Here is a 144,179-nt window from a genome sequence, read left to right as displayed (position 1 = left end):
TCCCTCTCAAATGCTCTTGTTTTATTTCTAGTTGCATAAAAAGAAATCCTGCAGATCATGAATAGAACCATCTCAAAGCCAAGAGAAACCCAGAGAGAAAACAGTCCTGTAACCGGTAATACATGTATAATATTAAAGTGCAGTGCTAAATGGAAGCCAATTAAAGTCTAGTGAAGTAGAATACTTCACAAAGATCTGTTACCGGGTCGGAGGGAGAAGGGGGTATATAACCTGCAGTTGTTCTCTGCCGTCCCTCTGATCCATTGGTTCTGGGTACTGTTTTTGGTTGTCTAAGGTGGCTGATATAACCTGCTATACCTGCTCTCTGATTGGCCAGCACTGATCACATGAGCAACACTGGTCAATCAGAGAGCAGTGCACAGTATACATTAGATAGTTAGAAAACTGCAACAGCCATCTTGGGCGCCTGAAAAATGTGACCTGGAATTCGTGAATCGGATAGATGGCAGAGAAGAACAACTGCAAGTAATATACCCTCCTTCAGTCCAGGGTAGAAGTTTGGTCCTGAAACCAGAGGGTTGCTATAAAGCACTAATCTCAGGATTGTCTTGGCACCTATCCACAAAATAGGTGCCGAAAGTCTGATTGGTGAGGGTCTCGCCACCGAAACCAGCACTGATGCCAAGAACAGGGTCGCCGTATCCGCCTCTCCTGGTGCATGAATGAAGGTGCGGATGACTGTTTGCTTCTGCTCAATTCCTTTCAATCGGGCTGCCGGAGAAAGCTCAGGACAAGCACTTAAGCAGGACCACAGAATGTAATGGACTGGCATTGTACATGCTCAGCCGCCACACTAGTCAAGCTGCTCCTCACTGCGGGGTTTGAAGTGAGCAGCAGAGAGGGACACGGGATTGGCGTTTTTGGGATCGGTGGGTGTCCCAGTGGTGAGATTCGCGCTGCTGATCAGACTTTATCAACTGCTCTGTGGATAGGTGGTCGGTCCGTTCTGGAAATACCCATTTACAACTAAAAAAACAAGTCCTCCTAGCCAATGTTATATTCCAGTACCGGCCTGTGGAAGTGGTTTTATCCTTCCACTTAGTAGACATTGCTGAGTAGTTTGTAAACCCGATCACTAAACTGAATCATAAACTAATGCTTAATTTTCTAGAATTTTTTTTCAGCTCTATGCTGAATTAGGGGAAAAAAGCTATTCATACTTTGATCTGTTGCTCTTAAGAAGCTAGTGGTACACTTGATGGCTGAACTGTACTTTTCCCGCAATATCATGGTAGAAATTGTTACCATTTCTGCTTCGTTTTCTAGACACTGTCCAAGCGCCGTTGTCCAAGAGAACCAGATTTGTTGGACCTGGAGGATATCATTTTAAAAAAACCTTCAAGCTGAAACAGGTGAGTGACACAGCTTCACCCCTTTGTGTATTATGGCTTGGTGGGTCTGAGGTACTTAGAGGAGGGACCGTTGTCTGAGATTGTCCATCCATTAGGCTGCCATATGATTACCATGTATTACGTGTGTTCTGTATGCCCGTATGAAAGGTGGTAACTCGCAGGCAATTAATCGCATTGCCTTACGCAGTTCCTCTCAAATTAGCGTATCGGAATTGTGTAATACATGAGCGCAAAACAGAACGCAGCATGTTGTATTTTTGCCACATATATGCACATGATAGAGCCAATACGTGTATATATATATATATATGGGCTTGTATATACACATACCCATATGCAATTACATTGGGGTGAGCGCCCCCTAAGGTAGATTGGTCAGTTTTAAATGTGTTAGTGGTAACCCTTACTAGGCTGTAAAGAAAGGGTGAGTCAGGGTGATGATGGGGAATGTATGTCTGCTTAACAATTGTGTTTTATTAATGGTGTCATGTCTGAGCTGAGGTAGCTGAGCTCTGAGGTGACTGGGCGCTGCTCTGAGGTGACTGAGCTCTGAGGTGACTGAGCGCTGCGCTGAGGTAACTGAGCTCTGAGGTGACTGAGCGCTGCGCTGAGGTAACTGAGCGCTGCAGGAGACTGTTCTGAGGTAACTGTCCACTGTCAGCTCTGAGGTAACTACTGCTTGGTATCTGTCAGCTGCGAGATAACTGACCGCTGTATGCAGACTGTCGGCTGTGGGGTAACCGGAGGATGAGGCTGTGATGACCGGAGGAACAGAGATGGTTAATAATGGTTACTGGGAGGTTGGTGTTTCCTCAGTGTAACTAGTTAGGTGGTTGTTAGACATCCTTGGGGTGCCTCACCACCTGGATGTAACTAGTTAGGTGGTTGTTAGACATCCTTGGGGTGCCTCACTACCTTGGTGTAACTAGTTAGGTGGTTGTTAGACATCCTTGGGGTGCCTCACTACCTGGATGTAACTAGTTAGGTGGTTGTTAGACATCCTTGGGGTGCCTCACCACCTGGATGTAACTAGTTAGGTGGTTGTTAGACATCCTTGGGGCGCCTCACTACCTCGGTGTAACTAGTTAGGTGGTTGTTAGACATCCTTGGGGCACCTCATTACCTCGGTGTAACTAGATAGGTGGTTGTTAGACATCCTTAGGGCGCCTCACTACCTCGCTTTAACTAGTTAGCTGGTTGTTAGACATCCTTGGGGCGCCTCACTACCTCGGTGTAACTAGTTAGGTGGTGGTTAGACATCCTTGGGGCCCCTCACTACCTCGGTGTAACTAGTTAGGTGGTGGTTAGACATCCTTGGGGCACCTCACTACCTTGGTGTAACTGGTCAGGTGGTTGTTAGACATCCTTGGGGCGCCTCACTACCTCGGTGTAACTAGTTAGGTGGTTGTTAGACATCCTTGGGGCACCTCACTAACTCGGTGTAACTAGTTAGGTGGTGGTTAGACATCCTTGGGGCACCTCATTACCTCGCTGTAACTAGTTGATGAGGTCACTGTCATGTGATCAGGGGCGGAGCATGTAACTCACCGACAGACGGGTGGTCGTTAGTATTTTGATTGTTTTTTCAATCAACATATGTAATGCCTAATAAATTAACCCATACAAGGGAAAGCATTGGTTTTACTAGTCGCGCTATGGTCTTGAAGGGGTCCAGCTCGAAAAAGGCCTTATTGATCAGAACTTACCGTGCATTCACAAGGTTAAAGGGAAAAATCTATTTCTACATCTTACAAAATCAAATGTGGATTCTGGAGTAAAAGCCTGAACGTGTTACACATAATTTACGTTGTTTACTACCTGCCTTCTCCTGATTAATGGTATTTGTCTTCCATTCACTCTAGGCAATCCTGTGTCAGCAGTAGTTACCTGTAATCTTTTTGTCGTACCAGCACTAAGAAAGATGCAGGGAATCCTGGATCCAAGACCTACAATCATCAAAGCCAGGGTATTTATACCGCCCATGTTATATGGAGAGCGGAATTCGTATCTGCCGTTCCATCGCTATTTATTGCAGTCACCCCTATTAGGAAATGTTATACACCTCTAAAACAGTGTGTGTTTCATGTCCAAGTGTCTAGTGAGGCGGCTCTATACACGTACAAAGGGTCTTTATTTTGAGAATTTACCATATAAAGCAGTTATATGACTTTACATCAACATGAATGTCTCTGTATATGAAGACACAAAATAGCTGCTCAATTTCCATTACTTTGCCACTGTTTGAAAACTTATATTGTTTTTGTTTTATAAGTAAATGTTAAAGTGACCCTCCAGTTTTCTGGACAAAATTCTGCAATGGAGCCGGAGGAGGAACGTGGGTGTGTATATTATCTGCAGTTGTTCTTCTCTGCCGTCTTTCCAATTTGCAGTTCCAGGTCCTCTTTTCGGGCATTCAAGATGGCCGATTCAGTCTTCAATCTAGCTAATCTCTACAGTGTATTGGTAGTCTTAGACTAACGATGCATTATACCTGTTCGCTGACTTGCCAATGGACAATCAGAGAGCAGTGCATTAGGTAGTTAGAAAATAGCTGTAGCCATCTTGGACAGGTGGAGCCACGGCCTGAAACTGGCAGATTGGGAGGCGTGGCATAGAAGAACAAGTGCAGGTAATTTACCCTCCACTTCGTTAGGTACAAGGACAGAATTTTGAAGGTTTACTTTAAGAGGGATTTTCAACGATGGGATGTTTCAACGGTGGGGGTATGACTGCTGGGACCCCCAGTGTTCAGTGTTCCTGAGACTGGGGGACCTGCGTCCCGCTTATTTCACAGTTCAGCATACATCGTCTCGCTTCTGCAGGGAAGCAGGGAATAGAGCTGCTGGTCACACAGAACAGGCTGATTCCTCTCAACGGTGCAGGCAGATAGCCGAGTGCTGTGCTGTGTTTGCCTATATGTCTGACCTATTGAAATGAATGGAGTAGTGCCACTCCATTCATTTCAACGGGGCAGACAGAAATAGCCGAGTGCTGTGCTCGACTATTATTGTCTGCTTCATTCATTTCAAAGGGGCAAACAGCCAAGCACAGCAATCGGACGATCCCACTGATCTATCAGTTTTCACTGGATGGGTGAAAACTGGAAAAAATGTCCCATCGCCCGGAATACCGCTTTAAGGAAAAACTCCAGGTAAATGTGTATGTGATTAAGGCCGATTTCACATCGGAGTCGGAGGTTCAGTCGCAGATTCGGCTCAAAGTACTGGAAGAAAAAGTGCTGCATGCAGAGCTTTTTCTTTCATCTAAAGTTAGGCAGCCGAGTGGAAAACAGACGGACCTCATTATAATCAATGGGGTCTGTCTGGTGCTTGTGGTGCTGTCCAGAGAATGAGCCATTTGGTTGCGGAGATTCCCCTTTCCTGCTCCCCGAACAGAGCACAAAAGTGGAACCATGGCTGCAGATATAAAACCACCCTAACTTTACACTATACGGTCTTTGTGTTCCCCAATTTCACTACTACAATATGTTGCTAACAATTGGAGGATGTTATGTTAAAGGGGTTGTACTGTTTTAAAAAAAAAAACATTTTCGTGTACCCTATTAGGGAATTATGAGTTAACCCTTTCCAATCAACTGTCTGACAGCTTCCGACATTCTGATTAAAGCCTGAAGACGTCCGACAGGGTATTTTTACTGTATATTGTCGGCTGCTCCGTCATCAGAGCCTCTTAGGTACACCACATACTGCAGTGCTGGTTTTAGCCAGCAGGTGGCGCTCTTGTATAATGACAGAAAGAAAAAGCCTCATAGGAATCCAAAATTAGATTAGAAGAGGGCATTGAGGGTCCCTGTCTCCTGAGGAGTGGAGAGCAGTTAGAAAGAATGTCTCCTGATCTGGAGGACTTGACCTGCCCTGCATTACACAGACCTCTTACTCATTTTAATGGGCTGTGTGTAATGCTCAATTTCACCATGGCTTATTTTTGTGCTTGAAGAAACTAGTAATTTAATTGGTATGCAAGCAGAACACCAGCTCCACTTGTACGGAGTTACATCCTGTATTATTCTCCAGAGCTGCATTCCCAATTCTTCAGGTTTCATTGCCAAAATACCCTATGATTTATTACTGGATGTATGTCTGGATATATATTGGCATATTTGGGAAATGTGATTTTCACATCAGGCACTGAATAGTTTCACTGCATCATAGGAGTGCAATGGGGACCAGCAGAATTATGGGCACAGCTCTTGATTATAATGCAGACTGTAAGTCATGATCAGTACAAGATAAGTAATGCTATATATTTACAAAGTCCTCTTTAGACCATTCCTTTTTGTTAGAAGGGACCCTCATTACAAATAAGCTAATCCCAGTTTGTCCAACTGCTGGACCCCAAGCAAACCACTGGAATCTATGAGGGAAAAGACAGCAAGGGGAACTTCTACACTTGTCCATTGCTATCAGTGGCATGTCTGTGTAATACATAGATGTGTCTGTTTTTTCAGATGCTCCTAGCTGCCGCTCTTCACTCTCGTAGATGGTATTTAAAGTTGGACAGATGATTGAAATACAACAAGAAAAATAGGTGAATATGACTGAATATAGGAGAACATTTTCTTTTCTGTCTTGCAGTTATCTTGTGATGTAAAGTTGGATCCTCGCCCAGAGTACCATCGCTGCATACTTACGTGGCATCACCAAGAGCCACTGCCTTGGGCACAAAGTACAGGTCTCTATTGACTACATATAACTGGACACTTCTATCAGTTAGGTTGTACTGGATATTTTAATAACATTGCCATCAACTTGATAATATAACTAGCAGATATCACACAGTCAGAAAGTGCCATGGCGGGGTGCCCACCCCTACAGCTTCTAACAAAAAATAACTGCATAACCGGTAATGGAAGCCACCATTTTCTTTTCTTAGGGTAGCTTTTCACAGGATGACTTTCGGGTATGTAAGCGTTCGAAAGCCATTCCAACAACTAAGACTTCTGTACTTTCACACAGGAGCGATAGTCGTTCAGTTAATGGAGGCGAAGCGCGCTGGAGATCTTCCGGCTGTCAACCTCCGTTTACTGTGAACAAACAGTTGTTCAATGAGAACTCACTAGTTGCTTTGTTACACTTAGCCAAAACAAAATGATCAATGAGCAATTTCTCGCTCAATCGAATCCTGCGTTATTGCACAGAAAAACTATCAGTCAAAATTGCTAGTTCGAACGATTTTTCAGCCAATAGTTGGCACAGGTGAAGCCACCCTTAGGCTCCTTTTAGACTTGTAAAGGTTGATTTCTATTAGCCCTGCAAGGAAGAAGAGGGATTTGAATGGAAATATGCTGGTGGATGACTCGCTATAAAGCAAAAAGAATTTATCATATCAGTCATGGAAGAAGTAAAAAAAAAAACTGACCAAATGGTGGCAAGAACCATTTTTAGGAAAGGTTCCTATAGCTTGCTTGTATGGTAAAGCGTTAACAGTCGATGTGGCAAAACATTGCAAAAAGAACAGGCGTGGTGCATAATATGGTGTAAAAATACATTGGGATGAAATGGAAATCCGCTGGCTCTATTCTATATTGTATCATCAGGAGATCTGAAAATCCTTTAGCTGGAAACCTGACCTTGATTGCCAAACAGACATTACTCAACCCGTCACCACAATAGATGACCACTAAGGGTCCCACTACCTACATCAAGAAAGTCAGAGGAGTCAACTTGAATTATACACAGTATATTGTACCTTACATTGTTTTAGTTTTTACTTTATGTTCCTAAGGACCAAAAAAATGGATGCCAGGTTTGGAAAATCTTTTTATAGTTCCCATAAATATCATAGAATCGTGGATTTGGAAGGGACCTCCATGGTCATCCGGTCCAACTCCTTGCTCAATGCAGGATCACTAAATCATACCAGACAGATGTCTGTCCAGCCTCTGTTTGAAGACTTCCATTGAAGTAGAACTCACCACCTCCCGTGGTAACCTGTTCCACCCATTGATCACCCTGACTGTCGAATATCTAATTTGTGTCTCCTCCCTTTCACTTTCATCCCATTGCTTCTAGTCTTTCCTTGTGCAGATGAGAATAGGGCTGATCTCTCTGCACTGTGACAACCCATCAGATATTTGTAGACCGCTATTAAGTCTCCTCTCAGCCTTCACTTTTGCAAGCTAAACATTCCCAGATGCTTTAACCGTACCTAACAGGACATGGTTTGCAGACCGCTCACTATCCTGGTAGCTCTTCTCTGAACTTAATCCAGTTTGTCTATTTCTTTTTAAATTGGGGTGCCCAGAACTGGACACAGTATTCCAGCTGAGGTCTGACTAAGGAAGAGTAGAGGGAGATAATTACCTCATATGATCTAGACTCTATGCTTCTCTTAATACATCACAGAATTGTGTTTTTCATTTTTGCTGCTACGTCACAGTGTTGACTCATGTTCAGTCTGTGATCTATTAGTATAGTCAACTACTTCCTCCAGACCCTAAAGACGAATAACCCATCACACTAGAAGGTTAATCATTAGCCACTAGGTAGAGTAAGCTGATTAATGAACCAGTCTTTACATTACGTCGACTGATCCAGACACCAAGAACTCCCATATAGGAAATGTCCATTGTCATCTTGTCTTACGAGGAGTGTGCTAACGTCTATGTCTTCTCCACGCAGGTAATCAGATGAGCAGTCGCCTGATGAGTATGCGCAGTGCCAATGGACTGTTGATGCTACCTCCAAAGACAGAGCAGTATGTGGAACTTCACAAGGGAGAGGTGGTGGATGTCATGGTCATCGGAAGGCTATGATGACAAAGCAAGAGAGAAGCATTGATGCATGTCCACATATCATTGACTGTATCCTGTAATATGCAACGGCACAGCTAGTTTTTATGATTTGGATAAAGTTGATCAGTGTAGTCAACATCTTGAACTAAATTTCAAAAACTGACTTTGAGGAGAAAAACTGAAAAAAAAATCCCCCCCCCCCCCCAAAAAAAAACCTTATAAAAAAAAAACTCTTATAAAACCTTATTCTGATTATATCAAGGCAACTTTTCCTTCATTGCAATTGCTTTGTGTGTTAAAATGCTAGGTCTAATAGCAGTAGCTTTTAGTAGACAGCAGTAGATGCCTGCAAAAGTTGTGTTTCTCTCATCCTTAAAGTACAAATACTTAAGCTCTTAACCAAGGCTGTCTGCTTACTTTATACTAGCTTAGATGACACTGCTGTTTCCCTTATCAGTATGCTTCATAACCGCTTCACAAGAGAGCTCTGCTTGTTCTTTATCTTGTATAACGTGTTGATGTGCCAAGTGGTTGCATCTGGATCCAGACTCCCATCTTCTTAACAAGGAGGAGAGACGTCCTGGCAATCACTCCGCTCAGTACTATTGGGCAGTAACTGAATACCTTTTCTTTGAAAAAAAAATTGCTTCCTTAAGTGCTGACAGCCTTTTTAACCAATACATTTAAGAAATGTACAGAAAAAAAAATCAAAAACTGATCTTGTACAGATTACAGTGTACCAGCATTCATGTGGAGAAAAAGAAGCAAAGAAAATACTGAAGAACTCTGTACCATAACATTTTCTGTAATGATATTGAAACAAGATGAATTAAATCCTTGACCATTATTTAAAAAATAAATAAATAAAATCTGTTCTTCTTTTGTCCTATGTTTCCTGACTTCAAAAAAGTGTAGTAGAGAATGTACAGCGCTGCTCCATCTCCGCAGTGATGAGTTTCTTTTTACTTTTATTGCTTTACTTTTTCTGTTGTTTTCGCCGAGTACTTTTTGACGAACTTTTATAAAGTTTCCTCGTAACGATGGAAGTAAAGTTATTCAGTTTGTTGTTGCCAAATCCTATGACCAACGATATAATTAGAAAAAACACATGGATGCCATTGTATGCTGGTTTTGAAGATACAAAAATACAGTCAGGATCTAGATGATACATTGTTTTGTTTTCTATGGAGGATGCGCCTTTTATTATTAGGAGGATGTGGGTTGGTCCAATCATATTCTGTGGTAGTGTATATGCATAATTCTTGGATTCTGCTCTTGACTTATAATTTTATTGTTTTTAGTACTGTACCAAAAAAAATGTATCCAGATGTATCCCATAAAGACATATATACTTTTGGTGTATGTTGGTAGGTAAAAGTAAAGTCCCCTGGTGCAAGCACAGAGTCATGACTGACTCCTAGGGCCACGTCACGTCATGACATTTTCTTGGCAGACCGTTTTTGCCGTGTGGTTTGCCATTGCCTTCCCCAATGTTCGTACCCATACACATTAAACTTAAGTTGATGAAAATGGACAATATCAAGCAAAATCCTCATTCATAAGGTTAAATTTAACAATCAACAATTGTTTCATCTGACAAATCGCATACACTCATCTAGTCAGATAGTTGACTGCACTGTGGTGTAAGCTGGGTGCTAGAATAGGAGTTCCATCTGATATATGTAAGTAAGAACTCTGCATTATATGGTGCCATACACGTGACCGATGTCTTCTCCTTCGTGCAATTCAGCTAATCCTTTGTGATGATATTTGATTACCAGTAACAATTGTTTGAAAAGGGTCCAAATATGTGAGTGGAATGAAATGTTACTGACTTAGGATTGCCTGTCTAATGAAACCCTCACATCTACAATTGTATGTTGGAGTACAGAGCTCTTTCTTAGACATACAGACCTTGTCTGGAAATCTTTGTCCAAGGGTGAGGCAAAAGATTCGAAGAATCATGCACAAAAGCTCATTAGTCTGTCGCCAAGTGTCATTGAACTAGTATGGCCAGTTTGAACAACTGTGGCAGCCAACACGGACTTACAAACGTATGGCTACATCTGTGAAACAATCATTCACTAGATGAAAATTTAACGACTGATCAACCACCTTCTATACGTCTTTGTACATGAGCTGACAATCTGGCATGAACGATCACATGAACACCCTTTTGCCTGACTTTTGACCTATGTAAAGCTGTACCTGATCCACCATTTAATAAGCAAACATTTGTTCAGCAGCTGGTCGCAACTTTCATGCAGCTGAACAAAATCATCGCCAGCTGCAAACCTTATGATGTCAACAAGGGATGTGGTGCCGACAGCAATGATTCTCTATGTGGGACAAACGATTAGTCCTGCAGAAGGTTTGAATCAGCTTATGCAAAGGCTTGGTATACAAGTGCCAATGATTTGGCGCTTGGCTACCGGAGCAAATTGCTCCATGCAAAATGCACTTAAAGAGCCTCTGTCTTCAACTGTTGGCCCCATGAACTGTATAATGGGCCTCAAAGATAAAGGGACGGGGGATCAGGTAAGATGCTTTTTATAGCCACAGGGTCCCTGTTCCAGGACTGTGTTTCTGAGAAATTAGTGTTCGCATATATATGGTGACACTCTTCCCAAGGCTGTGTGCGCCCACTCTCCTAAAGAGATAGATGGGAGAGCGTATGCGCACAGCCTTCTGATATGGTCACTGTGTGTGTGTGTGCTGATTTCTCAGGGGCCCAGCACTGAAACAGGGGACACTGAGTATAATAAGCAGACCACCGGCCCTCACCTTTGAGCCCCATAACTTAGTTTACAGTTAGTGATGACAGAAGCCCTTCAACTAATGTGAATGGCCACCTTTACTTTAGAAATGCTGTATTATATGCTGTATGATTAGATATTTTTAAACATATTTTGCCATCTATAATTGCAATGAAAATTGTTCAATCCCATTGCAAGTTTATTTGCCAAATTTACAAACTTTCAGCTGTTTGCAAAAAAGCAGGGGATGAACAATTTAAATAGCTCAACACAACTAACATAAGTGGTTTCTCCAAATACAACACAAAATATAATTTTTCATGACTACTGCACTTTTAGAATTATTCACCTTCCTCCCTCAATAAAATCCCTCATGGGAGCACACATTTGCAAATTAGGTGTTGTCTTAAGCACACCTGATGCAACTAATCAAGGGCTTTATTATCTATCTGGACTAGATAGAGGTTTGTGGACGACATTTGACTGCATGTTAGAAATATGGTTAAAGGCCCATTTAGACACAACAATTATCGCTCAAAATTCGCCTTTTGAGCGATAATCGTTATGTTTAACTGCACTGACTTCATGCAGTTTTCGTTAAGCTGTCGCTCAACGTTGTCTTTCAGCATGCTGAAAGACAACAATGAGCCTTATCGGGGATTCACAGCGGGATACAGCTGATACTATTGTTTCAGCTGTATCCCGCTCCCTGCTGACAGGCTGGGTATGAAGAACACAGCTGTCTAGCTGCGTTCTCCATACCCTTCCTGGGGCGTTCGGCTGGATAACAGCCGGGCGCTACATGCAGAAAACAGCTGGATGCAGAAGACAAGCAGGGCCACCCCGCTTGTCTTCTGCATCCTCCGCTCCGAGCGCTCGGCTGTATGACAGACGGGGGCTCCCAGCGGGGAACAGCTGGATGCAGAGAACAAGTGGCTCCCCGCTTGTCATCTGCATCCTCTGCTGGGATCGCAAGGTGATCGCTCAACGTTTGAGCAATCACCTTGTGCTTAAATGACACAACGATTATTGCTGAAAAGTCGCTCAAAAGACATCTTTCGAGCGATTATTGTTGTGTCTAAATGGGCCTTAACATAGTATGTTAGGCTGAAAGAAGACAATGTCCATCTAGTACAACCTGTTTCCAACCCCCTCTCCCCGGAAAGTGAAGACATCATTGCATAAACAAGGAAAATTATATAAAAAGTTAGCAAAGGCACTGACTGTTCCTATAGATACAGTTGGAAGCATAGTTTGCAAGTTTAAAGTTAAAGACACACTGGCTACACTACCTAAATGTGACAGAAAGAGGAAGCTATCACCGGCTGACACCAGATTCCTAAACAGGTAGGTGGTCAAATACCCTTGTATAACTGCAAAACACCTGCAGCAAGATTTGGTGGCAGCAGATACTGCGGTTTCAATTTGCACAGGAGTACAGCTCTACTGACCCAAAGCACAAGAAAAGTCAGCTCATGCCTAAAGCCATATAAATAAGCAACAGAAGTTTTGGGATTCTGTTCTGTGGAACATGAAACAAAAGTGAAACTTTTCAGGCCTGTGGATCAGCGGTATGTTGGGAAGAATAAAGCATATGCTAAAAAGAACCCCCTGCTACAGTGAAGTATGGCCGTGGCTGGGTGATACTCTGGGGCTGCTTTGTGTTGTTCTGGCTCTGGAAACCTCCAGTATGTAGAGGGCAAGATGGATTCAATCAAGTATCCAGGGCATCTTAGAAGAAATCATGCCTCTGTGAGGAAGCTGAAGCTTGGATGTCATTGGACCTTTATAATAGGACAATGATCCCAAACATACCTCAAACTCCACCAAGCCGTGGTTTCAGAAGAAGTCCTGGAAGCTTCTGGAGGGGTCTTCACAGTTGCCTGACTTGAACCCCGTAGAAAAAAATCTTTTGCGGGATGTGAAGAAGGCAATTGCAGCATTCAAACCCAAGAATATTGGTGAGCTGGAGGCCATTATCCATGAGAAATTGGGTAAGAGTCCTCAGGAACGCTGTCAGAAGCTGCTGTCGGGCTATGCATCACGGTTACAGCAGGTCATAACAGCAAAGAGCTCTAATTAGTACTAAAGACAATTCTCATGAGGGGGTTGAACAATTCTGAGACTGCAGGATTCTTTAAAAGTGTCATTTTGTGTTGAATTTGGAGAAGCCCCCTGTTATATTAGTTGCATTGAGATACTTAAATAGTTTTTGTTAGTTTTAGTTTTTTTTTTGCAAAGAGCCGGGAGTTCGTAAATTTAGCAATGAAATGTAATTTGGGGGTGAATAATTTTGATTGCAACTGTATATGATCAAACATGGTATGAATAGAACCCAAGGCAGGAAATACAATATTTGGGATCACAGTAAGAGTCAATAGAATTATTCTAGGTTAACGTATATTCAAAGCCTAATTTATTTTCCTTTCCATGAATATTTTGTATGTGGGTGTGTTTGTCGGGGGGGGGGGGGGGGGGGGGGGGACATAATATATAAGGAACTTCTGCTGCAGCATTGAGGCTCATGAAGGAAAAAAAGGAGGTGATTGGTTGGTTAAACTCTTTCCTATTGATGCTATGAAGGTGTTCAAAGCTCTAGTGCATATAACATTTGCAAAAGGGAAGCAGAATAGCCAGAGCAGGCACAAATATATTCAGTATTTTTATGCACTTGCACGAATGGGAAGGGGGGAGTAGTGGCACCTGGTGAGGAGCTCCTTTGTCTTTTGCTCTATGTACACCCATTTGTGTATTCCTATGGTTGAGAAATAAAATCTTGTTCTTTGCCTGGTTAGTGATTCCGATGATGGAATCAAGCATATTGTGTTGGAGTTACTTTTAAAAAATACTATTAATGTCTCAAGAGGACTGCCCTTAAAGGGGTTGTTCAGTTGTCAATTGTTGATGGCCTATTCTTAAGATGAGTGATCAATAGTAGAGAGGCGGGAGGCAGACCCACCGATCAGCTGTTCTCTGGGCTGGTGCACTCAGCTGATTTCCGCAGAAGTGTACAGCTCTGTTCCCACTGCAGTAACCCATCTTGGTATTGCATGCCAAGTGCCCATTCATTTAATTGAGAACTTAGCTAGCAATACCAAGCCAGGCCAGTGCAGTTGGAACAGAAATCAGCTTGGTACTTGAGCTCACTGACCCACAAAACAATCAACCGGTGGGGGTCCCTGGCACTAAACCCATCCCGAGAAAACGCCATCAATAATTTACCTCTTTAAGCTTGAAGATGGCCATACACCTCCCTGTAGAGATGCGTTGTTCAATATCATTCAATAGGTGAGAGCGACAAGCTGCTGTCAAACCAATCTGATCAGCTTCTATGAGGAGGTAAGTTCTAAGCTGGATCATGGTAAGACACTAGATATTGTACTGTATGTCCTGATTTTTCCAAACCATTTGATATTGTGACACATAAATGGTTGGGACATAACATGAGAATGCTTGGTCTGGTGGAAAATGTGTCTTTGGGCTCAGTGATGGAAAACAGTTGTTACTAAAGGCAAGGATTTAAGCCTGAAGAAGAACCCTGCGTTGGTTCTGAAATACTTTGTCCAGTTTTGAGCACCCCACTCTAAAAAAAAGACATAGGCAAACTGAAGCAAGTTCAGAGAAGAGTTACCAAGATTGTGAGCCGTCTGCAAATCATGTCCTATGAGGAGCAGTTAGGAGATATGGGAATGTTTAGCTTGCAAAAAAGAGGGCTGAGAGGAGACTTAATAGCTGTCTACAAATATCTGAAGTGCTGTCACAGTGCAGAGGGATCAGCCATATTCTCATCTGCACAAGGAAAGACTAGAAGCAATGGGATGAAAGTGAAAGGGAGGAGACACAAATTAGATATTCGACAGTCAGGGTGATCAATGAGTGGAACAGGTTACCACGGGAGGTGGTGAGTTCTACTTCAATGGAAGTCTTCAAACAGAGGCTGGACAGACATCTGTCTGGTATGATTTAGTGATCCTGCATTGAGCAAGGAGTTGGACCAGATGAGGAACTTCTGGTCTTGGAACGGAATAAAATTGCTGATTCAACTGCCAAGCTGTCTGTCAATGTATCAATTATTAAAGCAGGCTGCAAACTCTTAATGTGATGGTATCTGAAGCCTCAAAGACTGTCCTGTATGTTTCCTAGGGTATCAGGTCTCCGGTTTCAGGCCTATGAGGGTGAGGGTACCTTCTTACATATATGGTGGAATTGCCCCAGACTTCACTACTTATACTAGCATGCTAAATCTTTCTAGTCTATAATCCAATAAAAGAGCTATTAATTGATACATTGATCTACAATTTCCTTAACATATACCTGGGTCCAGAAATGGTGAAGGGGATAAACGAAACCTTTCTATATTCGTGCATGGTACTGGTGGGACAGACAGCAGATAAGACAGTCTCCCAGAACCCCCCCCCCCCCCCCCCACCTTCATTCCTTTTCACTGAACTCATAACGGTCTCATTGTATGTTATAGTAACACCTTAAAAGGTGTAACTTATGTTAAACATTTTAGTTTCAGCCTATCATGTATTATTATTAACCTTGGAGGTATATACTTTTCCTGTGATGTCATTTATGGTATATAAACCAAATACACCTTTGAATAAATTAGAAATCATCTGATACCGCACAGGCTGGTGTGATATGTATTTCTCCTGGGTCCAGACTTCTGCACGAGATCTGGGATCATCTTCTCTTTGATAAACACATAAATTCTCCTTACATTTTTGGTCCTTCGAGACGGAAAGACTCACTGCAGAGGGAAGGGACAGCCTGGCTGTGAAAAGGTGGGTCTGAAGTACTCTCCAATCATTAAAAGACCTCCGTCTTGCTTAGACGTCATTAGAGGCCAGTCGGGCATCCTGTCTGAAACAGTGATGTTTTTCCGAACTAGCCTAAGAATTTAGAAGCCTCCCAGATAACGTGTAGTAAGTATAACAATGGTTAAACTTTTCTTCTCTCTTCTTCTGTATGCTTTGGTGTTAGTAAAATTTACAATGGGTATTGTAAAAGAGAAGCAAGTATAGAGGAATGGGTTGTCAAGGGACAATAGCAGTAGTCTATGTGCGATGTGTATTGTAAATTAGAAGCAAGTATAGACAAATTTGTTGTCAAGGGACAATAGCAGTAGTCTATGTGAGACCATAGGCATTGTGAGAAGGCTACAGGAAAGAATTACTCCACGCAGCACGTAAAAGAATCGGTTAGATGACGTCATGGGGCACAGGGGTGTCCAGGAACTTTACTTCTTATCTTACTACTACTACTTTTTCTTTGATATTGTGTTATAGAGTAACTAAGAATATAAAGAGGGCGGCCGCCTACTAACATATTGTAATATTTGTATTGTTGACTTATACTGCATGAAGCGAATGTGTGAGTGATTTGAGATAAGCGGATCTGATACGTGGGCACTGACCTCTAGGACACATTAAGGACCAGCCTTGCTGTGCAGGTTGTTTTCGGACAAGCCCCATATTGTGTTTTATGTTCACAGGCCCTACTCGGAAAGGCAAGAAGGAGTCTTCGTGTATATAGCGAAGCACTGATTCTGGTCAGGAACCCCTGCGTTTTCACTATACATTTTAGTGGCCAGAGGCTTGTTTTATGTTGTTTGTCTTGTAAATCGATGTCAAGAACATAATTACTAACAATGGGAAATACAAATTGTAAGGCATTCTCCTGTGCATGTCTCTGTTGTTGCCAATGACAGGAAGTCCTTGAAGGGGATAAGAAGTACATGGACAAGTTAGATCCTGACTGTCAAATATTGTGACATAAGGGGGGATAGAAATATGGATTTAAAAAATAAATTAAAAGTTCCAAGTTGTAAAGAATTATGTGATAAAATACGGACAAAATCAGCTAAAGATCAGCAGAAATACGAATTATCCGCTGCTGAAGCCTGGTTAAAAGAAGCCCCAAACTGTCACGCCCATATAAATAGAGCCCCGACAGTTTTGATAAACAATTCAAAGGGTTAATGAGGAGTTACAATTAAATGGAAAGAGCAGATAGAAAAATTCTAGGGCCAGATTGGAGTTCTGTAGAAGGAAATTAGAATGGGAAGGGCGGAGATGGTAGAACTCTTCCATAGGATAACTAGGGGGAGAGAGATGATACTAACACTGCATATAATCAGCCATTATAAAGAATGCGTTTGTAAGTGCAGTAAAGAAGGAAATAGGAGGTTATATAATGATGTCGTAGAATTCCTTTGCGGAATCACGGCTTACTCAAGTTGGAATGTTTACACCCCTCCATATTAATTCTGAATTGATAATGCGCATAAGAAGTTTTCACACTGACACGAGGTTCAGCATGCATAGCTTCCTCAATTCTAACTTTAATGATCGGCGTGTAGCCTATTTTAAGAGTTTAACATATCCGCCCATCTGGGCAGGTCAAAGATTACATAGATACAACGTATTGTTTAATTATTGGATAAGCATCTTGCAATTCTTCCATCCTCCGGTCATCTGTGATTGGCCATCAGGTGGTGGATGAAATGAGTGGGTTGTCCTGGAGCCACGTGTGGTTCCTTCGATATGATTGGATGTTACATCATGAACTATAAATTGCACAAACCTCCCATATTATTTGCATACGTTTCCAGTAAAATTGCTTGGGTAATTTCTGCGGTGGCTGTTTCAGACTGTGGTTGTCCGTCTGAGTTATACTGTCCTCCAAAATTGCAAAACAGATGGAAAATGTAACGTGTTTATACTATATATTATCTTGTCAGCGTTTTGAGTACAGAAGTTTCATGTTGGCTTCCCCATGTCAGCAGAGTTATAAAACAGATATTTTCATATGAGCGGAAGTACCTATTGCATAACTGTAAGAACATTATATTTGTAGCAAGACAGAAAGCAAATATGTATACAGAATGTTAAATTGACAACTGTCTACTGCCAAGGCCCACGGATCCATATAGATATATACTGGGCTTCCACCACAGACCCCCCTTGAAACTATCTGTTTCACTAAACTCGCCCTGCTCCGTCCCACCCCAATCCCCCACCGCTGACCCTAGACTCGCATTGTGTTGTAGACGACTGGGCCTATTACTGCCATGGGGGTATAGGATGGTTCGACATCATCACATTCTGGATCCATGATGACGACGGTTGCGCTGACAGTGGGCTTTTTGTTGGACGTCGTAGTGGGACAGGTGGACCAGGCAGTCATCAGGGTCGGAATACACTGTATGCAACGACAAACAGAAATTAGGATGACTATAAAGGTGACAAATATAATTAATAACTTCCTTATCAGAATAACCTCTTGTGCAGAATGTTCTGAAAACTCAGTAGAGTGGCGGTCTTTCACAACTGTCGCTTAGGCTGTAAATGCCCCTCTGATACCTAGGTGTGGGTTCATGGCAATCGGGTCTTTTGGTACATGTGGAGGTCTAGGCTACCACCTGGGATCTCGAGGCATTAGGTGCGACCTTTACTATTTCAGGTAAACACTGCATAACTGGTATAGAACCCGCCTTCTTGACGTTACCTCGATTCATCGACAAGAGTGCAAAATCAGGACTATCTAATAACTGATCAACATGACTGAACCCCTGTCTTATTAGTACGTGCATTATCATATATATTAGTCTGGAAGGAAAGAGCTACAAGGTGATTATTCCCACTTCCCTTTTCCAGAGGCGGCAAGGTAACAGGACCAGGGGCGTTGTAGCACCGGTATGTTGCGTGGACATAAGCAGAGTGCACTGCAGATAAAATAAAGCAAAATCTTAGCGAAAACCTATCAGTGTTCTAAATACACAATGTCTTAAAACTTATTTTTCTATATTTTTCCCTTCTCCTGTCAGGTACCTAACTGAGGAAAACAGACTAAGGTTAGCTCTTTTTAGTTAGTGCTTCTTAATGGCAACTGCGTCTTTACCTGCGGGTCACGTTTTGTCTGGAATGTAGGTACAAGTCTCCCTTATCATCTTACAGACACTCCCTTTTTTGGCTAAATCGTACCTAGTGCCATTCTATTTTGGAAAGTCATAGTCGAGGTAGGTCCTATTGGTAGACTAGTCCCTATAAGGCGTCTCTAGTATAATTTATAAACCGCTGTTAATTATAATAAACATAATTAATCCAGTCAACATTTATTTACCCTAATAAATCAGGAAAATTCTTTAAAAACTCGTCAGGTACCCCCCTTGGCTGTCTTATGACGTCAACGTACATGTGTGGGTCAAAACTATCACCAGGAGCCTCTCTTCTCACTCTAATGTGCTGTACTAGAAGTACATACTAGTAGTGTGCACAGGTACGCACGGCGTGGGACTACCTAATCTTCACCCACACCAATGTCCCTCCTGGAGATAGTCCTAATGGTGAACACGTCCAGGTCGCCTCACCCTTGCGTCAGGGTTTTCCCACTGCCCGTAAGTCCCTACTCCTAGGAGGGGGGGGGATCCCTACCTCACCTTAGAGGGAGGCCATGGATTCCCTGGGCTCATTTCCGGGCATCCATACCCTCTATCTGTACAAGTTAACACCCCACAGGGTGTGCCCTCGCCGGAACCTAAGGTCTTCTGCACTATCCCTTGGCAAATGGGAATTCCACTGACAATCCATCTTAGGAGATCGGGGCAGGCACAGTACTAGTACATTTCTCCTTTTCTTTGGTAGCGTATGTGGTTGGCATTATCGGAACTGGCTCTTCATCTTTTTTAAATAAGGGAAATATTGGTGAGTTCCCCAAAAATCTCCGTCTACCCTGCCTAATTGCCTGGCAGGTGTAGTTTCCAGGGTAGTCAGTAATACTCTCTCCGGTGCAAGACACTTAAGTAGTTATAGAGTATTCCTTCTTCCATTTCTCATGGACAGTGTAATTAGCGGAAATGTTCGTGAAGAGACTAATAAACCACTCTTCAGCATCTACAGGGAGATTTAGGGGGACCATCCCCGAGTGTAGTCGGGCACTACCGCACACGCAACAGTTAGACTTGTTGCTCCTGTTAGCATTGTACCTCATCAACATTGAACGAGTTATACTGGAAGGTAACCATACCCCCATATTCTTCCGACTAAGGATTCCAGTTGCCACCCTCCTCTCTCACTAGCCCTAACCAGAGTAATGTCCTTGGCACAACTAAGACTGGTCTCCCGGATCTGAAGCTTTCTTACAGTATGAAGCATGGATGGATCCATGTAAGTCTTTCGGCTAGTTTCACAGCTGTGGCAGTAGTCAGAAGCACCTGGTAGGGGCCATCAAATCGGGGCTCAGGAGGGTGCTTCCTGGGGAACTTCTTGATGCGCACCCAATCCCCAGGCTGCAAGATATGTGTCCCAGTGTCTGCCTCTGAGTCTGGAAGAGAACACCTGTGTACCTTCGTTTACCTCATTCACTTCCGGTACCCTGTATCTGCAGATTACCTCATTCATGAGCTTCTGTGTGGTTATCTGCTCATTTACCTTAGTATCAGGGTGGGCCTCCAACCTGAAAAAGACTCAAGCAACAACAAGCACATGTTCATACTCCCCAACAGGTGTGAGCTGAATGTGGTCAAATTGGCAATCCCTGAAATGGGTAGAGTGGTCAAGGCAAGTGTTATATGGCCACCTTACTTCTGTCCGGACTTGCATATGGCAAAGATCATGCTAACTGGACAAATGATGCAGCAGCTACAGAGAACCTAGGTGTCACCCATTCTTGTTCAGTGTCGACGTCATCGCTGCTTTTGATTCTGTGTACCAGTTGGGCCATCATGGGGGACAGGGACCTCTGTAGGCAAGTTCTGTTGATTGTTCGCCATACGCCGTCCTGTTCTGTCGCTCCCGTCTTTTAGCCCATCTGCTTTCTTTCCTCGTTGACTTGTAACTGTAAAGTCCTTGACATATCAAAGTCCAAAGTATTTATCAGAGTCCAAAGTATTTATCAAAGTCCAAAGTTTTTATCAAAGTCCAAAGTTTTTATCACTGACTCATGCTGTCAGTATTTATTCTTCTTTCTTCCACGGCTTGAGGGCCGCTGCCTTTGCTGTGTTGTTGGCGAGGGTGTCATCTCTCGCTTCTCCGTTGTAGAAATCGGTGTGGATTCTCCATTGCCAGGTAGTAGTAGTAGGGTTTCCATGAGACTCTGCACCGCTGCACCATTCTTAATTGGCTGTCCTACTGAGATAACAAGCTGTCTGGCCTTCCATATTGGGCCATAATCATGAGCTATGCCAAATGCATTCCAGGAGTCAGTGTAAAAAGTTGCCGACTTACCTTCCACCACTCCACACGCCTCAGTGAGGGCCTCCGGTTCCGCTTCTTGCCCTGAGACATGCGGAGGCAGAGCTTCTGCGTTTAGGACATCTTGTTGTGTTACCTCTGCATATCTGGTTCGGAATCATCAATCCTCACCCTGATACCATCTACAAAGAAACCTCAAAATATGCATCATTAACAGTGTGTACATCACTACAATAATGTCAGAATCTTGTTGCACAGAATTTTAACCAATTTTAAAAAATAGCTGATCTGCCATACTCAAATCACCTATGCCTCCCCTCCCCCCAGGAATACCTGATTAAAAGAAGAGTAGCCGGGTTCAAGGTATTACAACATTGGGAAGAGATATTGGGGAAGGCATGGAAAGAGCACATTGTAGCCGGATCTAATAGGCCAGAGATAAGTGCTTGGGTTGCACTTGCATGAGTATGTTCTGGGTGTCATTTGGGGTGCGGACCACTAGGGGGTAGTCCAATAACAACTTAGAAGATTTGTCAGCCATTGCCTGTACTGCTGCCACCGCACAAGCAGATGAGGGAGCTCCTCGAGTCACTGGATCTAACCTCATGGCTGTGGTTGTCCTCCGTGCTTTTGTGTCAATACTGTCGTATGGGTGGCAGTATGAAGCAAGGCCCTGAAAGGTGCGGAATTTGGCAACAGTGTATGTACAGGTATGGCCTGCAGAACTTGGTTAGTCTTTGGAGGCCTCCAGGCCTTACAGCCTTCTGCAAGAGAAATTAACAGTGAAATTGTGGCCGGTTGGCAGTTTTTCCGAAGCATCAGCACACAGCACCTGATCTGCGTGGCTGACCCTTCACCCCCTTTTTTTTTTTTTTTTTAACTAGGGGAATACTGTTTGACCCAGGGGTGTGTATCCGGGTCTCGTATATATTATCATGGTGGGTATATTCAATTTTCCTATGTCTGTCTTGTAGTTGTCCCATAATTTGTCAGGAACCGTGGAAAGCTGAGTTTGGGACAAGAGAAAAAACAAAACTTTTTCTTCTGGCTATCTATGATTCTTACCCCCTCCTTGGATAAGAGACGTGTTCTTGCATCATCTAGCTCCACCCCTCTGAGTGTGGCTAATCACTTACTTCCTTATTCTCTCATTCAATGTTTGGCAGTCCTTGGGCACACATCGCAACTCAATAAAGATAAAGTCTTATGCATCACACAATTTACATTTTACAAATTACGAGTCAATCTGCCCCGTTCCTCCTGTGGATACCTGGCCTTATCGTTACCTGCTTGTTTCCTATTCCTTGGCTTCTCTGCAGTTTCTCCACAGTTTCTCTTACTCCCTGTAGTTTATTTATTTATTTTATATTGTCTGTGAATATACGTTACTTGTGCTGGGACTACAGGGCAAGTAACTTCCTCTTTTCAGAATCTCTCCCTCCCGTGACAGCCCAGCGACAGGATTACAAGGGATTACAATTTTTACTTTTACAACAGTTTTTGTCCCAGACTTCCGGCGACCGGGCAGATGCAGTCTTAGATGCCGGGCATCTCCATCTGATTGGTAATGTACTGCAATTCTCTCTATTCACTAAACTGTTATATTGAACGCTGGTGCCTTTGGCGTGTATTAATACAGACGCCATTTCAACCCACCTTCTCTTCCCCTTTTCAGGTCTCTTAGGGAAATTCTAACGTCTAATGCATAAATCACATATATTATGTTGTAACTTTACGGTCACAGCGGTGACCACCTAACATTGTATGTGGTTACAATTGAATTGGGGACTGCTAACATGTATGCTGTTGGGGACTTGGCAAACATAGACGTATTTTCTTGTGGGCATGGTGGGCTACGCAGTCTGTATTCTTAAGAGCCCCCTCAGGATGTGAGTGGCATATAACTTTTTACATTTATGTGACGGGTGTATAACAAAGTTTAGAGATTACATAATAAAACATACGAGTAGTTTTAACATCCAACATTAGTTAAATAACTAACAAATGTTGGAGCACAAGAATCGCTTTGCTTCTATTAGGAGTTCCACTTCTTCTTTTTAAATGAACTTAGCAGCCTTTTTTTTCTTCTTTTCCTCCAAACACACTTACGGGCACAATTCAAAGGCAACACAGTTTAGTAGTCTGTCTTTTACTAGAAGGGATCCAATAATGCAACCTAACCTATAAAGTCCAAACCCACAGCGCGCCACTGTGTACGGTGCATTATCTTGGCTATAACCCAGCCAATGCAATGCTCATTGCTAACAATCCCTTCTTACAGCTGAGCAGGACTGATACTAATTCTATATAATAACTCAGCAGGATTAGCTCTACACAACAGACAAGCACACTAACTTTATATAAAGGACAGGCAGGACGTTTTAAACACACAGAAAGATTGCTTGATTAATCAATGATAACTTGACTCTCCACCCCTTCCACACTTTCCTGGAGGGTGTAAGAATTAACCTCGGTACAATGTTCGCTGCCTTTCAATTTCAATCATGGCTGCCAGATTTATGATTATAGAAGTCTCCTCAGACGCCAGACACAATATGCCCCGCCCTAGAGTCTCTAGCATTTCTGTCGCTACACAGTTTATCAATCTACCCTCAGACGGAGGGATCTACTCGTGGACATTCAAACGATAAACAAATATTTGTGGACACACACAAATAGACAGAGCACCAGTACGGCTGGTTTTAGTCTTACTGCCCCTCGGGATCCGGTCTGTCAGTTCCCTTTCTTCGGAAGCCTTTTACCAGACTTTACCGAAGTAGCGATACCTGCCCAGACGTTTGACGGCTTTCTGACCCTTAGGCTTTGTAACCAAACCAGACCAGAGCAGGAAAGCCTTCCCGTCAAACTACCCTCACAGGTCCCTTACTCTTAGGTTTTGTAACCAAACCTGGACCGAGTAATCGGGACACCTGCGCAGGGTCAACCCCCCCCTTAAGGCAGCTACTGACCTCGCCACTCGACCAGTACTCTCAAAACAACAGGCATGTAAACATTCCTTTATATCTTATGACAGGTTCTTATCATGTGATCGAGACTTAAAGAAGTACCTGTCGTCGTGCGTCTCCAAATCTATCGGCCTGGCACGGCACATAGGCAAGCCCGGAGTTAGCCACACAGGTATAGATAATTAATTTATCCTACCGTGTATTTGGTGGGCCCGCTAAGTCCAAGGTTGTCTATGTCCGTGCCTTGTGTCCGATTTCTTCGGAGCCTATCGATCACAGTCCCATCTGGGGTGCCACTGTCGTAGAATTCCTTTGCGGAATCACGGCTTACTCAAGTTGGAATGTTTACACCCCTCCATATTAATTCTGAATTGATAATGCGCATAAGAAGTTTTCACACTGACACGAGGTTCAGCATGCATAGCTTCCTCAATTCTAACTTTAATGATCGGCGTGTAGCCTATTTTAAGAGTTTAACATATCCGCCCATCTGGGCAGGTCAAAGATTACATAGATACAACGTATTGTTTAATTATTGGATAAGCATCTTGCAATTCTTCCATCCTCCGGTCATCTGTGATTGGCCATCAGGTGGTGGATGAAATGAGTGGGTTGTCCTGGAGCCACGTGTGGTTCCTTCGATATGATTGGATGTTACATCATGAACTATAAATTGCACAAACCTCCCATATTATTTGCATACGTTTCCAGTAAAATTGCTTGGGTAATTTCTGCGGTGGCTGTTTCAGACTGTGGTTGTCCGTCTGAGTTATACTGTCCTCCAAAATTGCAAAACAGATGGAAAATGTAACGTGTTTATACTATATATTATCTTGTCAGCGTTTTGAGTACAGAAGTTTCATGTTGGCTTCCCCATGTCAGCAGAGTTATAAAACAGATATTTTCATATGAGCGGAAGTACCTATTGCATAATTGTAAGAACATTATATTTGTAGCAAGACAGAAAGCAAATATGTATACAGAATGTTAAATTGACAACTGTCTACTGCCAAGGCCCACCGATCCATATAGATATATACTGGGCTTCCACCACAATGAGATACATGATTACCCTTAGGATGGGATCATTGCAGGATGTTTTGGAATATGCAAAACATGCAGAAAAGTTTTACAAAGAAAAGGTTGGGAAAGTGAGAGTTTTTATACAGGGAGAAGAATGTGACACGACGGTTCAAGAAAGTCAGAGAGGTCATTGGACAGCGAGAGGATGTGAAAGTAGAGGCAAAGGAAGAAGCAGAGGTGGGATACAGCTCGGGGATTTAAATGTGTGTTTGAATGATTGGAAATCTGGTGATTTTGCCTGAGGATGCCCAGAGAAACAATGCTCACAGGCACCTTGGGGAAAAATGACTAAGAGGGATGGATGTACAACACTTGGAGGATCTCTTGGCAATTTCTACTGCCTGAGATAGATCTCCAGGTGAATGGGCTGATGATTACTTTCCTGGTGGGCTCAGGAGCCACCAGGGCATTAATACATCCCAATATATACCCAATGTAAAATGTAGTAATAGTCATATCATGGTAAAAGGGGTTAATGGACGGACCCACAGGGAATCCCTCTCTGAACCAGTTATAACAGACCTAGAGACAAATAAGCCTGTGAAATGTCAGATTATATAGTCTTAAATATGTCCAGTAAAATGGTTGAGATAAGATATTATGATAAAATTAGGTACACCTTCACCAGAGTACCTCAGGGCTGCTGTGAATCTCCAACAATTTTCTCCCAGGCTATGTCAGCAAACTTAGCTGACTACCTCTAGGATGCTGGAACTGGGCTACTACTGTATGTTGGTAGCTAGCAGCAGACAGTGGAGCGAATTGTGGGGGGACACAGTCGAACCCTTGAGGTTTCTTTATAAGCAAGGCCATAAAGTAAACAGGTAGAAACTCCAATACTGTCAGCAAACAGTTAAATATCTGGGGTATAACCTGTCAGATGAAGGTAGGCAAGCAATTCTGGAAGTCCCAAAACCACGAGCAAATTCTGTCCTTTTTGGGAATGACAAACGTCTGCAGAGCCTGGATCCTAAATTATGCATCCCTGACAGCACCTCTTACCAGACTCATCTATGATGAACCTCTTTCTGCAGCTGACAGGATCCAGTGGGATGCACCCTCTGAGGAAGCCTTTGTCAGGTTAAAACAGACTCTGGTGGGCACATCAGTCTTGGGGGCTGCTGAACTACAGCAAGCTCTTTGTGCTGTTGACTCAAGGGAAGGATATATGACCTCTGTGTTAACTCAGGCACACAGTGGGAAACAGATCGCTGGCATACTACTCCTGCAGACTAGATCCAGTGGCCGAGCGCTCCCACCCTGTGTACAAGCGGTAGCAGCGGCAGCTGAAGCAGTCAGACCTGCCACTATAGTGCTGTTCCGCCACTCACACTGTGTACCGCACGCAGTTGGTTATACTCATATCTTTGTCCTTCCAGACATCCCTCCTACATGACACTACTGCTCTCACAGCCACACCTGACAACTGAGGGATGTACTACGCTCCATCCATCTACCTTACTGCCTATTTCTTCAGACGGTCCTCCATACAACTGTCTAGGAGAGATGGCACATAAGGTGTTACCCAGACCAGATCTGCAGGATGTATCTCTTGTAGATGCTGAATACACTCTTTGTAGATGGGTTGGACATCTCCGCAGAAGGAAAAAAAACTATCTTACCTAAATCGTTCTTCAGATATGCAGCAAATTTGAGCCATGGCCTGTGTCATTTCTCAACAGGGGGGATGGTAGCACTCATATCGAAAGTATTCACAGCCTATGCGTTTACAAACTACTCTAAAAATTTTTGTTTATCTTATATTCCCTTGTGCCTTGTGTTTAGCACAAATAATACAAGACCATGGAGGGGATGCTGTCCTACACCTCAGTATCCCCTCCAACACATTTGTATGGACTACATAGAATTAAACAAATGTGAAGGTAAGAAATACTGCCTAGTTATTATAGATGCTTTAGCCAAGTGGATAGAAGTGTTTCTCACAGGTCAGTCGCATGAAGCCTCAGTGGCTAAAGCATTACTAAGGGAAATAATACCAGGTGATTGGGTCCTCATCAAGGGGATAAAGAAAAAGAACTGGAAGACCCCAAAGTGAGAAAGACCTTATCAGGTACTCCTGACCACTCCTGCTGCAATAAAGATTGCTGAATGGCAGACCTGGATTCACCATTCTCACTGTAAAAAGGTAACACAGGCAGAGCAGGGACAGTGTGCTGAGGGGGTCTAGTTTAGCCCATTACAGGGGGGTGGGGGGGGGCACATTAGGTGGTCTCCATCTCAACTCGGTGAAGAAATCCACACCCTTTCCCCATGGGCCTCCTCGGTAAGGACAAAAATAACAGGAATAACATTTCTTTTCGGTGTATTGGTGAGTCTGGGGAACGCTATTGATGACAGCCCTGAAATTGTCAGAGGTCATCACCATATTACCCGATCCTACACGATGGGGGAATGGTGGAAGAGCTCTGACCATTGTCTGTATATAGTATCCCTCACTCTCCACCCCGCTATACTGTGCACATCTCCAGCCCCTTTACCTTCTGTATCACCCCATTACTTGTGTAAGCTCGATGGAGCAGAACCCTCACCCCTATTGTTTCCATCAGCTGATTACTATGTATCCGTGGTTCTGTATTTTTTGTACTTTTGTCTTTCTGTATTCCCCCTGTCTATGTAAACACTGTGGAAATGTTGGCGCTATACACATAAAGATTATTATAGATATGTGTCAGATGAGGGACTTGTTGGCATTGTACACAAAGGAATAAGGCGTGGCTAGATGCTTGCCTGGCTTGATAGTACTCTTAGTCAGGCCACATCCCTGGTGGCCATTTTAGTGCTAGTCATGGCCTGCGGCCATTTTAGTACCTGCTGCAATACCCTCGGCTGTCGCCCAGGCGCCACCTTGGCTTCACACCTCCCATAGATGTACCTTTTACCTAGCATCCCAATGCTTGCACTGATTGTAGTACACAACACTAGTGATTAGTGCCTTCTTTGACTTGTGCAGGAATAGTAAGAACCCTCCATCACTGTCCTCTGTGTGTTGATGATATGTAGTCTACCTTATTAAGTGTGGGTTATAAGATAGGGTCAGTATGATACTGTGGGATATTTAGTCGTAGCAGAGGAATATGTATGGTCTCCTTCAGATAAGTGTCAGGTAGTGAGGGGACAGGTTGCTATGGATGACGGTAGTGCTGACAAGGATCAGAGATAGTAGGCAGCAGGACAGCAGAGATGATTACATGATGCAGATAGTCCTGGGGTAAGACAGTGAAGGAATGAAAGTTTACAGTAGTATTAAATGAAGTTGACAGACAATGGCTTGAGTGCTGGCTCTGTGTGGTGGGGTTAGCTCACAAATGGTTAAATCATCTGTTACATTGGAATGCTTGTTTCACTTTCACCCTCACCTTTCAGCTTTAGAGTTTAGTGAGAAGAAGGGAGGGGGGAGTGTGTGACTGACTCTCTAACGTAGTAGTCTGAGAGCGATGCTCTGCTTGCTTGAAATGAATAGACTTGTAATGAAGATGATCAGGAATTAAGTTTAATATAAACTTGTGTGAATAGGGAACATACATTCTTGCTGTTATTTGTGTACATGTTAGTTCTGTAATTGGTTTGCAGTGCGTTTGATTGTTAAATGGTGTTTTCAATGTGATAATGTCATGTAAGAAAAAATAATAATAATTAAGTTGTTAATAATGTGAGACCTGAGTGTTCCTATTAAGGGAAAAATATTCCAAGGATACTGCAGTTAGCTGTAGGAGTCTAAAACAGTTAAAGCTTTGTTTATCTTACTCCATCACCTCTCCTTGATAAGAGAAATTCCTGAGGGGGGGTTGTTAAGGTTGGAGGATTAAGCGGTTAAGTGTATAGAGAATTATATGTTATTAATAATTATATGAGATAGAAAGACATGACTGTACGATAGATAAAAGTTAATGACAAGTGGCATGGGGGGCGTGGCTTGGCATAGGAGAGGGAGGCCGCACATCTCGGAGCTCCGCTGCCACTGACTCTCAGAAAACCAGAAAACAAAGAAAATAGCCCATACCCGATGATGACTAGAGTGGGGAAGAGGAAGGCAGACCAGCCACAGATCCAGGGATCCCCTATAAGTCGGTTCCTGCACGGAACACACGCCGCCGGAGCGGGAAGACGGCTCTCCAACATGGCACTGGGTCAGCGCGACAAGCCCGCGCTGAAGCAGAGTGGAGATCCAGCAACCCTATCCACAGGCCAGGTGAAGGCAGGAGAGCCCCATGCTGGCACACCGCCAGGGCAGAGAGAGAAGCCCATACAACAGCGGAGCAGAGCCATACCCTGAGGGAAGGAGAAAATCCCCTGCCGACTAGACCCAGGGGCTACAGACAGAAAAGAGCGGGCAGCCAGTACAGGGTGCAGAAGCACCACCTTCAAATGCCGGAGGAGCAGCGCAGCTCCACACCAACACGGAGCAGGGGCAGCAAGAAGGACTAAGGGAGCAGTGGACCAAGAACCCAGGTACCTCACCACCAAACAGAGCCCAACACCCTGAACAGGATGGGAGGGGGAATAGGGCAGAGACCCCGAGGTCACCAGCGAGACATTCCACTGTACCCACACTCTACACAATTGGTAATGAATCCCATGAAACCCCCAGCCAGGGACACAGCCCTAACGCAAAGGGTGGCAGAAAGGGACCTGATGCAGACCATACCCCTCCCCGGAAGGACAACCCAAGCAAGAGCGGGGTAATGCAGGGAGATAATCCTATCCCTATCGCCCGACCTCCTTCTCAACAGAGAGACAACAGCAGAGATATAAATACCTTCCATGACTACAGCTCCCAGTAATTTCCCGAAACAGAAGCTCCTGGCAATCATACAGCGCCACCTGCAGACGATTCCCAAACACTACAAGCACTCTGGGTCATGATACGTGCCCTACCGACCAAAACAGACTTAGAGATGCAGATACGATGTATAGAAGAGAAACACGAGAGGGCCATCGCGGCAGTTAACCACTCAGTACAGGCCTTTACAGAACGGGTGATGGCGCTAGAAGAGAACCCCGAGGTCTCCTATATGGACTTTCAACAGCTAACAAGCTTCATAGAAAAACAGCAGAAACAGCTCAGTGAGTTAACTTTCCACCTCGACGACGTCGAAAACAGAGGCCGCCGCAACAACCTAAAGCTGAGAGGCGCCAGAAGCGCTCTATGAGTGTGTAACAACCGTCTTCAACAAGCTACTACACCGTCCGGAAGACAGGACAATAGAGCTGGACAGGGTCCACAGAATGATGGGCGGGAGAACAAGGAACCCCAATCTGCCAAGGGATGTCATCTGCCGAGTGCACTTTTACAGACAAAAGGAGGAAATCCAACGCATGGCATGGGAAAGAAGTCCAGTTAACTTTAACGGAGTGGAAATTACTATCTTACCAGATGTCTCCAGACTGACCCTCAATAGTCGGTGACTGATAAGACCACTTGTGGACGCAGCACGCCAGGCGGACGCGACCTACAAATGGGGCCACCCCTTTCATTTAATATTACACAAGCGAGGCCGCCTGTACACCGTCAGATCACCCACAGACCTGGACAGAGCTTTCAGGTTCCTAGAAGTCCTGGCGGTGCCCATTCCAGACTGGACTATGCCCATGGACACGGCACAGAGCAACCCGTGACCCGCGAAGGACCCAGGGAACCTTTCCAACCGGCAAGGCAGCAGGGACCGAGACTAACAACCAATCAAAGAAATCGAGACTTATTGTGCCCCGCCAGCAGATACCCTACGAATGACGGCGGCGCGTTCCCCAGTCTCTTACCCGCCGGACGGGCTGAAAGCTGTCTAATTTTGTCTCTTTGCTTCCTCTTGTTTTTTTCCCACAGTACTACTTCTAATGATAGTGGCATCCCGCAAGTTCCGAGTAAGAAGGTTATAGAGGAACAGATACGGAATCGGTGGTCGTTTTCCTTGTTATCTGATCTCCGAGTTAGACAGCGGCCTTAACAGTAAGTGCACTTCCACGTTACCTCCAGTAGGGCATCAGGGGGCCTGGCTTAACCCCTTTTTTGAGGGGGGGAAACAGGCTCCCTGACTAAAATATAGTTGCTAGCCACCGGGCTAGCCTTAGTTGTGTTTGTCCCGGATTAGTTTTCCTTGTGTGTCGTGTAAGTGTCCATCCCCCCACCTCTTTTTTTTTCTCTTCTTCTTCCACTCTCCCCTCTCCTTCCCCCTCTCTCTCTATATCTTTCCTGATTCTCAACTTGGTGCTTTCACTACCCCTTCTTTTTGCAACCTGATCTTCTCTCTTTCGCAATGTCAGGCTCCGCTAACCTCTCCATAATCTCCATTAATGCGCAGGAACTGAACGTGCCAGAGAAGAGGTCCTCCATCCTCCACCTCCTCTGGAAAAGAAGAGTACATGTGGCCTTTATCCAGGAGACCCACTTCCGCACGAACAAAAGCCCCAGATTTGCAAACGACAGATTTCCAAACACCTACCACAGCACAAATGCGGAATCCAAGTCCAAAGGGGTCTCCATCCTTATCGCCAACTCCGTCCCATGGGAGCAGGAAGAGGTCCGCTGTGATCCGGGAGGTAGATATATTTTCCTCAAGGGGAAACTCACTGGCACACAAATCACACTAGCGGCCATCTATTCACCCAACTCCAACCAGGTGTCCTTCTTAGAGGAGATCCTGGAGGAGCTGGAGGAATTTCAGGAGGGCACCCTGGTCCTGGGAGGAGATTTTAACATGCCGTTGGACCCAAGAATAGACACATCTAAAGGCAGCGGTAACCTTCCCAGGTCAGCGTACCGCAGGATCAAAAATACATTACACAAGTATCAGTTGGAAGACGCCTGGAGAACCTTACACCCCACCACAAAGGACTACACGTTCTTTTCCCAACCACACAACTCATACTCCAGAATCGATTTTTTCCTCCTCCAACTCTCATCCCTAGCGAATCTAGTCTCGGCTACAATAGACACCATCACATTTTCAGACCACGCAATGATCACCCACAGACCGCTGAAATTACCTACCCTGCACAATAGAATATGGCATTGGATATTCAATACACGGCGAACTCAGACGAAATCCGCACAACATTAAGGAAATACTTTGAACACAAAGTCACTCCAGAGGTTGACCCACTAACGGTATGGAAAGCACACAAGTGCGTGATACGGGGTTTCTGTGTAGGCCTTGGCTCACGCATTAAAAAGGAACGTAGCGCACATCTCAGGGGACTCCTGGATCAGATCCAGGCACTAGAGTCCTCCCACAAATCGACACTAGACAGAGAGAAGGGAACAGAATTACTACGGTTGAAGGAGCAGGTCCGTTCCCACTGTCTGGGAAAGGCAAAAGTGAGCCTGACGAAATGTAGACGTCATTTCTTTGAATTTGGAGACAAACCGAGCTGCATATTGGCCCGGGCCCTCCGCGCAGCAAGAGCTAGGGCCTACGTTCTACACATTAAGAACTCCGAAGGCCACACACTACATCTTCCCGAACAAATCACAGAAGCGTTTTGGCAATATTACTACTCTTTATATAACCAATCTCCACCACAGTCCGAGCAAGCCAGAGAACACAAGAAAGCTAGGATCCACGAATGCCTACAATGATCAAACATTCGCAGATTCCCAAAGGAGGCCATAGAACTGATGGAGGCCCCAATATCCCCGACTGAGCTAGCAGAAGCGCTGACAGACTCTCAGACAGGGAAAGCGCCAGGTCCAGATGGGCTAACCCTATCATATTATAAGAAATTCGCAGAAACACTTACACCCCACTTCATCCAAGCCTTCAATTCCATAACATCCGGAAACAAAATACCTAGAGATACCCTAACAGCACACATAGCGGTCATCCCTAAAGAAGGGAAGGACCCAGCGCAATGCCAGAGCTACCGCCCCATCTCTTTACTTAACGCAGACCTGAAATTATTTTCTAAAATTCTGGCAAATAGGATCTCCCCCTACTTATGTAACAATACACAAAGACCAAGTCGGCTTCGTCCCATTAAGAGAGGCAAGGGACAACACAACCAAAGCCATTAACCTAATACACCAGGCGCACAGACTCTCCAAATCGATATGCCTTTTATCCACAGATGCAGAAAAGGCATTTGACAGGGTGGAGTGGGACTTCCTATTTGCGACAATTACCCACGTGGGTATGGGCCCTAACATGTTACACTGGATTACAGGCCTATATTCCAGCCCATCCGCGTCCGTTAGAGTAAACAGCCAGCTTTCAAAGCCATTTTCCATTTCAAATGGTACAAGGCAGGGCTGCCCTCTATCGCCACTGATCTTTATAATATGCCTGGAGCCACTGTTGTCACAAATACTTAATAACCCAAACGTTAAAGGGATCACGGTGGGGGAGGAAGAATATAAGATCGCCGCATATGCGGACGACCTCCTGTTCTTTATCTCCAACCCACGAATCTCCTTACCAAACCTATTGGCAGAAATTAACCACTATTCCAAAATATCAAACTTTAAAATAAACTATCATAAGTCAGCAGCTCTTAACATCTCTCTCCCACAACATTTTGTGGAGGAATTAAAGGACTCGTTCTCATTTCAGTGGGAAAAGAATCACATTCAATACTTGGGGACCAAGCTAACGCCAAACATTGAGGACCTATACCCTGCCTACTTTCCAGCACTCTTAAGCGAAATTCGACAAGACCTCAACTCTTGGACCAAAGGGACTTTCTCTTGGTTCGGCAGGGGAGCAATAATCAAAATTAATATACTCCCCAGTATACTATACCTACTTCAGGCCCTTCCCATACAAGTGCCAAGGCTCTTCGTCCAGCATTTACAATCACTCACGTCCACATTCATATGGGCAGGAAAGGCCCCACGGATAGCAAGAGACACTTTATCTCGGCCGAAAAGCGAGGGGGGCATGGGACTACTAGATTACGTAAAATACCACCAGGCAGTACACTTAGTACGCATGGTGGACTGGCACCGGCATGCAGCCCTTAAACAGTGGATAGCAACAGAACAAACAGCAGCCCTGGCGCCGTTAGTAGCTCTCCCATGGTCTGAGGGACAAGCCCCCACAGAACTAGCACTCCATCCTACAATCGGCCCCACGCTAGGGATCGCCATCAAAGTACTAGCCAGGAAAGACATTTCTCCCAGGCCCTCACCCATGTTCCCGGTTCTGGGTAACCCGAGATTTCCCCCAGGCAATGAGAACAAAGTATTCCGTGCAAGGATTACCGAAGGCAGATTCCGGGCAGAACATTTTATGCAAGAAGGCCAGTGGCTCCCACTGGAAATGCTCAGAGGGAATACGGACTCACCCCAACTCCCATTATGGCAGGCATTACAAGTAAGACACTTTCTATCTACGCTACCCCGCCCCACTACTTTTGCCTGCCCAAAAACACAATTTGAAGTCATCTGTAGGGAGAAGGGACCCTCAGGCATACGCTATCCAAAATGTACAACATACTAAACACACAACCTGAGGCCTCACCACCTAAGTACATGAATAAATGGGAAGAAGAGTTGGGAGTCACACTTACACCGGAGGAAAGAGATAGAATTTTCATCATCACACACTCGGTTTCAATATTGAGCAAAATACAAGAATCTGGATACAAGGTTCTCACCAGGTGGTATAGGGTGCCCTCCCACTTGCATAGAATATTCCCGACAGTCCCCCCCACATGTTGGAGATGCGGGGCGGAGCAAGGGACAATGTTACATGTCTTTTGGGACTGCTCGGTCCTGGCGAGCTTTTTGATCAGAGGTGTGGCAGATAGCATCTAGATTCACCCACTACCCCCTGCCAAAATCCCCGGCCTTCTTCCTCCTGCATCACAGCGATATACCACTGGCGACCTACAAAGAATCTATAGTACGTTTTCTAGTGAGTGCGGCAAGATCATGCATTCCTAAACTTTGGAGACAGACAACCTCACCAACAATGGCTCTATGGCTCAATACAGTAAGGAGGATCATGGAGATGGAGGACTTCACTGCGGCACTAAGGGGCACACAGGAAAGCTTCAGGAACATATGGTATCACTGGATGGTGTTCCAGGAATCTGAGGAATATCGCTCGTTAATGGATCACTAAACGACAAAAGCGAAACCTGACCACATAGCTATACTCCACGCAACTTAATGGTTGAGTTTTATTTTATTTTTCCCCTAAATGTGTCCCCCTGGTTAATCCCCCTTGTGTCACGTCTGTCTAATTGGTCATGTTAGTTTATATAATATAGAAAGAAAAGAAACACAGATGACGAACAGAAGGACAACGAGTCTTGAATGTTGCAATAAGTTAAGTCTTCCTTTTATTCACAACAAAGAAAAACTGTTCTAATTCTTTGGTATGGTAATGTTCATAAAGTTGGTGTGACGGTGTGCAATGAACACTATGTAAACTGTAATCAAGTTATAATCTGAAAAATAAAGAATAAAAAAAAAAGTTAATGACAAGTCTTCAAGCCGTGATGACCGTAAAATGTGGGATTAAGCTTCTTAACTGTACCTACACCCCACAGATAAGCGATCCATGTTATACATTGAGTTTGCTGTTTCCACCTGTGGGCAAGGACCTGCTGTTGTCTCTGATCCTGGGGTTATACTTGCTTTGCGCTACCTGGTAATGGGACCAAGGCAGACTACGGGAGACTGCCTGAGGGACACTATATGGAGAGGAGAACCATGGAGGCACACTGTTTTCTGGGATATGGCCTGAGCTACAAAGAGCACATGCAGACGTGTGATGGTTGTGTGGTCACAGGTACCTAGAACAGGTGCCAGGTACAGGCCCTAACGGGATTGTGCTTTGGTACAACTGATAATGCCTGTGCACCTCATGACCTCCGAGGGCAACAGCAAGGGCCGTGTCCGGAAAACTAGGAATTCCTCTCCCAAAGGTTCCTTTGACGCCATCAGGGGTCCTAAGGGGGGTACTGAACGAGTATAGGGCAAGAAATCAGATGGCTGCAGCGGGTTTGAGTCTCTTCTTGCATGGTGGGCAACAGTGGATAAAAATGTAGACTGGATTAATTACACATACTATAACCAACAGAGATTTGTTAATTATACAAGAGATGCAATTAGGGGCCTAGAGGAACAACTAGGACATACCTTACTTATTACATGGCAAAATAGAATGGCTCTTGATATGTTACTAGCAGAAAAAGGAGAAGTTTGTAAAATGATTGGAGGATATTGTTGTACTTTCATTCCTAATAACACGGCACCAGATGATACCTGAGCACTGGAAGGGGTAAATGCATAATAAAATGAACTAGCTGATAACTCTGGCATAGACGATCCATTCAGGGACTGGTTGAAAGCTTGTTCGGACACTGGTCACAAGTCATATACTCCACACTAGTCTCTGTGTCAGTATTTGCCTCCATTCTAGTACTCTGTGGTTGCTGCTGTATTCCATGTATCCGAGGAGCACTGCATCAGCCAGTGCCCGATTAACCAATCACAGCCATTCAATGATGTCATTCAGTGATGTCATTCAGTGGTGCAAGCCTCTGGTTTGCACCACTGCCTCTCCCCCTGTGCCCCAACCTGCCACTGAGATCCAACCCCCCTCTCAGGACACAGGCACGACCGTCTCCTGGCCTGCACCCACATGCTCACCTCCGCTGTCCTCGGCCCCATCCAGCAATGTCTCTCAGCGCAGCGTCCAGCCGTCGCTAGCGCAACTGTTTGAACGCAAGTACGCCGTCGTGCACATAGCCAAATTGATCAGCCTGGAGATGCTGCCGTATAGGCTTGTGGAAACGGAGGCTTTCAAAAACATGATGGCGGCGGCGGCCCCGCGCTACTCGGTTCCCAGTCGCCACTACTTTTCCCGATGTGCCGTCCCAGCCCTGCACGACCACGTCTCCCGCAACATTGTACGCACCCTCACCAACGCGGTTACTGCCAAGGTCCACGTAACAACGGACACGTGGACAAGCACAGGCGGAGAGGGCAACTATATCTCCCTGACGGCACATTGGGTGAATTTAGTGGAGGCTGGGACCGAGTCAGAGCCTGGGACCGCTCACGTCCTACCCACCCCCAGAATTGCGGGCCCCAGCTCAGTGGTGGTATCTGCGGTGGTGTATGCTTCCTCCACTAAACCACCCTCCTCCTCCTCCTCCTCCTCCTCCTACGCAACCTCTGTCTCACAATCAAGATGTGTCAGCAGCAGCATGTCGCCAGCAGTCGGTGTCGCGCGGCGTGGCAGCACAGCGGTGGGCAAGCGTCAGCAGGCCGTGCTGAAACTACTCAGCTTAGGAGAGAAGAGGCACATGGCCCACGAACTGCTGCAGGGTCTGAGAGCAGACCGACCGCTGGCTTTCGCCACTGAGCCTCCAACCGGGCATGGTCGTGTGTGACAACGGCCGTAACCTGGTGGCGGCTCTGCAGCCTCACGCACGTGCCATGCCTGGCCCACGTCTTTAATTTGGTGGTTCAGCGGTTTCTGAAAAGCTACCCACGCTTGTCAGACCTGCTCGGAAAGGTGCGCCGGCTCAGCGCACATTTCCGCAAGTCCAACACGGACGCTGCCACCCTGCGGACCCTGCAACATCGGTTTAATCTGCCAGTGCACTGACTGCTGTGCGACGTGCCCACACGGTGGAACTCTATGCTTCACATGTTGGCCAGGCTCTATGAGCAGCGTAGAGCTATAGTGGAATACCAACTCCAACATGGGCGGCGTAGTGGGAGTCAGCCTCCTCAATTCTTTACAGAAGAGTGGGCCTGGTTGGCAGACATCTGCCAGGTCCTTGGAAACTTTGAGGAGTCTACCCAGATGGTGAGCGGTGATGCTGCAATCATTAGCGCAATCAAGAAGGAAAATACTGTGGCAGCAGACAGCGATGCAGTAAAACTTCTTCCTTTATTCCTCCACACACATACGACGTTTCGATCAACACAGTGATCTTTGTCAAGTACAAATACACCCTTAGTTACAGACTATATATAGTGAAACAACAATTAAAATCCCACATGTAACAGCTGAACAGTACCTAATTCGCATGTGCTCACGTCCTCCATGGCTCCCGATGCTTCCGGTTTGTCATCTGAACGAGTGCGCCTGTGCATGATTTAGCCACTATCGCGAGATTTAGAAGAGCAAGAGGAATCTTGAGGGACTGATCGCGCATGCGCCTGGAGTCCTGCGATGCCGCTGATATAACTATTGGACTCTATTTAGTAAAAGAGACTTCAGAAGTTAAGTGCGCATGCGCTAGCAGTTCCACTGCTCTAATAGCAATAGAAGTATCGCTGGTCCACGGAGAAGACTATATGTAGTGGCAAACAGTATTAATTATAAATAAGATGCTGTTTATAGGTAGTCTTATAGGGAAAACTAGCTCCAACACAACAAATCCATATTATATATATATATATATATATATATATATATATATATATATACATACATACATACATACATACACACACATATACATATACACATATATATATATACATATATACACATATATATATATATTCCACAGCAACATTAAACAATAATGGTAATATTGATCAGCCTCATATATCTGTATGTTGATTTAGCAACAAACTTTTTATTGGAGAGTGAGATATGGAGAAAATGATGTCCATTATTGAAATAAATGTCAAAATATAAATAATCTTGGGTAATAACCCTAATATATTAATAATCAATAATCTACCATATCTCACAGCAATATGTCTTTAATCATAGTTCATATCTCATACATATGACTCATGGGTCCAACAATTAGAGTACAGCTCCCTCTATTATCATAACCTATAGTGATACCTCATAAAGCAGCCAATACATAGAATGATATCATATTTATTTATTATGCACATTAGCACACATTAATGCACAAAATATTTTTTTTTGGGGGGGGGGGGGGAGTTTATACTGGAAGCCAAACAACAAGTAATGGAACAACAAGGAGTCTGGAGCACATGCATCAAACAGGTATCTGTAACATAAAATAAAAGGTAATTAAAATCAAATACCGTAGATGAGATTATGTATACATAATTTGCAGATAGAGAAAGTGCACATTAGTCTGACACATGACTATCAACTGGACCTATTTATATACAGGACATAATGGGATACTCTATATTAAGACCCTTGGGGGAAAGGGTATCAAGTTCGTGTATCCAACGGATCTCTTTACATTTAAGGATTCCCTCCCGGTCCCCACCTTGAGGCAGTGGGGCAACAGAGTCAATGACCCTAAATTTGAGCTGACTGATTGTATGGTGAAATTCAGCAAAATGTTTTGAGATTGGTAGATCTGTCTTTCTTGTACGGATAGTGCTTTTATGCTACTACGCTAGCATTGGAGTCCGCTGTAGGCACGCGATTGCTGATGGTTTGTGCAGAGGCCTATGTCCTGGGTGCAGTGAAAGTCCGCTTCCAGCCTAGGATTGCTGAATGTGTGGGCCGAGGCCTATGCCATGTTTGGCCGCTCAGATCAATTTTTTGTTCATGTCTTGGGTTTCCTAGGACCCACCTATGCTGTTGGTGCAAACTTAGTTCCCATTGTGGTGTTTGACCTGTCTGGCACAAAGGCACTGACTGACTTGGGTAGGGGGCAGAGCGCTGACTGCTTTCCCCTTGCAGTGTGGATTGAGCTATGCGACACCTTGACAGAATGAATACTGTGTGGCACATGGATTCCCCATTGCTATGCCCACGTTTGCAGCTCCTGACGGAGGTGGCACAGGATTGGAGTTCTCATTGCTTCTGTACAGCATTGTGGGCTATCGCCCCGCCCCTTTTAAAGAGGGTCGCTGCCTGGCCCTGCTAACCCTCTGCAGTGTGTGCCTCCGGTTCCTCCTCATGGCAGACGCACTTATAAATAGACATGAGGGTGGTGTGGCTATGAGGCCAGTGTGTGGCATGAGGGCAGCTGAAGGCTGCGCAAGGACACTTTGGTGTGCGCTGTGGACACTGGGTCGTGCGGGGGGGGGGGGGTTGGGCAGCATGTAACCCAGGAGAAGTGGCAGCGGAGTGTCATGCAGGCAGTGATTGTGCCTTGTTGGAGGTAGTGTGGTGCTTAGCTGAGGTATGCCTTGCTAATGAGGGTTTTTCAGAAGTAAAAATTGTTGGGGGGGGGGCCCACTCTTGCCGCTATTGTGGCTTAATAGTGGGACCTGGGAACTTGAGATGCAGCCCAACATGTAGCCCTTCGCCTGCCCTATCCGTTTCAGTGTCAATTTCTTGAATTTCCCAGATTTTCAGAAATGAGAACCTTAGCGAGCATCGGCGATATACAAAAATGCTCGGGTCGCCCATTGACTTCAATGGGGTTCGTTACTCGAAACGAACCCTCGAGCATCGCGGAAAGTTCGACTTGAGTAACGAGCACCTGAGCATTTTGGTGCTCCCTCATCTCTAATTATGACATCATAATGGAGTTCTATATTACATTATAATGAAGTTTTACGTTGTATCTTTTGTTATTACTAGATTGTGACATCATAATGGAGTTGTAAATTCTACCCCCTACTATAATTACATTATGACATCATAATGCAGTTTTACATTATGACATCATAATGGAGTTCTATATTACATAATAATATTGTTCTACATTGTATCTTTTGTTATTACTAGATTATGACATCATAATGGAGTTGTAAATTATATTACCTGCTATAAATAAATTATGACATCATAAAGCAGTTTTACATTATGACATCATAATGGAGTTCTATACTACATTATAATGAAGTTCTGCATTGTATCTTTTGTTATTACTAGATTGTGACATCATAATGGAGTTGTAAATTCAATCCCCTGCCATAAATACATTATGACATCATAATGCAGTTTTACATTATGACATCATAATGGCGTTCTATCTATATATATAAAATTGAATGTATGTCTGTCTGCGTGCGTGCGTGCGTGTTTGTCCTTTATGCGCTACTACACCATTCATCCGATCGCCATGAAACTTTGGGAAGTTGTTGAGTACACTCCTGGGAAGATTATAGGCATAGTACAAATATCCTACGATAATTGGCGCGCGAGCGTCGTCGAAAGTTACGCCCCCCCCCCACGTAGATCGAATAAGTAAGCCACCTGCTATTGTGATGTCATCACTGATGTCATCAACATCGGACGCCCTTGAACATGCCCCAACATGTTCTATAAAGCTGCATTGTGATGTCATTAAGGCTCTATTATGACACGTACAGCTTGGAACCACTAGAGCACGCCAGCCAATTACCATTGGAGTTGGAAGTGGGTAAACAAGTACTAGGATATCTTCCTAAGAAGCCACAGCAGCCGGATAAATTGTATGTTCCACCCAACGGCTATTTTATTCAGCCCGCAAGGGGGAAGCAGCGGCCTACAAAATCTAATTCTCTCATTTCCTGATGTCATAGATAGATAGATAGATAGATAGATAGATAGATAGATAGATAGACTGTATGCAATAACCCTGATAGATAGATAGATAGATAGATAGATAGATAGATAGATAGATAGACTGTATGCAATGACACGTACAGCTTGAAACCATAAATACTAGAGCACGCCAGCCATTTACAGTCAGTCTCCATTGAAGTTGGAAGTGGGCAAACATGTACTAGGCCAGTGATGGCGAACCTTTTAGGGACCGAGTGCCCAAACTACAACCCAAAACCCACTTATGTATCGCAAAGTGCCAACACGTCAGGGGGCGGGGCTTATCACGACGTATGATTTTACCCCCGTCGTTCTAAAAAGGACAAGGCTGTTTCAGAATAGACCGGGTGCAGATTCTGACTGCTTTTTGGACGCGGAAATACTGCAGAATGTGCTCAGCGGAGATTTCTGTGGAAAATTCTGCAGCATTTCCGCATCTAAAAAGCAGTCAAAATCTGCACCCGGTCTATTCTGAAAGAGCCCTGCCCATTTCTGCCACATGTACACATACCCCAGCGGTAATAGTGACACCTTCACCCCAGCGATAATAGTGACATCCCACAGCAGTAATAATAGTGACACTCCCACCATTAGTAATAAGAGTGACATACCCCAGCGGTAAACCTCAGTGGTCGCTGCTGCCGTCATCTAGATATATAAAAACGTAGTATGTATGTATGTCTGTCTTCGCAGCAACGCGCGAACATGCCCCAACATGTTCTCATAAGCTGCATTGTGATGTCATTAAGGCTCTATTATGACACGTACAGCTTGGAACCACTAGAGCACGCCAGCCAATTACCATTGGAGTTGGAAGTGGGTAAACAAGTACTAGGATATCTTCCTAAGAAGCCACAGCAGCCGGATAAATTGTATGTTCCACCCAACGGCTATTTTATTCAGCCCGCAAGGGGGAAGCAGCGGCCTACAAAATCTCATTCAGGTAGGTAGGTTCAGTTCTTGGAGGTTGGGGAATGCTTATGGGCAAGGCCTTATGTCTCATCCCAACTCGATTATTCAATTCTAAGCGCAAAAGAATTAGCGTCCAAATTTTATGTACGGAATTTAATTCTCTCATTTCCCAATGTCATAGAAACTTGAAATTTGGCACGAGCATTGATTATGTCATAAATAGGAAAAGTTAATGGGTCCCAACTCGATTATTCAATTCAAAGCGCCAAAGAATTAGCGTTCAAATTTTACGTACGGAATCTAATTCTCTCATTTCCTGATGTCATAGATAGATAGATAGATAGATAGATAGATAGATAGATAGATAGACAGACTGTATGCAATGACACGTACAGCTTGGAACCATAAATACTAGAGCACGCCAGCCATTTACAGTCAGTCTCCATTGGAGTTGGAAGTGGGCAAACATGTACTAGGCTATCTTCCCAAGAAGCCACAGCAGCCGGATAAATTGGATGTTCCACACAACGGCTATTTTATTCAGCCTGCAAGGGGGAAGCAGCGGCCTACAAAACCTCAGTGGTCGCTGCTGCCGTCATCTAGATATATAAAAACGAATGTATGTATGTCTGTCTGTCTTCGCAGCAACGCGCGACGGGTACGCTAGTATTACATAATAATGTTTTTCTACATTGTATCTTTTGCTATTACTAGATTCTGACATCATAATGGAGTTGTAAATCCTATCCCCTACTATGAATACATTATTACATCATAATGCAGTTTCACATTATGACATCATAATGGTGTTCTATATTACATAATAATGTTGTTCTACGTTGTATCTTTTGTTACTACTAGATTGCGACATCATAATGAAGTTGTAAATTCTATCCCCTACTATAAAAACATTATGACATCATAATGCAGTTTTACATTATGACATCATAATAGAGTTCTATATTACATTATAATTATGTTGTATCTTTTGTTATTACTAGATTGTGACATCATAATGGAGTTGTAAATTCTATCCCCTACCATGAACAGATTATGACATCATAATGCAGTTTTACATTATGACATCATAATGGAGTTCTATATTACATTATAATTAAGTTGTATGTTGTATCTTTTGTTATTACTAATTTGTGACATCATAATGGAGTTTTAAATACTATCCCCTACCATGAATAGATTATGACATCTTAATGCAGTTTTACATTACATTATGACATCCTAATATAGTTCTATACTAAATTATAATGAAGTTCTACATTGTATCTTTTGTTATTACTAGATTGTGACATCATAATGCAGTTGTAAATTCTACCACCTACTATAAATACATTATGACATCATAATGCAGTTTTACATTATGACATCATAATGGAGTTCTATATTATATTATAATGAAGTTCTACAAAGTATCTTCTGTTATTACTAGATTGTGACATCATAATGGAGTTGTAAATCCTATCCCCTACAATAAATACATTATGACATTATAATGAAGTTTCACATTATGACATCATAATGGAGTTCTATATTACATAAAAATGCTGTTCTACGTTGTATTTTTTGTTATTACTAGATTGTGACATCATAATGATATTGTAAATTCTATCCCCTACCATGAATAGATTATGACATCATAATGCAGTTTTACATTATGACATCATAATGGAGTTCTATATTACAAAGTAGTGTTGTTCTACGTTGCATCTTTTGTTATTACTAGATTGTGATATCATAATGGAGTTGTAAATTCTATTACTTGCTATGAATAGATTATGACATCATAATGCAGTTTTACATTATGACATCATAATAGAGTTCTATACTACATTATAATGAAGTTCTACATTACATCTTTTGTTATTACTAAATTCTGACATCATAATGGAGTTGTAAATTCTATCCCCTACTATGAATACATTATGACGTCATAATGCAGTTTAATATTATGACATCATAATGAAGTTCTATATTACATAATAATGTTGTTCTATGTTGTATCTTTTGTTATTACTAGATTGTGACATCATAATGCAGTTGTAAATTCTATCCCCTACTATAAATACATGATGACATCATAATGCAGTTTTACATTATGACATCATAATGGAGTTCTATATTACATAATAATGTTGTTCTACGTTGTATCCTTTAATAGTACTAGATTGTGACATCATAATGGAGTTGTAAATTCTATCCCCTACCATGAATAGATTATGACATCATAATGCAGTTTTACATTACATGATGACATCATAATGGAGCTCTATATTATAATATAATGAAGTTCTACGTTGCATCTTTTGTTATTACTAATTTGTGACATCATAATGCAGTTTTAAATACTATCCCCTACCATGAATAGATTATGACATCATAATGCAGTTTTACATTACATTATGACATCCTAATATAGTTCTATACTAAATTATAATTTCACTGTGAAAGTACCCCAGAAATATTAGATTACCATTCTTCATTTGGGGCATTTGAGTACAAAAGACAGAGGCTATTTGTCTTGATCCTGATGAATCGGCTCACTTATTACATCAGGGCCGTAGAAACACGTTGATTAAATATTATTTGTCTATCATCCTTAGCCTTCTGAAATAAAATTTATACCGTTATTACCACTGTATAAATAGCAATATAACCGTACCTGTAAATCTATTAAGGGAACGGTAATTAACATCGGTATAGCGGATCACCACGATAAGGTGATATACCTATCCCCTGTCCTGTATGTTCTTTGGGTGTTTGTATGTTTATGTTCGTCTAGTTTTCTGATGTGTGCTGGGCCATTTGGTGGTGTGATTTAGTGTATTTTAAATAAAGTCCTATAATAAAAGTTATATTTTAATAATAGAACAGATTATCTAATCTAATATTTCTGGGGTAGTTTCACAGTGAAATTGTATTTCATTTAAAGGACCCCACCTGTCCCAGTGACGACTGTATACTAAATTATAATGAAGTTCTACATTGTATCTTTTGTTATTACTAGATTGTGACATCATAATGGAGTTGTAAATTCTACCCCCTACTATAAATACATTATGACATCATAATGCAGTTTTACATTATGACATCATAATAGAGTTCTATATTACATAATAATGTTGTTCTACGTTGTATCTTTTGTTATTACTAGATTGTGACATCATAATGGAGTTGTAAATTCTATTATCTGCTATGAATAGATTATGACATCATAATGCAGTTTTACATTATGACATCATAATGGAGTTCTATACTACATTATAATGAAGTTCTACAAAGTATCTTCTGTTATTACTAGATTGTGACATCATAATGGAGTTGTAAATCCTATCCCCTACAATAAATACATTATGACATCATAATGCAGTTTCACATTATGACATCATAATGGCGTTCTATATTACATAATAATGTTTTTCTACATTGTATCTTTTGTTATTACTAGATTCTGACATCATAATGGAGTTGTAAATCCTATCCCATACTATGAATACATTATTACGTCATAATGCAGTTTCACATTATGACATCATAATGGAGTTCTATATTACATAATAATGTTGTTCTACGTTGTATCTTTTGTTATTACTAGATTCTGACATCATAATGGAGTTGTAAATTCTATTACCTGCTATGAATAGATTATGACATCATAATGCAGTTTTACATTACGACATCAAAATAGAGTTCTATACTACATTATAATGAAGTTCTACATTGTATCTTTTGCTATTACAAGATTGTGACATCATAATGGAGTTGTAAATTCTATCCCCTACCATGAATAGATTATGACATCATAATGCAGTTTTACATTACGTTATGACATCATAACAGAGTTCTATACTAAATTATAATGAAGTTCTACATTGTATCTTTTGTTATTACTAAATTGTGACATCATAATGGAGTTGTAAATCCTATCCACTACAATGAATACATTATGACATCATAATGCAGTTTCACGTTATGACATCATAATGGAGTTCTATATTACATAAAAATGCTGTTCTACATTGTATCTTTTGTTATTACTAGATTGTGACATCATAATGGAGTTGTAAATTCTACCCCCTACTATAAATACATTATGACATCATAATGAAGTTTCACATTATGACATCATAATGAGTTGTATATTACATAAAAAGGCTGTTCTACATTGTATCTTTTGTTATTACTAGATTGTGACATCATAATGCTATTGTAAATTTGATCCCCTACCATGAATAGATTATGACATCCTAATGCAGTTTTACATTACGACATCATAATAGAGTTCTATACTAAAATATAATGGATTTCTACATTGTATCTTTTGTTATTACTAGATTGTGAAATCTTAATGGAGTTGTAAATGCTATCCCCTACTATGAATAGATTATGATGTCATAATGCAGTTTCACATTATGACATCATAATGAAGTTCTATATTACATAATGTTTTTCTACTTTGTATCTTTTATTATTATTAGATTGTGACATAATGGAGTTGTAAATTATATTACCTGCTATAAATAAATTATGACATCATAATGCAGTTTTACATTATGACATCATAATAGAGTTCTATATTACATTATAATTATGTTGTATCTTTTGTTATTACTAGATTGTGACATCATAATGGAGTTGTAAATTCTATCCCCTACCATGAACAGATTATGACATCATAATGCAGTTTTACATTATGACATCATAATGGAGTTCTATATTACATTATAATTAAGTTGTATGTTGTATCTTTTGTTATTACTAATTTGTGACATCATAATGGAGTTTTAAATACTATCCCCTACCATGAATAGATTATGACATCTTAATGCAGTTTTACATTACATTATGACATCCTAATATAGTTCTATACTAAATTATAATGAAGTTCTACATTGTATCTTTTGTTATTACTAGATTGTGACATCATAATGCAGTTGTAAATTCTACCACCTACTATAAATACATTATGACATCATAATGCAGTTTTACATTATGACATCATAATGGAGTTCTATATTATATTATAATGAAGTTCTACAAAGTATCTTCTGTTATTACTAGATTGTGACATCATAATGGAGTTGTAAATCCTATCCCCTACAATAAATACATTTTGACATTATAATGAAGTTTCACATTATGACATCATAATGGAGTTCTATATTACATAAAAATGCTGTTCTGCGTTGTATTTTTTGTTATTACTAGATTGTGACATCATAATGATATTGTAAATTCTATCCCCTACCATGAATAGATTATGACATCATAATGCAGTTTTACATTATGACATCATAATGGAGTTCTATATTACAAAGTAGTGTTGTTCTACGTTGCATCTTTTGTTATTACTAGATTGTGATATCATAATGGAGTTGTAAATTCTATTACTTGCTATGAATAGATTATGACATCATAATGCAGTTTTACATTATGACATCATAATAGAGTTCTATACTACATTATAATGAAGTTCTACATTACATCTTTTGTTATTACTAAATTCTGACATCATAATGGAGTTGTAAATTCTATCCCCTACTATGAATACATTATGACGTCATAATGCAGTTTAATATTATGACATCATAATGAAGTTCTATATTACATAATAATGTTGTTCTATGTTGTATCTTTTGTTATTACTAGATTGTGACATCATAATGCAGTTGTAAATTCTATCCCCTACTATAAATACATGATGACATCATAATGCAGTTTTACATTATGACATCATAATGGAGTTCTATATTACATAATAATGTTGTTCTACGTTGTATCCTTTAATAGTACTAGATTGTGACATCATAATGGAGTTGTAAATTCTATCCCCTACCATGAATAGATTATGACATCATAATGCAGTTTTACATTACATGATGACATCATAATGGAGCTCTATATTATAATATAATGAAGTTCTACGTTGCATCTTTTGTTATTACTAATTTGTGACATCATAATGCAGTTTTAAATACTATCCCCTACCATGAATAGATTATGACATCATAATGCAGTTTTACATTACATTATGACATCCTAATATAGTTCTATACTAAATTATAATTTCACTGTGAAAGTACCCCAGAAATATTAGATTACCATTCTTCATTTGGGGCATTTGAGTACAAAAGACAGAGGCTATTTGTCTTGATCCTGATGAATCGGCTCACTTATTACATCAGGGCCGTAGAAACACGTTGATTAAATATTATTTGTCTATCATCCTTAGCCTTCTGAAATAAAATTTATACCGTTATTACCACTGTATAAATAGCAATATAACCGTACCTGTAAATCTATTAAGGGAACGGTAATTAACATCGGTATAGCGGATCACCACGATAAGGTGATATACCTATCCCCTGTCCTGTATGTTCTTTGGGTGTTTGTATGTTTATGTTCGTCTAGTTTTCTGATGTGTGCTGGGCCATTTGGTGGTGTGATTTAGTGTATTTTAAATAAAGTCCTATAATAAAAGTTATATTTTAATAATAGAACAGATTATCTAATCTAATATTTCTGGGGTAGTTTCACAGTGAAATTGTATTTCATTTAAAGGACCCCACCTGTCCCAGTGACGACTGTATACTAAATTATAATGAAGTTCTACATTGTATCTTTTGTTATTACTAGATTGTGACATCATAATGGAGTTGTAAATTCTACCCCCTACTATAAATACATTATGACATCATAATGCAGTTTTACATTATGACATCATAATAGAGTTCTATATTACATAATAATGTTGTTCTACGTTGTATCTTTTGTTATTACTAGATTGTGACATCATAATGGAGTTGTAAATTCTATTATCTGCTATGAATAGATTATGACATCATAATGCAGTTTTACATTATGACATCATAATGGAGTTCTATACTACATTATAATGAAGTTCTACAAAGTATCTTCTGTTATTACTAGATTGTGACATCATAATGGAGTTGTAAATCCTATCCCCTACAATAAATACATTATGACATCATAATGCAGTTTCACATTATGACATCATAATGGCGTTCTATATTACATAATAATGTTTTTCTACATTGTATCTTTTGTTATTACTAGATTCTGACATCATAATGGAGTTGTAAATCCTATCCCATACTATGAATACATTATTACGTCATAATGCAGTTTCACATTATGACATCATAATGGAGTTCTATATTACATAATAATGTTGTTCTACGTTGTATCTTTTGTTATTACTAGATTCTGACATCATAATGGAGTTGTAAATTCTATTACCTGCTATGAATAGATTATGACATCATAATGCAGTTTTACATTACGACATCAAAATAGAGTTCTATACTACATTATAATGAAGTTCTACATTGTATCTTTTGCTATTACAAGATTGTGACATCATAATGGAGTTGTAAATTCTATCCCCTACCATGAATAGATTATGACATCATAATGCAGTTTTACATTACGTTATGACATCATAACAGAGTTCTATACTAAATTATAATGAAGTTCTACATTGTATCTTTTGTTATTACTAAATTGTGACATCATAATGGAGTTGTAAATCCTATCCACTACAATGAATACATTATGACATCATAATGCAGTTTCACGTTATGACATCATAATGGAGTTCTATATTACATAAAAATGCTGTTCTACATTGTATCTTTTGTTATTACTAGATTGTGACATCATAATGGAGTTGTAAATTCTACCCCCTACTATAAATACATTATGACATCATAATGAAGTTTCACATTATGACATCATAATGAGTTGTATATTACATAAAAAGGCTGTTCTACATTGTATCTTTTGTTATTACTAGATTGTGACATCATAATGCTATTGTAAATTTGATCCCCTACCATGAATAGATTATGACATCCTAATGCAGTTTTACATTACGACATCATAATAGAGTTCTATACTAAAATATAATGGATTTCTACATTGTATCTTTTGTTATTACTAGATTGTGACATCTTAATGGAGTTGTAAATGCTATCCCCTACTATGAATAGATTATGATGTCATAATGCAGTTTCACATTATGACATCATAATGAAGTTCTATATTACATAATGTTTTTCTACTTTGTATCTTTTATTATTATTAGATTGTGACATAATGGAGTTGTAAATTATATTACCTGCTATAAATAAATTATGACATCATAAAGCAGTTTTACATTATGACATCATAATGGAGTTCTATACTACATTATAATGAAGTTCTACATTGTATCTTTTGTTATTACTAGATTGTGACATCATAATGGAGTTGTAAATTCAATCCCCTGCCATAAATACATTATGACATCATAATGCAGTTTTACATTATGACATCATAATGGCGTTCTATATTACATAATAATGTTTTTCTACATTGTATCTTTTGTTATTACTAGATTCTGACATCATAATGGAGTTGTAAATCCTATCCCCTACTATGAATACATTATTACGTCATAATGCAGTTTCACATTATGACATCATAATGGCGTTCTATATTACATAATAATGTTGTTCTACGTTGTATCTTTTGTTACTACTAGATTGCGACATCATAATGAAGTTGTAAATTCTATCCCCTACTATAAAAACATTATGACATCATAATGCAGTTTTACATTATGACATCATAATAGAGTTCTATATTACATTATAATTATGTTGTATCTTTTGTTATTACTAGATTGTGACATCATAATGGAGTTGTAAATTCTATCCCCTACCATGAACAGATTATGACATCATAATGCAGTTTTACATTATGACATCATAATGGAGTTCTATATTACATTATCATTAAGTTGTATGTTGTATCTTTTGTTATTACTAATTTGTGACATCATAATGGAGTTTTAAATACTATCCCCTACCATGAATAGATTATGACATCTTAATGCAGTTTTACATTACATTATGACATCCTAATATAGTTCTATCCTAAATTATAATGAAGTTCTACATTGTATCTTTTGTTATTACTAGATTGTGACATCATAATGCAGTTGTAAATTCTACCCCCTACTATAAATACATTATGACATCATAATGCAGTTTTACATTATGACATCATAATGGAGTTCTATATTATATTATAATGAAGTTCTACAAAGTATCTTCTGTTATTACTAGATTGTGACATCATAATGGAGTTGTAAATCCTATCCCCTACAATAAATACATTATGACATCATAATGAAGTTTCACATTATGACATCATAATGGAGTTCTATATTACATAAAAATGCTGTTCTACGTTGTATTTTTTGTTATTACTAGATTGTGACATCATAATGATATTGTAAATTCTATCCCCTACCATGAATAGATTATGACATCATAAGCAGTTTTACATTATGACATCATAATGGAGTTCTATATTACAAAGTAGTGTTGTTCTACGTTGCATCTTTTGTTATTACTAGATTGTTGATATCATAATGGAGTTGTAAATTCTATTACTTGCTATGAATAGATTATGACATCATAATGCAGTTTTACATTATGACATCATAATAGAGTTCTATACTACATTATAATGAAGTTCTACATTACATCTTTTGTTATTACTATATTCTGACATCATAATGGTGTTGTAAATTCTATCCCCTACTATGAATACATTATGACGTCATAATGCAGTTTAATATTATGACATCATAATGGAGTTCTATATTACATAATAATGTTGTTCTACGTTGTATCCTTTAATAATACTAGATTGTGACATCATAATGGAGTTGTAAATTCTATCCCCTACCATGAATAGATTATGACATCATAATGCAGTTTTACATTACATGATGACATCATAATGGAGCTCTATATTACAATATAATGAAGTTCTAGGTTGCATCTTTTGTTATTACTAATTTGTGACATCATAATGCAGTTTTAAATACTATCCCCTACCATGAATAGATTATGACATCATAATGCAGTTTTACATTACATTATGACATCCTAATATAGTTCTATACTAAATTATAATTTCACTGTGAAAGTACCCCAGAAATATTAGATTACCATTCTTCATTTGGGGCATTTGAGTACAAAAGACAGAGGCTATTTGTCTTGATCCTGATGAATCGGCTCACTTATTACATCAGGGCCGTAGAAACACGTCGATTAAATATTATTTGTCTATCATCCTTAGCCTTCTGAAATAAAATTTATACCGTTCTTACCACTGTATAAATAGCAATATAACCGTACCTGTAAATCTATTAAGGGAACGGTAATTAACATCGGTATAGCGGATCACCACGATAAGGTGATATACCTATCCCCTGTCCTGTATGTTCTTTGGGTGTTTGTATGTTTATGTTCGTCTAGTTTTCTGATGTGTGCTGGGCCATTTGGTGGTGTGATTTAGTGTATTTTAAATAAAGTCCTATAATAAAAGTTATATTTTAATAATAGAACAGATTATCTAATCTAATATTTCTGGGGTAGTTTCACAGTGAAATTGTATTTCATTTAAAGGACCCCACCTGTCCCAGTGACGACTGTATACTAAATTATAATGAAGTTCTACATTGTATCTTTTGTTATTACTAGATTGTGACATCATAATGGAGTTGTAAATTCTACCCCCTACTATAAATACATTATGACATCATAATGCAGTTTTACATTATGACATCATAATAGAGTTCTATATTACATAATAATGTTGTTCTACGTTGTATCTTTTGTTATTACTAGATTGTGACATCATAATGGAGTTGTAAATTCTATTATCTGCTATGAATAGATTATGACATCATAATGCAGTTTTACATTATGACATCATAATGGAGTTCTATACTACATTATAATGAAGTTCTACAAAGTATCTTCTGTTATTACTAGATTGTGACATCATAATGGAGTTGTAAATCCTATCCCCTACAATAAATACATTATGACATCATAATGCAGTTTCACATTATGACATCATAATGGCGTTCTATATTACATAATAATGTTTTTCTACATTGTATCTTTTGTTATTACTAGATTCTGACATCATAATGGAGTTGTAAACCTATCCCATACTATAAATACATTATTACGTCATAATGCAGTTTCACATTATGACATCATAATGGAGTTCTATATTACATAATAATGTTGTTCTACGTTGTATCTTTTGTTATTACTAGATAGTGACATCATAATGGAGTTGTAAATTCTATTACCTGCTATGAATAGATTATGACATCATAATGCAGTTTTACATTACGACATCAAAATAGAGTTCTATACTACATTATAAGGGCTTAGTCAGACGGGCGTTTTTTGCCGCGATTTGCGCATGCGCATGCGTCCGGCGATTTTTTAAAACCATTGCTTCGCAATGGTATCGGACACATGAGCGCTTTTTATGCGCTCGTCCGAAAAATTATAGAACAAAAAATCGCAGATCGCACCTATCTGCGATCTGCGATTCCTGTTCGCTTCTGTATATGCGCTCAATGGGGCCGGCGGCAGCAGCGCCGACCCCATTGAGAACATATAGAAGACAAATCATTCTTCTCTGCCACAGCTGGAACAGCTGTGGCAGAGAAGAACGATGTTTGCCCATTGAATTCAATGGAGCGGCAATACAGCCGCTCCATTGAAAGCAATGGGCTGCCGGCGTGCGCGGGGTTAATTGTCGGGAAGGGGTTAAATATATAAACCCTTCCCTGCAATTCATGCTAAAATGTGTTAAAATAAAAAAAAATTGTATACTCACCTTTCCTCTGCAGCCGGAGTCCAGCCGCGGCCGCTGTCAGTTCTCCTGAACTGCTTCTCGGCACTATTCAGCCGGCGGGGCTTTAAAATCCCCGCCTGCTGAATGATCTGCTCTGATTGGTCACAGCCTGACCAATCAGAGGCCGGTTTCACTCACACACCCATTCATGAATTCATGAATGGGTGAGTGACTGCTGCCTCTCAGCGCTGAGCCAATCAGGGGCAGGTCTGACTCACATCCATTCATGAATTCATGAATGGGTGTGAGTGAGGCATGCCTCTGATTGGCTCAGCGCTGAGCCAATCAGGGGGCAGGTCTGACTCACACCCCCTTCACACCCACTGCAGGACGGCTGCCCGGAGCTGCAGGCAGAAGGTGAGAATGCAATTTTTTTTTATTTTAACACATTTTAGGATGGATTGCAGGTAAGGGCTTATATATTTAAGCCCTTACCGACAATTCATCCCGGGCTCGCCCGCAGCGCATTGCTTTCAATGGAGACGGCTGTATTGCCGTCTCCATTGAATGCAATGCGCTGGACAGCTCCGGCCCGTTTCTAATGAAACGCGGCTAGGAGCAGATTTTCGGGCGATTTGCGGGCGACTTGCGCGCACCGGTCACGCGATTTGCGGATGCGCATCCGTCATGCGATCCGCAAATCGCGGCAAAAAACGCTCGTCTGACTAAGGCCTAATGAAGTTCTACATTGTATCTTTTGCTATTACAAGATTGTGACATCATAATGGAGTTGTAAATTCTATCCCCTACCATGAATAGATTATGACATCATAATGCAGTTTTACATTACGTTATGACATCATAACAGAGTTCTATACTAAATTATAATGAAGTTCTACATTGTATCTTTTGTTATTACTAAATTGTGACATCATAATGGAGTTGTAAATCCTATCCACTACAATGAATACGTTATGACATCATAATGCAGTTTCACGTTATGACATCATAATGGAGTTCTATATTACATAAAAATGCTGTTCTACATTGTATCTTTTGTTATTACTAGATTGTGACATCATAATGGAGTTGTAAATTCTACCCCCTACTATAAATACATTATGACATCATAATGCAGTTTCACGTTATGACATCATAATGAGTTCTATATTACATAAAAAGGCCGTTCTACATTGTATCTTTTGTTATTACTAGATTGTGACATCATAATGATATTGTAAATTTGATCCCCTACCATGAATAGATTATGACATCCTAATGCAGTTTTACATTACGACATCATAATAGAGTTCTATACTAAAATATAATGGATTTCTACATTGTATCTTTTGTTATTACTAGATTGTGACATCATAATGGAGTTGTAAATGCTATCCCCTACTATGAATAGATTATGATGTCATAATGCAGTTTCACATTATGACATCATAATGAAGTTCTATATTACATAATGTTTTACTACTTTGTATCTTTTATTATTATTAGATTGTGACATTATGGAGTTGTAAATTATATTACCTGCTATAAATAAATTATGACATCATAAAGCAGTTTTACATTATGACATCATAATGGAGTTCTATACTACATTATAATGAAGTTCTACATTGTATCTTTTGTTATTACTAGATTGTGACATCATAATGGAGTTGTAAATTCAATCCCCTGCCATAAATACATTATGACATCATAATGCAGTTTTACATTATGACATCATAATGGCGTTCTATATTACATAATAATGTTTATCTACATTGTATCTTTTGTTATTACTAGATTCTGACATCATAATGGAGTTGTAAATCCTATCCCCTACTATGAATACATTATTACGTCATAATGCAGTTTCACATTATGACATCATAATGGCGTTCTATATTACATAATAATGTTGTTCTACGTTGTATCTTAGATTGCGACATCATAATGAAGTTGTAAATTCTATCCCCTACTATAAAAACATTATGACATCATAATGCAGTTTTACATTATGACATCATAATAGTTCTATATTACATTATAATTATGTTGTATCTTTTGTTATTACTAGATTGTGACATCATAATGGAGTTGTAAATTCTATCCCCTACCATGAACAGATTATGACATCATAATGCAGTTTTACATTATGACATAATGGAGTTCTATATTACATTATCATTAAAGGGGTTGTCCCGCGCCGAAACGGGTTTTTTTTTTTTCAACCCCCCCCCCCCCCCCCCCGTTCGGCGCGAGACAACCCCGATGCAGGGAAGTAAAGAAAGTTTACCGGAGCGCTTACCTTAATCCCCGCGCTCCGGTGACTTCAATACTTACCGCTGAAGATGGCCGCCGGGATCCTCTGTCTTCGTGGACCGCAGCTCTTCTGTGCGGTCCACTGCCGATTCCAGCCTCCTGATTGGCTGGAATCGGCACGTGACGGGGCGGAGCTACACGGAGCCGCTCTCTGGCACGAGCGGCTCCATAGAAGACTGCTGAAGACCCGGACTGCGCAAGCGCGGCTAATTTGGCCATCGGAGGCCAAAAAAATTAGTCGGCACCATGGAGACGAGGACGCTAGCAACGGAGCAGGTAAGTAAAAAACTTTTTATAACTTCTGTATGGCTCATAATTAATGCACAATGGATATTACAAAGTGCATTAATATGGCCATACAGAAGTGTATAGACCCACTTGCTGCCTCGGGACAACCCCTTTAAGTTGTATGTTGTATCTTTTGTTATTACTAATTTGTGACATCATAATGGAGTTTTAAATACTATCCCCTACCATGAATAGATTATGACATCTTAATGCAGTTTTACATTACATTATGACATCCTAATATAGTTCTATACTAAATTATAATGAAGTTCTACATTGTATCTTTTGTTATTACTAGATTGTGACATCATAATGCAGTTGTAAATTCTACCCCCTACTATAAATACATTATGACATCATAATGCAGTTTTACATTATGACATCATAATGGAGTTCTATATTATATTATAATGAAGTTCTACAAAGTATCTTCTGTTATTACTAGATTGTGACATCATAATGGAGTTGTAAATCCTATCCCCTACAATAAATACATTATGACATATAATGAAGTTTCACATTATGACATCATAATGGAGTTCTATATTACATAAAAATGCTGTTCTACGTTGTATTTTTTGTTATTACTAGATTGTGACATCATAATGATATTGTAAATTCTATCCCCTACCATGAATAGATTATGACATCATAATGCAGTTTTACATTATGACATCATAATGGAGTTCTATATTACAAAGTAGTGTTGTTCTACGTTGCATCTTTTGTTATTACTAGATTGTGATATCATAATGGAGTTGTAAATTCTATTACTTGCTATGAATAGATTATGACATCATAATGCAGTTTTACATTATGACATCATAATAGAGTTCTATACTACATTATAATGAAGTTCTACATTACATCTTTTGTTATTACTAGATTCTGAAATCATAATGGTGTTGTAAATTCTATCCCCTACTATGAATACATTATGACGTCATAATGCAGTTTAATATTATGACATCATAATGGAGTTCTATATTACATAATAATGTTGTTCTATGTTGTATCTTTTGTTATTACTAGATTGTGACATCATAATGCAGTTGTAAATTCTATCCCCTACTATAAATATATGATGACATCATAATGCAGTTTTACATTATGACATCATAATGGAGTTCTATATTACATAATAATGTTGTTCTACGTTGTATCCTTTAATAGTACTAGATTGTGACATCATAATGGAGTTGTAAATTCTATCCCCTACCATGAATAGATTATGACATCATAATGCAGTTTTACATTACATGATGACATCATAATGGAGCTCTATATTACAATATAATGAAGTTCTACGTTGCATCTTTTGTTATTACTAATTTGTGACATCATAATGCAGTTTTAAATACTATCCCCTACCATGAATAGATTATGACATCATAATGCAGTTTTACATTACATTATGACATCCTAATATAGTTCTATACTAAATTATAATTTCACTGTGAAAGTACCCCAGAAATATTAGATTACCATTCTTCATTTGGGGCATTTGAGTACAAAAGACAGAGGCTATTTGTCTTGATCCTGATGAATCGGCTCACTTATTACATCAGGGCCGTAGAAACACGTCGATTAAATATTATTTGTCTATCATCTTTAGCCTTCTGAAATAAAATTTACACCGTTATTACCACTGTATAAATAGCAATATAACCGTACCTGTAAATCTATTAAGGGAACGGTAATTAACATCGGTATAGCGGATCACCACGATAAGGTGATATACCTATCCCCTGTCCTGTATGATCTTTGGGTGTTTGTATGTTTATGTTCGTCTAGTTTTCTGATGTGTGCTGGGCCATTTGGTGGTGTGATTTAGTGTATTTTAAATAAAGTCCTATAATAAAAGTTATATTTTATTAATAGAACAGATTATCTAATCTAATATTTCTGGGGTACTTTCACAGTGAAATTGTATTTCATTTAAAGGACCCCACCTGTCCCAGTGACGACTGTATACTAAATTATAATGAAGTTCTACATTGTATCTTTTGTTATTACTAGATTGTGACATCATAATGCAGTTTTACATTATGACATCATAATAGAGTTCTATATTATATAATAATGTTGTTCTACGTTGTATCTTTTGTTATTACTAGATTGTGACATCATAATGGAGTTGTAAATTCTATTACCTGCTATGAATAGATTATGACATCATAATGCAGTTTTACATTATGACATCATAATGGAGTTCTATACTACATTATAATGAAGTTCTACAAAGTATCTTCTGTTATTACTAGATTGTGACATCATAATGGAGTTGTAAATCCTATCCCCTACAATAAATACATTATGACATCATAATGCAGTTTCACATTATGACATCATAATGGCGTTCTATATTACATAATAATGTTTTTCTACATTGTATCTTTTGTTATTACTAGATTCTGACATCATAATGGAGTTGTAAATCCTATCCCATACTATGAATACATTATTACGTCATAATGCAGTTTCACATTATGACATCATAATGGAGTTCTATATTACATAATAATGTTGTTCTACGTTGTATCTTTTGTTATTACTAGATTCTGACATCATAATGGAGTTGTAAATTCTATTACCTGCTATGAATAGATTATGACATCATAATGCAGTTGTACATTACGACATCAAATAGAGTTCTATACTAAATTATAATGAAGTTCTACATTGTATCTTTTGTTATTACTAAATTGTGACATCATAATGGAGTTGTAAATCCTATCCACTACAATGAATACATTATGACATCATAATGCAGTTTCACGTTATGACATCATAATGGAGTTCTATATTACATAAAAATGCTGTTCTACATTGTATCTTTTGTTATTACTAGATTGTGACATCATAATGGAGTTGTAAATTCTACCCCCTACTATAAATACATTATGACATCATAATGAAGTTTCACATTATGACATCATAATGAGTTCTATATTACATAAAAAGGCCGTTCTACATTGTATCTTTTGTTATTACTAGATTGTGACATCATAATGATATTGTAAATTTGATCCCCTACCATGAATAGATTATGACATCCTAATGCAGTTTTACATTACGACATCATAATAGAGTTCTATACTAAAATATAATGGATTTCTACATTGTATCTTTTGTTATTACTAGATTGTGACATCATAATGGAGTTGTAAATGCTATCCCCTACTATGAATAGATTATGATGTCATAATGCAGTTTCACATTATGACATCATAATGAAGTTCTATATTACATAATGTTTTACTACTTTGTATCTTTTATTATTATTAGATTGTGCCATTATGGAGTTGTAAATTATATTACCTGCTATAAATAAATTATGACATCATAAAGCAGTTTTACATTATGACATCATAATGGAGTTCTATACTACATTATAATGAAGTTCTACATTGTATCTTTTGTTATTACTAGATTGTGACATCATAATGGAGTTGTAAATTCAATCCCCTGCCATAAATACATTATGACATCATAATGCAGTTTTACATTATGACATCATAATGGCGTTCTATATTACATAATAATGTTTATCTACATTGTATCTTTTGTTATTACTAGATTCTGACATCATAATGGAGTTGTAAATCCTATCCCCTACTATGAATACATTATTACGTCATAATGCAGTTTCACATTATGACATCATAATGGCGTTCTATATTACATAATAATGTTGTTCTACGTTGTATCTTAGATTGCGACATCATAATGAAGTTGTAAATTCTATCCCCTACTATAAAAACATTATGACATCATAATGCAGTTTTACATTATGATATCATAATAGAGTTCTATATTACATTATAATTATGTTGTATCTTTTGTTATTACTAGATTGTGACATCATAATGGAGTTGTAAATTCTATCCCCTACCATGAACAGATTATGACATCATAATGCAGTTTTACATTATGACTAGAGATGAGCGAACACGTTCGGCCCCGCCCCTTTTTCGCCCGAACACCGAACTTTGCGAACACCTCGGTGTTCGGGCGAAAAAGTTCGGGGGCCGCCGTGGCAGCGCGGGGGGGTGCGGCGGGGAGCGGGGGGGAGAGGGAGAGAGAGAGGGCTCCCCCCTGTTCCCCGCTACTGCCGCCCGCGCCGCCGCGCATCTCCCCGCCCCCCGGCGGCACCCGGACACTTACGCGCGAACACTCCAGTGTTCGCTAAAGCCGGTGTCCGGGTGCGGATGTGTCCGTTACGGACACGTTCGCTCATCTCTAATTATGACATAATGGAGTTCTATATTACATTATCATTAAAGGGGTTGTCCCGCGCCGAAACGGGTTTTTTTTTTTTCAACCCCCCCCCCCCCGTTCGGCGCGAGACAACCCCGATGCAGGGAAGTAAAGAAAGTTTACCGGAGCGCTTACCTAAATCCCCGCGCTCCGGTGACTTCAATACTTACCGCTGAAGATGGCCGCCGGGATCCTCTGTCTTCGTGGACCGCAGCTCTTCTGTGCGGTCCACTGCCGATTCCAGCCTCCTGATTGGCTGGAATCGGCACGTGACGGGGCGGAGCTACACGGAGCCGCTCTCTGGCACGAGCGGCTCCATAGAAGACTGCTGAAGACCCGGACTGCGCAAGCGCGGCTAATTTGGCCATCGGAGGCCAAAAATTAGTCGGCACCATGGAGACGAGGACGCTAGCAACGGAGCAGGTAAGTAAAAAACTTTTTATAACTTCTGTATGGCTCATAATTAATGCACAATGTATATTACAAAGTGCATTAATATGGCCATACAGAAGTGTATAGACCCACTTGCTGCCTCGGGACAACCCCTTTAAGTTGTATGTTGTATCTTTTGTTATTACTAATTTGTGACATCATAATGGAGTTTTAAATACTATCCCCTACCATGAATAGATTATGACATCTTAATGCAGTTTTACATTACATTATGACATCCTAATATAGTTCTATACTAAATTATAATGAAGTTCTACATTGTATCTTTTGTTATTACTAGATTGTGACATCATAATGCAGTTGTAAATTCTACCCCCTACTATAAATACATTATGACATCATAATGCAGTTTTACATTATGACATCATAATGGAGTTCTATATTATATTATAATGAAGTTCTACAAAGTATCTTCTGTTATTACTAGATTGTGACATCATAATGGAGTTGTAAATCCTATCCCCTACAATAAATACATTATGACATATAATGAAGTTTCACATTATGACATCATAATGGAGTTCTATATTACATAAAAATGCTGTTCTACGTTGTATTTTTTGTTATTACTAGATTGTGACATCATAATGATATTGTAAATTCTATCCCCTACCATGAATAGATTATGACATCATAATGCAGTTTTACATTATGACATCATAATGGAGTTCTATATTACAAAGTAGTGTTGTTCTACGTTGCATCTTTTGTTATTACTAGATTGTGATATCATAATGGAGTTGTAAATTCTATTACTTGCTATGAATAGATTATGACATCATAATGCAGTTTTACATTATGACATCATAATAGAGTTCTATACTACATTATAATGAAGTTCTACATTACATCTTTTGTTATTACTAGATTCTGAAATCATAATGGTGTTGTAAATTCTATCCCCTACTATGAATACATTATGACGTCATAATGCAGTTTAATATTATGACATCATAATGGAGTTCTATATTACATAATAATGTTGTTCTATGTTGTATCTTTTGTTATTACTAGATTGTGACATCATAATGCAGTTGTAAATTCTATCCCCTACTATAAATATATGATGACATCATAATGCAGTTTTACATTATGACATCATAATGGAGTTCTATATTACATAATAATGTTGTTCTACGTTGTATCCTTTAATAGTACTAGATTGTGACATCATAATGGAGTTGTAAATTCTATCCCCTACCATGAATAGATTATGACATCATAATGCAGTTTTACATTACATGATGACATCATAATGGAGCTCTATATTACAATATAATGAAGTTCTACGTTGCATCTTTTGTTATTACTAATTTGTGACATCATAATGCAGTTTTAAATACTATCCCCTACCATGAATAGATTATGACATCATAATGCAGTTTTACATTACATTATGACATCCTAATATAGTTCTATACTAAATTATAATTTCACTGTGAAAGTACCCCAGAAATATTAGATTACCATTCTTCATTTGGGGCATTTGAGTACAAAAGACAGAGGCTATTTGTCTTGATCCTGATGAATCGGCTCACTTATTACATCAGGGCCGTAGAAACACGTCGATTAAATATTATTTGTCTATCATCTTTAGCCTTCTGAAATAAAATTTATACCGTTATTACCACTGTATAAATAGCAATATAACCGTACCTGTAAATCTATTAAGGGAACGGTAATTAACATCGGTATAGCGGATCACCACGATAAGGTGATATACCTATCCCCTGTCCTGTATGATCTTTGGGTGTTTGTATGTTTATGTTCGTCTAGTTTTCTGATGTGTGCTGGGCCATTTGGTGGTGTGATTTAGTGTATTTTAAATAAAGTCCTATAATAAAAGTTATATTTTATTAATAGAACAGATTATCTAATCTAATATTTCTGGGGTACTTTCACAGTGAAATTGTATTTCATTTAAAGGACCCCACCTGTCCCAGTGACGACTGTATACTAAATTATAATGAAGTTCTACATTGTATCTTTTGTTATTACTAGATTGTGACATCATAATGCAGTTTTACATTATGACATCATAATAGAGTTCTATATTATATAATAATGTTGTTCTACGTTGTATCTTTTGTTATTACTAGATTGTGACATCATAATGGAGTTGTAAATTCTATTACCTGCTATGAATAGATTATGACATCATAATGCAGTTTTACATTATGACATCATAATGGAGTTCTATACTACATTATAATGAAGTTCTACAAAGTATCTTCTGTTATTACTAGATTGTGACATCATAATGGAGTTGTAAATCCTATCCCCTACAATAAATACATTATGACATCATAATGCAGTTTCACATTATGACATCATAATGGCGTTCTATATTACATAATAATGTTTTTCTACATTGTATCTTTTGTTATTACTAGATTCTGACATCATAATGGAGTTGTAAATCCTATCCCATACTATGAATACATTATTACGTCATAATGCAGTTTCACATTATGACATCATAATGGAGTTCTATATTACATAATAATGTTGTTCTACGTTGTATCTTTTGTTATTACTAGATTCTGACATCATAATGGAGTTGTAAATTCTATTACCTGCTATGAATAGATTATGACATCATAATGCAGTTGTACATTACGACATCAAATAGAGTTCTATACTAAATTATAATGAAGTTCTACATTGTATCTTTTGTTATTACTAAATTGTGACATCATAATGGAGTTGTAAATCCTATCCACTACAATGAATACATTATGACATCATAATGCAGTTTCACGTTATGACATCATAATGGAGTTCTATATTACATAAAAATGCTGTTCTACATTGTATCTTTTGTTATTACTAGATTGTGACATCATAATGGAGTTGTAAATTCTACCCCCTACTATAAATACATTATGACATCATAATGAAGTTTCACATTATGACATCATAATGAGTTCTATATTACATAAAAAGGCCGTTCTACATTGTATCTTTTGTTATTACTAGATTGTGACATCATAATGATATTGTAAATTTGATCCCCTACCATGAATAGATTATGACATCCTAATGCAGTTTTACATTACGACATCATAATAGAGTTCTATACTAAAATATAATGGATTTCTACATTGTATCTTTTGTTATTACTAGATTGTGACATCATAATGGAGTTGTAAATGCTATCCCCTACTATGAATAGATTATGATGTCATAATGCAGTTTCACATTATGACATCATAATGAAGTTCTATATTACATAATGTTTTACTACTTTGTATCTTTTATTATTATTAGATTGTGACATTATGGAGTTGTAAATTATATTACCTGCTATAAATAAATTATGACATCATAAAGCAGTTTTACATTATGACATCATAATGGAGTTCTATACTACATTATAATGAAGTTCTACATTGTATCTTTTGTTATTACTAGATTGTGACATCATAATGGAGTTGTAAATTCAATCCCCTGCCATAAATACATTATGACATCATAATGCAGTTTTACATTATGACATCATAATGGCGTTCTATATTACATAATAATGTTTATCTACATTGTATCTTTTGTTATTACTAGATTCTGACATCATAATGGAGTTGTAAATCCTATCCCCTACTATGAATACATTATTACGTCATAATGCAGTTTCACATTATGACATCATAATGGCGTTCTATATTACATAATAATGTTGTTCTACGTTGTATCTTAGATTGCGACATCATAATGAAGTTGTAAATTCTATCCCCTACTATAAAAACATTATGACATCATAATGCAGTTTTACATTATGATATCATAATAGAGTTCTATATTACATTATAATTATGTTGTATCTTTTGTTATTACTAGATTGTGACATCATAATGGAGTTGTAAATTCTATCCCCTACCATGAACAGATTATGACATCATAATGCAGTTTTACATTATGACATAATGGAGTTCTATATTACATTATCATTAAAGGGGTTGTCCCGCGCCGAAACGGTTTTTTTTTTTTTCAACCCCCCCCCCCCCGTTCGGCGCGAGACAACCCCGATGCAGGGAAGTAAAGAAAGTTTACCGGAGCGCTTACCTAAATCCCCGCGCTCCGGTGACTTCAATACTTACCGCTGAAGATGGCCGCCGGGATCCTCTGTCTTCGTGGACCGCAGCTCTTCTGTGCGGTCCACTGCCGATTCCAGCCTCCTGATTGGCTGGAATCGGCACGTGACGGGGCGGAGCTACACGGAGCCGCTCTCTGGCACGAGCGGCTCCATAGAAGACTGCTGAAGACCCGGACTGTGCAAGCGCGGCTAATTTGGCCATCGGAGGCCAAAAATTAGTCGGCACCATGGAGACGAGGACGCTAGCAACGGAGCAGGTAAGTAAAAAACTTTTTATAACTTCTGTATGGCTCATAATTAATGCACAATGTATATTACAAAGTGCATTAATATGGCCATACAGAAGTGTATAGACCCACTTGCTGCCTCGGGACAACCCCTTTAAGTTGTATGTTGTATCTTTTGTTATTACTAATTTGTGACATCATAATGGAGTTTTAAATACTATCCCCTACCATGAATAGATTATGACATCTTAATGCAGTTTTACATTACATTATGACATCCTAATATAGTTCTATACTAAATTATAATGAAGTTCTACATTGTATCTTTTGTTATTACTAGATTGTGACATCATAATGCAGTTGTAAATTCTACCCCCTACTATAAATACATTATGACATCATAATGCAGTTTTACATTATGACATCATAATGGAGTTCTATATTATATTATAATGAAGTTCTACAAAGTATCTTCTGTTATTACTAGATTGTGACATCATAATGGAGTTGTAAATCCTATCCCCTACAATAAATACATTATGACATATAATGAAGTTTCACATTATGACATCATAATGGAGTTCTATATTACATAAAAATGCTGTTCTACGTTGTATTTTTTGTTATTACTAGATTGTGACATCATAATGATATTGTAAATTCTATCCCCTACCATGAATAGATTATGACATCATAATGCAGTTTTACATTATCACATCATAATGGAGTTCTATATTACAAAGTAGTGTTGTTCTACGTTGCATCTTTTGTTATTACTAGATTGTGATATCATAATGGAGTTGTAAATTCTATTACTTGCTATGAATAGATTATGACATCATAATGCAGTTTTACATTATGACATCATAATAGAGTTCTATACTACATTATAATGAAGTTCTACATTACATCTTTTGTTATTACTAGATTCTGAAATCATAATGGTGTTGTAAATTCTATCCCCTACTATGAATACATTATGACGTCATAATGCAGTTTAATATTATGACATCATAATGGAGTTCTATATTACATAATAATGTTGTTCTATGTTGTATCTTTTGTTATTACTAGATTGTGACATCATAATGCAGTTGTAAATTCTATCCCCTACTATAAATATATGATGACATCATAATGCAGTTTTACATTACGACATCATAATGGAGTTCTATATTACATAATAATGTTGTTCTACGTTGTATCCTTTAATAGTACTAGATTGTGACATCATAATGGAGTTGTAAATTCTATCCCCTACCATGAATAGATTATGACATCATAATGCAGTTTTACATTACATGATGACATCATAATGGAGCTCTATATTACAATATAATGAAGTTCTAGGTTGCATCTTTTGTTATTACTAATTTGTGACATCATAATGCAGTTTTAAATACTATCCCCTACCATGAATAGATTATGACATCATAATGCAGTTTTACATTACATTATGACATCCTAATATAGTTCTATACTAAATTATAATTTCACTGTGAAAGTACCCCAGAAATATTAGATTACCATTCTTCATTTGGGGCATTTGAGTACAAAAGACAGAGGCTATTTGTCTTGATCCTGATGAATCGGCTCACTTATTACATCAGGGCCGTAGAAACACGTCGATTAAATATTATTTGTCTATCATCCTTAGCCTTCTGAAATAAAATTTACACCGTTATTACCACTGTATAAATAGCAATATAACCGTACCTGTAAATCTATTAAGGGAACGGTAATTAACATCGGTATAGCGGATCACCACGATAAGGTGATATACCTATCCCCTGTCCTGTATGTTCTTTGGGTGTTTGTATGTTTATGTTCGTCTAGTTTTCTGATGTGTGCTGGGCCATTTGGTGGTGTGATTTAGTGTATTTTAAATAAAGTCCTATAATAAAAGTTATATTTTAATAATAGAACAGATTATCTAATCTAATATTTCTGGGGTAGTTTCACAGTGAAATTGTATTTCATTTAAAGGACCCCACCTGTCCCAGTGACGACTGTATACTAAATTATAATGAAGTTCTACATTGTATCTTTTGTTATTACTAGATTGTGACATCATAATGGAGTTGTAAATTCTACCCCCTACTATAAATACATTATGACATCATAATGCAGTTTTACATTATGACATCATAATAGAGTTCTATATTACATAATAATGTTGTTCTACGTTGTATCTTTTGTTATTACTAGATTGTGACATCATAATGGAGTTGTAAATTCTATTATCTGCTATGAATAGATTATGACATCATAATGCAGTTTTACATTATGACATCATAATGGAGTTCTATACTACATTATAATGAAGTTCTACAAAGTATCTTCTGTTATTACTAGATTGTGACATCATAATGGAGTTGTAAATCCTATCCCCTACAATAAATACATTATGACATCATAATGCAGTTTCACATTATGACATCATAATGGCGTTCTATATTACATAATACTGTTTTTCTACATTGTATCTTTTGTTATTACTAGATTCTGACATCATAATGGAGTTGTAAATCCTATCCCATACTATGAATACATTATTACGTCATAATGCAGTTTCACATTATGACATCATAATGGAGTTCTATATTACATAATAATGTTGTTCTACGTTGTATCTTTTGTTATTACTAGATAGTGACATCATAATGGAGTTGTAAATTCTATTACCTGCTATGAATAGATTATGACATCATAATGCAGTTTTACATAACGACATCAAAATAGAGTTCTATACTACATTATAATGAAGTTCTACATTGTATCTTTTGCTATTACAAGATTGTGACATCATAATGGAGTTGTAAATTCTATCCCCTACCATGAATAGATTATGACATCATAATGCAGTTTTACATTACATTATGACATCATAACAGAGTTCTATACTAAATTATAATGAAGTTCTACATTGTATCTTTTCTTATTACTAAATTGTGACATCATAATGGAGTTGTAAATCCTATCCACTACAATGAATACATTATGACATTATAATGCAGTTTCACGTTATGACATCATAATGGAGTTCTATATTACATAAAAATGCTGTTCTACATTGTATCTTTTGTTATTACTAGATTGTGACATCATAATGGAGTTGTAAATTCTACCCCCTACTATAAATACATTATGACATCATAATGAAGTTTCACATTATGACATCATAATGAGTTCTATATTACATAAAAAGGCCGTTCTACATTGTATCTTTTGTTATTACTAGATTGTGACATCATAATGATATTGTAAATTTGATCCCCTACCATGAATAGATTATGACATCCTAATGCAGTTTTACATTACGACATCATAATAGAGTTCTATACTAAAATATAATGGATTTCTACATTGTATCTTTTGTTATTACTAGATTGTGACATCATAATGGAGTTGTAAATGCTATCCCCTACTATGAATAGATTATGATGTCATAATGCAGTTTCACATTATGACATCATAATGAAGTTCTATATTACATAATGTTTTTCTACTTTGTATCTTTTATTATTATTAGATTGTGACATTATGGAGTTGTAAATTATATTACCTGCTATAAATAAATTATGACATCATAAAGCAGTTTTACATTATGACATCATAATGGAGTTCTATACTACATTATAATGAAGTTCTACATTGTATCTTTTGTTATTACTAGATTGTGACATCATAATGGAGTTGTAAATTCAATCCCCTGCCATAAATACATTATGACATCATAATGCAGTTTTACATTATGACATCATAATGGCGTTCTATATTACATAATAATGTTTTTCTACATTGTATCTTTTGTTATTACTAGATTCTGACATCATAATGGAGTTGTAAATCCTATCCCCTACTATGAATACATTATTACGTCATAATGCAGTTTCACATTATGACATCATAATGGCGTTCTATATTACATAATAATGTTGTTCTACGTTGTATCTTAGATTGCGACATCATAATGAAGTTGTAAATTCTATCCCCTACTATAAAAACATTATGACATCATAATGCAGTTTTACATTATGACATCATAATAGAGTTCTATATTACATTATAATTATGTTGTATCTTTTGTTATTACTAGATTGTGACATCATAATGGAGTTGTAAATTCTGTCCCCTACCATGAACAGATTATGACATCATAATGCAGTTTTACATTATGACATAATGGAGTTCTATATTACATTATCATTAAGTTGTATGTTGTATCTTTTGTTATTACTAATTTGTGACATCATAATGGAGTTTTAAATACTATCCCCTACCATGAATAGATTATGACATCTTAATGCAGTTTTACATTACATTATGACATCCTAATATAGTTCTATCCTAAATTATAATGAAGTTCTACATTGTATCTTTTGTTATTACTAGATTGTGACATCATAATGCAGTTGTAAATTCTACCCCCTACTATAAATACATTATGACATCATAATGCAGTTTTACATTATGACATCATAATGGAGTTCTATATTATATTATAATGAAGTTCTACAAAGTATCTTCTGTTATTACTAGATTGTGACATCATAATGGAGTTGTAAATCCTATCCCCTACAATAAATACATTATGACATCATAATGAAGTTTCACATTATGACATCATAATGGAGTTCTATATTACATAAAAATGCTGTTCTACGTTGTATTTTTTGTTATTACTAGATTGTGACATCATAATGATATTGTAAATTCTATCCCCTACCATGAATAGATTATGACATCATAAGCAGTTTTACATTATGACATCATAATGGAGTTCTATATTACAAAGTAGTGTTGTTCTACGTTGCATCTTTTGTTATTACTAGATTGTGATATCATAATGGAGTTGTAAATTCTATTACTTGCTATGAATAGATTATGACATCATAATGCAGTTTTACATTATGACATCATAATAGAGTTCTATACTACATTATAATGAAGTTCTACATTACATCTTTTGTTATTACTAGATTCTGACATCATAATGGAGTTGTAAATTCTATCCCCTACTATGAATACATTATGACGTCATAATGCAGTTTAATATTATGACATCATAATGGAGTTCTATATTACATAATAATGTTGTTCTATGTTGTATCTTTTGTTATTACTAGATTGTGACATCATAATGCAGTTGTAAATTCTATCCCCTACTATAAATACATGATGACATCATAATGCAGTTTTACATTATGACATCATAATGGAGTTCTATATTACACAATAATGTTGTTCTACGTTGTATCCTTTAATAATACTAGATTGTGACATCATAATGGAGTTGTAAATTCTATCCCCTACCATGAATAGATTATGACATCATAATGCAGTTTTACATTACATGATGACATCATAATGGAGCTCTATATTACAATATAATGAAGTTCTAGGTTGCATCTTTTGTTATTACTAATTTGTGACATCATAATGCAGTTTTAAATACTATCCCCTACCATGAATAGATTATGACATCATAATGCAGTTTTACATTACATTATGACATCCTAATATAGTTCTATACTAAATTATAATTTCACTGTGAAAGTACCCCAGAAATATTAGATTACCATTCTTCATTTGGGGCATTTGAGTACAAAAGACAGAGGCTATTTGTCTTGATCCTGATGAATCGGCTCACTTATTACATCAGGGCCGTAGAAACACGTCGATTAAATATTATTTGTCTATCATCCTTAGCCTTCTGAAATAAAATTTATACCGTTCTTACCACTGTATAAATAGCAATATAACCGTACCTGTAAATCTATTAAGGGAACGGTAATTAACATCGGTATAGCGGATCACCACGATAAGGTGATATACCTATCCCCTGTCCTGTATGTTCTTTGGGTGTTTGTATGTTTATGTTCGTCTAGTTTTCTGATGTGTGCTGGGCCATTTGGTGGTGTGATTTAGTGTATTTTAAATAAAGTCCTATAATAAAAGTTATATTTTATTAATAGAACAGATTATCTAATCTAATATTTCTGGGGTACTTTCACAGTGAAATTGTATTTCATTTAAAGGACCCCACCTGTCCCAGTGACGACTGTATACTAAATTATAATGAAGTTCTACATTGTATCTTTTGTTATTACTAGATTGTGACATCATAATGCAGTTTTACATTATGACATCATAATAGAGTTCTATATTATATAATAATGTTGTTCTACGTTGTATCTTTTGTTATTACTAGATTGTGACATCATAATGGAGTTGTAAATTCTATTACCTGCTATGAATAGATTATGACATCATAATGCAGTTTTACATTATGACATCATAATGGAGTTCTATACTACATTATAATGAAGTTCTACAAAGTATCTTCTGTTATTACTAGATTGTGACATCATAATGGAGTTGTAAATCCTATCCCCTACAATAAATACATTATGACATCATAATGCAGTTTCACATTATGACATCATAATGGCGTTCTATATTACATAATAATGTTTTTCTACATTGTATCTTTTGTTATTACTAGATTGTGACATCATAATGGAGTTGTAAATCCTATCCCATACTATGAATACATTATTACGTCATAATGCAGTTTCACATTATGACATCATAATGGAGTTCTATATTACATAATAATGTTGTTCTACGTTGTATCTTTTGTTATTACTAGATTCTGACATCATAATGGAGTTGTAAATTCTATTACCTGCTATGAATAGATTATGACATCATAATGCAGTTTTACATTACGACATCAAAATAGAGTTCTATACTACATTATAATGAAGTTCTACATTGTATCTTTTGCTATTACAAGATTGTGACATCATAATGGAGTTGTAAATTCTATCCCCTACCATGAATAGATTATGACATCATAATGCAGTTTTACATTACGTTATGACATCATAACAGAGTTCTATACTAAATTATAATGAAGTTCTACATTGTATCTTTTGTTATTACTAAATTGTGACATCATAATGGAGTTGTAAATCCTATCCACTACAATGAATACATTATGACATCATAATGCAGTTTCACGTTATGACATCATAATAGAGTTCTATATTACATAAAAATGCTGTTCTACATTGTATCTTTTGTTATTACTAGATTGTGACATCATAATGGAGTTGTAAATTCTACCCCCTACTATAAATACATTATGACATCATAATGAAGTTTCACATTATGACATCATAATGAGTTGTATATTACATAAAAAGGCTGTTCTACATTGTATCTTTTGTTATTACTAGATTGTGACATCATAATGATATTGTAAATTTGATCCCCTACCATGAATAGATTATGACATCCTAATGCAGTTTTACATTACGACATCATAATAGAGTTCTATACTAAAATATAATGGATTTCTACATTGTATCTTTTGTTATTACTAGATTGTGACATCTTAATGGAGTTGTAAATGCTATCCCCTACTATGAATAGATTATGATGTCATAATGCAGTTTCACATTATGACATCATAATGAAGTTCTATATTACATAATGTTTTTCTACTTTGTATCTTTTATTATTATTAGATTGTGACATAATGGAGTTGTAAATTATATTACCTGCTATAAATAAATTATGACATCATAAAGCAGTTTTACATTATGACATCATAATGGAGTTCTATACTACATTATAATGAAGTTCTACATTGTATCTTTTGTTATTACTAGATTGTGACATCATAATGGAGTTGTAAATTCAATCCCCTGCCATAAATACATTATGACATCATAATGCAGTTTTACATTATGACATCATAATGGCGTTCTATATTACATAATAATGTTTTTCTACATTGTATCTTTTGTTATTACTAGATTCTGACATCATAATGGAGTTGTAAATCCTATCCCCTACTATGAATACATTATTACGTCATAATGCAGTTTCACATTATGACATCATAATGGCGTTCTATATTACATAATAATGTTGTTCTACGTTGTATCTTTTGTTACTACTAGATTGCGACATCATAATGAAGTTGCAAATTCTATCCCCTACTATAAAAACATTATGACATCATAATGCAGTTTTACATTATGACATCATAATAGAGTTCTATATTACATTATAATTATGTTGTATCTTTTGTTATTACTAGATTGTGACATCATAATGGAGTTGTAAATTCTATCCCCTACCATGAACAGATTATGACATCATAATGCAGTTTTACATTATGACATAATGGAGTTCTATATTACATTATCATTAAGTTGTATGTTGTATCTTTTGTTATTACTAATTTGTGACATCATAATGGAGTTTTAAATACTATCCCCTACCATGAATAGATTATGACATCTTAATGCAGTTTTACATTACATTATGACATCCTAATATAGTTCTATACTAAATTATAATGAAGTTCTACATTGTATCTTTTGTTATTACTAGATTGTGACATCATAATGCAGTTGTAAATTCTACCCCCTACTATAAATACATTATGACATCATAATGCAGTTTTACATTATGACATCATAATGGAGTTCTATATTATATTATAACTAGCGTACCCGTCGCGCGTTGCTGCGAAGACAGACATACATACATACATTCGTTTTTATATATCTAGATGACGGCAGCAGCGACCACTGAGGTTTTGTAGGCCGCTGCTTCCCCCTTGCAGGCTGAATAAAATAGCCGTTGTGTGGAACATCCAATTTATCCGGCTGCTGTGGCTTCTTGGGAAGATAGCCTAGTACATGTTTGCCCACTTCCAACTCCAATGGAGACTGACTGTAAATGGCTGGCGTGCTCTAGTATTTATGGTTCCAAGCTGTACGTGTCATTGCATACAGTCTGTCTATCTATCTATCTATCTATCTATCTATCTATCTATCTATCTATCTGGGTTATTGCATACAGTCTATCTATCTATCTATCTATCTATCTATCTATCTATCTATCTATCTATCAGGGTTATTGCATACAGTCTATCTATCTATCTATCTATGACATCAGGAAATGAGAGAATTAGATTCCGTACGTAAAATTTGAACGCTAATTCTTTGGTGCTTTGAATTGAATAATCGAGTTGGGACCCATTAACTTTTCCTATTTATGACATAATCAATGCTCGTGCCAAATTTTAAGTTTCTATGACATTGGGAAGTGAGAGAATTAAGTTGGGATGAGACATAAGGCCTTGCCCATAAGCATTCCCCAACCTCCAAGAACTGAACCTACCTACCTGAATGAGATTTTGTAGGCCGCTGCTTCCCCCTTGCGGGCTGAATAAAATAGCCGTTGGGTGGAACATACAATTTATCCGGCTGCTGTGGCTTCTTGGGAAGATAGCCTAGTACATGTTTGCCCACTTCCAACTCCAATGGAGACTGACTGTAAATGGCTGGCGTGCTCTAGTATTTATGGTTTCAAGCTGTACGTGTCATTGCATACAGTCTATCTATCTATCTATCTATCTGGGTTATTGCATACAGTCTATCTATCTATCTATCTATCTATCTATCTGGGTTATTGCATACAGTCTATCTATCTATCTATCTATCTATCTATCTATCTATCTATCTATCAGGGTTATTGCATACAGTCTATCTATCTATCTATCTATCTATCTATCTATCTGGGTTATTGCATACAGTCTATCTATCTATCTATCTGGGTTATTGCATACAGTCTATCTATCTATCTATCTATCTATCTATCTATCTATCTATCTATCTATCTATCTATGACATCAGGAAATGAGAGAATTAGATTTTGTAGGCCGCTGCTTCCCCCTTGCGGGCTGAATAAAATAGCCGTTGGGTGGAACATACAATTTATCCGGCTGCTGTGGCTTCTTAGGAAGATATCCTAGTACTTGTTTACCCACTTCCAACTCCAATGGTAATTGGCTGGCGTGCTCTAGTGGTTCCAAGCTGTACGTGTCATAATACAGCCTTAATGACATCACAATGCAGCTTATGAGAACATGTTGGGGCATGTTCGCGCGTTGCTGCGAAGACAGACAGACATACATACTACGTTTTTATATATCTAGATGACGGCAGCAGCGACCACTGAGGTTTACCGCTGGGGTATGTCACTCTTATTACTAATGGGGGGAGTGTCACTATTATTACTGCTGTGGGATGTCACTATTATCGCTGGGGTGAAGGTGTCACTATTACCGCTGGGGTATGTGTACATGTGGCAGAAATGGGCAGGGCTCTTTCAGAATAGACCGGGTGCAGATTTTGACTGCTTTTTAGATGCGGAAATGCTGCAGAATTTTCCACAGAAATCTCCGCTGAGCACATTCTGCAGTATTTCCGCGTCCAAAAAGCAGTCAGAATCTGCACCCGGTCTATTCTGAAACAGCCTTGTCCTTTTTAGAACGACGGGGGTAAAATCATACGTTGTGATAAGCCCCGCCCCCTGACGTGTTGGCACTTTGCGATACATAAGTGGGTTTTGGGTTGTAGTTTGGGCACTCGGTCCCTAAAAGGTTCGTCATCACTGGCCTAGTACATGTTTGCCCACTTCCAACTTCAATGGAGACTGACTGTAAATGGCTGGCGTGCTCTAGTATTTATGGTTCCAAGCTGTACGTGTCATTGCATACAGTCTGTCTATCTATCTATCTATCTAGCTATCTATCTATCTATCTATCTATCAGGGTTATTGCATACAGTCTATCTATCTATCTATCTATCTATCTATCTATCTATCTATCTATCTATCTGGGTTATTGCATACAGTCTATCTATCTATCTATCTATCTATCTATCTATCTGGGTTATTGCATACAGTCTATCTATCTATCTATGACATCAGGAAATGAGAGAATTAGATTTTGTAGGCCGCTGCTTCCCCCTTGCGGGCTGAATAAAATAGCTGTTGGGTGGAACATACAATTTATCCGGCTGCTGTGGCTTCTTAGGAAGATATCCTAGTACTTGTTTACCCACTTCCAACTCCAATGGTAATTGGCTGGCGTGCTCTAGTGGTTCCAAGCTGTACGTGTCATAATAGAGCCTTAATGACATCACAATGCAGCTTTATAGAACATGTTGGGGCATGTTCAAGGGCGTCCGATGTTGATGACATCAGTGATGACATCACAATAGCAGGTGGCTTACTTATTCGATCTACGTGGGGGGGGGGGGCGTAACTTTCGACGAAGCTCGCGCGCCATTTATCGTAGGATATTTGTACTATGCCTATAATCTTCCCAGGAGTGTACTCAACAACTTCCCAAAGTTTCATGGCGATCGGATGAATGGTGTAGTAGCGCATAAAGGACAAACACGCACGCACGCACACACGCACGCACGCACGCACGCAGACAGACATACATTCAATTTTATATATATAGATGAAGTTCTACAAAGTATCTTCTGTTATTACTAGATTGTGACATCATAATGGAGTTGTAAATCCTATCCCCTACAATAAATACATTATGACATCATAATGAAGTTTCACATTATGACATCATAATGGAGTTCTATATTACATAAAAATGCTGTTCTACGTTGTATTTTTTGTTATTACTAGATTGTGACATCATAATGATATTGTAAATTCTATCCCCTACCATGAATAGATTATGACATCATAAGCAGTTTTACATTATGACATCATAATGGAGTTCTATATTACAAAGTAGTGTTGTTCTACGTTGCATCTTTTGTTATTACTAGATTGTGATATCATAATGGAGTTGTAAATTCTATTACTTGCTATGAATAGATTATGACATCATAATGCAGTTTTACATTATGACATCATAATAGAGTTCTATACTACATTATAATGAAGTTCTACATTACATCTTTTGTTATTACTATATTCTGACATCATAATGGTGTTGTAAATTCTATCCCCTACTATGAATACATTATGACGTCATAATGCAGTTTAATATTATGACATCATAATGGAGTTCTATATTACATAATAATGTTGTTCTATGTTGTATCTTTTGTTATTACTAGATTGTGACATCATAATGCAGTTGTAAATTCTATCCCCTACTATAAATACATGATGACATCATAATGCAGTTTTACATTATGACATCATAATGGAGTTCTATATTACATAATAATGTTGTTCTACGTTGTATCCTTTAATAATACTAGATTGTGACATCATAATGGAGTTGTAAATTCTATCCCCTACCATGAATAGATTATGACATCATAATGCAGTTTTACATTACATGATGACATCATAATGGAGCTCTATATTACAATATAATGAAGTTCTACGTTGCATCTTTTGTTATTACTAATTTGTGACATCATAATGCAGTTTTAAATACTATCCCCTACCATGAATAGATTATGACATCATAATGCAGTTTTACATTACATTATGACATCCTAATATAGTTCTATACTAAATTATAATTTCACTGTGAAAGTACCCCAGAAATATTAGATTACCATTCTTCATTTGGGGCATTTGAGTACAAAAGACAGAGGCTATTTGTCTTGATCCTGATGAATCGGCTCACTTATTACATCAGGGCCGTAGAAACACGTCGATTAAATATTATTTGTCTATCATCCTTAGCCTTCTGAAATAAAATTTATACCGTTATTACCACTGTATAAATAGCAATATAACCGTACCTGTAAATCTATTAAGGGAACGGTAATTAACATCGGTATAGCGGATCACCACGATAAGGTGATATACCTATCCCCTGTCCTGTATGTTCTTTGGGTGTTTGTATGTTTATGTTCGTCTAGTTTTCTGATGTGTGCTGGGCCATTTGGTGGTGTGATTTAGTGTATTTTAAATAAAGTCCTATAATAAAAGTTATATTTTAATAATAGAACAGATTATCTAATCTAATATTTCTGGGGTACTTTCACAGTGAAATTGTATTTCATTTAAAGGACCCCACCTGTCCCAGTGACGACTGTATACTAAATTATAATGAAGTTCTACATTGTATCTTTTGTTATTACTAGATTGTGACATCATAATGGAGTTGTAAATTCTACCCCCTACTATAAATACATTATGACATCATAATGCAGTTTTACATTATGACATCATAATAGAGTTCTATATTACATAATAATGTTGTTCTACGTTGTATCTTTTGTTATTACTAGATTGTGACATCATAATGGAGTTGTAAATTCTATTATCTGCTATGAATAGATTATGACATCATAATGCAGTTTTACATTATGACATCATAATGGAGTTCTATACTACATTATAATGAAGTTCTACAAAGTATCTTCTGTTATTACTAGATTGTGACATCATAATGGAGTTGTAAATCCTATCCCCTACAATAAATACATTATGACATCATAATGCAGTTTCACATTATGACATCATAATGGCGTTCTATATTACATAATAATGTTTTTCTACATTGTATCTTTTGTTATTACTAGATTCTGACATCATAATGGAGTTGTAAATCCTATCCCATACTATGAATACATTATTACGTCATAATGCAGTTTCACATTATGACATCATAATGGAGTTCTATATTACATAATAATGTTGTTCTACGTTGTATCTTTTGTTATTACTAGATAGTGACATCATAATGGAGTTGTAAATTCTATTACCTGCTATGAATAGATTATGACATCATAATGCAGTTTTACATTACGACATCAAAATAGAGTTCTATACTACATTATAATGAAGTTCTACATTGTATCTTTTGCTATTACAAGATTGTGACATCATAATGGAGTTGTAAATTCTATCCCCTACCATGAATAGATTATGACATCATAATGCAGTTTTACATTACGTTATGACATCATAACAGAGTTCTATACTAAATTATAATGAAGTTCTACATTGTATCTTTTGTTATTACTAAATTGTGACATCATAATGGAGTTGTAAATCCTATCCACTACAATGAATACATTATGACATCATAATGCAGTTTCACGTTATGACATCATAATGGAGTTCTATATTACATAAAAATGCTGTTCTACATTGTATCTTTTGTTATTACTAGATTGTGACATCATAATGGAGTTGTAAATTCTACCCCCTACTATAAATACATTATGACATCATAATGAAGTTTCACATTATGACATCATAATGAGTTCTATCTATATATATAAAATTGAATGTATGTCTGTCTGCGTGCGTGCGTGCGTGCGTGTGTGCGTGCGTGCGTGTTTGTCCTTTATGCGCTACTACACCATTCATCCGATCGCCATGAAACTTTGGGAAGTTGTTGAGTACACTCCTGGGAAGATTATAGGCATAGTACAAATATCCTACGATAAATGGCGCGCGAGCTTCGTCGAAAGTTACGCCCCCCCCCCCACGTAGATCGAATAAGTAAGCCACCTGCTATTGTGATGTCATCACTGATGTCATCAACATCGGACGCCCTTGAACATGCCCCAACATGTTCTATAAAGCTGCATTGTGATGTCATTAAGGCTCTATTATGACACGTACAGCTTGGAACCACTAGAGCACGCCAGCCAATTACCATTGGAGTTGGAAGTGGGTAAACAAGTACTAGGATATCTTCCTAAGAAGCCACAGCAGCCGGATAAATTGTATGTTCCACCCAACAGCTATTTTATTCAGCCCGCAAGGGGGAAGCAGCGGCCTACAAAATCTAATTCTCTCATTTCCTGATGTCATAGATAGATAGATAGACTGTATGCAATAACCCAGATAGATAGATAGATAGATAGATAGATAGATAGATAGATAGATAGACTGTATGCAATAACCCAGATAGATAGATAGATAGATAGATAGATAGATAGATAGACTGTATGCAATAACCCTGATAGATAGATAGATAGATAGATAGCTAGATAGATAGATAGATAGACAGACTGTATGCAATGACACGTACAGCTTGGAACCATAAATACTAGAGCACGCCAGCCATTTACAGTCAGTCTCCATTGAAGTTGGAAGTGGGCAAACATGTACTAGGCCAGTGATGACGAACCTTTTAGGGACCGAGTGCCCAAACTACAACCCAAAACCCACTTATGTATCGCAAAGTGCCAACACGTCAGGGGGCGGGGCTTATCACAACGTATGATTTTACCCCCGTCGTTCTAAAAAGGACAAGGCTGTTTCAGAATAGACCGGGTGCAGATTCTGACTGCTTTTTGGACGCGGAAATACTGCAGAATGTGCTCAGCGGAGATTTCTGTGGAAAATTCTGCAGCATTTCCGCATCTAAAAAGCAGTCAAAATCTGCACCCGGTCTATTCTGAAAGAGCCCTGCCCATTTCTGCCACATGTACACATACCCCAGCGGTAATAGTGACACCTTCACCCCAGCGATAATAGTGACATCCCACAGCAGTAATAATAGTGACACTCCCCCCATTAGTAATAAGAGTGACATACCCCAGCGGTAAACCTCAGTGGTCGCTGCTGCCGTCATCTAGATATATAAAAACGTAGTATGTATGTCTGTCTGTCTTCGCAGCAACGCGCGAACATGCCCCAACATGTTCTCATAAGCTGCATTGTGATGTCATTAAGGCTGTATTATGACACGTACAGCTTGGAACCACTAGAGCACGCCAGCCAATTACCATTGGAGTTGGAAGTGGGTAAACAAGTACTAGGATATCTTCCTAAGAAGCCACAGCAGCCGGATAAATTGTATGTTCCACCCAACGGCTATTTTATTCAGCCCGCAAGGGGGAAGCAGCGGCCTACAAAATCTAATTCTCTCATTTCCTGATGTCATAGATAGATAGATAGATAGATAGATAGATAGATAGATAGATAGATAGATAGACTGTATGCAATAACCCAGATAGATAGATAGATAGACTGTATGCAATAACCCAGATAGATAGATAGATAGATAGATAGATAGACTGTATGCAATAACCCTGATAGATAGATAGATAGATAGATAGATAGATAGATAGATAGATAGACTGTATGCAATAACCCAGATAGATAGATAGATAGATAGATAGATAGATAGATAGATAGATAGACTGTATGCAATAACCCAGATAGATAGATAGATAGATAGACTGTATGCAATGACACGTACAGCTTGAAACCATAAATACTAGAGCACGCCAGCCATTTACAGTCAGTCTCCATTGGAGTTGGAAGTGGGCAAACATGTACTAGGCTATCTTCCCAAGAAGCCACAGCAGCCGGATAAATTGTATGTTCCACCCAACGGCTATTTTATTCAGCCCGCAAGGGGGAAGCAGCGGCCTACAAAATCTCATTCAGGTAGGTAGGTTCAGTTCTTGGAGGTTGGGGAATGCTTATGGGCAAGGCCTTATGTCTCATCCCAACTTAATTCTCTCACTTCCCAATGTCATAGAAACTTAAAATTTGGCACGAGCATTGATTATGTCATAAATAGGAAAAGTTAATGGGTCCCAACTCGATTATTCAATTCAAAGCACCAAAGAATTAGCGTTCAAATTTTACGTACGGAATCTAATTCTCTCATTTCCTGATGTCATAGATAGATAGATAGATAGACTGTATGCAATAACCCTGATAGATAGATAGATAGATAGATAGATAGATAGATAGATAGATAGATAGATAGATAGACTGTATGCAATAACCCAGATAGATAGATAGATAGATAGATAGATAGATAGATAGATAGACAGACTGTATGCAATGACACGTACAGCTTGGAACCATAAATACTAGAGCACGCCAGCCATTTACAGTCAGTCTCCATTGGAGTTGGAAGTGGGCAAACATGTACTAGGCTATCTTCCCAAGAAGCCACAGCAGCCGGATAAATTGGATGTTCCACACAACGGCTATTTTATTCAGCCTGCAAGGGGGAAGCAGCGGCCTACAAAACCTCAGTGGTCGCTGCTGCCGTCATCTAGATATATAAAAACGAATGTATGTATGTATGTCTGTCTTCGCAGCAACGCGCGACGGGTACGCTAGTATTACATAAAAAGGCCGTTCTACATTGTATCTTTTGTTATTACTAGATTGTGACATCATAATGATATTGTAAATTTGATCCCCTACCATGAATAGATTATGACATCCTAATGCAGTTTTACATTACGACATCATAATAGAGTTCTATACTAAAATATAATGGATTTCTACATTGTATCTTTTGTTATTACTAGATTGTGACATCATAATGGAGTTGTAAATGCTATCCCCTACTATGAATAGATTATGATGTCATAATGCAGTTTCACATTATGACATCATAATGAAGTTCTATATTACATAATGTTTTTCTACTTTGTATCTTTTATTATTATTAGATTGTGACATTATGGAGTTGTAAATTATATTACCTGCTATAAATAAATTATGACATCATAAAGCAGTTTTACATTATGACATCATAATGGAGTTCTATACTACATTATAATGAAGTTCTACATTGTATCTTTTGTTATTACTAGATTGTGACATCATAATGGAGTTGTAAATTCAATCCCCTGCCATAAATACATTATGACATCATAATGCAGTTTTACATTATGACATCATAATGGCGTTCTATATTACATAATAATGTTTATCTACATTGTATCTTTTGTTATTACTAGATTCTGACATCATAATGGAGTTGTAAATCCTATCCCCTACTATGAATACATTATTACGTCATAATGCAGTTTCACATTATGACATCATAATGGCGTTCTATATTACATAATAATGTTGTTCTACGTTGTATCTTAGATTGCGACATCATAATGAAGTTGTAAATTCTATCCCCTACTATAAAAACATTATGACATCATAATGCAGTTTTACATTATGACATCATAATAGAGTTCTATATTACATTATAATTATGTTGTATCTTTTGTTATTACTAGATTGTGACATCATAATGGAGTTGTAAATTCTATCCCCTACCATGAACAGATTATGACATCATAATGCAGTTTTACATTATGACATAATGGAGTTCTATATTACATTATCATTAAGTTGTATGTTGTATCTTTTGTTATTACTAATTTGTGACATCATAATGGAGTTTTAAATACTATCCCCTACCATGAATAGATTATGACATCTTAATGCAGTTTTACATTACATTATGACATCCTAATATAGTTCTATACTAAATTATAATGAAGTTCTACATTGTATCTTTTGTTATTACTAGATTGTGACATCATAATGCAGTTGTAAATTCTACCCCCTACTATAAATACATTATGACATCATAATGCAGTTTTACATTATGACATCATAATGGAGTTCTATATTATATTATAATGAAGTTCTACAAAGTATCTTCTGTTATTACTAGATTGTGACATCATAATGGAGTTGTAAATCCTATCCCCTACAATAAATACATTATGACATATAATGAAGTTTCACATTATGACATCATAATGGAGTTCTATATTACATAAAAATGCTGTTCTACGTTGTATTTTTTGTTATTACTAGATTGTGACATCATAATGATATTGTAAATTCTATCCCCTACCATGAATAGATTATGACATCATAATGCAGTTTTACATTATGACATCATAATGGAGTTCTATATTACAAAGTAGTGTTGTTCTACGTTGCATCTTTTGTTATTACTAGATTGTGATATCATAATGGAGTTGTAAATTCTATTACTTGCTATGAATAGATTATGACATCATAATGCAGTTTTACATTATGACATCATAATAGAGTTCTATACTACATTATAATGAAGTTCTACATTACATCTTTTGTTATTACTAGATTCTGAAATCATAATGGTGTTGTAAATTCTATCCCCTACTATGAATACATTATGACATCATAATGCAGTTTAATATTATGACATCATAATGGAGTTCTATATTACATAATAATGTTGTTCTATGTTGTATCTTTTGTTATTACTAGATTGTGACATCATAATGCAGTTGTAAATTCTATCCCCTACTATAAATACATGATGACATCATAATGCAGTTTTACATTATGACATCATAATGGAGTTCTATATTACATAATAATGTTGTTCTACGTTGTATCCTTTAATAGTACTAGATTGTGACATCATAATGGAGTTGTAAATTCTATCCCCTACCATGAATAGATTATGACATCATAATGCAGTTTTACATTACATGATGACATCATAATGGAGCTCTATATTACAATATAATGAAGTTCTACGTTGCATCTTTTGTTATTACTAATTTGTGACATCATAATGCAGTTTTAAATACTATCCCCTACCATGAATAGATTATGACATCATAATGCAGTTTTACATTACATTATGGCACCCTAATATAGTTCTATACTAAATTATAATTTCACTGTGAAAGTACCCCAGAAATATTAGATTACCATTCTTCATTTGGGGCATTTGAGTACAAAAGACAGAGGCTATTTGTCTTGATCCTGATGAATCGGCTCACTTATTACATCAGGGCCGTAGAAACACGTCGATTAAATATTATTTGTCTATCATCCTTAGCCTTCTGAAATAAAATTTATACCGTTCTTACCACTGTATAAATAGCAATATAACCGTACCTGTAAATCTATTAAGGGAACGGTAATTAACATCGGTATAGCGGATCACCACGATAAGGTGATATACCTATCCCCTGTCCTGTATGTTCTTTGGGTGTTTGTATGTTTATGTTCGTCTAGTTTTCTGATGTGTGCTGGGCCATTTGGTGGTGTGATTTAGTGTATTTTAAATAAAGTCCTATAATAAAAGTTATATTTTAATAATAGAACAGATTATCTAATCTAATATTTCTGGGGTACTTTCACAGTGAAATTGTATTTCATTTAAAGGACCCCACCTGTCCCAGTGACGACTGTATACTAAATTATAATGAAGTTCTACATTGTATCTTTTGTTATTACTAGATTGTGACATCATAATGGAGTTGTAAATTCTACCCCCTACTATAAATACATTATGACATCATAATGCAGTTTTACATTATGACATCATAATAGAGTTCTATATTACATAATAATGTTGTTCTACGTTGTATCTTTTGTTATTACTAGATTGTGACATCATAATGGAGTTGTAAATTCTATTATCTGCTATGAATAGATTATGACATCATAATGCAGTTTTACATTATGACATCATAATGGAGTTCTATACTACATTATAATGAAGTTCTACAAAGTATCTTCTGTTATTACTAGATTGTGACATCATAATGGAGTTGTAAATCCTATCCCCTACAATAAATACATTATGACATCATAATGCAGTTTCACATTATGACATCATAATGGCGTTCTATATTACATAATAATGTTTTTCTACATTGTATCTTTTGTTATTACTAGATTCTGACATCATAATGGAGTTGTAAATCCTATCCCATACTATGAATACATTATTACGTCATAATGCAGTTTCACATTATGACATCATAATGGAGTTCTATATTACATAATAATGTTGTTCTACGTTGTATCTTTTGTTATTACTAGATAGTGACATCATAATGGAGTTGTAAATTCTATTACCTGCTATGAATAGATTATGACATCATAATGCAGTTTTACATTACGACATCAAAATAGAGTTCTATACTACATTATAATGAAGTTCTACATTGTATCTTTTGCTATTACAAGATTGTGACATCATAATGGAGTTGTAAATTCTATCCCCTACCATGAATAGATTATGACATCATAATGCAGTTTTACATTACGTTATGACATCATAACAGAGTTCTATACTAAATTATAATGAAGTTCTACATTGTATCTTTTGTTATTACTAAATTGTGACATCATAATGGAGTTGTAAATCCTATCCACTACAATGAATACATTATGACATCATAATGCAGTTTCACGTTATGACATCATAATGGAGTTCTATATTACATAAAAATGCTGTTCTACATTGTATCTTTTGTTATTACTAGATTGTGACATCATAATGGAGTTGTAAATTCTACCCCCTACTATAAATACATTATGACATCATAATGAAGTTTCACATTATGACATCATAATGAGTTCTATATTACATAAAAAGGCCGTTCTACATTGTATCTTTTGTTATTACTAGATTGTGACATCATAATGATATTGTAAATTTGATCCCCTACCATGAATAGATTATGACATCCTAATGCAGTTTTACATTACGACATCATAATAGAGTTCTATACTAAAATATAATGGATTTCTACATTGTATCTTTTGTTATTACTAGATTGTGACATCATAATGGAGTTGTAAATGCTATCCCCTACTATGAATAGATTATGATGTCATAATGCAGTTTCACATTATGACATCATAATGAAGTTCTATATTACATAATGTTTTACTACTTTGTATCTTTTATTATTATTAGATTGTGACATTATGGAGTTGTAAATTATATTACCTGCTATAAATAAATTATGACATCATAAAGCAGTTTTACATTATGACATCATAATGGAGTTCTATACTACATTATAATGAAGTTCTACATTGTATCTTTTGTTATTACTAGATTGTGACATCATAATGGAGTTGTAAATTCAATCCCCTGCCATAAATACATTATGACATCATAATGCAGTTTTACATTATGACATCATAATGGCGTTCTATATTACATAATAATGTTTATCTACATTGTATCTTTTGTTATTACTAGATTCTGACATCATAATGGAGTTGTAAATCCTATCCCCTACTATGAATACATTATTACGTCATAATGCAGTTTCACATTATGACATCATAATGGCGTTCTATATTACATAATAATGTTGTTCTACGTTGTATCTTAGATTGCGACATCATAATGAAGTTGTAAATTCTATCCCCTACTATAAAAACATTATGACATCATAATGCAGTTTTACATTATGACATCATAATAGAGTTCTATATTACATTATAATTATGTTGTATCTTTTGTTATTACTAGATTGTGACATCATAATGGAGTTGTAAATTCTATCCCCTACCATGAACAGATTATGACATCATAATGCAGTTTTACATTATGACATAATGGAGTTCTATATTACATTATCATTAAGTTGTATGTTGTATCTTTTGTTATTACTAATTTGTGACATCATAATGGAGTTTTAAATACTATCCCCTACCATGAATAGATTATGACATCTTAATGCAGTTTTACATTACATTATGACATCCTAATATAGTTCTATACTAAATTATAATGAAGTTCTACATTGTATCTTTTGTTATTACTAGATTGTGACATCATAATGCAGTTGTAAATTCTACCCCCTACTATAAATACATTATGACATCATAATGCAGTTTTACATTATGACATCATAATGGAGTTCTATATTATATTATAATGAAGTTCTACAAAGTATCTTCTGTTATTACTAGATTGTGACATCATAATGGAGTTGTAAATCCTATCCCCTACAATAAATACATTATGACATATAATGAAGTTTCACATTATGACATCATAATGGAGTTCTATATTACATAAAAATGCTGTTCTACGTTGTATTTTTTGTTATTACTAGATTGTGACATCATAATGATATTGTAAATTCTAACCCCTACCATGAATAGATTATGACATCATAATGCAGTTTTACATTATGACATCATAATGGAGTTCTATATTACAAAGTAGTGTTGTTCTACGTTGCATCTTTTGTTATTACTAGATTGTGATATCATAATGGAGTTGTAAATTCTATTACTTGCTATGAATAGATTATGACATCATAATGCAGTTTTACATTATGACATCATAATAGAGTTCTATACTACATTATAATGAAGTTCTACATTACATCTTTTGTTATTACTAGATTCTGAAATCATAATGGTGTTGTAAATTCTATCCCCTACTATGAATACATTATGACGTCATAATGCAGTTTAATATTATGACATCATAATGGAGTTCTATATTACATAATAATGTTGTTCTATGTTGTATCTTTTGTTATTACTAGATTGTGACATCATAATGCAGTTGTAAATTCTATCCCCTACTATAAATACATGATGACATCATAATGCAGTTTTACATTATGACATCATAATGGAGTTCTATATTACATAATAATGTTGTTCTACGTTGTATCCTTTAATAGTACTAGATTGTGACATCATAATGGAGTTGTAAATTCTATCCCCTACCATGAATAGATTATGACATCATAATGCAGTTTTACATTACATGATGACATCATAATGGAGCTCTATATTACAATATAATGAAGTTCTACGTTGCATCTTTTGTTATTACTAATTTGTGACATCATAATGCAGTTTTAAATACTATCCCCTACCATGAATAGATTATGACATCATAATGCAGTTTTACATTACATTATGACATCCTAATATAGTTCTATACTAAATTATAATTTCACTGTGAAAGTACCCCAGAAATATTAGATTACCATTCTTCATTTGGGGCATTTGAGTACAAAAGACAGAGGCTATTTGTCTTGATCCTGATGAATCGGTTCACTTATTACATCAGGGCCGTAGAAACACGTCGATTAAATATCATTTGTCTATCATCCTTAGCCTTCTGAAATAAAATTTATACCGTTATTACCACTGTATAAATAGCAATATAACCGTACCTGTAAATCTATTAAGGGAACGGTAATTAACATCGGTATAGCGGATCACCACGATAAGGTGATATACCTATCCCCTGTCCTGTATGTTCTTTGGGTGTTTGTATGTTTATGTTCGTCTAGTTTTCTGATGTGTGCTGGGCCATTTGGTGGTGTGATTTAGTGTATTTTAAATAAAGTCCTATAATAAAAGTTATATTTTAATAATAGAACAGATTATCTAATCTAATATTTCTGGGGTACTTTCACAGTGAAATTGTATTTCATTTAAAGGACCCCACCTGTCCCAGTGACGACTGTATACTAAATTATAATGAAGTTCTACATTGTATCTTTTGTTATTACTAGATTGTGACATCATAATGGAGTTGTAAATTCTACCCCCTACTATAAATACATTATGACATCATAATGCAGTTTTACATTATGACATCATAATAGAGTTCTATATTACATAATAATGTTGTTCTACGTTGTATCTTTTGTTATTACTAGATTGTGACATCATAATGGAGTTGTAAATTCTATTATCTGCTATGAATAGATTATGACATCATAATGCAGTTTTACATTATGACATCATAATGGAGTTCTATACTACATTATAATGAAGTTCTACAAAGTATCTTCTGTTATTACTAGATTGTGACATCATAATGGAGTTGTAAATCCTATCCCCTACAATAAATACATTATGACATCATAATGCAGTTTCACATTATGACATCATAATGGCGTTCTATATTACATAATAATGTTTTTCTACATTGTATCTTTTGTTATTACTAGATTCTGACATCATAATGGAGTTGTAAATCCTATCCCATACTATGAATACATTATTACGTCATAATGCAGTTTCACATTATGACATCATAATGGAGTTCTATATTACATAATAATGTTGTTCTACGTTGTATCTTTTGTTATTACTAGATTGTGACATCATAATGAAGTTGTAAATTCTATTACCTGCTATGAATAGATTATGACATCATCATGCAGTTTTACATTATGACATCATAATGGAGTTCTATACTACATTATAATGAAGTTCTACATTGTATGTTTTGTTATTACTAGATTGTGACATCATAATGGAGTTGTAAATTCTATCACCTGCTATTAATAGATTATGACATCATAATGCAGTTTTAGATTATGACATCATAATGCAGTTCTATATTACATAAAAATGTTGTTCTACGTTGTATCTTTTGTTATTACTAGATTGTGACATCATAATGGAGTTGTAAATTCTATACCCTACCATTAATAGATTATGACATTATAATGCAGTTTTGCATTATGACATCATAATGGAATTCTATATTACATAATAATGTTGTTCTACATTGTATCTTTTGTTATTACTAGATTGTGACATCATAATGGAGTTTAAAGTTCTACCCCCTACTATGAGTAGATTATGACATCATAATGGAGTTCTATATAGCATTATAATGAAGTTCTACATTGTATCTTTTGTTATTACTAGATTGTGACATCATAATGGAGTTGTAAATTCTATCCCCTACTATGAATACATTATGACATCATAATGGAGTTCTATATTACAGAATTATGTTGTTCTACATTGTATCTTTTGTTATTACTAGATTGTGACATCATAATGGAGTTGTAAATCCTATCCCCTACTATGAATAGATTAAGACGGCATAATGCAGTTTCACATTATGACATAATGGAGCTGTATATTACATTATAATTACGTTGTATGTTGTATCTTTTGCTATTACTAGATTGTGACATAATAATGGAGTTGTAAATTCTATCCCCTACGATTAATAGATTATGACATCATAATGCAGTTTTACATTACATTATGACATCATAATGGAGTTCTATACTACATTATAATGACGTTCTACATTGCATCTTTTGTTATTACTAGATTGTGACATCATAATGGTGTTGCAAATTCTATCCCCTACTATAAATACATTATGACATCATAATGCAGTTTTTCATTATGACATAATGGAGTTCTATATTACATAATAATGTTGTTCTACGTTGTATCCTTTGTTACTACTAGATTGTGACATCATCATGGAGTTGTAAATTCTATCCCCTACCATGAATAGATTATGACATCATAATGCAGTTTTACATTACATTATGACATCATAATGGAGTTCTATGCTACATTATAATGAAATTCTACATTGTATCTTTTGTTATTACTAGATTGTGACATCATAATGGAGTTGTAAGTTCTACCCCCTACTATGAGTAGATTATGACATCATAATGCAGTTTTACATTACATTATGACATCATAATGGAGTTCTATATAGCATTATAATGAAGTTCTACGTTGTATCTTTTGTTATTACTAGATTTTGACATGATAATGAAGTTGTAAATTCTATCCCCTTCAATAATAACTGTTACCATGCATGGCGGTGCAAGGTCCCGTGGTCGGCGCGCGCCGCTCCGTTGTCGGCTCCGGCGTCCTGGAGCTCTGGAGTCGGGGCTCTCCCGGCGGCGTGGGGCAGCCAGTGTGCGGCGGCATGGGCGTGTCCGCCCGTAGGGTGCCGCCCGCACTCATCCACCTTTCTTATGCAGCAGTGGGAGAGTCGGCTCCTCCCACTCTCCGCCCCTGGGCGGAGGCTTGCAGTTTTAAGGCTGGCAGTGACCTGAGCTCACTGCCAGTTATTGGTTCTGCTAGCATCTAGTCGGTCCTTTCTGCAGCTAAGTCTTAGTTCACCCTCTAGTTTGCCTGTCAGCTTCCATTTCCAGCTTTGCTTTCTCTGTATTTTCTGTTGGTCATTTCCATCTGCCTTCTCTGTCGGCACTCTGTTCCCTCCATCAGTTAGTCACATCTTGTCAGTCGCCAGGTCCCTAGCCAGTGCAGGGACCGCCGTCCAGTTGTCCGCCTGTGGTTAGCCAGGGCTGAGGCAAGTAGACAGGGACAGTGGGGTGCGGGAAGATCAGGGCACCCCACCTGGCGCTCGTGGGGGGCAGAGTGCCTTAACACAATGACAACCAGCTGCTGCTGCAAAAGCAAATAATCATTTTACAGTTTTCCTTTCAGCCTGATACACATGACCATGCACAAGCTAATGGCCCGGGAGACAGAGGATTCAGTCATGTTGTTGATCAGTCATTAGACAACCCTGATTTTACACTCTTTGTGGATGCATTGTGGTATGGTCAAGCAGGCAGGTTCTAAACAGGTTATGTTGTGGCCAAAGCCGAACCCCTTCCATCTCACATGTCAGTCAGAATTACGAGCTCTGGAAGAAGCATGCAAGCATGCTCAAGAAGACACGGACTACAAGGACTCATACTATGCCTTTGGCATTACTGATTACCATGGACCCATCTGGAAAGCAAGGTCATTCTTGACAAGCAAATGAAAAAACCAATTAAAAACAGTAAAGGTGTGAAGGCACTGATGGAAACCCTCCTGCTGCCCAAAAGAGTGGCCTGAAAGCCACTCCATAACAAAAGGCCACTCTAAGGATGGCTCAAAAGAGGCAATCAGATATCACCTGGCTGAGAAGGCTGTGAATACAACCACACAGAAGCCCAGATTGATCCTTCAGGGCTTGGGGTGGTACAGGTACCCCCTCAGACCTCACCCCTTGTGGATTATGACCCGTTGATTCAGTTACAAAAGCAGGCAATCAAGGGGGAAAAGGAACAATGGGAGCCAGCAGGATGGGCAGAGACACCTGGAGATAAATGGATGATTTATCTCCAGATCAGCTCTATGTAAGACCCAAGTCAGCGCAGCATAAGAGGACCTAACCTAGCTACAAGCAAAAATAGTTTAGTGGAAATAGTGACAATAGGTTGCTGGAGGGTAACTGATAGCTAAGTCAGTAGACCCTTTATAATATCCTCTACTACCTCCCTTTTTGTAGGTCAATCCTACTTGATCCAATGAAAAACTCCAATTTATTCAATAAACACACCCTACACATGTGAGTACACTTGTCAGTCTCCTGGGAGCAGGTCTCTCTCTCGAATAGAATACATATTTGGCTCTCCAAACACTTGCCCTCTACTTAACCTCAATAGTTCATGGCACTCGGGGAGTATCTGATCATAAACCAATCATCCTTAAATTACAATTCCCAGGACAGTATTTTGCCCCGACCTGGAAGCTTAATCTCTTTTGGCTTAAGCTAATAGGATCAAATGACCGGATACCAGATCAAATAACCACATTCCTCCAAATCCATGAAGAAGATACGAGAAATGCCTTAATATGGGATACACTAAAAGCTTACCTTAGAGGTTGTTTTAAATCACCAATATCCTGCATAAAAAGATCTACTTCCCAAGCTGACTTTCTGTTAGAGGAGCAGACAGCAGAGGCCGAAAAACAATACATAGCGAACCCTACAGACACCAACAAAACAAGCTGGCTAGGATTACTTAGCTTACTTAGACATTAATTACATGTTAAAACCAAATGGAAAATCTTCTTTACGCGGCAATATTTTTTAGAAATGGGTAACCAGTCGAGTCCCCGTTTGGCCAATTAATGAAACAAAACGGGCTAACCAACTCTGTCCTCACAATTAAAGCGGCTGATGGACGGATACTCACGGAGGCCCAATCTATAACAACCAGGTTTAGGGAATACTATACCAATCTATATACTTCAACAAGTGAAATGTCGATGTTGGATAATTTGGCCTATCTAGAAGACCTTGCCTTCCCGTCCCTTTCTGCTGAACAAATAGCACTATTAGGCCTCATGTCTACGGGGAAAAGAAGAATGAAAATCCGCAGCGGATTTTAACTCTTCTCCCGCCCGCGGATCCGCACCCCATAAGGATACATTGACCACCCGCCGGTAGGTGAATACCTGCGGATGGTCAATAAAAGTGAATAAAAAAAAATATGGAGCATGAAAAAATCCGGACATGCTCCATTTTCGTGCGGGTCTCCCGTGGGGACAGCTCCCGCAGGCTTCTATTGAAGCCTATAGAAGCCGTCCGGATCTGCGGGAGACCTAAAATAAGAATAAACTTACCCGCAGCGGACCGGGCAGGTCTTCTCTTCTTCGCGGCCAGATCTTCTTTCTTCGGCCCAGCGGATGTGCCCGGCGCATTCGAGCGGCACGCCGCCGACATGCCGGGCACATCCGCAGGCCGCAGAAAGAAGATCCGGCCGCGAAGAAGAGAAGACCTGCCCGGTCCTCTGCGGGTAAGTTTATTCTTATTTTCAGCGCTCATGTCCGCGGGGGAGGAGGGACCCGCTACGGATTCTCCATGGAGAATCCGTAGCGGGCCTGATTTTCCCCGTTGACATGAGGCCTTAGATGCCCCAATAACATTAGAGGAAATCCATCAAGCTATCATGGATATGGCACTAAATAAGTCCCCTGGGCCAGATGGCCTCCTCTTGGGGGTAGATCATAAATATATAGAACAGCTTTCTCCAATACTATATGATACTCTGCAGCGGGTTTATCAGGGAAATTCCCTCCCACCCTCCTTTTATAAAGCGTCTATAATCGCGTTGTTGAAACCTGGTAAAGAACCCGATAATTGTGACTCATATAGGCCAATATCACTGCCTAATGTGGATTATAAAATATTGACAGAAATACTGGCTACTAGACTTAACCAAGTAATCCTTTCCATAATCCATGAAGACTAGATAGGGTTTATGCCCGGAAAATCAACCACAATAAATATACGCAGAGTCCAAACAATTGTATAAATAGGGAGACTGCATGATATGCCTTGGGCAGTAGTGTCACTAGATACAAAAAAAGCATTTGACTCATTGGAGTGGAGTTTCCTGGAGGCATGTTTGATACATTTTGGTTTCTGGTCCCGATTCCTAGGGTGGATCAGGTTACTGTATGAATCCCCCACAGCCAACGTTATAGTAAACGGTATATCTTCGGCGAACTTTCTACTGTCTCGGGGGACGCGTCAGGGATGTCCTTTGTCTCCCTCCCTTTTTGCAATAGCAATTGAGGCACTGGCCATCCGTTTGCGCAATACTTCTGCGGTTACGGGAGTGAGTTGGAGGGGTAGAGAGAGTAAAGTTGGTCTATATGCAGATGATATGGTTCTTTTCCTCCGTAACCCAGAGCATTCCTTCTCACAAGCCCTTGAGATAATAGACTCTCTCTCAACATTCTGGACTTTATATACACTGGTCCAAATCTGCAATAATGTATACAGCCCAAAACGCGACCACAATTTCTGATGTGTCAGCCTGTGGTCTATTGGAAATAACCAAATTCAAGTATGTAGGAATTAATATAGTGCAAGACCATAAAAACTACAAGTCCGCTGCAAAACCTAATACAAACGAAAATGAAGGCCTGGTGGAAATTACCTATATCCGTGGCAGGTCGTATAAACCTTATTAGGATGGTAATCCAACCCAAATGTTTATATTCGTTACAACATATGTCGGTTAAAGTTCCAGAAAGTTTCTTCCAAACCTTAAACTGTCGGTATTAGATTTGTTTGGGGCCCGTCTCACTCCAAGCTTAAACTCACTGCACTACAACGCCCTAAAAACCAAGCCGGAATGGCGTTATCCGACTTTAAAGTGTATTACATAGCAAGACAGTTACGTAATCTCAGGGATTGGTTCATTTTGGGAAGAGATGCCAATCACAGATCATTACCTAGCCGATGAGTTAGAGGGTCAGAATCTAATTGGGTTTTTGGAACATCCAGATTTTAGAAAATCATCAAGACTTATAACCATGCATAAAGTGGCCCTGTGTGGCGCGCAGCAAAGCGTATCCAACAATACACAGATACAATGACTGACACTCCTTTATGGAATAACCCTACTTTGCCCTCACTCAAGATGATGCAGGGTGTTGGATACTGGGTTAAACTAGGGATACAAACTCTAGGAGATATATACGAGGATAATATACTGCTGTCCTATATACAATTACGAGAGAATCTAAAAGTACCTATACTTCAACTTTTCAGGTACTTTCAGTTGAGACATGCTTTGAATGCAGAATTTCCACCGAATTCTACCAAAATCTCCAAATACCCAACAGTAGGTATTCTTAAATTACAGGGACCTAGAGGACTAATATCAGCACTTTACACACACTTGCTGTCGGCCAAGATAAGCCGTGACCCACTCTCTATTTATGATAGGTGGAAAACATTAACCCCTTGAGTGGCGGGTTTCCTACCCCCCTGTCGTGCCCATCAGGGCAGGTTTTTTTAAATTGGACAATCATTTAATTTTAACTAATTTTGCAGTCGCGTTCCAAGAGCTATAACTTTTTCATTTTTCCATTGACACGGCCATGTGAGGGCTTGTTTTTTGCTGGAGAAGTTGTACTTTTTGATGGCATCATTTTTGGGTATATATAATGTATTGCATAACTTTTGTGAAAAAATTTGTAGGGAGATTAGGGAAAAAAAGTAATACAAGTTAAATCCCCCTCCTTTTGCCATATCTATAATAAAAAATCTAAATCATAAAAGAAAAATACATATTTGGTATCGCCGCGTCCGTAAATGTCTGATCTATCAAAATAGTGCATTATTTACCCCCCATGGTGAACGTAATCCGAAAAAAAAAATAAAGAACGCCAGAACTGCACTTTTTCAGTCACCCTGTCTCCCAGAAAAAATGCAATAAAAAGTGATCAAAAAGTCGTATGTATTCCAAAATGGTACCAACGTTAACTACAGGACGTCCCGCAAAAAACGAGCCCTTGCTCAAGTATGTCGATGGAAAAATAAAGAAGTTATTGCGCGCAGAAGATGCAGCAGAAAATAATTTTAAAAAATGAAATGTCTTTGCAAAAAAATACAAGTGCTATAGTAAAAAAAAGTTTACACATTTGGTATCATAGTAATCGTACTGACCCATAGAATAAAGTTATCAGGTCATTTTTGTTGCAGTTTCTCTACCATAGAAGCAAGACGCACTGAAAGATGGTGGAATGTCATTTTTCTTTCATTTTACTCCACTTAGATTTTTGTAAAAGTTTTTCAGTACATTATATGGTACTTTAAATAGCACCATTGAAAAATATAACTCGTTCCGCAAGAAACAAGCCCTCATACAGCGACGTCGAAGGATAAATAAAGGAGTTATGATTTTTTAAACGGGGGGAGGAAAAAAACAATTGGGGAAAGAAGAAAAAAAGGGACCGTGTCATTAAGGGGTTAAATAATGTACTAACTTCCTTCTCTGGGTCATTACGACGCAGGGATACCACATGTGTAATTGTATTTTTAATTTTTCATAAAGTAAAGGCAGACAAGTGTTTTTAATTTAATTTTATTTATTTTATTTTTTAAATAATTTTTAACAATTTTTTTTTTCGTTTTGTCTCTTTAGGGGACTTCCACAGAGACCCATCAGGACTCCCTGATCACATTCTGGGGGGACCCATGGTGACAGCCCTTTACATGCTGCAGTCACATGCTGCAATTACAGAGCCCCAAGGTTCCCCACCCTTCCCCCATAATAGCATATACAACAAGAAGGTTTCCACTAAATATAACTACAGAGCCCCAAGGTCCCCCCGCCCCCCCCCCAAACTACAGAGCCCCGAGGTCTCTCCCTATACAACAAATACAGAGCTACAAGGTCCACCCCCTACTAAACAGCAACTACAGAGCCACAAGGTTTCCACTAAATGGTATTGGTGTATTATGTCGTCACCGGAAGTAAGGGGTGGCGACATAATACACCTGTCAACTTCTGATTGGCTGGGGACAGAGGACTGCGGTGTGGCTGGGAGCAGTGGTGGCAGAGGACAGCGCCGAGCCTGGGAAGCGACAGAGAGGACTGCATCGAGCTGCACAGCTGCCAGAGGCTGGAGGCACCAGAGGACAGTGCAGAGGCTGCGACTGCCAGCCTCTGAAATACCCCAAGTGCCGTTACACACAGCACGAGGAGACAGTGGCCAAAGCAGGAGTGGCGCTGGCTGAGGGACAGCAGACCACAACTGTGAATTAGCGGGGCGCCACAGAGCACACCGCCGGCGGCAGACCGGCCCACAACGAGCACTGACTGATGGCTGCAGCATGTGGAAGTACTTTTGCCTGCCCTGCCTGGTTAGGGGTTAGTTTTCCTGTTTGGCTTCGCTTATTCGCTGTAAATGCTGTAACATGGCAGCATTTACAGCAAATAAGCTAAGCCTAAGGGGAAAACTAACCCCTTACCATAACAGGGCAGGGCAGGCAAAAATATTTCCACACGCTCCTAGCACCTTAAAGCATTGAGCCAATCGGGAGCTAGGGGTGTGACAGGGGTGTTCCTACTGTCAAATCCCTAGCTTCCGGTGGCGACATAATCCACCAGTACCCCACGAAATTGCAAATAAAGATCCACAAAGCCTGTCAAAATGTGGCATAATGCAATACTATGGTATTGCATTATACTGTAAGAGTGATCAAACAATCACAAGTTCAAATCCCCTTAAAAGGACTAAAAGAAAAAAACTTTTTATTACTGCAAAAAGTAAAGGCTCTGTAGTTGCAGTTTGGGGTGGGAGTGTGTGGCTCTGTAGTTGCGGTTTGGGGTGGGAGTGTGTGGCTCTGTAGTTGCGGTTTGGGGTGGGAGTGTGTGGCTCTGTAGTTGCTATATTTAGTGGAAGCCTGGCTCTACTTGCTATTAAGCAACCTTTCACATGGGACATAATTAGTGCACATGGACTTTTTATACCTCTATAGGGCTTGAATAGTGCCATTAAAAAATACAACTCCCACAAAACAAAACAAGCCCTCATACAACGGCAGCAGAAAATTAGTTATGATTTATTGAAAGTTGGGCAAGTTACAATTTATTGAAATCAAAAATCTGGGGGAGAAATTAGGTCTGTATCCTTGGCTTAATAATTCAGTTCTGGAAAACCCCACAGTATTGCAGATGTCTAATCACTGAGGATCCAACGACTGAGACCCCCCAGCGGTCCAGAGAGCAGCATCCCCCCTGAATGCCTCGTGGAATGGAGCAGCGGTGTACATGCGTGACTATCGCTTTTTTGCGCTCAGCAACCTCCATTCATCTTATAGAAGGGAGTGAAATGGCGCTTAAGCATGCGCACCGCTACTCCAGTCACAGTGCGTTCAGAGTGCACTGTTCACTGGGGGTCCTGTGCAGATGGGATATACTGTCTAGTGAGAAAACCCCTAAAGCAGACCTGGAGACATGAAGATGGCCGCCCAGCTTCTCGGACCACCTGCTGCACACTGCATTAGTCTAAGACATCACACCTGCGGAGTAACCAGTGCTGCCAAGTCCGATCAGAGCGTAGTGTAAGCGTATTTGCGAAGTGGGATTTGCCCATGCAAAATGCACTGTAAACTACGCAAGATGTGCGCAATTGCATGCGAAAAAAAAAAAACATGCACCAATGCTCTCAGCCATTTAAATGGCTGATAGCTTCAGGAGTTCCAAATGTTCTCTCTATGCACAAATGCACGGAGAGATAGAAAAGGCTGCACATTTTTATTGCACAACCGCATTGTGCACGAGCGCCAAATACGTGCGTGTGAACGAACCCACTGGGGAGAGGATGGAGGGGGAAAGAAACAATGGGTTCTATTTTCAGCATATTGTGTGCACAAATATGGTTGTGCAACTCTGGTTTAGGCTACGGATGAGTACTGTGAACAGTCTGCATCAGGCGGGCAGGGAAGTGGTTCAGCCATTTTTGTTCCTTCAGGCCCCCGAAGGTGACAGCAGACTGTAGCCGGGCCAGCAGAGATCTTGTGTCGTCATCCAACCTCGCAATATCATTGGGGTCAATGGGGGTGAAGGGTGAGCAGCAAGGAGCAGCGACCACAAGCCATACAGAGCAAAACTCCAACCTTGGGGACGCAGCCAGCGGGGGCCACGCACCGCCCAACCCCGGGGACGCAGCCGGCGGGGGCCACGCACCGCACCACCCCGGGGACACAGCCACCGGGGCCACACAACGCACCACCTCGGGGACGCAGCTGTAGAGCTATGCACCGCACCACCCCAGTATTTCTGTTTCGGTGGTTTAGTTGAATAATATCACATAGCCCTTATCAGCTGACCACAAACTGTAGTTGTCTCGGCCATATGACACATCTGCTTGTATCGGTCAGTAATGCGAGGGGCTCACCGATTACCTCCAAGATGGCTGACTGTTTCCCACCCAACTTCCTAGACACATAATGCCCCACAAGCAGCTGTACTGACACCAGGCCGTCTCTTCATACACTGCTGCCAATGAGAAAGCAGTCTAATAAGCCGAGCACGGAGCCCACTCATAGTCCGTGAAGCCTCTTGTCCGGCACCTCAGCTCGCAGCCGCCTTTCACGCTTCCCCCCTCAGTGCAGAGAGCTCACTGCGCGGGAAAGGAGCCGATCACGTGGGGCTCATGGAGCAGGAAACCCGCCGTCCTCCTTCCAGAACATTCCTGCACTTCATCGGGGCTCCAACCGGAAGTGGTGGGCGGGACATAGGTTTTATGGATTCGGGGGGGGAGAGAGAGAAAGACACAGCAGGCGGCTTTCAGAGGTCGGCCCGCGCGCATCCAGTCAGCAGAGGCCGACCGCGCGGCGGGAGGATGCGGCTCGTGAGGTAACTTCATCCGTGGAGGCCCGTCAGGCTGGCAGCGTCCTGTAGCGGCAGCTCAGCGCTGACAGGGGGGACGCGGCCGGCTCCTGTGAGGGGCGCTAGTATTCCCTCATGGTTAGCGCTCTCATGCAGTTGTGGCTCTTCCCCCAGGGGGCGCCCTCCTGTGTATTGTGTGCTGTAGTGTGTATGATATGGCGTTAGATGTAATCCCCCTCTGTGTTGTGCTGCTCGCAGTTCTCACGGCCTCTCCAGGACCCGGCATGTTGTGGTGTATTGTCTGCACTGCAGCCCTGTTTCCCATGGTGGCATATAAACCTCTGGGCACAATTATTGTGGCATTTATACACCATGCCGCCGGGTGACAGCGGGAAACCAGGAAGACCGTGCAGGACGGCATGTGTGAGATATGCAGTATGTGGCGGTATGGCGGTCACACTGGTAATCCTGTGTGAGGAGGTAACTGGCTGGATCACGCTGTGCGCTGACACCTGTCACTTTACATGGGGCTGCCGAGGTAGCCGCACCGCCCGTCCATCAGCCACACTGAAGCTGATTCGTGGCCAGCCACAATGGTGTCCCTGCGGGGGAGGGGCGACCCCTGAAGTGCCGGGCAGAGGGGGACATCGGAGTCCTGTTCTCTAGATCGGTGGGCTCTGAGCAGTGAGACCCCCAATCAGCAGGTGGCCCCCTTATACACCCATCGATTTCCCGCACGCTCGTGTGAATGAGCCTTAAAGGGCATCACAATGCTGAGACTATTAGGCAGAAATTCTGGTATTTTGGGGCTGTAAAACAAGTGTACCTTCACATGTAAATGAGCAGCGGCTTTACTGTGTGGAGTGTGTAAGACCCGGTAACAACCGCTACATGGCTCTATTTGTGCCTCCGGGGACAGCGGACAGAATGTGAGCGCAAAACAGACAGCGGCGTGCACCGTCTTGGTGCGTATTACACACATACTCTCCGTGTGAGGCGCTCCCAGCTTGTGGGGGATCCGGGGGCCACTGCAATGCCCTGCCGTCACACCTGCAGTAATTTTAGGGGAAGGGCTTTAAATCGAAGCCTAAAAAATCATCCCTAGCTGTAGTAAAAAGTAAAATCTATACTGGCCTGTCTTCTCCCCGCACGGCTGTGAAGCTTTTCAGCAGGCAGGGACTTAAAATCCCCGCTGCTGAAAGGGCTGCGTCTGATTGGCTGAGTGCTCAGCCAATCACAGGCAGTGCTCAGCCATTCATTGAACAACAGCTGAGCGATGCCTTTGATCGGTCACAGTGCTCAGCCAATCACAGGCAGCGCTCAGCCATTTATTGAACAGCTGAGCGATGCCTATGATTGGTCACAGTCCTCAGCCAATCACAGGCAGCGCTCTACCATTTATTAAATTCAATGCTTGCTGGAGGCAGGACATTTAAGCCCCAGATCCAGAAAGCAATTCTCTGTCAGCGTAGAGGAGGGAGTGACAACCTGCAGACCATTGGGAAGACGACACGCCGGCGACAGGTGAGTATAGAAACTCCCGCTCCCCCCCGAGCCTTAGCTTGTGAGTTTTTGACTTGCAAGCAGGCTTGTATCCCAAATTTTTGCTCGGAAATTGGAGCAAAAATTAGGGAAAGAGCCTGCTCGCAAGTGAAAAACTCTCCAGCCAAGGCACTCGTAACCCGAGGTACCGCTGTATAGGTAAATATGGCCGCTGGCCGGGATTTATGGTGGAAACAATGTACAAAACCGCAGCGGGAAAACTGCTTATGTTGTTGCCGCGGTTTTGATGCGGTTTCAGTTTTCACCACAATTGCATCAAAGCCGTAGCAAAAACGTGGGCAGTTTGGTCAATGTTGTTTTTTACTGAACTCCAACCGCCCCGTGTGAATACAGCCTAAAGTATCTTGGGAAGTAACTTGAGATATAAAGGTAGGAGGGAAAGCGCCATCTAAAGGTAGCGGACGCACCACATGTGTGAAGGCCTTGTTCTCGGAGGACTGGGGATGCTCAGAGGAGATTGTAATATCTCAACACTGAATGTTCTGAAATAAGGATGCTATTGGGGAACCCCTGTATGGGGGAAACATTGTGAATGGGACGCAATGCTAGATTGGTGCCACTGCCTCTGTAATCTCAGCATTGGGGTCCTGACTTGCTATTGACTGTGTTGACCGAGACTCTATATAAAAATACAAGTGCAGATATGATATATGTAATATGTTCATGGGCAGAAGAAACAAGGGGGCATATCCGTATTACTTAAGCGTAGAGATGAGCGAGCATATTCACTAAGTACCTGCCCAGGACTGATGGGCGCTGAGCAGTCGGAGAGTTGCAGGGTTTTTACCTTGACTCAGGGATTGCTTGGATTCTAACATGTTGGTAATAGGAATCTCTGAGGCGTCTCAAAGGTGTTTGAGCTCTCTAGAGACGTTCATTCTCCATAAATAAGGTCATTATTTTTTGCCCCTACTGAAGACTTATAGGATATCCATTGGATAGCGGCGATCACGGAGCCCGGCAACATCTCCTGCCTCCCGGCTACCTTCAGTAGCCGGAAAACAGGAGATTTCAAATGCCCCATGGCGATCTGGTTATCTGCACATGCATCACCATTTTAACTAAGGCGCACATGCGCAGAAGACGCCGGAGGGTCCGCTCCCGCCCAGATCGTCGCCGGACATCACGCAGGATGGAGGTGAGTAGTTTTAGCCTCCCTCGTGGGTACATTCTGTGAGGGGAGCTGAAACTTTAACTTTTTATTTACCTTATTGCGATCGGCGCCATCCATCGGATAGCACCGATCGCATTGCTGGGTGGGGGCTCCCCGTGGGCCCTCATGATTGCTCCATGTTGTCAGCTACCCCCTGGAACCGACAACATGGAGCTGTCACGTCCACAGCCCATGGGGCTTTAATCCTTAGAAGATGCATGTTTTTACGTCCTCTGGGATTAAAGCCCACTTAGCTAGGATGTAAAAACACTATGGGGCCGTCACTAAGGGGTAAAAGCATGCAGATTTGTTTTGCTGACCTTTTAGCACAGAAAACAAGTCGCAGCATGCTCCATTGCAGTGCGGTTCCCACGGTAAAGCAGGAGTTTAAAAAAAATCTCCACTGCACATGTGCGATGGCCGGCGCTCCTGCACACATCTGCAGTGAAGAAAATTGAAGATCCGGACAGACACACAGAAGACCCGAACGGGTAAGCAGGGTCGGATTCCGCTCCGAGGACATGAGGCCTAATGTGTTCCGGAAAAAGTAAGGGTGCTAAAATGAGGCTGCGGGAGATAAGCTACAGAGTTTTCCAGTCACGAATTAGCAAGAAGTTTGCAGTCACAAAGGGGGACAAACGTAGTACATTTACTTGTTATCAGGAATATGTTACACTTATAAAAGAAACAAAAAATACACCAAAACCAAACCAACCGAAAGGACTGACCACCTGCCAGAACATAATCCAGGCGGAGCTCAGAGAGATGGCATGGCATGGCATGGAGCGCCAGAGATGCGGGCAGATTGTCAGAGACGATAAATGTTTCATCCTGTAAGAATGACAAACAGACGTTAGTGTGATGTTATCTGCGTATCCAGTCATACACCGACTACTGCACTGCTATATGAACGTGCTAGAGATAAAGATCACTAATTAGAATCCATTTATGGGTACGTTCACACCTAGTGGAAAGTCTGCATCATTTCCGTATCATTCTTGGTGCAGATCTGCAGCGGACTTTACCCCTTCTATGGAAAGGGTGAAATCCGCACCGTTTCCGTAACGTTGGTGTAAATCTGCAGCTGCGTCTGAACGCACCCTATGGAATATTTTTGTTAAAGGGGAAAAAAAGAATTCTCTTTTAACCCGTTAATGATGCAGCGCCTTTTTTTTCTACTTTTGTTTCTTCCTCCCCCCTTTTAAAAAATTGTATCTCCCTTATTTGTCCATGTATGAGGGCTTGTTTTTTGCGGGACGAGTTGTATGTTTCAATGGTGCTATTTAATGTACCTTATAAGGTACTGAAAAATGTTTAAAAAATTCTAAGTGGAGTAAAATTTAAAAAAAAAAACAAAAAAACCCACGTCATTCCGCCATCTTTCAGTGCATCCTGTTTCTAGCTACAACAAAAATGACACAATAACCTTATTCTATGAGTTACTACTATTATTATTATACCAAACTTCTATAGTGTTTTTTTGCTGTACTACTAAGAAAAAAATACAAGACATTTAATTTTTTAGAATTATTTTCTGCTGCAAAAACGTTTTTATTTTTCCATCGACATAGTTGAGTATGGGCTCATTTCTGGCGAGACATCCTGTAGTTTATGTTCGTACCATTTCGGAATACATAAGACTTTTTAATCGCTTTTTTATTGCATTTTTTCTGGGAGATGGTGACTGAAAAAGTGCATTTCTGATGTTCTTTTTTTTTTTCCGGACGAAGTTCACCGTGTGCTGTAAATAATGCGATGTAAATAGATCAGACTTTTACAGACGCAGCGATACCAATTATGTATTTTTGTTTTATGATTTAGATTTTATTATAGATATGGCAAAAGGAGGGTGATTTAAATTTTTATTATAATTTTTTTTTTTTTTTACACAATTAGTAAAACTTTATTGATCTGATTTTAACTTTTTTTTTTTTTAGGACCACAACTTGATCGCTCCTGCCATGGCATTACATCATACTGCAATCTGACAGGCAGCCTATCAATCCATCCCTGGCTGCCACCAGCACAGCTTCCTGCAATCTCACACGGGGCGTTAAAGGGTTAAAAACCGCGATTGGCTGTGCTGCTGATTGCAGCTATTGCCCGCGGGTGTCAGCTGTAATAAACAGCAGGCGCCCCACGATCTCTCTTCATAATACCCCAATGCTGCATGATGTAAATGTACGTCATATAGAGGGAAGGGGTTAGGGACTGTCACCTTTTTTTCCCCCATTTTTGTTTTTTCCTCCCCAATTTTAAAAAATCATAACTCTTTTATTTTAAATTCCGCCATCTTTGATTGCGTCTTCTTTCTACGGTGTAAACATTGCAACAAAAATGACCTGATAACTTTATTTTAAGGGTCAGTACGATTACTAGGATACCAAATTTACCAAGTTTTTGTTGTTGTATTGCTTTTATTAATAAATTTTTAAAATTACTATCTGCTGCCATTTTCTGACAGCTATAACTTTTTAGTTTTTCCGTTGACATTGTTATGCTACATCTCATATTCTGCGAGATGTCCTGTAGTTTTCGTTGGTACCATTCTGGAGTACATATGACTTTTTATTACATTTTTTCTTGGAGACGAAGTGACCATAAAAGTGCAATTCTGGCGTTCTTTATTTTTTTTCTGACGACGTTCACCATGCGGAGTATATAATGTTTTACATTGATAGATCGGACTTTTGCAGGCACAGCGATACGAAACATGTATTCTTGTTTTATTATTTCGATTCTTTTATTATAAAATAGCAAAAGGATTTTTTTTACTTTTATTACCGTTTTTTTTTTTTCATAATTAGTAAAACTTTTTTAAAATGACTTTTTTTTTTTTTAAGTCCCCCGAGGGAACAAGAACTAGTGATGTTTTGATTGCTCCTGCAGTATGATGTACTGTCATAGCATAACATCATACCGCATTCTAAGGCCTTAGTCACACGGGCGTTTTTTCGCGCGGTTTGCGGATCGCATGACGGATGCGCATCCGCAAATCGCGTGACCGATGCCCAAAAATCGCCCGAAAAGCTGCTCCTAGCCGCGTTTCATTAGAAACAGGCTGGAGCTGTCCAGCGCATTGCATTCAATGGAGCCGGCAATACAGCCGGCTCCATGAAAGCAATGTGCTGTGGGCGAGCGCGGGATGAATTGTCGGGAAGGGCTTAAATATATAAGCCCTTCCCTGCAATTCATCCAGAAATGTGTTAAAATAAAAAAAATATATATACTTACCTTGTCCCGGCAGATGGAGTTCAGCACGGCCGGCCTGCAGTGGGTGTGAGTCAGACCTGCCCCTGATTGGCTCAGCCTGAGCCAATTCATGAATGGGTGTGAGTGAGACCTGCCTCTGATTGGCTCAGCGCTGAGCCAATCAGGGGCAGCTTTGAGTCACACCCCCTTCACACCCACTGCAGGCCGGCCGTGCTGAACTCCGACTCCTGGGACAAGGTGAGTATATATATATATATATATATATATATATATATATATATATATATATATATATATATATATATATATATATATATATATATATATATATATATATATATATATATATATATATTTTATTTTAACTCATTTCTGGATGAATTGCAGGGAAGGGCTTATATATTTAAGCCCTTCCCGACAATTCATCCAGCGCTGTCCGGCAGCCCATTGCTTTCAATGGAGCCGGCTGTATTGCCAGCTCCATTGAATTCAATGGGCAAACATCGTTCTTCTCTGCCACAGCTGTTACAGCTGTGGCAGAGAAGAATGATTTGTCTTCTATATGTTCTCAATGGGGTCGGCGCTGCTGCCGCCGGCCCCATTGAGCGCATATAGAGAAGAGAACAGGAATCGCAGATCGCACATAGGTGCGATCTGCGATTTCTGTTCTATAATTTATCGGACGAGCGCATAAAAAGCGCTCATGTGTCCGATACCATTGCAAAGCAATGGTTTAAAAAAAAAAAAAAAAATCGCCAGACGCATGCGCAAATTGTGCGAAAAATCGCCCGTCTGACTGAGGCCTAACAGGCATCCTATCAAGCCATGCCTCAGGCATGGTTTGATAGGCATTTTGCTAATACAGTCCTGGGGCCTTCAAGAAGGCCCCAAGCTGCCATGACACCCGCACGGCCCGCTGGAACATTGGCCGATGGATGTTGCAGGCGGATGTCAGAAACAGACGGCACCTGCGCTGTATGAAAGGGAATCACCCCATGATCTCCCTCAATGGATACCCCAAACGTGGAGGACGTAATCTTACATCCTGTGTTGTTAAGGGGTTTATGTCATTTTTTGATAGTTATCAAATATATAACGGAATCTATACATTTCTAAAAGAATATATATGTTATTAACATTTATCATACATGTACAAAAAAGCAATCCATAAGATTTACTTTAGGCTACCTGCACATGGGCGGGCGGATATCATCCGGAGTTTCTCAGCCCAATATTGCGCTCGCTAACGTGCATTCTCACCGCGATGCCAAATGTTTTTATGGCAAAACCGCCTCCCATCACTTCAGTAAAGCAGCGATCCTCTGCCACGTCGGAGGATGAGCGGTTCCCATTGTTTTCAGTGGGATTCCTCACATTGCACACTGTGTCATGTGTTTTACTGTTCCATTGAAAGGAATGGGCGATGCGTTCCGAGGAACAGAAAAAGATACGACTTGCTGCGATCGCTCACGTATAGGACTCCATTCAAAAAAATGGGCCTCATAGTAGCGCCAGATCTGTGCGTCTTGCAGTGAGTTGTTCACAATGCGGTGCAGGAAACAATGTGCTATATTTTTGCGACCCTTGGAACGCTTCACCCACTGTTTTCAATGGAACAGGAAACTGCATTGCACGGCGTGCGAGGTGTACGTAAGTGTGATGCGAGGTTACCCATTGAAAACAATGGTAACACTTGGCGGAGGATCACTGCTCCACAGAAAGGATGGGAGACACTTTTGTCAGTAAAATGCCTCACGTTGCTGTGAAAATTCACATTGACGAGCGCAATATGGGGACGAATTTCTCCACCTGAGATCGCACTCACCCGCGTGTAGGCAGCTAGATACGTTCTTTATTTGTAAGCGTATTCACGCCGGCCGATATACGGTGTCCCTCTCTGCAGGGGGAGAAGGTTGGAAGAGGCGGGAGCACTGCACTGAGCTCCTGCCCCCTCTCCACTATCTGCAATGAGAAGGGGCAGGATGGAGGCGGGGGCTAAGTTCCTGGAATTAGCTCCGCCCCGTCCCATCTCCCTCATTGCAAATAGTGTGGAGGGGCGGAGAGTTGGCGGAGAGGGGGCGGGAGGTCAGAGCACTGCTCCCGGCTCTTCCAGCCTCCTCCCCCTGCAGAGAGAGACGCCGTATATCGGCCGGCGTGAATACCCGGCCGATATACGGTCGTCTGAATAAGCCCTGAGCCACAGCCATAACTGGAAGGAAAGGCGCATTCCTGATTCCGCACAAGAACGTATGCAGGACAGTCGGGCGCCACCATTGTTCTTCCTTTGCACCTCTAGGACCGTCATGCGCTCTGCTTTGGGAAGCTCTAACTGTACAGCCTTTGGCCGTATGATGTAGTATGACCACGATACACCATTAGGCCTCCTTCCCACGAACGGATTTACGCCGCGTAAATCCGCGGCAAAAATCCGCTGCGTTGCCCCCTGCTATTAGGTTCTATTGAACCTAATAGCTCAATGCTCACGATGCGTAATTCCACCGCGGAATTACGCACCGTGAAATCTCCCGTCCTCACCCGCAGCATGTTCTATTTGCTGCGGGTGTACACGCTGACGGCTTCCATTGCAGTCAATGGAAGCCGTCCGTTCACGCTATTTCCCGCTGCAACCAGCGGAAGATAGCGTGAAAAAACACTTCCCCCGCCTACCGCCGCGCGTCATGTGACGTGGTGGGCGTGTCACATGACGCGACGGCGGTGGGCGGGGAAGCGTCTTCACGCTATCTTCCGCTGGTAAGTATGGGGTCTCTGGGGGGGCGCCGTGACGGGCTTCACTGCGGAATATTACGCGGCGGAGCCCGTCAGCGCTCGTGGGAAGGAGGCCTTACTGCCCAGCCAGTAGGAATCTCACTGCCAGTACTTCTGCCAAGCAGAAGAATGAAGGTGCATCGACACTACAGCGTTCCTGCGCCCGTCAGCAGCACTCTGATAGCCATATGGGCGGCCAACTATACTAAACGACCAGACAGGCAGCCACCAATATACGTGCCCTGCTCTGATATTAGGCTACAGGGGTCTATAGAGAAACAAGAGTAGAAGCATATCCGTGTATGAAGGGGTTAATACCAGACATCCCGCCTCCAGCATGCAGGAAGGGGTTAATGCTAGACGCATCCCTCGTTCAGCAGGCATGTATGAAGGGCTCTCCACATCCAGGCACCCACAATGCACTGCGCTGCATGGTGCCCCCAATATACCGGCTATGAATGAACCGTTAGCCTCTCTGAGGAGTGCGGAGCCCATTACCTTTCCCTCTCCGTAAGGTCCTCTTACGTCACCACAACACGTGATGAAGCACCTGACCCATTACATCACGTGGTACGGTTGTCTCACGTGAACAAGGTAACGTGCCTCCTCTGGCGGCTGAGGGTAGTGCGGCTCATATGGGGACGTGAGCGGCACAGGAGGGGAGTGCCTGCGGCAGGGAACACGGTGATGTGTACTGTGGTCAGCGTTACTTGAGGGGAAGAAAGGCCTTGGACCAAGCTGATGGTAGTAAGGGCAGGCCCACTCAAATGGCAACTACAGGCGGATCCCACAGTAAATATGCACCCGGCTGCTTTTAGCCCCTCCCTCACACAGGAACGCGGGAAAGCAGCGCAATTTAAATTCCGGCGCTTTGCCGCACGTTACGTTTTCACTGGCTTTCAGCAGTCCTCGTCATTGAGGAGCACTACACGCTCAAAAATAGACCAGACACGGAAATCGCAGCAGTCTGAGGCCGTGTGAGAGGCTGCGCCTAAAGCCAAAAATATCGCCTGTGTGAGGGAGGCAGGACGCCATCCTTTGTTATCATGTTTGTTTTTTCCTCCCCCTTTTATAAAATCATAACTCCTTTGTTTATCCATCGACGTCGCTGTATGAGGGCTTGTTTTTTGCGGGACGAGTTGTATTTTTCAATGGTGTTATTTAATGTACCATATAAGGTACTGAAAAACTTTTAAAAAATTCCTAATGCAGTGAAATGGGGGAAAAAATTGGCATTCTGCCATCTTTCAGTGGTCTTGTTTCTACAACATACAAAAATGACATGGTAACTTTATTCTATACGATACCAAACTTGTGTAGGGTTTTTTGTTTTTATTTTTTTTTTGCTGTACTACTTTTTTTTTTTTTTTTAATTAACCCCTTCCCGCCCCAGGGCGTAAGTTTACGTCCTGGCAGCAGGGTACTTCCTGCGACAGGGCGTAAACTTACGTCCTGGGGATAGCGCGAGATCACATATGAGGAGCTGGCTGTCAGTCATAGCCGGCGTCCCGCTGCAACAGTGGGGAGGGCATCTCCTTCCCTGCCACTTTTTAAATGCTTTTTCTCATATTAGCATAAAAAACCCCACATATTTGGTATCGTCGTGTCCATAAAGACTTGTAGAATAAATCAAACATGGTTTTTATCCTGCACGGCAAAAAGCGTTAAACGCAAAAAACTGAGGCAATATGCTAATTTTTAGTATTTTGCCTCCCAAAAAACGCAATAAAAGTGATCAAAAAAATCCGTATGTACCCCAAAATGGTACCAGTAAAAACTACTGCTCGTCTCGCAAAAAATAAGCCCTCACCGAGCTCCGTCCATGGAAAAATAAAAGTTATAGGACTTTGAATGTCGCGATTTAGAAAAAGAAAATAATTTCCAAAAAAGGGTTTTTATTGCGAAAAAGTGAAAAAAACAAAAAAAAAAGTTTTGGTATCATCGTAATCGTTACGGCCCGTGGAAAAAATGTTTTGTGTCATTTATGCTGATGATTAACGCTGTAAGAAACCCAACCAAAAAAATCTATAGCAGAATTGATGCGCTTTGAATTTGTATTTTTTATACTTACTTTTCAGTCGCTGCATTCCAGGAGACATTATGTTTTTTATTTTTCCATCAATGGATCCTCTGAGTGCTTGTTTTTCTTTTTTGTTTTTTTGCCGGAAAGGAGACTCTAGTACCCTGTTGTACTGCCTCTAGCTATGATACAAGGTATGATACAGGCGGGCATGGAGACTCTAGTACCCTGTTGTACCACCTCTAGCTTGAATACAAGATGTGATACGGGCTGGCATGGTGGCTTAGTACTCTGTTGTACCGCCTCTAGCTTGGATACAAGATGCAATATGGATGGGCATGGAGGCTCTAGTACCCTGTTGTACTACCTCTAGCTGGGATACAGCATGTGATACAGTGGGCATGGAGGCTCTAGTACCCTGTTGTACTGCCTTTCTTTAGGTGTTTAGCACCGGTCCGCGGCATCGGCGGGAAGTTTTGTTCTAAACACAAGGCCCGCTGCCTCGTGTCATGTGCGGCGTGCCGACGCCGCTCACCACTAAAGCGATTACCAGCTCAGGTGCCGCAGCTCCCTGCTGGTAATCGCGCTATTCCCACTGATCCAGCGCACACTGACGTCAGTGTGCAGCCAGGATCCTCCTCCCCGAGTCCCCTGCTCATTAGTTCCGCAGGAGAGGACTCGGGGAGGAAGCATGCCAGGCTACACACTGACTACAGTGTGCTCAGGGCAATTAGAGAGGGAGCGACGCTGACAGCAGGGAGGAGGTAAGTATATGGGTTGGGGGGGGGGTTCTTATTACTAGGGGGGCTGTTTATTTCTGAGAGGTGGTGGCTGCCTATTACTGGGGTGGGGGGTGCTTATTACTGTGGAGGAGGCTGCCTATTACTGGGGGGGGCTGCTTATTACTGAGGAGTGGGGGCTTCCTATTACTGGGGGGGGGGGGGGAGATAAATTATATGCTGCCCTATGTGTGTGCTTGGGGGGGGGGGATAAATTTTTGCTGCCCTATGTGTGTGCTGGGGGGGCAGGGGGAAATACATTATATACTGCTCTATGTGTGTGCTGCCAGGCTGGGGGGGATATATTATACTGCCCCCTTCATAACCCCGCCCCATATAACCAAAGCCCCACCCATGTCCCGCCCCACTCTGCCGGGCCTTGTAAAAATGGTCTTGCTTGAAGCCGGTCCCTAGTGCCAAAAAGGTTGGGGACCACTGCTCTAGATCATGCAAACTCGTGGGCTGTGGAAGTTGGCGTCCCAAATGGTCATATATATGTTCTATTGGTGATTAATCTGATGACCCACACCCTCACTTGGATGTCCGTGCCCTCGACCCTTACCCCTACTCCTCATCATGGCGGATTAAGAATAGAGCAGGGCCCAAATTAATTAGCCGACTGTACAGCACTGACAACTATGGCTTAATTCACCGCACACAGAGACTTGTAGATAGCGGAATGCTATGCTGTGACTTGAAAAAATTAACCCGCTGTCTTGCGCTGATACCTAGGGGTAATTTACTGCTCGCAGAGATTTGTAGATAATAGAGGCTGTATGGAGTGGGAGAAGACTCTAAAGCCAGTGGATAGTGCTGGTAACTGTGGCTATCTCAACCCCACCAAGAAAAGGGTATGGTGAGACGCTCTGCACAGCGGCAGAGCTGAAATATTTTGCAGTGGCCCAGGAAATATTACAGTACTGTTTAGCGGTGAGACCTCTGTCTAATGCACTGCAGACACCGAACGGTATAACTGAAGTTGTTTGCAGTAGGCTAGGAAATGTTAGCCTGGGTTCACACAGGGCGGATTTGCTGCGGTTTTGCCGCGGATTGCCGTTACATATCCGCACTGCGGCAAAACCGCTGCCTTTGCAGTGCAATGCAGCACAAATGAGTTTTGCAAAAAAGCTGTTCTCACAGGGCGGATTTTTTCCGCACAGCCGCAGTGCGTAAATGCAACTGCGGAGCGTTTTTCAAAGATGCAGCATGTCCACTCTTCTGTCTTTTCCGCAGCACTTTTTTCCATAGACCCCTATGGACGCAGCAAAATCCGTACCAAAATACTCGGCAAAAACTTTTAAAAAACTGTGGAAAAGAATGCTTGCGGATTTTTCCACAGGAAAATCCGCAAGCCAAAATTAACCTTTTGAAGTCGTTTTGCCGCAGAAGCATTTCTTCTGCGGCCAAACCGCAACGGAAAAACTGCGGCAAATCCGCCCTGTGTGAACCCAGCCTTAGAGTGCAGTTTCATGGTGAGAGCTGGTTGTACGGCACTGCAGGCTGAGAACGCTATTACGGAAAGACTGGGAACAGGCCTAGATGCGTAATACAAAAGTTGGTGCACTACTGCTCCCAGCCAGCCACAATTGTAAAGTACACGGATCAGATGTAGCCCTAAGAAGGACCATTGGGGTTCTTGTACGGAGGATGAGGACTGTATAACTTTCCCTATAGAAGCAGCTCTGTCCCTAAACTCTGCGTTATGCACTGCAGGCTGAGAACGCTATAACTGCAAGGCTGGGAACAGGCCTAGATGCGTAATACAAAACTTGATGCACTACTGCTACCAGCCAGCCACAACTATAATGCACACGGTCAGATGTAGCCCTAAGAAGGACCGTTGGGGTTCTTGCACAGAGGATCAGGAGTACTGTAAAACTTTCCCTGTATAGGCAGCTCTGTCCCTAAACTCTGCGTAATACACTGCAGACTGAGAACGCTAAAGTTGAAATGGCCTGCACAGCCCGAGATGGTTAAAAAAAAAATTGGTGCACTACTGCTCCCAGCCAGCAACAACAGTAATGCAGACGATGTGGAGTAGCCCTAAGAAGGACCGTTGGGGTTCTTGACGACAGGATCCTACTCTAACACTGTCCCTATATCAGCAGCAGCACTTTCCCTAACCCCTGCCAGCATGCGTCTGAGGCGAGCCGCGTGCGGGACCAGTTTAAGTACTCGGCGGTCACCTGATCGGCCCAGCCACTCACTACTGGGGGAAGGGGGGCACGTCACAGCAGGAAGTGGTAATGCCTTCTCTCTTTAATGGCTAGAAAATGGCGCTAAACATGCGAGGAAGGCAATGCAATTGACTCCAGTACCGCGTGGTGATCGTCTCGAGTAACGAGCATCTCGAGTACCCTAGTTCACTCATCTCTAAACTAGATACATCTGATATTGTTGTAATTATTCTGACAAAATAAAGTCAACATGTCATTTTAGCTGCAGGTTGTTTACTGTAACCCCCCCCCCCCTTTACAAAAAATGGCAAACCTGAGGGTTTGTTTTTCATTTCAGCTCACTTAGAAATGTTTAAAGGGGTTGTCCCGCGAAAGCAAGTGGGGTTATACACTTCTGTATGGCCATATTAATGCACTTTGTAATGTACATTATGCATTAATTATGAGCCATACAGAAGTTATAAGAAGTTATTCACTTTCCTGTTCCGTTGCTAGCGTCCTCGTCTCCATGGTGCCGTCTAATTTTCAGCATCTAATCGCCAAATTAGACGCGCTTGCGCAGTCTGGGTCTTCTTCTTTTCTCAATGGGGCCGCTCGTGCCGGATGCCGGCTCCGTGTTTTCCGCCCCGTCACGTGCCAATTCCAGCCAATCAGGAGGCTGGAATCGGCAATGGACCGCACAGAAGAGCTGCGGTCCACCGAGGGAGAAGATCCCGGCGGCCATCTTCAACCGGTAAGTAAGAAGTCACCGGAGCGCAGGGATTCAGGTAACCGCTGTGCGGATTTTTTTTTTAGGTCCCCGCATCGGGTTTGTCTCGTGCCGAACGGGGGAGGGGGGGGGGGCTGTTGAAAAAAAAAAAAAACCCGTTTCGGCGTGGGACAACCCCTTTAATGCACTTTGTAATGTACATCGTGCATTAATTATGAGCCATACAGAAGTTATTCACTTACCTGCTCCGTTGCTAGCGTCCCCGTCGCCATGGTGCCGTCTAATTTCAGCGTCTAATCGCCTGATTAGACGCGCTTGCGCAGTCCTGTCTTCTCGCTGGTGAATGGGGCCGCTCGTGCCAGAGACCTGGTCCTCGTAGCTCCGCCCCGTCACGTGTGCCGATTCCAGTCAATCAGGAGGCTGGAATCGGCAATGGACCGCACAGAGCCCACGGTGCACCATGGGAGAAGACGGCGGTGCATCGTGGGTGAAGATCCCGGCGGCCATCTTGGTAAGGTAAATAAGAAGTCGCCGCAGCGCAGGGATTCGGGTAAGTACTAAACGTTTTTGTTTTTTTTAACCCATGCATTGGGTTTGTCTCGCGCCGAACGGGGGGCCTATTGAATTAAAAAAAAAAACGTTTCGGCGCGGGACAACCCCTTTAAAAGCTTTTCAGTACATTATGTGGTACATTAAATAATACAATTGAAACATACAACTTGTCCGTAAAAATCAAGCCCTCAGGTGGATATGTTGCCGGACAAATAAATAAGGTATGTTTTTTTTTTTTTTTTTTTTTTTTTTTTAATGGGGAGAAAAAAAAGAAAAATGTTAAACCAAAAATTGGCCGTTAAAAAACCCCTTTAAGGAAGGTCTCTTTACATATGGATGATAATCACTATCGTCCACATGTGCCACAACGCAAGAACGCAGATGAGGAGGGCATTGATGTCTATAGATGGCACAGCTATGTAGTGTATTAACTATGTTGGCTCAGTGCCTCCCTCTAGTGTCTGCTTATTAAACTGCATTTGAAGGGATAATCCTACCCAACACATAATGTCATTGATGGCATATTATGTGATATCTGATGCTATGTGATATCCATGGATGTCTGCACCCCCCGGGTAACGGCTCAACTGTCCCTTTAGCTTTTTTCTCATAATAATGCTGGTGAATGCAGCTGCACTTCCTTTACAGCAAGGTGTGGGGATTGTAGGGGTCCCAACAGCGGACCCCTCACTAATCAGACAATGATGAGATATTCTATCAATATACCATCCGTGTGAACCTGCCTCCAATTCTGTCATATGGCACTGCTAACGTGGGCACCCCGTGGCTGGCACTGTGCAGTGCTCTGATATTGTGAACGGGGCTGTTGTTGGGGTTGAACTGTTTACTGGGACACTATGGCTGCTTCTCTTTATAGGGTCACTGTCAGGCATGTGTGACCGAGCTGTTCATAGGGGCACGCAAGCTGCCTGTGTACACTGTTTATGGGGGCACTCTATCTAGCACTATTAATGGGGGCGCTCTGTCTAGCACTATTTGTGGGGACACTCTATCTGATACTATTTATGAGGGCACTCTGTGTAGCACTCGGGTGACATTCAGTATCTTGCCCTATTTATTGGGTCGCTCTCTATGGGTCACTATGAGGGCATTCTATCTGATACCATTTGGCACTATTTATGGCTTTTGCTCGTGATCAATATGTGGATTTAGATCTGTCAGTGGGCAAAATCCGCGTACTGAATGTCTGACACATTTTTTCATGGATCCGCATGAAGAAGTAACATACGACTTTTTTTTCTTGCATACACGTCAAAAAACGTGCTCGCAAATTTTTCCCACTGATGGCTGCAGCCACGTGTGGATCCACGGCAAAAACTGCAGCACAATGGAATTCCAGGTGGAATCCACCTTGTGAACATATCCTTACTGTCCCCTCATCTCACCATGAGTCACATTCATTACTGTCCCCTCATCTCCCCATATGTTACATTCATTACTGTCCCCTCATCTCCCCATATGTTACATTCATTACTGTCCCCTCATCTCCCCATATGTTACATTCATTACTGTCCCCTCATCTCCCCATATGTTACATTCATTACTGTCCCCTCATCTCCCCATATGTTACATTCATTACTGTCCCCTCATCTCCCCATATGTTACATTCATTACTGTCCCCTCATCTCCCCATATGTCACATTCATTACCGTCCCCTCATCTACCCATATGTTACATTCATTACTGTCCCCTCATCTCCCCATGTGTCACATTCATTACCGTCCCCTTATCTCCCCATGTGTTACATTCATTACTGTCCCCTCATCTCCCCATATGTTACATTCATTACTGTCCCCTCATCTCCCCATATGTTACATTCAATACCGTCTCCTCATCTCCCCATGTGTTACATTCATTACTGTCCCCTCATCTCCCCATGTGTTACATTCATTACCGTCCCCTCATCTACCCATATGTCACATTCATTACCGTCCCCTCATCTCCCCATGTGTCACATTCATTACCGTCCCCTCATCTCCCCATGTGTCACATTCATTACCGTCCCCTCATCTCCCCATGTGTCACATTCATTACCGTCCCCTCATCTCCCCATGTGTCACATTCATTACCGTCCCCTCATCTCCCCATGTGTCACATTCATTACCGTCCCCTCATCTCCCCATGTGTCACATTCATTACCGTCCCCTCATCTCCCCATGTGTCACATTCATTACCGTCCCCTCATCTCCCCATGTGTCACATTCATTACCGTCCCCTCATCTCCCCATGTGTCACATTCATTACCGTCCCCTCATCTCCCCATGTGTCACATTCATTACCGTCCCCTCATCTCCCCATGTGTCACATTCATTACCGTCCCCTCATCTCCCCATGTGTCACATTCATTACCGTCCCCTCATCTCCCCATGTGTCACATTCATTACCGTCCCCTCATCTCCCCATGTGTCACATTCATTACCGTCCCCTCATCTCCCCATGTGTCACATTCATTACCGTCCCCTCATCTCCCCATGTGTCACATTCATTACCGTCCCCTCATCTCCCCATGTGTCACATTCATTACCGTCCCCTCATCTCCCCATGTGTCACATTCATTACCGTCCCCTCATCTCCCCATGTGTCACATTCATTACCGTCCCCTCATCTCCCCATGTGTCACATTCATTACCGTCCCCTCATCTCCCCATGTGTCACATTCATTACCGTCCCCTCATCTCCCCATGTGTCACATTCATTACCGTCCCCTCATCTCCCCATGTGTCACATTCATTACCGTCCCCTCATCTCCCCATGTGTCACATTCATTACCGTCCCCTCATCTCCCCATGTGTCACATTCATTACCGTCCCCTCATCTCCCCATGTGTCACATTCATTACCGTCCCCTCATCTCCCCATGTGTCACATTCATTACCGTCCCCTCATCTCCCCATGTGTCACATTCATTACCGTCCCCTCATCTCCCCATGTGTCACATTCATTACCGTCCCCTCATCTCCCCATGTGTCACATCCATTACCGTCCCCTCATCTCCCCATGTGTCACATCCATTACCGTCCCCTCATCTCCCCATGTGTCACATCCATTACCGTCCCCTCATCTCCCCATGTGTCACATTCATTACCGTCCCCTCATCTCCCCATGTGTCACATTCATTACCGTCCCCTCATCTCCCCATGTGTCACATTCATTACCGTCCCCTCATCTCCCCATGTGTCACATTCATTACCGTCCCCTCATCTCCCCATGTGTCACATTCATTACTGTCCCCTCATCTCCCAGTATGTCCCATCCATTACTAGGGTTGCCACCCTCCTGGTAAATGACCGGCCTGGCCAGTAATTACATCTAGAGGCCGGTGCGGGTAATAATTTTTTACTGGCAATTTTAATTATGAGAAAAAATGATGTTATGGCGGGGTGGCAACTTGGACAAATGTTGGGAAAAAATAAGTAGCTGATTTTGTGCACAAATATAGCCAGCACTAAGACTTGTAACTTTTGGGATTTTTGCACCACACTCCACACTTTTAGAGAAGTAAGTGGGGGCACCCACTATATTTAGTAGAATTTACACCAGAGAACTGCCTCATAGCTGGTAACGATTTCTTCTTCTGGCACATGAGCCGCCCAAGACACTTGTATTAAGTGGCATAGACCTCTTACCCTTAATGCCACAGGACATAAAGTTACATTACTGGTTACAGTTACTGGTCTTAATAAATCAGCCCCATAGTGTTTAAACATAGAAGAAAGCCGTGTTGTGTCTCAGTCCAGCATGGAGAGGGTCCTGGAGCCGCTTGGGGAAGAGTTGGGAGGATACTCAACCCTCATTCCATCCCATGAATTACACCTGCTGCTCTGACTGACCAGGTGAGAAGAGCTGACTCTTTCTAAGTCACCCCGCTTGCCTTCTGCATATTGCGCTGTAAATGACACAGCGATAATCGCTCAGGTCGTTGTGTATAAATGGGCCTTTACAAATGTCTACTTTACTTCCATGTTCTAAAGTTTACACTTCATTTTTTTTATTCTAGTTTGGTCTGATGACGACTGGCTCAAAAGATTTTCTGGTAAAACACTGGAGGAGAGCGAACAGGCTGAGGGGACAGAAGCTCCTAAACCTGCAGCACAAGAGGTACTGGTCCTATAATAATCATAGCTCCAAGTACAGATATTAGGAGGATACAAAACCTTAAATCTTATTACCTTAACTCTTATCCTAGGGAAAAAGTATCTTCACATGTGGCATATAAGCGGCATATTTTCTACCATGGATTTGCGTGCGGAAAATCCGCAGCATATTACAATACAGACGAAGTGGATGAGATTATAAGAAGTCTCATCTTATCCACATCCTGACGATTGTTAATTGACCCGCAGTGCGAATTTTAAATCCGCAGTATGTCAACTTATGTTGTGGGCTTTCACTATGGATCTCAGTACGTCAAATGTTTAGGGTTGTAATCTGCCGTGAATTTGCACCAAAATCTGGACAATACCGATCCTATTTGGCCTATTGGAGGAAGAGGAATGGCCGTACCACACCCGCATTTTCCTACAGAAGACCTTATTCTTGGCGCGTAAAACAATAGCTACTTATTGGATGGCTGCGGGAATCCCTACGATCTCATGTTGGGTTCGGTCGGTGAATACAGTAATCTCCTACGAAAAAATTATTTACCAAAACAGAGGCTGCCCAAACAAATTAAAAAAAAAAATGGGATATCTGGCTAGATACCAATTCCACTTTATCTGTAGAATGAACTCCCAGACTCATGTTCCCTCTCTCCACCCCCCCCCACACGCTCTCCTGTGTCCCCATTTACTAAGCAAATAGCAAACGCAGAGCTTTATCTCATAAAGAATTCATCCAATAGGCATGGACGGTTTGAGTTTAATTGTTTAAGTTTATCGCAACCTAAAAGAAAAAATGTACAAGGAATATGTTATGTTATTACGTTTAAGCAAGTTACAACACAGTATGTACTATTTGTAATATCGAGTTTGTTTACCATATGATTTTATTATGTACTGTGCAAATTTTCCTTAATAAAGAAAATAAAGTAAAAAAAAAAAATCTGGACAATACATTCCATGTGGAGGTATCCTAAGTGTTTGATGGTTACTGGACAATGTTCACCCATAGCACTAACTGTGCTAACATAACATAAGTAGCTGTACTTACCCGTCATCTGCCGCAGGGACCCATCACTGCAGCACCACCATCCACCCGCTGTTTGAAGTGGAAGATGTCGTCACAGGTTATCACCTGACTTCTGTAATGTCACTGCCCGCTCTCCTGGCATCAACACTCACATCCCGGCACCATGATGCCAGGAGTTTGTAATAGTGTTACTTACTGCGATTTACAATTGGCTGCAGCGGTCAGAGGATATCTGTTGATGTCTTCCTTAACTTAACATCGGGAGCACGGTTGGGCTCATCACCATGGCAATGGAAGGGTAAGTACAGCTGATTTAGTTATTTCTAGAACAGTTGGACCTGTAGGAGAAATTGTTATCCGATAACCAGGCAACCCCTACAGCCGAACATGCATGCCTGTAAATGTATTTAGTGTCTGTCATCTCGTGCCTCTTTTTTTCTTTTATCTTCTTTATTACTTGCAGGGAGAGCCACCTGCTAAAAAGGTACGAGCTAACCCCCAGGTATACATGGATATCAAGATTGGCAACAAGCTTGCTGGACGTATTCGCTTCCTGTTACGAGCAGATGTTGTTCCGATGACGGTAGGTGAGTGTCGGAATCTGATATTGCATAAATAATTCATGGTCACGTTGCGTTGGCTGTACATAATAGTTCTAGATCAGAAGAAAAGCAGATAACATTGGTATTAGAAATAACATTTCCTTTGTGAGAAGACATTCATTCTTACAATTTGTCAATTACACTCAACTCGTTTAGCAGTGTTTAACCCCTTAGTGACCACCCCATAGTCCTGGCCCGCTGGGCTTTATCCCAGAGGAGGTAAAAGCATGCTTCCTTCAGGGATTAAAGCCCTGCAGGCTCTGGACATGACAGCTCCATGCTGTCAAGTACCCCCCACCCCAGCGATCGCATTAAAGGCAATGTAAAGTTTAAAAAAGTTAGTTTTAGCTCCCCTTAATGGATCAGATCTCAGGATACTCACCATCCTTCGCGATGTCCCCCGGCGTTCTGGTCCTGCAGGACCTGGCGTCTGTGCATGCGCGCCAGACAGCATTACGTCACACGAATGCGCACAGGGCCGGGAGGCCTGGGAAATTTAAAAACTCCCTGCTCTCGGCTAGTATGAGTAGCCGAGAACACGGAGTTGTCACTGGGAGCCGCTGTATGTGGTCCCCAGTCACATGATCGCTGTTATCCAATGGATAACAGTGATCATGTAAAAAAATTTTAAAAAAGAAAAAAAGTGTTTCATCTTTCCTCATGGATCATATCTGTGAGGGCAGATGAAATTACGTCCATAAGGCCCCCGGCTTTATCTGCGGACTTTATCTGGCTTCTGTGCACACGAATGGGTATGTTACTAAACACAAGACAAATACTGGTATCCATTTTGGGGTGCAAATCCTCATTTTCATGTGCACTGTAGAAAAAAAAATGTATTTTAAAATGACATATCTTCAAAATTATGAAATTTCATTTTTTCCCCTCAAAATTGTATTAACTTCTGAAAAGAAACTGTGGGATCAAAATACTCATGACACCCATGACAGTGAATATATTAAGATGTGTATTTTTTTAAAATAGGGTCATTTGTGGGGGTGTCTATAATTCTGACACTTATGAGCCTTTGCAATCTTGGCTTGGTGTAGGAAAACAAAGTATTCCTCAAAATGTTAATTAATGTTAAATTTGTACATCTGCTAAATCGCGTGTGTAAAAAAAAAAAAAAAAAAAAAGAGAGAAAAAAAAGGTTTTCAAATGTGAGTCCAGAATAGAGTAAACGGATGGAAATATATATCTTATCAAACATGTGTACGGTATGTTTGAGACATTGCAATTGAAAATAAGAAAAATTACAACTTTTTTTTCCAATTTTGGCGCTTTAAATAAATTATACACAAATTCTGTCGGTCTAATTTCTAAATAAAGTACAACACGTGGCGAAAAAACAATGTCCGAATCACCTGGATATGCAAAAGCTTTACAGAGTAATAATAATTTATGTTAAAGTGACACATGTCAGATTTCCAAAATTTGGTCTGGTCATTAAGGCGCAAACTGGCTTGGTCACTAAGGGGTTAATAGATTACACAAAGTCCTTGAATAGAAGGGTTGTACCAGTAATATATATGGCCTTAAAGCAACCTTCCGGTCCTGAAACAAAATTTTTCTTGGTACCAGACGCCGGCGTTCATTTTACCTGCTGCTCTTCTTTTCCAGCTTCTTGCTACAAATTCACCAATTGATGGGCCCTTTTTAGTTCTCGGAGATTGTCACATAGGTTCCCTAACTATCTGATGCACATGGTGTAGTGTCGGTGCATAGGTACTCTGAGGCGCTCCACATTGCTTTGATTGGGCAGCAATGCTTACATGAGAAATCTGCAACCGTGGTGGTGTGCACGGAGTAGTGACAGGAGCTGTACCAGCATCTTGAAAGACTGAAGGGGGGCTAGGAACTATTAGATCCAGGGGAGAAAGCTGTGAAAGGAGAGCCGCAGGTTATATTACTTCCCTCTCCGGTGCCTTTTGAAAAGTCAAACAGTTTTGTAGTTTATAGTTTTTATAGCTGTTCCCTGGTTACCAGATAACATCCATTTAATAGGGCTAATGCCACGGGAAGTTAGGTGACTGCTGTGGTGTCGCTGCTCATTCTATCGGCGTTGGTACTCTCATTCTGAACACCGTGATGCCAGCAATTCGGGAACGCGGATGAAGAGCAGGGTAGTGTGATAGAAGTGCAGCGCTCCCATTGATTTCAATGGTAGTGAAGCCTCCCCTGCACGCTGATGACAATGTCCTGCTGCACTGACATCCACAGAATAGATCATCAGTTGAAAGAAGGCCAGAATACCCCTTTAATCAAGAATTAAGATACAGAGGTTGGGCTGCCTAGCATTCTATCCAGGTGCTGGGAATAGGATCAATGCTATCCTGTGTACTTGGGAAAACCTTTCTTAGGCCTCATGCAGATTTTTTATGCGGATTTCCGCAGCGGATGCACTGCGAGTCATTAAATTGATTTTTTTATTGCTTGCAGGAGATCGCGGATTGCGTTTTTTTTCCCACGCAGATGCCCTTCGGATCATCCGTGTGGAACAAATCCGCAGCCCCACCTCCCAGCCTTTCCGCCACCTCCCGAATAGATTATAACCTTTAAATCTGCAAATGTATTTGTGGATGCACTGCGGATCGTAAGCTCCCATAGAGATGAATGGAGCCACATCCGCGGTAAAATGGAGCATGCTGCGATTTATTATCCCCAAATCAAATTGAAAATCCGCTGATGTCAAATGAAGTGCAGATGCCCAATGCTTCCCTATGGGCGGCTTGATTTGCAGATCTCACACACAGATGCCACGCGTAGATTCAGCAAATCAAATCCACCCGTGGACATTGGGCCTTAGGTTTAAAAATAAAAATTGAATCTACTTGCTGTTGATGGGATCAGAGCTGTTCTGGCAATGTATACACGGCTCTGTCAGAGCTGGGTTATTACAGACTATTGCAGGATATTTCTCTGTCAATGACCTGCATGTTTCATTTGCATTTCCTGTCTTTATCCAAAAAATCTTTTTTTTTTTTCTTCTAGTTTTATGTTCGTTAATCTTGTCCAATGTATGATGAAATAGTATTTTAATTTATTTCAGTTTCTCACTTTTTGAGATGTTTGCTTTCAGTGATTTAAAGCATTTATGTTTACATCTAGATCTACACCTGATCATGTCCAAGCGTTGTCCAGCTTTGGTACAACCCATGAAGTTTGACATGTTCAAGGCAAGTTTTTCAGCCATTGCAATGTAACAAATTTCCACACTCACTGATGGCAAGCAGAGATCTGCAAAATAGAATTAAAATGGAGCAATTAAAGCAGAAGGGATGTTAGAAAGCTGCAAAGCTATTTTACTATTGTACATTCATGAGTATTGGAGAGATACTTGCAGAGGCATGATTCTGGGTGGGGAGACCTCTGAGCGCCTGCCCGCCAGGTGATTTAGTCAAATGAACCATAATCCAGCCATCGCTTCAGATCGTCCGACCCTCTGAACGCTACCCATGGTTGCCATGTCTTGTAGTATGCTTCCCAAGTTTTGGGGTCATCGGCTCCCAGTTCATCAAATCTCATGAGGGTGTGGAGTTCCTCCACCCACACGCCCCTAGTGGGAACGGTTGAAGAGCGCCAGAACCTTAGGATAAGTCTTCTCACCGCTAGTATGAAATGTTTTAGAAGGCATAATTTGGCGGCTCTCATGCTGTCCGGGAACAGCGAGAGCAGGGCTAATTTCGGTGTCATAATCACTCTTGTGGTTGATGTGATTATATAGGGTTGTCACTAGAGATGAGCGAGCACCAAAATGCTCGGGTGCTCGTTGCTCGAGTGGAACTTTCCGCGATGCTCGAGGGTTCGTTTCGCGTAATGAACCCCATTGAAGTCAATGGGCGACTCGAGCATTTTTGTATATCGCCGATGCTCTCTAAGGTTTTCATTGGTGAAAATCTGCAAAACCCAAGAAAGTGCTGGAAACGACACAGAAACGGAGCAGAGGCGTCACGGAGGACGGTGGTACGATCGGCTGCGTACTCCCTCACCATCTTCTTACAGTGCTCCCTCCGACTCAGCCTGGACTTGGGAGGTGTGAGACAGTCTTGCTGGGGAGCCATAAAGCTGGCAAAGGCCTTGGAGAGTGTTCCCCTGCCTGCGCTGAACATGCTGCCTGATCTCCGCGCCTCCCCTTCTACGTGGCCCTCGGAACTGCACCTTCTGCCACTAGCGCTGTCAGATGGGAAGTTTACCATCAGTTTGTCCACCAGGGCCCTGTGGTATTGCATCACTCTCAAACCCCTTTCCTCTTCGGGAATGAGAGTGGAAAGGTTCTCCTTATACTGTGGGTCAAGCAGTGTGTACACCCAGTAATCCGTAGTGGCCAGAATGCGTCTAACACGAGGGTCACGAGAAAGGCATGCTAACATAAAGTCAGCCATGTGTGCCAGGGTACCTGGATGCAACATATGGCTGTCCTCACTAGGACGATCACTTTGAGTATCCTCCTCCGGCCATGCACGCTGAATGGAAGAGAGGCAAGCTGCATGGGCACCCTCTGCAGTGGGCCCAGCTGTCTCTTCCTCCTCAGGCTCCTCCCCCTCCTCCTCCTCTTCCACGCGCTGAGATATAGACATGAGGGTGCTCTGACTATCCAGCGACATACTGTCTTCCCCCGCCTCCGTTTCTGCCCGCAAAGCATCAGCCTTTATGCTTTGCAGGGAACTTCTCAACAGGCATAGCAGGAGAATGGTGACGCTAATGATTTGATTACAGCATCGCCGCTCACCATCAGGGTGGACTCCTCAAAGTTTCCAAGGACCTGGCAGATATCTGCCATCCAGGCCCACTCCTCTAAAGAATTGAGGAGGCTGACTCCCACTACGCCGCCCATGTTGGAGTTGGTATTCCACTATAGCTCTACGCTGCTCATAGAGCCTGGCCAACATGTGGAGCGTAGAGTTCCACCGTGTGAGCACGTCGCACAGCAGTCGGTGCACTGGCAGATTAAACTGATGTTGCAGGGTCCGCAGGGTGGCAGCATCCGTGTTGGACTTGCGGAAATGTGCGCTGACCCGGCGCACCTTTCCGAGCAGGTCTGAAAAGTGTGGGTAGCTTTTCAGAAAGCGCTGAACCACCAAATTAAAGACGTGGGCCAGGGATGGCACGTGCGTGAGGCTGCCAAGCTGCAGAGCCGCCACCAGGTTACGGCCGTTGTCACACACGACCATGCCCAGTTGGAGGCTCAGCAGTGAAAGCCAGCGGTCGGTCTGCTCTGTCAGACCCTGCAGCAGTTCGTGGGCCGTGGGCCTCTTCTCTCCTAAGCTGAGTAGTTTCAGCACGGCCTGCTGACGCTTGCCCACCGCTGTGCTGCCACGCCGCGCGACACCGACTGCTGGCGACGTGCTGCTGCTGACACATCTTGATTGCGAGACAGAGGTTGCATAGGAGGAGGAGGAGGGTGGTTTAGTGGAGGAAGCCTACACCGCCGCAGATACCAGCACCGAGCTGGGGCCCGCAATTCTGGGGGTGGGTAGGAAGTGAGCGGTCCCAGCCTCCACTAAATTCACCCAATGTGCCGTCAGGGAGATATAGTGGCCCTGCCCGCCTGTGCTTGTCCACGTGTCCGTTGTTAAGTGGACCTTGGCAGTAACCGCGTTGGTGACGTTGTCGTGCAGGGCTGGGACGGCACATCGGGAAAAGTAGTGGCGACTGGGAACCGAGTAGCGCAGGGCTGCCGCCGCCATCATGTTTTTGAAAGCCTCCGTTTCCACAAGCCTATACAGCAGCATCTCCAGGCTGATCAATTTGGCTATGTGCACGTTTAACGCTGGAGCGTGCGGGTGCGTGGCGGCGTACTTGCGCTTGCGCTCAAACAGTTGCGCTAGCGACGGCTGCACGGAGCGCTGAGAGACATTGCTGGATGGGGCCGAGGACAGCAGAGGTGAGGGTGTGGGTGCAGGCCGGGAGACGGTAGTGCCTGTGTCCTGAGAGGGGGGTTGGATCTCAGTGGCAGGTCGGGGCACAGGGGGAGAGGCAGTGGTGCAAACCGGAGGCGGTGAGCGGCCTTCGTCCCACCTTGTGGGGTGCTTGGCCATCATATGCCTGCGCATGCTAGTGGTGGTGGCTCCCCGGCTGATCTTATCGCGACAAACCTTGCATACCACAGTTCGTCGGTCGTCTGCACTCTCAGTGAAAAACTGCCACACTTTTGAAACAGTTGGTGGATTATTCGGTCTGGCCCTGCCTCTACCCTTGGCCACCGCACTGCCTCTTCCAACCTGCCCTGCTGCTGCACTTGCCTCCCCCTCTGAAGACCTGTCCTCAGTAGGCTTAGCAAACCAGGTGGGGTCAGTCACCTCATCGTCCAGCTGCTCTTCCTCCGAATCCTCTGTGCGCTCCTCCCTCGGACTTACTGCCCTTACTACTACCTCACTGATAGACAACTGTGTCTCATCATCATCGTCCTCCTCATCCACTGAAAGCTCTTGAGACAGTTGCCGGAAGTCCCCAGTCTCCTCACCCGGACCCCGGGAACTTTCCAAAGTTGGGCATTGGTCATGAGAAACTCCTCAGGTGTTAGAGGATCCATTTTTTCGCACTCAAGGCCGGGACCCGAGAACAGTTCCTGGGAGCCTGCCTGCTCTTCTGAATGTGTCATTTGCTGGGAGGGAGGAGGCTGGGAGAAGGGAGGAGCAGCAGCGAGAGCATTCAGGCGTAGAAGACTGGGTGGTGACGGTGGATAGTTTGCTGGATGCACTTTCTGCCATCCACGACAGGACCTGCTCACGCTGCTCAGTTTCTAATAAAGGTCTACCGCGTGGACCCATTAATTGTGAGATGAATCTGGGGACCCCAGAAACTTGCCTCTCTCCTAATCCCGCAGCAGTCGGCTGCGATACGCCTGAACCAAGAGCTCGGCCTGTGCCCACACCCTGACTTGGGCCTCCGCGTCTTCGCGCGCGTCCACGTCCTCTAGGCCTACCCCTACCCCTCAGCATGGTGTATTACGAGTAGAGCAGAAACAGAACGCTGTAATTAATTGTGCCGCTTATTGGCCTGTGGTTGGAGGCTGACTTCGCTTACGGAACGCACAACAGAGCCAGGAAACAATTATGCGCAAGCCTGTAGTGAGACCTAGGTGCGTATGACTGAGCTACTGGAATTCACAGGGCAGAACCAGTCAAGTGGCAAAAGGCTAGTGGTAGGCCTTAAGTATTTTGCGTCAATTTTTTAAAATGGTGAGGTGAAAAACCAGACAGACACCGTATGCAGCGTATATATGTATACTCTTTCCCTCTGGCGGGATGACGGCGATCATGTAACGGACACAGCAGAGCCAGGAAACAATTATGCGCAAGCCTGCTTTAACGCTTAGCTGGGTAATAATGAGCGACTACTACCCCCAGCAGACACGCAGTAAACTGAAGACGGTCACAGGCAGCCCAAATATAGTATTTTTTTCCAATTTTTGGGAAAAAGCCCACTGCCTATATAGCCTGTATATGGATTTCCCTGTTGGAGGATGACTGTGGGTATTGAAAGCACAGTGCAGCCAGAAAGAATTATGTGCAAGGCTGGGTATTAATGAGCGACTACTACCCCCAGCAGACACGCAGTAAACTGTAGACGGTCACAGGCTTAGCTGGGTAATAATGAGCGACTACTACCCCCAGCACACACGCAGTAAACTGAAGACGGTCACAGGCAGCCCAAATATAGTATTTTTTTCCAATTTTTGGGAAAAAGCCCACTGCCTATATAGCCTGTATATGGATTTCCCTGTTGGAGGATGACTGTGGTTATTGAAAGCACAGTGCAGCCAGAAAACATTATGCGCAAGGCTGCAGTAACACCTAGCTGGGTAATAGTGAGTGACTACTACCCCCAGCAGACACGCAGTAAACTGAACACGGTCACAGGCAGCCCAAAGATTTTTTTTTTCCAATTTTTTTGAAAAAGCCCACTGCCTATATAGCCAGTATATCTCTTTCCCTGTACCACTGTCCCTGCCTCACCAGTACTGCCCCTATACTCAGTAAAATGACTGCAGACTGAGGACGCTATGGTCTGCACGCCTGATATACAAAAAAAAAAAAGTGCAAAACTGCTAAAAGCAGCCTCAACAGTACTGCACACGGTCAGATGTGGCCCTAAGAAGGACCGTTGGGGTTTTTGAAGACGAAGATAACAGCCTAACACTCTCCCTATAGCAGCTACAGCAGGACGGCACTTTCCCTAATGTCTCTCAGCGTGCATCTGTGGCGAGCCGCGGCCGGCCCCAGTTTATATACTCGGGTGTCACCTGATCTCCCCAGCCACTCACTGCAGGGGGGTGAGATAGGGCTGGAACTTCACAGGAGGAAGTTCTAATGCCTTCCCTGTGTTTCTATTGGCCAGAAAAGGGCGCAAACTTTTCTGGGAAGAAAATGGAAGTGACTCGAACACCGCATGGTCCTCGTCTCGAGTAACGAGCATCTCGAGTACCCTAATACTCGAATGAGCATCAAGCTCGGATGAGTACGCTCGCTCATCTCTAGTTGTCACCCCTTCCCATAGGTCCGCTACTGGCCGGCAGTCCCACCAAATGTGGGTCATTGTACCTCGGCTCCCACTGCATTTCCAGCACGCAGGGAAGAACTGGTGAAAGATCCTCTGTAGGTGGTCCGGGGTCCTATACCACCTTGAGACTATCTTATAGTTGAGGTCTTGTATTTTGCCAGCTGTGGATAGTGCCCAGATTTTACACTAGTCCTCCCCCGTAATGTTTTCTCCCAACTCCCGTTCCCAGGCCTCCCTATAATTCAGAGTCTCATCCTCCGTCTCCCGATCCAGCAACATTTTATATAACGTGGAGATCATATGCCTCTGATTTAGACTTGACAAACAGAGTTGCTCATACTCAGTCAGGGGTGCCGTCAGATTTTCTTTCGGGATCAGCGTGCTCACAAACCCTCTCAGCTGAAGATATTGCAACCAGAATCCTGGCTGCGGTGGAGACTGGTTTAAGATCTCCATCATGGGTTTCAGTCCCGTTTGCGTCACTACGTCCCTCAATCTAGGGATTGGGTCCGCAGGAATAGCCAGAAGGCCCTTCTGATTTGTAGTAGCTTCAAAGAGGGGATTTGCTAAGAGCAGAGTTAGGGGGCCTGGGGCTGTAACCAGCCTATATTGAGGGGCGAAACTCGCCCATGCCTTAAATAGTTGGAGGCTGAAGGGGGAGATTTGGGTATAGACTTGATCCATTTTGGCAGAATCCAGGGAGCTCTGTATAGGCCATCTGTTTCGCCTGTGTGGTCTATATCCACCCATAGCTTTGAGTTTCTGCTTTTTGAGGATGTCAAGTACGCAGTTTGCTATGTTAGCTTTTTGGTAGAGGGAGAAGTCCGGTAGGCCCAGGCCCCCCTTCTCTTTTCTCCTCTTTAGCAATGAGTATCTCAGGCGCGGTTTGCGTCCTTTCCAAACAAAGTTGGAGATTAGAGATCGGATTTTTTTCAGGTATGTTCTTGGGAGCCCAATGGGAATTGTTTGACAAAGATACAGGAAACGGGGCAGTACATCCATTTTAATTACCTTGGGGTAGAGCGTTCCAGAGGATGGGTGCTGCTCTGGTGAAGTCCTGTAGGCGAGCATGTGAGGTTCGTACTACAGGGGTGTTTAGTCTGAGTGTGTTAGCCGATCGGAGTGAGCAGGCTGGGTGGTGTACTGACAGAAGAGAGGCGATGTATGCTGGTGCAGCGCCATGCAGAGCTTTGTGAGTGAGGTAGAGGAGTTTAAATTTAGTTCTGCAGTGGATGGGCAGCCAATGCAGCGACTGGCATAATGCAGAGGCGTCTGAGTAACGACTGGATAGAGAAATGGGCCTAGCTGCTGCATTTAGTATGGATTGGAGTGGAGCAAGTCATAAATGACACAATACATTTTTTCAGCGGTCGGTACGATTACAACTGTAACAAAAACATAATTTTTTAGATTTTTCCACTTTTGCACAATAGACACTCTTTTCTTTTGGAAATTATAATTATTTTTCAATCGTTCCATTGTCGCAGCTATGTGAGGTATTGTTGTTTTGCGTCACGAGCAGTAGCTTTTATTTTTCCCATTTTAGGGTACATATAGCTTTTTGGATCGCTTTTATTGCGTCTTTTTGAAGGTAAAATGAATAAATAAGCCTTTAAAGGGGTTGTCCCGCGGCAGCAAGTGGGTCTATACACTTCTGTATGGCCATAATAATGCACTTTGTAATGTACATTGTGCATTAATTATGAGCCATACAGAAGTTATAAAAAGTTTTTCACTTACCTGCTCCGTTGCTAGCGTCCTCGTTTCCATGGAGCCGTCTAATTTTCGCCGTCTAATGGCCAAATTAGACGCGCTTGCGCAGTCCGGGTCTTCTTCTCTTCTCAATGGGGCTCCGTGTAGCTCCGCCCTGTCACGTGCCGATTCCAGCCAATCAGGAGGCTGGAATCGGCAATGGACCGCACAGAAGAGCTGCGGTCCACGGAGGAAGAAGATCCCGGCGGCCATCTTCAACCGGTAAGTATAGAAGTCACCGGAGCGCGGGGATTCAGGTAAGCGCTGTGCTGTTGTTTTTTTAAGTCCCTGCATCGGGGTTGTCTCGCGCCAAACGGGGGGGGGGGGGGGGGGGGTTGAAAAAAAAAAACCCGTTTCGGCGCGGGACAACCCCTTTAATCTTTTTTTCTTATTTTCAACAGTTTTTGCTGCACAGGATTACTGTGCTCAAATTATAGCACAGATCGTTACGGACACAATGATACCACACGTGCGTTTTTGTTTCTTACGTTTTTTCATATAAATAGGGGGTTGTGGGGTTTTTTTTCTATTTTTTAATGTTTTTCGTTTTACACTATTTATTTAGTTTTTTTACACTATTTAGGTCCTCAGGAACTTGATCCATTGCAGCTATGATCGCTGTGGTAAGGCATTGCAGGACTTCTGTCCTGCAATGCCTTATCGCTGGTTAAAGCGATCATAGGCAATGGCAAAGCAGGACGCCTGTAGCTAACGTCATGTTGCCATGGCAACTCGTCGGCTCTCCTCGATTAAATCGGGGGGGGGGGGGGATCCAATGACATCACAGGGAGTGAGCTCCCTCTGTGAACCCTTTATAAACCTCGATCTACAAAGATTGCAGCGTGTATGGGGTTAACAGCATGGGTCGCTGTCCCAATGCACCCCTACTATCAGTAATAGCTGGCGCCCGCTGCCGGATACCGCAGGATCTCTTCAGATCCCGCGAGTTCCATATGACGTAAGGTTACGTCATGTTGCCTTAAGTACCAGCCTGCAAAGATGTAACCTTAAGTCATGTGGCGAGAAGGGGTTAAAAGAGGTTATGCCAACATGCACAATCCCATTCAAAATGATGATTTCCTCAGGCTCAACTCTTGTCACCCCCATTAAAAGCTGGTAATGCGAGGGAAAGCTGCTGCTAGTGAGATATTTCCACTGTAGGGAAAATGTGGTATTACAGGATGGACTTTCACATGACTGGTTTGTTCCGGCCAGTGAACCTTGTCTTTTGACATTCATGAGCCTTAATATGAAGAGGGGATGCCATCTCGGCACAATGCTTTCATTCAATAAATTGAGCTAATTGATTTGTACGTAAGAATGTCCACATTTGTGTTTTTTATGTTTTTGTTTTTTTAATTTGCAGAAGACTTTCGCTTCCTCTGTACACATGACAAGGGCTTTGGCTGCAAAGGAAGCAGCTTCCATAGAGTTATCCCTCAATTCATGTGTCAGGGAGGTGACTTCACCAATCACAATGGCACAGGCGGAAAATCCATCTATGGACGGAAATTTGATGATGAGAACCTCATTCTAAAATACACAGGTGCAGGTGGGTAAGCTTATTTTGATAGATTTCACTAGCAGAGGTGTTTCCTAAATCATCACTTCAAGACCTTCATACTTATACCGCAGTTATCAAGACTATAATACGAAGTATCTAATAAAACTTAACCTTTATTAACAAACCATACAAATTTGTAATACTAAACACAAAGTCCCATAAACACTTAGGAGCCTAGTTACTTAAACTGTTGCCTTATACTCTGATCAAAGTAAACTATGAGCTGACTCGATGAGATAAATGTATTAAGAGGAACGTGCCTCTTAATATATTTGTGGCAATTGGCAGTACCTCCATGTGCCAGACTAACCCCCAAGCTAGTGTAGGTTTCAGCTACTCTGGTAGGCTATGGATGGCCATGCCTCCTAAAGCTAGACCACAACCACTTCTAAAAAAGTGCATCAAACCTAAAGCCCCTGAAAAGTCACAATTTTATATGTACCAACATTGCAACCTTTGTATTGCAGAAATTTGGCATACATAACTTAATAGACATGTCCCAATTTGTACAACATATGTCTCACTGTATATAGTCAATGATAAAGAAGAATTTTACCAAAATTGACTAGTAATGTCATTCAGGGTCACTTGCGGATCCTTCAGTCTGCAGCAATTGAAACACCCCTATACTAGGTCAGTATTTTAGGCGGTTTAGTTTTTCAATTCTAAGGTTCTGTCTTTGTACAGGGTTACTCTCTATGGCAAATTCTGGTCAAAATACAAATGGATCACAGTTCTTCATCACATGTGACAAGACAGACTGGCTTGATGGGAAACATGTTGTGTTTGGAGAGGTGATGGAGGGAATGGATGTTGTATGACAGATGGAAGTAAGTATTTGCAAACTTACCCCATGAATTCTCTTAAATGTATCTATAATTCAATGTTCTTAAATGGCAAAGATGGATGGAGCCCAATAAGAAACCTCTTCCCTTATTCAGAAGAAACTTTCTCTTTCTTGAAGGAGAGAAAAGGAAAAACAATCACTGCTGTGATAAGAAGTGCTTGATAATTCAAGCAGTCTAGTTTTCCACATAAACTCGGTCCTCTAACCATCAACAGAATCCAATTTATTCTATATTATATATTGTGTGTACAGGGTGCTTCACTTGAAGTGCAACCCAGTAACATTGTAATATTTGTGTTCGAAACAATGTCACGAGTGAACTCATCAGTCCTCACAGAGCATGTTGAAAGTGGCCACCGCTACCCTCCAAGCACTGCTGAACCCGGCACTCTGTAGTCAAGTGTGCTGCAACATGCCCACATCAATGGTGGCAATTTCATATCTAATGTTCTTCAGTGCGAGGTTTATTGACAAACCGTTAACCCTTTTGGTGGCCCACAGGGAAAAGTCTGCTGGGGTAGGGTCCAGTGATCTGTGGGACAACCCACCTTCGAGTTGATTCTGTCCCCCAAGAAAGAATGAACTTCCATCATGTTGTGGTTGGACATGTGACAAGTTGCCTCTCATTAATCCATTCAGATGGGTTGTCTATCCAGGGATTATTCCAATTGCTAGATTAGAGTCAGGGAGAAAATATTTTCCTCCAAATGGGGAAAATTGGCTTCTAACTCATTGTTTGTTTTTTTTCCCCTTCCTTCCTCTGGATCAACGTGTGTGTTTGTGTGAGAGAAGTAATAGGTGGAACCGAATGGAATGGAGTGTTTTTTTTTGTAGATAGCTGTTGACGCGTTTAGACCCAACGGTTATCACTCAAAATATGGCTTTTGAGCAATAATCTTTGTGTCTAAATGGGCATTTACTGTAAGATAGTTTGGATAAATGAGACCCACCTACTTGGAAATGTGAACTGCACACCAGCAGTTGAACGATACACCCATGGCATGAGACAGAGCAAGGGTCATTAATAAACTCTAGACTCCTGAACATGGTTACAGTTCTACACAAATAAGTTGGAATAAGGGTTACGCTTCCAGTGAAACACCCTATATAATATATGTGAGTGCATATAAGATAGTGTGTGTGTAAAATATATACATGCAGATGTAGCAAACAATCTGTACTGTGCATGTCTGACGGTGAGCTGACAGAGCCAGCCGGTTTAAGGCCTCATGTCCATGAGCACGCATAGAATCCGAGTGCAGAATCCCACAGCCATAAGGCTAAAAATGACATTTTCTCACCTATCCGGACGCGGCACAACTCTTTCATCATGGCCGGTTCTTCTTTCTTCTGCCCGGCGGATCTGTCCAAGAGTCTTTAAATCTCCTGCTGTCCTACAGGAAGCTGCAGAAAATAAAGTCTGCAGCGATTTTTATCCCGCTCGTGCGATCCGCACACTAGGATAAAATGACATCCGTAGGTATTTAATTACTTGCAGATGCCCACCTCATTAAAAGCAATAGGAGAACTCCACGGTCCTCTGCCATGGCTGTGACAACCAGACCGGAGGATTCCTGAAGTGATGCGAGGCTGTTTTCACAGGACCCGGGCCTTGGGCAGTTGGGAGGAATCACTGTCAGCTGAATGAGTGCTCGGCCCTGCAGCTACCTTAGGGTACGCATATGCTGCTACTAAGGTATATCTAATATTCTATTAGATTGGAAGCTCATAGCAGCAGAGTTTCTATTGTACATTAGATTGTAAGCTCTTAGGAACAGGTTGTATATGTCTATTTCTGTACAGCGTTAGCTCTTCTAAATCTATAATTAATGTATATATGCAGCAGGACAGATTAGATCCAGGGTGATAGCCGATTGCCACATCTGGTGTTGGCAGGAATTATATTGGAAGGGATTGCCTTTCTCTAGATCAAGGGTGTCAAACTCCTTTTCACCAAGGGCCACATCAGGCATATGGTGACCTTCAAAGGGCTGAATGGAAGACAGTATAGTAAGGGCCTGTTCACACAAGTGTATTTGCATACATAATATGCAGTGAATAGAAGCCATTGATTTCAATGAGTTCATTCACATGATGTATATTTTCACACAGTATGACATATTTTGTTGCGTACTACGCACCCCAATAGGCCATTGGAGTGAATGGGCCGCGCAAATACGTGGTGAATGCGCAGGAAACCTATGTATTCACTGCATATTTGCTGACCCTTTCAGTGAGCCCATCTGCGTTATTTTTTGTGTAACCAAATATTCAGACATAAGCGATTTTTGATTGCGCAAATACACAGCGTATTTGTGCGACAGAAATATGATTACGCCCATGTGAACGGGCCTTAATAGTGACCACTATAGTGGTCGCAGTAGTAATAGTGACTCTCATAGTGGCTCCAGTAAAAATAGTGACCCCCACAGTGGCCCCAGTAGTAATGGCGCCCCCCACAGTGGCCTCAGTAGTAATAGCACCCCCCACAGTGGCCTCAGTAGTAATAGCGCCCCCCACAGTTGCCCCAGTAGTAAAAGGGACTCCCACAGTGGCCCCATTAGTTATAGCAACCCCCAAAGTAATAATTTTAACCCCCCATAGTAATATTAACCCCCCTTAGTAATAATATCAGTCAGTAATATTAACCTCCACAGTAATATTAACCCCCATAGCACTATTAACCCCCCTCAGTAACAATAAACCCCCTCAGTAATAATATTATCCCCCTCAGTAATATTAACCCCAGTCAGAAATATAACCCCCCTCAGCATTAATAACCCCCCCTCAGTAATATAACCCCCCCCCCCCCTATAGTAGTAATAGTTCCCCCCCTAACCCATATACTCGCCTCCTCCTTGCTGTCAGCGCTGCTTCCTTTCTGCTCGCCCTGAGCCCGGGCGCACACTGACATCAGTGTGTGCACCCAGAACCCTTCCTCCCTGAGTCCTCTCCTGTGGAACTGAAGAGCAGGGGACTCAGGGGAGGAGTATTCCGGCTGCACACTGACGTCAGTGTGTGCGCCGGGATCAACACTGCCAGCGTGATTACCAGCGAGGAGCTGCGGCACCCCAGCTGGTAATCAGTACAGTGGCGAGCAGCCGTCGGCAAACTGCGGGCCACATAAAATGAGGCAGCGGGCCTTTTGTTTGACACAAGCTCTAGATCTTTGGGTCCGGTGCCTTTCATCTTAGGGCATTGGGGGACTGGTCAAAAGGACTGCAGCAAGTTTTGTGGTCTCCACTGGTCCTAACCTAAGAGTCGCTGGGATAAAATACATTTTAGTAATATAAAAATAACATGTAATATATGGAGCAGGTGAGGTCTGTATGTGGGAGTGTCATATGATGAGCTGAACCCCTCCTCTTTCATCACATGGAACTTGGCGACAATTATCGGGCTACTGCGAACGCTGGAGACACTTTGACGTGTGATGTGATGGACATTAGATAAGCCAATGACAATATGGGCATGTGGGGGAAAAATAACGTCCGTTATCAAGATCACAAAACCAAGACCACAATGGTACATGGATATTGGGGTGCAGGTGCTGGATGATGAGGATAAAGCAATACCAGATGACTGCCCTAAGTGTAAGATGCACCTATAGGCCTTAGTCAGACGGGCGGTTTTTCGCGCGATTTGCGGATCGCATGACGGATGCGCATCCGCAAATCGCGTGACCGGTGCGCGCAAGTCGCCCGAAAATCGCCCGAAAATCTGCTCCTAGCCGCGTTTCATTAGAAACAGGCCGGAGCTGTCCAGCGCATTGCATTCAATGGAGACGGCAATAGAGCCGCCTCCATTTAAAGCAATGCGCTGCGGGCGAGCCCGGGATGAATTGTCGGTAAGGGCTTAAATATATAAGCCCTTCCCTGCAATTCATCCTAAAATGTGTTAAAATAAAAAAAAATTGTATACTCACCTTCTCCCGGCAGCCAGAGCTCCGTGCGGCCGTCCTGCAGTGGGTGTGAAGGGGGTGTGAGTCAGACCTGCCCCCTGATTGGCTCAGCGCTGAGCCAATCAGAGGCATGCCTCACTCACACCCATTCATGAATTCATGAATGGATGTGAGTCAGACCTGCCCCCTGATTGGCTCAGCGCTGAGCCAATCAGAGGCATGCCTCACTCACACCCATTCATGAATTCATGAATGGATGTGAGTCAGACCTGCCCCTGATTGGCTCAGCGCTGAGAGGCAGCAGTCACTCACCCATTCATGAATGGGTGTGTGAGTGAAATCGGCCTCTGATTGGTCAGGGCTGTGACCAATCAGAGGCAGATCATTCAGCAGGCGGGGATTTTAAAGCCCCGCCGGCTGAATAGTGCCGAGAAGCAGTTCAGGAGAACTGACAGCGGCCGCGGCTGGACTCCGGCTGCAGCGGAAAGGTGAGTATACAATTTTTTTTTTTTATTTTAACACATTTTAGGATGAATTGCAGGGAAGGGCTTATATATTTAACCCCTTCCCGACAATTCACCCCGCGCACGCCGGCAGCCCATTGCTTTCAATGGAGCGGCTGTATTGCCGCTCCATTGAATTCAATGGGCAAACATCGTTCTTCTCTGCCACAGCTGTTACAGCTGTAGCAGAGAAGAATGATTTGTCTTCTATATGTTCTCAATGGGGTCGGCGCTGCTGCCGCCGGCCCCATTGAGCGCATATACAGAAGAGAACAGGAATCGCAGATAGGTGCGATCTGCGATTTTTTTTAAAAATTTTTTTTGTTCTATAATTTATCGGACGAGCGCATAAAAAGCGCTCATGTGTCCGATACCATTGTAAAGCAATGGTTTTAAAAAATCGCCGGACACATGCGCATGCGCAAATCGCGGCTAAAAACGCCCGTCTGACTAAGGCCATAGGGTGTTGAATATTGGGGTACATCTCCGCTGTGGGATGGTGCTTTAATAACCATTGATGATATAGTTTGATATTGGGATACAGGCTTGGAAGTAAATAAATATTGAGGTTTTGAGAGGAATGCACAGTAATCCCTGGAGTGGGATGTTAGATGGCGGTGAAGTGGATGAAAAAGTCCAATAAATAGGAGGGTGCTGAATGTTGGGGTGCAGTGTGAAGTGTTGGGGCAATGCTGATAAATGCTGCAGTAATCTGTCCATATACTCTGCATAATGTCACCAGCAGCGGATTGTGGAGCAGCTACTTCTAACACCGGATATGTGAATTGTTCGTCTCAGTGCTCCAGTCTCACTATGATGATGCACATTTCCTTCTGCTGACCACCGTCTTCAAATTTGACCCACGATTGTGGCATCCGGTGAGCTTCTGACACATTATTACACAAAGATCAACCAGCAATACGTAGCCCTATCATGAATCCAGAATGTCTGCAGTATTTCCAAATCCAAAACAGAGTCAAAATCCGCAACATTGGTGCGAATTTTGATTTGAAATAAAACATATACTCATTATCAAAAGAAATTCCTCCCCTAGAAGATGTTCTTGGAATCAAATGAACCTTTCTCTGTGTGATTGCAACGATGATATCAAGAAGTGATTACGATATCAGACCAAAAGGAGAATTTACTGCAGAAAACCGAACACTTGAAGGGAGGCTCTAGTACCCTGCTGTACCGCTTCTAGCTTGGATGTAAGATGTGATACGGGCGGGCATGGAAGCTCTAGTACCCTGCTGTACCGCCTCTAGCGTGGATGTAAGATGTAATATAGGCGGGCATGGAGGCTCTAGTACCCTATTCTACCACCTCTAGCTTGGATGTAAGATGTGATACGGGCAGGCATGGAGGCTCTAGTACCCTGCTGTACCGCTTCTAGCTTGGATGTAAGATGTGATACGGGCGGGCATGGAAGCTCTAGTACCCTGCTGTACCGCCTCTAGCGTGGATGTAAGATGTAATATAGGCGGGCATGGAGGCTCTAGTACCCTATTCTACCACCTCTAGCTTGGATGTAAGATGTGATACGGGCAGGCATGGAGGCTCTAGTACCCTGCTGTACCGCTTCTAGCTTGGATGTAAGATGTGATACGGGCGGGCATGGAAGCTCTAGTACCCTGCTGTACCGCCTCTAGCGTGGATGTAAGATGTAATATAGGCGGGCATGGAGGCTCTAGTACCCTATTCTACCACCTCTAGCTTGGATGTAAGATGTGATACGGGCGGGCATGGAGGCTCTAGTACCCCGTGGTACCGTCTCTAGCTTGGATACAAGAATACGGACGGGCATGGAAGCATACGGGTTCTGTATGGCAGCATATCGGTCCAGATTTGCTGTAACTGAGCCTCTAGATCATACAAACTCGTAGGCTGTCGAAGTTGGCGTCCCAGATGGTCCCATACATGTTCTATTGGTGATAAATTTTGTGCCCGGCGGGCCACGGAATTGTGGCAATATTGTGGAGGCGTTCCTGTGACACTTGTGTGCGATCGAGTATTATCCTGTTGGAAAATGCCTCTTGGAAGCCGCCATGAGAAGAACACACGTGGCTGCAGGATGTCCTGAACATATTGCTGAGCTCTCATTGTCCCTCGTGTAATTACTAGAGATGACTGTATATCATATTCGATGGCCCCCAGACCATCACACCATTGGCGACAGTGTGCAGCTCTACAGCAAAGGTAGAATTGAGGCGCTCACCCCTAGGTCTACAGACAGGAACACGGCGGCGTCGGTGCCCAAACTAAACTTGGATTTTTCGCTGAAGACAGCCCAGTTCCACTCCGTAGCAGTCCAGTTTAGCTGTGCACGACGCCACTGCAAACGGTGGGTGAGTGTCAAAGGCATAATGGGTGCCGTGACACCAAATCTCTTTCAGCCAAGTGGCCGGCAAATGTTTCGACAGAAGACACAGTGGCCTGTAACAATGGTGCCACCTGTCTGTGGATGGCAGACAATAATACGGTTGGAGCTGCTCATGCTTGTCGGGCAATCAAATGATCCTCCATACTGGTGGTCTATTAAGTGCCCTCATACATGCTCTGGTCCCAATGTCTCCTAACAGTCTGGTCAGCCCAGGTAATGGGCGATTTATACATAGAACCATCCAGGTTCTCGCATTCCAATAATACCTTCCCATTGAAACTCCGTTAACTGGGCAAAATCTCTTTGATTATAACGTAGAGGCGTCTAGTGGTCAACAAGCTCTACACAAGCGGAAAAAGAGGTCCAATACACACAAGTAGTCTCTGAGAGCCTTTCTATAGGCCAAGGGTGGAACTAATTTAAAGGAGATGTCTCGAGGAAGCAGTTAAATTTTTTTTTTGCCCAGTCCCCCCCATTAAGTACACATTACTAAGCCCCCCTGTAAATGACATTTCTAGCTGGTTCGTACTTACCGTTCCAGCGTTTCAGCAACTTATAAAAGTTTCCTCAAGATGGCCGCCGGCTCTTTCCCCGTCGCTCGCTGCAGCCCGACGTGCGCGCTCCCGAGACGCCGCCAGCTGTGTCTCCATGGCAACCGGACGCCCCGCAGCCGCCGACCAGACGCCCACCGCCAGGCAGCAGGTAACCGGCGCTAGCCCCCGGCTCCCCAGCGCTAGACCCTCAGCCCAGGTGAAGGCCCCGGAGCCCAGCGCTAGTTCCCCCGGCCTAGCGGCAGCCCCCCCCCGGCCTAGCGGCAGCCCCCCCCCAGCCTGGCGGCAGCCCCCCCCGGCCTAGCGGCAGCCCCCCCATCACAGCGACAGCCCCCCCCCCCGGCGCAACGACAGCCCCCCCCCGGCGCAACGGCAGCCACCCCCGGCGCAGCGGCAGCCCCCCCCCCCCCCCCCCCGACAAATCACTTACCTGGGAGGCTTCTCGGGGCTGCTGGGCTGGGCTTCTCCGCTGGGCAGCTCCACTTTCTGCACCTTCCTCTAACAGAGGAAGGTACAGAATGGCCGCTGCAGCGCGCTCCCGAGCAGTGACAGCTCGTCTGCGCATGCGCAGAAGAGCTGTAGCGGGGAGCACACTGAAGCGGCTCGTGCTGAATGGAGAAGACCGGACTGCGCAAGCGCGTCTAAAAAAGCAAGCTGCCAGCGAATTTAGACGGAACCATGGAGACGAGGACGCTAGCAACGGAGCAGGTAAGTGGAATAACTTCTGTATGGCTCATATTTAATGCACAATGTACATTACAAAGTGCATTAATATGGCCATACGGAAGTGTATAACCCCACTTGGTTTCGCGAGACCACCCCTTTAAGGCCTCCTTCACATGGGCTACAAAATGCATGTATGTGAAGCCCATGGTGTCCATTGGGTTCTTTCACATGAGATGCTTTGTAGCCTGAAAGAACCCATTGGAAACCATGGACTTCACATACATGCGTTTTGTAGTGGCAATTTTGTAGCCCGTGTGAAAGAGGCCACAGCTGGCAGGACTGTTCATCTAATCATGCCACCACTATAATTATTTGCATATCTGCCGGAGATATAACTGCATGGCGGGTTTTGTAGTAAAACGACAACTAATTCTAGCTGCTTGATTTTTTTTTGACAAAGAGTGTATTATTTTTGCCGCACGGCTAACACCATTAGAAAAAGGATACATCGTACAAAAAGTGCACTTTTATTTCCAAGAAAAAAATGTTATAGAAAGCGATTAAAAATCCGTACATACCCCAAAATGGTGTCAATAGAAACTAGAGTCCCCCTTCACCCCCCCAAAAAAGAAAGCCTTTAAACAACCAACTTGATAGAAAAATGAAAAAGGGATGGTGTCAGAAGATGGTGACAGAAAAAATATATTTTATATATTCATTTTAAAAATAAACTAGATACATGTGATATTGTTGTAATCATTCTAACAAAATAAAGCCAACATTCCATTTTAGCTGCAGGTTGTTTACTGTAACCCCTTCCCTTCCAAAAAATGGCGGGGTTTTTTTTGCATTTCAGCCCACTTAGAAATTTTTAAAAGCTTTTCAGTACTTTATGGGGTACATTAAATGATGCCATTGAAACCTACAACTTGTCCGCAAAAAACAAGCCCTCAGATGGTTATGTTGCCGGACAAATAAATAAGTTATGGGTTTTTTTTAATGGGGAGAAAAACACAAAAGTGTAAAACCAAAAATTGGCCATTAAGAAAACCCTTTGAGGAAGGTCTCTTTACATATGGATGATAATCACTATCGTCCACATGTGCCAAAACGTAAGAACCTAGATGAGGAGGATATTGATGTCTATAGATGGCACAGCTATGTAGTGTATTAACTATGTTGGCTCATTGCCTCCCTCTAGTGTCTGCTTATTAAACTGCATTTGAAGGGATAATCCTACCCAACACATAATGTCATTGATGGCATATTATGTGATATCTGATGCTATGTGATATCCATGGATGTCTGCACCCCCCGGGTAACGGCCCAACTGCCTCTTTAGCTTTTTCCTTGCCATAATGCTGGTGAATACAGCTGCACTTCCTTTACAGCAAGGTGTGGGAATGGTAGGGGTCCCAACAGCGGACCCCTCACTAATCAGACAATGATGAGATATCCATCCGTGTGAACCTGCCTCCAGTTCTCTTACATGGCACTGTTAATGTGGGCACTCTGTGGCTGGCACTGTGCAGTGCCCTGATATTGTGAACGGGCCTGTTGTTGGGCTAGAACTGTTTACTGGCTAATAGTTTTTGCAGGGTCACTGTCAGGCACTGGTTATGGGGCTGCTCTTTGCGGGGACGTTATTTGGCGGACACTGTTCATGGGGAATGCTGACTGCCTACATTATAGAGGAATTCTGACACTGCTTATGGGGGCGCTCTGTCTAGCACTATTTGTGGGGACACTCTCCATCTGATACTATTTATGAGGGCACTCTGTGTAGCACTAGGGTGACATTCGCTATCTCGCACTATTTATTGGGTCGCTCTCTATGGGTCACTATAAGGCATTCCATCTGATACTATATATGGAGGCATTCTCTGTCTGGCACTATTTATGATGGTAGTCTGTCTGGCACAATGGGGGCACTCTCTAATACTATTTATGTCACATTCATTACTGCCCTCTCATCTCCATGTG

This window comes from Eleutherodactylus coqui, unplaced genomic scaffold, assembly GCF_035609145.1.
Source record: "Eleutherodactylus coqui strain aEleCoq1 unplaced genomic scaffold, aEleCoq1.hap1 HAP1_SCAFFOLD_19, whole genome shotgun sequence".
NCBI lineage: Eukaryota > Metazoa > Chordata > Amphibia > Anura > Eleutherodactylidae > Eleutherodactylus > Eleutherodactylus coqui.
This window is presented reverse-complemented; position numbering follows the sequence as displayed.